This window comes from Cervus canadensis, chromosome 31 (assembly GCF_019320065.1).
Source record: "Cervus canadensis isolate Bull #8, Minnesota chromosome 31, ASM1932006v1, whole genome shotgun sequence".
Lineage (NCBI taxonomy): Eukaryota > Metazoa > Chordata > Mammalia > Artiodactyla > Cervidae > Cervus > Cervus canadensis.
The window spans coordinates 18,461,320-18,602,235 of NC_057416.1; the positions used below are offsets into that span (position 1 = coordinate 18,461,320).

Below are 140,916 nucleotides of genomic sequence, written 5' to 3' on the forward strand. Positions count from 1 at the left end.
ACAAATCTGAAACACTTACCTCAGTTATGTACTATATGTCCTGGATAATAATCATAACTTCCTTGTCAGGTCATTTTGAAGATTAAATGGCATGCTCTTAGCATAGTACCAGAAGACAGGTTAAAAAAGTTAATTTCTTTACTCAAATTATATCTTTATAGTCCATGTGAGTACTTGCCCTTCTTTAAACACAGACTAAGTATTAAACATTGTTCAAGTCTCAGAAAATTTTATTTTTCCTAACCTGTGGCCAGAAATATGTATAGAAAGAAGAATGAAGAAAGAAAACCTGTACTGTATGCTAGGATTCGGAATGGCAATCATACTGAAGTTTAAATGAAAACAGGCATCAGGAAGCTTTACCAAGCCTTGGAAATCTAGTTCAAGGTTTTCTACTTAATTGGCTTTCACGGCTATCCATAAAATATGTTCATTCTGTAACAACTGTAAAAGCAAACTGTTTAACGTATACAAGTTAAAGTGAAAAATCAAATTAAAAACTAGACTGCCTAAAAATTGAATATTAGTTTTATTTATTATTAAAGCTTTCATAAGAGAAAAGCTAACACAGTAAAGGTCAGAAAATTTCACTGACTTTTTTGTGTTTTTTAGATTTACTATTTATTAACAAAAATATTGTTTTAAATTTCAGAATTCAGACAGCATATCCTCATCTAACCACAAACCCACCAGATGCTTATATTTAAAAAGCCAGCATGAAAGTTTATTTTGGACTAGTTTAAATGAAAGGCAGTTTTTCTATTAGGTAAAATATTTACCTGTATTGCCTTTTAAATGCATTCTTTAATTTTAAAAATAAGACAATATATAAAAACTGCTAGCTTATTCTTTTGATTTATTCTGTGTATTAAAAATTACTTGAGACGGCACATTGGCAGGTTTGGCGTTTCCTGATACTGTGAATATTTAAAAACATTATTTTTCAAAGTTTTATCATCCAGAAAGAAAGAGAAAAAATAAGAATCTTTCTACAGTTGAAATAGTAATTTTTCAAAAAGGGTTGAGAGGAAAAAAAATCTAAGCAAACTATCCTTGATAAAGAAATGAGGCAGTTTCAAATTAAAAATACAAATTTAAATTAAGTAATTTTATAAAATATTGAAAGTAGCTAAGATAACATGCACAGGTATTTAATCAGTAATAAGAGAGGAACAGCAGTGGAACTTAAATATGATAGAATTTATCAACAATAAATAAACATTTTTAGTGCAAATAGTGCAGAAAAAATTTTCAAAGCAAAGATCATAGCAATCATTCTAATCTGTACAAAATCAGTCTCAGTTCTGTATACAACCTATACAATACATCTAGGAATTCAGCCATTGTGATGAAATGCCAATTTGCAAATCATAAATATAAATGTGCTTAGTTTTGTGTCCCATTCCTCTCTTTGCAGTTCATGTTTTCAGGAAAATCTGAAAAGAAAAGAAAATCAAAAACCTAAGATTTACTTTAAGATGATAAATTAAGATTTCATAAAAAGGTAACCTGACAATGAGGGAAAAGAGGTGGGAAAGGATTCTAGCATGCATGTGTCAACAGAGAATAACTCACTGCCCACTTCTCAACCTTGAGATATGTATACTTGATATTAAAAATCAACACTTACCCTCAGGGATTAACAATCTGGGTTATAAAATAAAACAATGTTGCTACTAATGCTGCTGCTGCTGCTGCTAAGTCGCTTCAGTTGTGTCTGACTCTGTGCGACCCTTAGACGGCAGCCTACCAGGCTCCGCCGTTCCTGGGATTCTCCAGGCAAGAATACTGGAGTGGGCTGCCATTTCCTTCTACTAATGTTAAGGACAGCTAAACTGAGAAAAGGGGCAGATGAGTTTGAGCTGGAGATAAGAAATGGCTGTCACCTCCCTCCCTGCAGCCGGCTCCCTTTTAAAGGAAACTCCCACGCGCTCTTCTCAACATCTGCTCCTCCAGCCCAGCAAAGCAGGCAGAAGACCACATGGCACCAGTCTCCAGGTAGAAGCGTGCGGTCAGGACGGACACCACCTACAGGGGCCAGTCTCTTTCCTTGATTTGTGGTGAGACCCCAGTCAGTCTCCCCTGGCTGCCTGGACCGTCAGATCAGGCCTGTGGGCAGCAGTGGCTGAACCACATGCAAGTGCAGCAAAGAAAGGCTCTTTGAAGAGCCAGTGAGAAGGCCCATGAGAGCGAGAGGCAGAAAAGGGGAGGAACGCAGAAATGAGAAGCAGCCTGGGGCAGCATCTAAGGAAGAAGAGCTGCTTTGGTTACTGACGGCCTCATGCTTTCACTCCCAGGAGACTGAGGTGTGCTTTCCTACATTTGGGCTGTTTTCCTGCATTATCCAGGAACACAAGCTTTTACTTAAACTTGTTGAGGTGGGGGCTAGTCTTTGCAACCAAATCCAGTCCTAAAACAAGACAGAGAGGAAAATGGAAGAATGTCTTGAGATCAGATGAGAATGTGAACAAAGACATGATGGTAGAAAAAAGAATGTGACAGAGGAGAACACAGGAGAGGAAAATGGAAAATTAGAATGGATGATCTAAAATGTAAGCCAGCTTATAAAAGGCTTACAACCAGAGAGAGAAACATGGCATTTATCACCCCCAGGGTTCTTTAAAGGTCCTAGAGCAGAGATGTTATCACAGAGTGGTATTTTAGGATGATCATTTTGTCAGTGCTCTGCACAAAGGAGAAACCCTGAAGTCAGAGGACTGATCAGAAACTTAGAATCAATGGAAAAGAGACAGATTGGAAGTTCATTTTTAAAGAAAAAAATGACAAAGGAGACTACTGCGAAATACGTCAACTTAAGTGTAATGGTATATGCCCCACACCAGCTGAGAAAGGAACTTAAACTCTACATATGTAGCTATCAAATACTGAAAACAAAACTCATTTAAGCAAATATCATACTGAGAAAACATGCAAACAATTTATACTGGCCATATGCTTAGGTGTATAACATCATGCTTAATAGATAATGCAAAGTATTCTACATGTTATATAGCATGGTAGCTGTAATGATAGTATTATGCTTAAAGCTGGCTGAACAAGCACTGGTAAGAACACTTCATTAAAAAGAGCCATGCAATAGCTTCAAGACGCAAACCTTCCAGAATACAATTTACCTATAGTGGAGCATGAAACTGGCTGTGCATTGCTATCACTTGTTGAAGTTTCTCTTCCTTGGCTCTTCTACAGTGGCAAATCTAGAAGATAAATTATTTAAATACTAGTCACTTCTCCAATAATCTTCCTACAACTAGCTACATTATGACAGAATTCTAAGTAAGAATCTTTTAACTTGTTGACATTAAATTGTGGATGTCTAAGGTGGCACAGAATTTAAGAATCCAAAAAAAAAAATTTGTTTGGAAGATAATCTTTGTAAACCACTAGAATGTAAAACACACTCTGATCCTTTATACCAGTTCTGATTATATAATTTCAAATATCTGTGTTTTAAAAATACGAAAATAAATCCTACTGTTTTTACCCTGGAAGCTTAACAAATAAAAACCTCAAGATACAGTTATGAAGTACCAAAAAAAAAAAAAAAAAAAAAAGGACTAGAAATGAATGCCTCATTAAAGCTATAGTCAGTAATGTCCCTGAACTTCAATTTTCTCTTATGGAAAACAGGAATAATAAAATCTGGCCCACTTTCCTTTACAGTAGCATATAATTGTATAAAGGTTATAAATAACTGTGATGTTTCAGAGAAATTAGGTAAATACATAGGACTCTCTCAAAGAATAAGATACTGCTAAGCAGACTTCAAAATCTTTTCTTTAAATATAATGGAAATACTAGAACAGAAACTATCCCCAGAATGTTCTCAAGTAATATTAAAACACAAAAATTAAAAAAAAATTCCATAGGGAATTCCCTGGTGATCTAGTAGGAAGGACTTTGCACTTTCATGGCAGTGGCCTGGGTTCAATCCCTGAGTGCGGAATGAAGATCCCACAAGCCATGCAGTGTGGACAATAAATAAATGAAAAAAACTTTTTTTTTTTTAAAGTTATTCTCCTAAATTTTAAACAGCTTATGAAACAGGTTATTCAGGAGTATATCACAACTACTAAGACTAGACTGGAGATCCACATAAAAGCATTACATAATTAAAAAATAAAACAAGGAAAAAAATTCTCTAAAGTTCAAAGCAAATGGAAATAAATGAACCTGTTTTTCCCCCTAAGTTATACTGTCATCCAAAAAAGCTTCATTAAAGACTTTAAGAAATATTATTTGACTACTAAGACTAGAGTAGACTTGAGCTATCGTTTCTGAAACCGAACTGTTACATGATTTACATGCTTGTGTACTCACAACAAGCAGGTTTAAAGTGATAGTAGCAAGTTGCTATCATTCTCAGAGGCTCTTCAGTTTCCTCTCATGGCACTCAAAACTCCAGCTCAGTAACATGCTAAGATTTTATTTTCATTCATGAATATATATAAGTAATTTGATATTACGCTGTCACTTGTCCTCAACCGAAGAATATTACATACTGTTCTCTTTTCCATGAAGCTACTGAGAAAATCATCTATATCCGTTTTTCCCTCCAAGAAATCTTCTGCAATATTATCAGATTCTTCCTCAGCTTCATGTGCAGCTACTTTTAATCTTGCCTGTAGAGCACTTGCACTACAGCTCTGAAAAAGAAAATCAAGAAAGAAAATCATTAATTTCTAATGCTCTGAAAAACTGCTTAGTGGGAAGGGAAAATGGGGTAGAAGTTAAATAGCAGTGATATTGGGGCATCACTGTCTCACTCCTAACATTAAAATGATCCTGGAAATGTTGAGTCATTAACTGTGATGTTTGCTTTTGGTTTCTAGTATTCTTTATTAAATTAAGGAATTAGTTTATTAAGTTTGTCTAAGGAATGATGCTGATTATTGGGAAAAGCCTCTTCATCTAGTAAGCTGTAAAGTGCCTCCAAAAGTATTTCAATTGATTCTCCCAGATCTTCTGGCTAAGAGAGAGGGAGGACTCCTTACGTGCGATTCCTGACTCTGACACTTTCCATTTGTATGACCTCAGGGATGTTATTTAATATCCATGTGCCTCAGTTTCTTCATCTGTAAAATGGAAAAATAGTAACAATACCTACCCTCATAGGTTTTTGTGTGGAATAATGGGCAACATATGCAACGAGCTTAGTGCAATGCAAAAGATATAACAATTGCACAATGTCAGCAACTGGTTGGATCAAGTAATCTTAAAAATCTCTCATATTACCCTCTGATTCCAGTGCTCCTTAAGGCAATGAAATTATATTCCAGGACAAAGATCTAGAGTACCATATGCCTTTTAATAGCCAAACAGGAACATAATAGCCAAAAATACATCAATAAACAGTCAAATCTTCCCTTGGAAAAACTGATGGGCCAGAACATCCCAAAGACTTTGGCACAAATGGAGGGAGACTACATGGTGAAGAAAGCAAGGAGACAATAGAGCAGACTTAGAGAATGAACTTACAGTTACTAGGCAGGAAGGATGGGGGAAAGGGGCAGGTAGGGAGTTTGAGATCAACATGTGTACACTGCTGCATTTAAAATGGCTAACCAACAAGGACCTGCTGTGTAGCACATGGAAACTCTGCTCGATGTTACATGGCAGCAGGGATGGGAGGGGAGTTTTCGGGAGAATGGATATATGTATATGTACAGCTGAGTCCCTTTGCTGTTCACCGGAAACTATCACAACATTGTTAACTGGCTATACCCCAATACAAAATAAAAAGTTAAAAAGAATAATCATATTATATGAAATCTTTTATGAATTTATATTCTCTTTTACCATTTTTGTTTTTGCTGTTGTTTTATTTCTATTTTATGTTTTACTACTTTGGCTTCACTTCCTAGAATTCCTGATTTTAAAGGAAACAGAATATTGTTAGTTATGATGTGGGTTGTTGATATATGAAGATTATGTCCTATTTAATTTTTAAAATGATTTCCCCCTTTTAATTAAAAATTCTTTTTTCAGAAATAAGGGTTGAATTTTAGAAAAAGCTTTTGATTTTTCACATAACTGGATTTCTATTATAAAGTTATTATTTGTGCTGAATTATACTTTGTACTTTCTGTATGTTATATTTTCCAATTTGCTAACTTCTTGTTTAAGATAGCTGTATACAGGCTTGCAAGTGAGTCTAAAGTTAAAATTTTTCTTTTTAACTTTTATTAGAAGAGTTAAATTGGCTTTATAATAACTCTCCCAGAACAGTTATTTATGGGGCTTTTTATATTTCTCTGTTTTGGAACCAAATGCTCTTGCATGAGCACAAATGACTGGTAATGGCTCATAAAACTGGAGCAGAGCTGTCCATCTGCATAACTCAAGGCTATTTATCATGCCTTATAAACTCAAATGCCTAATAAATGCTTTCTGATAATAATACATTTAAGAATGTGGCACGTGCATATTAAGAGTAAAAATTGTAGTCCACTTCCGGCTTAGCCATGGCAGCTAACTACCACTAACCCGTTGTAGCTGCTTCCTCCAGAGCTTGTGGACAAGTATATAGGATCAAGAATTCACACTGAGATGAAGAGTGATGAGGAGATTGTTGGTATACTTCTGGGATTTGGTGACTTTGTCAATATGGTACAGGAAGATGTCACTGAATTTGAAATCATACCAGAAGGAAGAATTAAGAAATTAGATCAAATTTGCTAAGTGGAAATAACATAACAATGCTGGTTCCTGGAGGACAAGGCCCTGAAATATGAATGGATTTCCTCGACTTATGCTAGATTCTGTTTTGTCTTATAATGACACAAAAGGTTTTTTTTTAGCCTTTTTTTTTTTTTTTTAGCTTTTTAATGAAGTTTGTGTTCTGTGAAGTCAAGTTTCCCATTAAAGGGAAATGCTTTGAGGATGCATTGTAAATGCCCATTTTTATAAGTTAATCAAGATTATATTGAGAAAAGAATGGTTTGTTCTTTGAAGACAAAAATAAACATGTTTTTATTAACTATCAAAAGAAAAAAAAAAAGAGTAAAATTCTTATGGTAAAAGAAAACAGCTCAACAATCTTACCTCACTAAGTTCATGCTGCCTTTGCATCTTCTTTTCAAAAGTTGATTTCATTTGTGTAAGTAATTCATACTAAAAGAGAAAATTAAGATGCTGTTTCATTCTACTTTAAAATTATATGGACTTCTTAAAAATGATAACTAACTCGTACCTTATCTAAAACAGTTTGCCTTTTGGCTTCCAAGCTGGGCTCCAAAAGGAGATTTTTTCCTGTAAGATAAATTCTAGTTTATTTCTAGATAAAGATGACATATTTCTTAGGAAATTTAAAAAGTAAAGACAGACATACTTGCTAGTTCCTCAATACTTTTTACTAGGTCATCCTTGTCAGTAATAATTTGTTTTAGTTGAGGCAAAGTCACAAACTGCTCGAGCAATACATCCTCTTGCTCATTCATATCTGTAAGTTGTGACACACTAGAGACACAATGGAAGAAAATATGTTAATGAATATCGGCTATCTAGTTTTTCTCCATGACGATAAATACTCAGTTTTTCAGCTTTTTTCAGCTGACAGAGTTCTACATCATCTTTGACATGTATTTTTATACATAAACAGAAGAAGGCAAACTGTAACCTTAAAAGCAAATAAAACACCAAACACAATGGAACAAAAAGTAGTCTAAACACAGTATCAAGACGATTTAGCTAATAGGCATGTGGCTATCACAATAAATGATAGAGGTATATGTGTCTAAGTACATGTATTCATAAAAATGTTTTTACAAAACAATGGTGGAAGGGTAATCCCAAAACAAAAATCAATATCCACAGAGTGTAAGAGGGAATTGGAAGGATGGGGTATGCAGCAAGCTAAAGCTTTTGAGCGTCTTTCAGTTTTAACTAGAGATCCACACAAAAGCATTAAATAATTTAAAAATAAAATTAAACAAGGAAAAAAAGTCTCTAAAGTTCAAAGCAAGAGGAAATAAATGAACCTGTTTTTTTTCTAAGTTATATTGTCACCCAAAAAAGTTTCATTAAAAAGCCTTTAAAAAATAATATTTGGCTGTACATCTCTGATGAAATATATCCTAAAGACAAATGAAGTGTAAAAAACTAAAGAAATAAAAACTTACTCTGCTTTCAATAACTATTATTGATACTGTTATCTTATTGGAATTGTTATTTTGAAAAAGAATAAGTTCCCTTCAGAAAAATAGTTGACTTTAGGTCAGGGAAAAATACTGTTCACGATGAACCCATGGCATCTTTGTTTTGCCAAAGTTCCCTACTGACTAAAGATGGAACTGTTTAAATATCAAAAAAGAGAAAAGGAAAGAAAAAAGATAGTAATGGATTGAAATATTTCAAATATTTTTAAAAGTTTTATGAGTTTAATTCTGACCTATACCCATACTTCCTGAAAAAAGCTGGAGGAAGGTTAGCAAAGAGGTTTCACCTTTTTGTATTGACATTTTCATAATAATTTTTTTAAAAAGGAAGAAAGGAAAGAGAGAATCCTTTATAACATGGCAACAATAATAATACCTGTTTTCTGGGGTGGCTGTAAGCATCACACTCCATGCAACTGCTTTATAACATGTATGTGGTATTTGTAAATTTCATTAATTAACATTATTAGCACAAAATAATAAGTGACTATTTTGTTAAAATGATTGTAAAACACTGGGTCAAACAAAGTTAAACTTCTTTTAACTACAGGATTTCTCATGAGTATTTGGCTGTACATCCCTGGTGGGATATATACTAAAGACAAGAACAACTGCAAACATTTTAAATAGCATTCAGTAGTCTCATTGATAATAGTCTCATGACTACTGTAAACCTTCAAGAGTGGTATAAAGAATGCAACTTCACAAGCTTGAGTGGCCACAGAACATTTTTTTCATGGAGCCTCTTAGGGAAACAGTGTCTCATGAAAAATGATACCTTAAACTTGAATATTCAACTTTTCTGCCATAAATCTGAATAAAATATGGCTTTGTAAAAACACTTTTCTATTACTTTATGAGAAGTTTAATCTATTCAGAAATAATTTTCACAAGAAGGTAAGCCACACAAGAGAAGGGACACCGTTATCCTGGTAACTGTTAAAGCATTCCCAGGATCTAAAGAAATTCCTGGATACAGACTAGAAAGTCAATAAATATGAACTGCAAGACATACCACAGATTCACAAAACTTTCCACTTCCCACTAAGATATAGGAATAGTGATGACATGAAAATGATGTGTGCATTTACAAATTAAATAGACAACAAACACCAATGTTACTGTCCAAGTTTTTTTACCTTAGTTCTGAGAGTTCTGGAAATGTATCAGGAATATCGGGCATCTTGTAACCAAAACCATTTTGGCTTATCTAAAGAGAGATTTAAATAGTGCTAAGTTTTAGCCATCTTTTTGACTATTCTTATCTGGTTATAAAAGTAACTTTCAATGTACTGCATCCCATAACTATTTTCATTATCACACATCCTCTTGGCACTCCACACTGTCCTTACCCTCCCATCCTTTTTTCATTCTGTCTTTTTCAGTGTATCTTTATACATATAGGGTTATTGGCTTTTTTTTTTTTTTTGATGAGGAAGGATCATGCGACTACCTGTGGTTATAAAATAAATCTCCAATTGTGAGATATCTGTGACAAATGTGGAGAATTATATGCGTGTTTCATTGATGTATGTGATATGTCTGTCTCAAGCCAAAGGCATTACATTTAGAAAAATTACTAATTTGGCGAAAAGTCTCAAGAGTTACCTAAGTAACTTCTTTGAGACAGTAGGGAAGATAAGGAATAGAGTATACATTGTCTGAATATATAGGTCACATTTTAAAATCAAGGACCCATGAAAAGTTCTCTTTTACTAAGGGTTAAAAATAAAGGCCTTTAAATCCCCTTAATATGTTTAATGGTCAGTCTTTCCCTCAGTAATATCCCTTGTGGCAGCAGTTACCAGCTTAATTTAAGAACACAGTTTTTTAAACCAATGAGACACTGGTTTAAATGTCCTTAGTACCCTAGGGCAGACCTTCCATAACCCGATACGTGCTTCTCCTACATAATCCTTCTTGTGTCTTTGCCTGCGTTCTGTATGAAACCTGAGGGTTCTGTAACAGGCGGCTTCACAAATGTGCCAACTGGTTTATGCTTCCACATTTTTGTCAGAGCTGTTACCTCTTAGAATTACCTGACACCTTATCATCCTGGCAAATTCATTACCATCTATCAAAATGTGGCCTCAAGTATGAGTTCATTCATTCATCCGCCTCATTTTAAATGAGCACCTACTGTATGTATCAGGCATGCTTTGAGGCACCAAGAATAAAGTGGTATAAAAAAAAGAATCTCATCTTATATAAAGGTTATCTTTCTAGCTCTACAGTGGTCCCTGGGAGCACTGACTATACCCTCAACTGTGTCTTCATAGTAACTCTAGACTAACATTTCTACTTACAGTTACTTATTTGATGGTTACCTCTTTGACACGGTTCCTTAAGTTGAAGATGTGACTAAATTTTTTAATCTTTTGTGCCATAGTGGTTGGCATGAGGAGGAATATGATGTTTGCTGACTGAGTATTTCAAGGGTACAAAATATAGATATCTGAAGATACCAACCGGTGTTGAAGTGTCTGTTGTGGGAACGGGCAATGGCAGATTTGAAAGGACACCAAATGAAGGAGCAGCGGGTTTGGCGGTTGTATAACTTGTTGTTGAAGAAGAAACAGTGTCAGCAACAGATAAAGAGCTGATAGTCCTGTTTGCTTCTTGTGGGGGATACGGAGGAAGAAATGGGAAACCCTGAGAAGCATAAGGAGGCATCCCACCTGGGTTACTGTACAGGCTAAAGAGAAAGAGGAAAAACATGCGATTAGATTTTAGGAGTAAATTTCTAAAATTGTTCCTTAACTGTCCTAAATAACAATTGTTATGCAGTATAGATGGAATTTGTTTATGGCAGGTGCCACTAGTTTTTATAATTATATAAGTAAATTAGATATCATATAAATTGAAACAATAAGAACACCCCTTAAAAAGAATATTTTGATTTCTTTCAATGAAAAATAAATATGTTTTAGAAACATAAGTTCAACTGGTCACAGCTGAAGTGAATAGAAAGGCCATATTGAGTTTTGAGCATTCTACTGGCATCAATGAATATTTTCAGAGAAGAAATGCAGAACACTTAATCCATGAAACTTGTTCAAATAGCAATTGTTTAGTAGCTTTCACTATATTTGGCAAAATCTGACTGAAAGTCAAGACTGCTTTTCTAGAAAATTTCAAAGAAAAATTAATTGTATAGATGAGTTGCTAAAAATGCTCAACTATAAAAAAAAGATGCATAAACACCTCAGATAGGCTGGGACCTCAAAACTGAGACCTTTTATTGGATGGAGTGCCTGCACCTGGACAAATGTCTCCTTGAGCAATAGAATACAAACTTTAAGGGACTAAAAACAACCAAATGCATGGCAGTCAGGGTAATTATGAATAATATTACAAAATTATGAATGTCACAAAAAGGCCACAAACCAACAGCCACTTCTGAGGTACCTGGGGCAAAAGCAGAGTACTATGCATGACCCCTGTACACAGCAACACCATGGGGTGGGCAGGCCAGCTGGACCATCCCTTCTGCCCAACCACAAGCCGCCCCTACCCTTACTTCATGTGAGGAACCAGCCTGCTCTCAGAGAGCAAGCAAAGGTACCCTGCTTCTTGAGGTCACTCCCTTGTGCTGCAGCACAAGTCCCAGGAAAGCCTTGCCTGAATTTTTTTTTTTTAAAGATGCATGTAAAAACCACGCATATATATTAGAAAAAGTGGCACAGCAGTAGGCACTCAAGATAAAATCAGAAAATAAATTTTTGCAGGATGATAAATATAGGGTTCTGATTCAAGATGGTGACATAGGAAGATCCTGGATTCACCTTCTCCCACAGAAACTTAATCAACAGCTATATATGGAACAATTTCCTCTAAAACAAAAAAAAAACCCTCCAAAGTATCTGAGCAGATCAGGCAAACAAGAAAATGACATCTAAGCTGGTAGGAGATATTGAGACACAATCTCACGGTAAAACCCACCCTCAGGAAGAGGACCCACAACCTGGAGAAAACTCAAAACCCAGAGCTTTTCCCTGGAGGGTTAAGGGTTGAGTTTGAACCTGAGAGACAAAAACCCAAAACATCTAGCTCTGAAGACAAAAGAGCTCACATCCCAGAAAGCCACAAGGCACAGTAAACTAAGAACAGCTCTCAAAGGACTCGGAGGCTCAGACTTCCCTGGCTCAGGGCCCAGTGCATTAGAGGACCCCACTTACTGTGACAGGGCTCATCTGCCCATCTTTTATTTTTTTTTTTTCATTTATTCTTATTAGTTGGAGGCTGATTACTTTACAATATTGTAGTGGTTTTTGCCATACATTAACATGAATCAGCCATGGATTTACATGTGTTCCCCCTCCTGATCCCCCTTCCTGCCTCCCTCCCCATCCCATCCCTCTGGGTCTTCCCAGTGCACCAGCCCTGAGCACTTGTCTCATGCATCCAACCTGGGCTGGTGATCTGTTTCACCCTTGATAGTATACTTGTTTCAATGCTATTCTCTCAGAACATCCCACCCTCACCTTCTCCCACAGAGTCTAAAAGTCTGTTCTGTACATCTGTGTCTCTTCTTCTGTTTTGCATATAGGGTTATCGTTACCATCTTTTTAAATTCCACATATATGCATTAGTATACTGTACTGGTGTTTATCTTTCTGGCTTACTTCACTCTGTATAATGGGCTCCAGTTTCATCCATCTCATTAGAACTGACTCAAATGAATTCTTTTTAATGGCTGAGTAATATTCCATTGTGTATATGTACCTCATCTGCCCTCTGCCCATCTTAAAGCATCAACCCGAGGGGGTAGGCGTCTAACTTAACAACATCTAGGCTAATCCCTATACAGTCTGAGGACGGGATTGTTCACCAAAAAGACCAAGTGACAGAAAGGTGGAACTTTTAGCCCCAACCATTGATCTCAGGGAAGAGGGGGGCTGCTGATCAAACTCTACAAAATCTCTTGAACAAGAAGACAAGCGCCCTGCTGGTGAATGCATCCATAGTCTATGAGGACAGAAGCTGCTGTGCTCAGGGCTCTCCTAGACAGTGCCCTGCCCTAGGTACCTCTTCATCTGGCTATTCATCTGTATCCTTTATAACCAACCACTAAACATATGTAAATTTATTTTTGGAGTTTCATGAGCCATTTAAATTAATCAAAATGGGGGTGGGGAGGGAATCCATGGGAACCTCTGATTTATAGCCAGTCAGTCAGAAGCACAGGAACCATCTATGGATTTTCCATTGGTATGTGAAATGGAGCAGTCTGTGAGACTGAGTCCTTCATCTGTGGATATGACCCCATCTCCAGGTGGACAGCATGTCCAATTTGTAGGGAACACAGTGTTTGGTGAGAACTGGAGAATTACTTGGTGGTATTGGGAAAAAATACATATTATTAAAATGTTCCAAAATATATCTAGCTTAATTTTTTAAATGGGAGTGCTACTGTTTTTAACATAATTTAATGTCATATTTAATGACAAGTTAACAAAAATTGGAATTGTTTGGAAGAAAACATTTGTCATAAATTTTGAAATTATAATACTGAAGTTTATACAGAAAAATAAATAAGAATATAAAGAAAAGAACCTGAGAAAAAAGAGGGTAAAGAGAGTTTAAGCCTGGCATTTAGCAAAATCCAATAGAAAACCTTAATTTTAAAAAACTCTTTTTTAAAGGAAAACATTGGCAATGGATAGGAAGATCAATGGAACTGAATACAAAATCCAGAAAATTCCCAAGCATATATAGCAATTAGGATATAATAAAACAAGATTTCAAATCAGGTTAAAAAAAAAAGGTCAATAAATAGCATTGCGACATCTGGAAAAAATTAAATTGAAGCCAGATCCTCATAATAATAATAAAAGAGAAACCAAATGGAACAAATTAAAATAGAAAACTTTTTTCTTTAAAAAAAAAATCTTAAAGAACTGGAAGATATCACGGAAATTAAAACTTTGGGGTGGGAAAGGACTTTCTGTGGTCCCAAATTCAAAAGTCCTATGAGAAAATGATAAATCCCCTGACATAAAAAAACAAACAACAACAAAACTCTATATGACAAAGCCTATTATAAATAAAGACAAATAAACTGGGGGAAAACATTTGAAACTCATGTCACAGGAAAATGGTTAATTTTTCTAATATATACAAAAAGAACTTCTACACACTGATAAGACTAACAACCCACTAGCAAAATACAGAATCAGATAGAATACACAAGTTCAAAAAAAGAGGAAAAAAAAATCTGTAAATCATAGGAAAAGATTCAACTTCACTGTAAGATAAAACAAATTAAGTTATATTAACACATCATTTTCCACTTAAAAATCAGCAAAGATCCCTTTTGATAAGTTACCATGTCAGCAAAGGGAATAAGTATTGTGTACAGGAGTAGAAACTGGCACAACTTACTCCGTAGGGCAATTCTGCAGTATTAGTCAAGCTTACAAATACGTACACCACTTTGAGAACATATCCAACAAAATACTTACAGCTGGGTAAAATGTTTTTAATGTTATTCATTGCATCACTGAGGGCAAAGAAGGGTTGGCCTTTTATGCAAGATTGGAAACAATAAAAATTCCATTAATAGGAGTCTTAAGTTATGTTGTGTCCATAAAACAAGTACTTTGTGGCCATGAAGAAGAATGAGGAAGTGTTTAAGTACCAATATGGAAAGCTCCCTGAACCATACCGCTAGTGAGATGGAAAAAAAAAAAAAAAAAAAAGCAAGGGAATAGTATGCTGTCACTTGTGTAAAAAAAGGAGGGAATAAAATACTGCATGTACATATTTCTTTGTATATACATAAAATATCTCAGGAGTTCTATACATATACACTCAAATAACCAACTTTGGATACCAAAGAGAAGAAAAAGTGAATTGCAAGAGAAAAAAATGGAAGGGAACTTTTCACCCCACATCCCTTTGTATTTTTAAAATTTTAAGCCAAGTGAATATATGATTGAAAAAAATAAGTTATAAAAATTTTCTAATAAGTTTGTTTATTTCAAAGTATGGCTCATCTTAATCTTAGAGCTTTAAAAGTATATTAATAACATGTATGTAAATATAAAATGTTATTTAGAAAGAATATGATCAACACGAGAGTGTTTCTACTATCCTTGAAATAAAGTCTTAATAATTCTGAACAAAACCGTATTACAGGTACAACCTATAATGTAATCTAAGAAATGGAGCAAACTTGCTTTTTAAACAATGTGTACTGAATCACAGAACTTATTTGATATGGGAACAAATAAATTTGTTGGCTTATGTTTTCAAATAAGGTGAATGAGATATATTTAGCCCCATCCTAGAAGAAAACAGTAAATCCTGTTTTTAGATAAAGAATATCAGAGAGGCTTCTGACTCGAGGACAAAGACACAGGAGCACAAAGTGACGGCTGAGTCTGAGATTCCTATCGAATGGGATAACCTAGCCCAAGATGATTTCCAGGCAGTATAAAAATGCGACCCGATTTTTGAACAAGAAGTTCTTGCAAATTAAGTAAAAGAACTGGGCAGATAAGGCAAGAAATATTACAGGAAGAGGAAATGAAGACTGTCAGAAATTACAGCATTATGCAATTTCAGAATATTGAACACAAAAAGTTACAAAGGATCAGAAATCAAAATGGCACTGGACACCTTAGGAATAGAGGAATGCTTTCAAAATTCCCAGTGGAAACCACTTCAACTATGACGTGTGAAGGTGTTATTAAAGATATTTGCAGGTTAAAAAAAAGAAATCTCAAAATTATTCTCCCAGCCATCTTGTGGCATACTGTACTTTCCAAAAATGGTCACAGCACTATTTCTGGTCCCATGTGCTCTCCTAGGGGGGTTCCCAGATGACTCAGTGATAAAAGAATCTGCCTGAAAGGGCAGGAGACACAGGAGACACAGCTTCGACCCCTGGGTCCAGAATATTCCCTGGAGGAGGAAATGGCAACCCACTCCAGTTTTCCTGCCTGGAGAATCCCTTGGACAGAGAAGCCTGGCAGACTACAGTCCATGGGGCCACAAAGAGCTGGACATGACTGAGTGACTGAGCACGCACACCCGATCTTCTAGAACCTCACCATTCCACCATTAAAAGGAAAAGCCTATTTTCTTCCCCTCAAATTGGATCAGGACTCCATGACTGCCTCAACACACTGAATGAAGCAGAAGTGACACTGGGTGACTTCAGCAGCTAGGCCAGAGGAGATGAATATGACTTTCTCATTAACTGTTGCATGGTATTCACCCCAGAAGCCCAGCCATGGTGGTGTGAGGAAGCCCAGGCTGCATCTAGGTATTCCAACTGACCTCCCCAGGTAAAAGCTTCTGATGAGAGCTTGCTGATGGTGAGTAGAGCAGAGAAGAGCTCTCTGATGAACCCTTCCTGGATTGAAGATTAATGAGCAAATAAATGTGTCTACTGTTTAAAGTTGATGCCAAAGGTGGAGCACAAACAAGCTCTATTAGTACCTAACCAAACTGCAGATTCACAGGGAAAATAAATGCTGTCATTATTTCAACCACAAGTTTTAGGATAAACTGTTACTCATCCTTAGTAACTTGAACACACCTTTACTTAGAAAGCCACAGGGATTAAGCAAAGCAAGAAACTAGGAAATAGCCTGAGAAAGAAAAAAACACAGGATGCAGGAAAAGGAGAATCCCATACAGGAGCATGGGAAAGGGAAATCGCAGGATGGGAGGTGGACAGCAGTTGTACAGTAATTCAGAATGGAGGGGAAAATGGAGCAATATTTGCAAGGAAAAGATACTGGAACCTCGAGATTAGGTGACAAGCTTCATGATGTGAAAAAATTATTTGAATGATATTTCTCAGAGCTGCTGAAAGAGGTGGGAAATTGAGGTAATTATTAACTCCAGAGAAAAGCAAAAAGTTATACCTTAAAGGAAATGTAATCATTATAAACTACTTGGCTCAGCAGGAGAGAATATTCTGAGAGTCAATGTAATGAAAGTACTAAACACAAACTTAAGTAAAAGTCATAATTTCACAGAGGATGAGGGAAAAAAAAGCTATATGAAAGATAACTAAAACCTTCATCAATCGTGATAGGAAGTCAACAGACAGTATCTAAAATCAAAGAATCAACAGACAGCAGTATCTATAATATTATTCAGAAAGATGAAGGTAAATATAGACAAGCAGCTAAAAAAGAAAACCCAGTTGCCTCTGAAAAGTATGAATGTATCTGCATGTGAAGGTGAGGATGTGGAAAGCAGACTGCCTTTTAACCCTATTTGAATTTTTAAGCTATGTTTTGATTACTTACATCAAAAGTAAATAAATATGTACACAAACTTTTGTTACAAACATACTTACTATGGGAATGCTGTTGAAGCAGGAGCTAAAACTGGAGGATTCTTCCAAAATTCATCCAATAGACTCTGAATAATTTTCCCAAGATCTGAATGCATTGTAAACTAAAAGTAACAGTAATACACAGTGATCAAAATCATTTTTGAAAAAATATTATATTTTCTCATTAGGATAATTTAACTGTAAAACTTAACCTTAAATCCACTTTTGCAAGTCAAGAATTAAATGAGAGGCAAAGGATATTATGTCAATTGAACATATTAGCAATCCACAACTTACTAAGGAAGCAATACCATGAATAAGGTTAAAAGTTTATTTAGTCAATAATGAAGCTGAAATATTTCCACACTTCACTACTGACAGTAATCTGAAGGTTCAAAGGTAAATGCTAAGTACACTGAAGTCATAGTCCTTCATGTTAGTGAATCATATACACATCCTAAAAAATGGAAGGCAAACTTGAATTTAACTACTATAAAAGATCTACTATGAACCCAAGTTTTAACATCAACAGGTCCTCACCACTGAAAAACAAAAACCCTCCAAATCAGGATTACCCATTAAGTATAGTGAACATTTTGAAATAAATCATACCATATACATACATTGCTTACTAATGGAGAGGTAACATACACTCCTTGTTTATCCACTAAGTGATGCCGTATTGGTGGATAAACACTGATCACTGGTTTTTCCTGAGGAAATTGTGGAGGAAGCAATCTGGCAAAAGTAGAACAGATTCAAAAACAAAAACAAAGACAACAAATGTTATATAATCGTAACTCTAAAACAAAGTTACTTAAAAGCAAATTAAATTTTCACACTTTCATTTAGATTAATTATTCAGTAATTAGTGCTCTCTTATGGTTGTTGAGTTGACTGAACCTATACAGAAAGACACACTTTGTCAACAAGACTATAATTAATTTGATATAGTAAAACCTTCTTAATGGGGAGTAAGGATAATGTGAATTACAGACTATTCTTCAAACTGGGCCAATTAATTGCTTTCAAACACATCACATTATACCAAACTATTCAAAATTTCAGCTAAAAATTAGACATTTTTATCAGGTGGACCATTTTATGCCAGTCTGGCTTTTTACTGAACCACAGGTCTGGGCATATAATTTTCTGGTGGCTTTCCTTCTTTTGAAATACTGCCAAGAAGTATTTCACTATACACTGAATTCTTAATGAGCAAGTAGATAAAATGAGATGCTCTAAGGCTCAGACACTGGAGCTGACACCATGCCTTGGTGCTATGCTGCTCTCTTCGAAATGTCTCAATTAACACATCTCTCCCTACTTTGAGGTCAGTCCTATAGTTTCAGGTAACTAAGTTCAAAATATCAAAAGGAAAACGAGTAAAAATCTTAACCCTTTCAGAACTACTGCAAATTTGAAATGAGGGAGTGAAGTCTTTAACAATGCACTTTTACTGGACAATGGAACCTTCCAACTCTCTAAAATCTAGATGAATATATCCTTTTAAACTGCCACTCTGTTCCCCTCCTGGCTCAGGGAATTATTTGTTGGCACCATTGTCAAGAGGGAAACTAGGTCTTTGTTGGCTTCTCCTACTTAGCTCTACCAGGGCATGTGATGAGAGAAAAAACTACTTCAGGTATATAGTTTACGCTCTTAAACTATTTTGGAAAAGAGGCAATGAACGGCCTTTGGAGCCCAGAAAACCCAGAAACAGTCTGGGTTTCTCTCCTGACTACTGTATTCACTACCTACTTGTGTATATTTTATTTTAGTTTTCAGGGCTGCTGTGACAATTTATAAAGCTCCCATATATCGAGATAACACAGCGTAATGGTTGGCACTGCTATATATTCACGCTTTAATTTCCACTCATTCAACTAGGATTTAATATGGGATCCCACGTGAAGGTACCTCGCTAGGCAATGAGGATCTGACAATGAACAAGCATAGTTTCCATCTTCAAGTTAAGTGCATTTTTACTGTACCTCACTCAAACACTCACTTGACCAGCCAGCCACCTAATGCAATCTGAGGTAATAATAATTCTTTCATGTTGAAATCTAATAAATGCACTATGGCTAAATGAGTACTAGCAATCACTTTCCCCAAACTTTCCTCTTTATTACTTAATAACATCATGATTATATTTTTTACTTCTAATTCTTTTTTTTTCTTTAAAAATAATCGGTAGATCAAATTCAACTCTGAACTTGCTGGTTGATGTATGATATTGGTTGCTGAAAACTAGAATATTTTAACTTGTTTCTGATGTAAAGGTGATTGTTCCTCTAACGGTTTCTGCACACGATCGCTTCCATGGTTGTTGTCATGCTCACTCTTTCAGCCTGCCTCCAGCTAAGAGTTTAGTGCAAATCAATAAAAACAATTACATCTTTGTATTCCATTTCCTCTTTCATAGTTTCTTACCACAATCTATTACAATGACATAAACCTTTTCATTTCACAGAATTGTGTAAGTTTAATAAACTTTAGATACTAGAAAATGAAATAAATTCACTTTTAAACAGTTTACTTCTGACAGTAGCTAAGAAACAAAATGATAAAAAGATTTTTCAAAGTCCTATTATATGAAAAAATAGGATTCAATTCTACTCACATGTTAATGTTAATTGTCAGGTTATTTACAGTGAAAGGCAACCTGTATTCCACATCTTTCTGTATTTCAGCTATACTGTAGGAAAAAAATTGAGAAAAAAATTTATCCAAAGTTATAAAAACCATTAATGTTAAAAGCAAACATTAAAATTTGTAGAAGTCTACTAAAACTACTTCATTTTAATCACAGAATCTAGAGAGCCAATATAACTTGTATACTGACGGCAAAATGACCATAGAAAAGATGATCAAATAAGCAGGCAATACTATTCTGAGATACTGTCAGGGGGTTGCTAAGAGATGGAGTTAAGCTGGTGAGGTAAAGAGGCAAAGAAAAACCCTTGTATTGGTGCTACACTGATTCCTATCGCTTTATCTAATTTCTCACTGTGCAGTGCGCCGTGCTTAGTCACTCAGTCGTGTCTGACTCTGTGACCCCACGACTGTAGCCTGCCAGGCTCCTCTGTCCGTGGGGATTCTCCAGGCAAGAGTACTAGAGCAGGTTGTCATGCCCTCTTCCGGGGGATCTTCCCAACGCAAGGATCAAATCCAGTCTCCCGTATTGCAGGTGGATTCTTTACTGTCTGAGCCACCAGGGAAGCAATTTATCATTAGTAGAAGCAACTGTGGGCATGAGTTTGAGCAAACTCCGGGAGATAAAAGAACTGGGAAGCCGGGCATGCTGCAGTCCATGGGGCTGGAAAGAGTTGGACACAACTTGACTTAGCAACTGAACAAGAAGAAGCAATTGCCAAGTCCTCTAGTTAAAACAGGTCAGCAAGAGAAGACCTACAATCCTGCCACTGCCAGCTGTATAGACAGGGCTTTCACAGTTTAAACTGAGAAGTCTGGATGAGATGTCTCCTACAGACTTATGATAGATAGAGATGGCTAGCTGCTTTTCAAAACCAAATATTCCCCTTCTTCCTAAATAAGAGAAGCCTGGTTTTATTCATAGCAGCAATGTTGTAGCTTTTCTTGTAGCAAGCTGTTGCTACAGGCTTAAGTTCCAGCCAATAAGACACAGGTAAGTTGTGAGGTGGAATTTCCAAAAACACATTTTAAAGGGCAACAAAAACTGGTATAGAGTCTATTTGCCCTTCCTGCCTGGCCCTGACAGACAAACTTCGAACAACCATATTGGACCAGGAGTGACCCTGAGAATCAGAGCCAAACACTAGGGAGAGCTCAGCAGACAGAAGTAGCTTGGGTCCTTAATGGCTATGGAATCAACAAACTGAATTTCTTGTATGCAAGAGAAAAAGAAACTTTTCTCATGTTACATTTATCAAGTTACTATTTGGGGAGTCTTCATTACTAACAGTTGAATATAATTGCCATCTAATAAAAGTTTCCTATACTTTAACATTTTACATTCAGAATTTTTATCTTATTAAAAAAATTTTTTTTTGGCCACGCCCACATAGCATGTGGGATCTTAAGCTTTCTGACCCAGGACTGAACCCACACCCCTTGTATTGGAAGCTTGGTATCTTAACCACTGGACCACCAGGCAAGTCCCCAGAATTTTGTTTTATTTTCCACTGCTGGCATGCAATTATTACAAGTATCACCTACCAACCAAATCTTGGTATCACCTACCAACCAAATCTTTTGGTGACTCACTTGGAATTCCAACCAACATGTATAATCTTTCCAAAGGGAAAAATGTTAAGTAGTATTAATGAGTTATGGTTGAAAGGAAGCCTGATATCCAAATAGACATGAGTCCTTTTTAAGCATGAATACTTTTAAAAGATATAGCAGTTACATAACTTATTTTTTGTTCTTTTGGTTGCTTAATTAGTATTGGAAGACCTGTCTTATTTTCCTCATTTTTGGGGGGACTCTTGACTTTTTTTGCCTTCTGATAAAAACCTAGCCGCACAAATATGTAAATTTCAGGTTGCCTGAAAGGTTCAAAAGTGCTGGGATGGAATTACAGAGAAATCATAGATGTCCCCTCTGACATCCCGTGGACTGAAGTTATGACTGAAGAAATAGTTGAGAAAACACTCAAGAAGATAATCAATATTAAGACTAACAATTTTTATGAAATTCTCTTTGGGGATCAGGTTCAGACCAGGATACTAAACAGTTTCCCAGTTGTATTGATATAAACACTGTGTAATCAATAAAATGGCTTAAGCTCTTTATTTCTGTTTTCTTAGATGTCAAAGGTGTCAATGACTCAGGGGAATACTGATCACAAAAGTATAAAAGCCAAGTAGAGCATTTAAGTGACTAAGAGCATAACCTCTTCAATTAGGCTTCCTGGGGTCAAATCCTTCCTCCACCATTTACTTCTGTGATCACAATCTGCCTAAGCCTTGGGGATGTTAAAAATACCCATCTTGCTAAAAGTGTTGTTAGATTAAGTGAGATAATGCAGGTAAAGCCCTTCCCACATAATACCATAATTGTTAAACATATTTTAGCATTATTAAGCAAGCATTTAAAATATATATTCAAGTTGGAGCCTGTCTAAATTTGTAGTACTAAAGTGTTAAGTCATTTTTTTCAGACACTGTCTTTTTATAGAAAACAAAGTGAATTTAATTAAAATAATTTTTGGCTAGAAGTGTTCAAATCATTGTCCCCATAATTATATTCTTGACATCTATTACATTTTTTGACAAATTTCCTCCACCAATGAGGTATCAAATAACTAAAGGTGAAAAGTGAAAGTGAAATTCTCTGAGTCATGTGTCCGACTCTTTGCAACCCCATGGACTGTAGTCTGCCAGGCTCCTCTGTCCATGGAATTCTCCAGGCAAGAATACTGGAGTGGGTTGCCATGCCCTTCTCCAGGGGTTTTCCTGACCCCGAAATTGAACCCAGGTTTCCTACATTGCAGGCAGATTCTTTACCATTTGAACCACCAGGGAAGTCAAAGGTAGATTTTGTAATATTAATGAGAACTGAATCATCATTAACAAATTCCAAAACAGGTTAGCCATGGCAACTGATGGGTTGAGGACATGCTGCCCCTAAATGTGGCACCTTGAATATTTTAAACTGAAGGAATATGAGAAAACAGCAGAAACAGGAAGGTTACTCTGACCTTCTCCCTCCTTATCTTTCTTTCTTAAAACAGAAAATAGATCATAAGACCTCATTAAGAGGTGCCCACCCTACACCAAGAGGAAAGGAGCATCTGAATCTCAGAAGACACAGGGACAGTGAAAGAACCTAAGAAGACGGGCTTGCTAAGTCATCCTTGTCCCCTGCCCCTCCCACTTACTACAATTATAAGCATGCTTCACTTTATTGTGCTTTACTGATACTGCTTTTCTTTTTTCTTTACAAATTGAAGGTCTGTGGCAACTCTGCATAGATAGAGCAAGACTACTGGTATCACTTTTCCAATAGCATTTGCTCACTTCATGTTTCTGTGTTACATACCGATAATTCTCACAATATTTCAAGTCCTCTACCAGCAAAAAGACTGCGACTTACTGAAAGCTCAACTGATGGTTAGTGTTTTTTAGCAATAAAGTATTTTTAATTAGAGTACATACACTGGTTTTTAGACATAGTGCTATTGCACACTTAATAAGCCACAGTATAATGTAAACCTAACTTTAATATATCCTGGGAAACCCAATAACTCATGTGACATGCTTCACTGCAGCACAGATCTTCCCTGGGGGCTCAGACAGTACAGAATCTGCCTGCATGTGGGAAACCTGGGTTGGATCCCTGGGTCGGGAAGATCCCCTGGAGAAGGAAATGGCAACCCACTCCAGTATTCTTGCCTGGAGAATACCAAGGACAGAGGAGCCTGGCTGGCTACATCCGTGGGGTCGCAAAGGTCGAAAAGGACAGGACTGAAGCGAATGAGCAGGCATGCACGCTGGCACTCAGCCGGCAATATCACTAAGACATGCTTTGTACTTCTTAACCCACCACATTCCTCCACAACTGTCATCACAACTTTCATCAAGCCCAGTGTAAAATACTCAGGTCCATTTCTTTGGATCTTCATTTCCTTTTGAAGATCTCCCTGATATGTAAAACTCACATCAAATTTGTGTACTTTTCTCCTACTAATCTTTAGTTGGTTTAATTTTCAGACCCAACCCTAAGAGCAACAGCATCAAGGAAAGCTTCTTCCTCCTCTACACTAGTTGCATTAGATAAAATGCAGATATTTGTTGTACTTAATTAAAACAAGAATCATTCCCCGAATCTTTATCACAAATTTGAATTTTTTGCTATTTCAAGTAACTTTTAAAAAACTTATTCCAAAAATAATTCTTTCTCATCAAGGAAAAAAAATTATTTTTCCAAATCAGCAAATGTTATTTTACAAGAGTTTTAAATGTCTACATAATGTTCTAATATATTGTTTAACCTATTCTGTACTATTAGATACTGAAACTAAGCAGGACCCTGGGGGTTCCTGGGCATGGAAGCCTTTCTAAGTCCCCATTTCTTGTTTGTAAGAATAGGCTCCAGTCTCCATGATCTTGAAAAGGCAAATTCAAACAGTTGCTAATTAGGGATGGGAGGAGACAAGGGAGGAGACTGCCCCCGACCTCACCCACTCCCAGGCCAGACTAAAGGCATGGGCATACCCTGCTCCTTATTAGCAACTCTGCCCTTGAACCTGCTGTAAAACTTTTCAACAAATCATCCCAGGTTGGGACACACAGCTTTTCAGGGCACAGGCCGGCTGTGTCTCCCTTTGCCTGGCAAAGTAATAAAGCTATTCTTTTCTATTTCAGCTAAAACTCTGTCTCTGAGATTTTATTCCGATTGATGCACAGAGGCTGAGTTTTCAGCATCAATATTTAGATTGTTTCCAAGTTTACTGCTATAAACCTTCTTACAGTCATATCTTTACACTGACAGGTAGTACTCTTTGGATGTAAACACACACCTGTAAAGTAATACTGTATCTCACCAGAGAAAATTTAAATAATCTTCCATTAATAATTTTATTCTCTAGGTTCTCTGAGAACAGTGAATTACTATGGTTTTATTTCAGCAACTCTGAGTCTGTTTTGGACTAAAGAAAGCTGAGACAGGTAACTCTGTCAGAATGTGTGGTTAACTGGCATCCACTATACTTTGACAGCCCTTAAAACTATACGCAAACAGACCTTGAAATGCAAGAGACACACTAGTTATGGTTGAGATCCCTTTCACAGAAGAATCACTTATCTCCTTACTTATATTTTGTGTAAACCTGGATTCTGTAACTAAGACTAGGTTCAAATGAACAGCTACCATACATCCAGCATCTCCCCAGGAACTGGAAACAGCGTGGTCCCTTTTGTTTTTTCAGTCATCAACTGACTGAAAAAGATCAAGACTCTGATTTCATCATTTCCCCTTGTTTAACTCAAGGAATGGTTTTTAGGTGAGCCTTTTTCGTAAAAGGTTTAGATGCTTAGATAAAGACAATTCCCTTAGACAATTTCCCTCTCCCATCTAAATCTCCAGGAAATACTGAAACTGACTTTTAAGAAGCAAATCTACAACAGTGCTGGAAAGTAAAGGGTTCCATACATAAACTGACAACAAACTCTGAGGAATCTTAGAAAGATAAAAGAAAAAGAAAGATGAGATTAAAGGAAAAGATAAGTGTTTAAGAAAATCAAATATAGGAACTAATGACAACCCCCAAACATAAGACCAATGCAAAGCTGAAGCCCTTGAACCAGGTCAAGGCAAACGTGGGTGTGGAAGGTGGGGAGGAGCCCCTCTCTGAGTAGACAGTGAGAAGAAGCCTGGAGCAGCAGGAAGTCAGAGCTCTCTCCCGGTGGTGTTCCAACCTGCTGCAGTCCTGTCGGCCCCAGAATTCCAAGGGGAGGGAGCCTCTAAGGTGACAGCACCTCAGGAAGCTCCTGACTCCCAGGTCGCCTCCATCCTCTAAAGACAACTACCAGCTTGCCCCACTAGAAAGCAAGTCATTCTTTACCCACCAACAGAGGCTGGCCAGGATACACAGAGCTAAAGACCTACAAAGAAGACTACCAGGAATCTTAAATATAGAGAAGGCTGGAACAAAACAAAAGCATTAGAGGCATGCACCAAACTCAACAAGCCCCAAACACAAAAACTCAAAGAAACAGAATTAGAGAAGCAAACAGAAGACTATAAATTTGTTACAACATCCTCAGGGGAACAAAAGAAAACAGTATTTGAGTTACCAGTCCAAGCCTGTACCATTCTGCTCAGGACTGGACAATAAATCCAGAGACAGTTGTTAGGGCTAGGAATAGAGACTATTTGGAAAGCCAGCGAATCAAGAAGATTGTAGACTCCTGTACTAAAAGTACCATCTTGCCTGAGGAAGAGTTCAGGCATCTTTTACATTAAAAAGGGAGGGAGTAAGGTCAAGTATTTCCTGTTTCTGGTCAGCCTCCAGAGGAGGTGCTAATTTTCTCCTTCCCAAGGCTTTCACAGGTGGGCCTCATCAGGTATTTTACCTTAATGCTGATTCTTGGGAGGCAGGGTTCCTAGGGACGGACCATTATCTGTAGTTGAAGTTTATAGGCAATAACCCTTTAGTAACTAACTTGTAATAGAATACAAAAGCTCTTCCCTATTACATTGCATTCACACACACACAGGCTGATATGAAAGTGAATAATTAAGAAACTTGAAATTTAAAATAAATAGTTGAATAGATGGTTCACTGCTGTTTGGAAGACGCTTCATACTGTACCCTACTCTTGGAGAATGCTGATGCATGTTAGCATATTAAAGGCTTTTAGAAATTCTAGAGTACTCAATTTTGTTTTCTGTATCTATTTGACATAGACCACTTATTTCATAGCTGTTTTTCAAACACTGCTCTGTAGAAGACATTGGATAATGACAGAGATGTGCAAAGAGCTATAGGAACACAAGAGAAAGAACTTAACCTAAACAAGGATGGGGGTAACGGGGTCTTTGGGGGAAAAATAGTATCTGAGCTACATTTAAAGTCAAGTAAGAGTTAACCCCAGGAAACAGAACCAGGGAAATGAAGTATACATTCCAGAGGGAGGAAGCACAATTAGAAAAGCTTCAATAGGAAATAATACTGGGTCTCTAAAAGTCTCTGTATCTTTTGCCATTAAAGAAAGTTTACATTGTGTCTGCTGATAACCTTTCCACCAGTCACATCACAATCTTCTGTGACAACCAAGCATTAAGCTAAAGACATTAGCAAGAGTTAGGAAGCCACTGAAAAGAATAACATCATCAAATTCAAATTTTAAAGATTACTCTGGCACCCATGTGGAAGAGAAAAGGGAATAAGACTGGAGGCAGAGAGAATAGTATGAAGCAATGGTAACACAGATGACTAAGTGAAAACAGGATGACCAGGTTTCTGGCTTAGGTGAGCAGGCAGGAGAGACAGCTTGGAAGAAATTCGGAAGTAGGAGGGGAAGAGTAGATGTAGTCAGATATAACTAGCAATGGAGAAATGATTACCTGTGTGGTAACTTTTTTTTTTAAAGCAGGTATGGATTGATACTACTATGTGGAAAATTAACTAGAGAGAGCACTTGACTGTTACTATCTATTTAGGAAAAGTATTCTTAAATTGTAACATGCTTTACTGTGTCATATGCTCTATAATTGTAAATTTTAATCACTGGTTATAGACTATATGACTTAACGTACCAAATTAAAATTTCCTTAATTATGGGACTGTTTGATATACATAATTTTTAAGTTCACTGTTAGGCGTTCGAATTTATAGTCGAAAATATTGACATTTTGTAGGTTTATGTAGCTTCAATAGGCTGTCATAGCAGATTCTTGTACGATTTTTTATTGCAGCAAGTTAAGGCGATTTTCTTTCACAAGGAAGTTTTATCCTTACATATCTTTAAGAGTTAGATAATGTACATGAATGAAGGCAGTTGTAACAGGGAGTGACTGCAAACTGGTAAAACGGAGAAGAGCAGCCCAGTACAAGACAGCCGCTCTTAAGCTCAAAGCAAATATTGCTATGTGGAAAATGTTGCCAGATCTTTCTATTTTGAAAGAAAAGTTGGAGGGGACAAAGTCTGTATGAGAAATCTTTGTATTTGCTGCTCAACTTTGCTGTGAACCTAAAACTACTCTAAATAATAAAATCTATTTTTTAAAAGTTGGAAATTTGGATATTTTAATGAAAAAAATCTCACACTATGTTGACAACAGATCCATTAAAAAAAATACAGCACTGAATTGGTTAAAACATATACACATATTCTCTTATTGCAAACTTTTTGTGTTATAAAGTTTGTATGTGAGTCCTTTTGAGCTGACTGTAAAAGCTACAAAAAGAAAGGTTTGGAATTAGGCTTACTCAGAAACCCATGAGTTTACAGGAGACAGCCTTATACCTGAGAGCAGGGGTTAAACTAAACAGCTATAGAGTACAAAACTATACAGTAGCAGACTCTACAAAGAAGCTACAGACTTTTTAAAGATTTGGGTAATGAGAAAGAATACCGAAGGACTGGTAGCAAAAGAAAATTTCAAAATGATGTTTATAGACTATGGAGATAGTCTATTGTATTTAAGATACAATTATATCTTTAATTGTATCTTAAAAATCTTACCATTATATTTAAGATACAAATATAAAACAGCTGGCATTTATAGACACATTTTAGTGTGAGTTGGATAATACTCTAGTCTGTCTACGTGTATTGTCTGAAACCTTTCGAAATTAAATTTTACATTTCATTTGTGAAGAAAAACTCTCTGGAATGGACTTGCTTTCTGAATGGAAAGTCAGAAGTAGCCCTGCCAGAGACAAGTGAACTGGAGATTCGAGAGCGATTCATTAAAATAAGCTGGCTAGATCCACGTAGGCTATGAGGCAAAGGTTGCAGGCACACTGATTCCATGCAGTGGAGAGAAGGAATACAATCTGTTACCTGCTTACTGTGTGTCAGAAACTCTAATAATAATGTTTATATATGTTACTTAAATATCAACAATTCTGCAGGATAAAAATCCCAATTCCTGATTTTACAGATAGGAACTAAAGCTTAGAGTTCACCTAAGTCATGCTGCTTTTCCTGAGGTCATTAATTTTTGCTTGTTTGCATTTATGTTCCTCAAATTCATTTTGTCTAGCACCTCATATCAGAGTGAAAAAGAAGAAAGCAATTCCGATAAATATAATAACTCCCAAATTAGATTTTCTTTTTGAATATAAAATAAAAATATCACCAGAATTATCACGTAACAGATTATTAAAATGGAGAAGTCCTTTATTTGAGAGAGCTGATCTCCCTAAGTAAAAGGTAACAAAGACACTATTTGTATAACTTTGAATCTTTGCAGTTAATTACAGACAATACCATTCACAGCACAGCTTCAGGCTATTGTTTCAGAGCTAAGGAAGTAAAATAATAAAGAGGCTAAGTAACTAGATATTGTGAGAGAGGAAAAACCCAGATAGTAGGATGGTAACTGTTGATTTACCATCAGATTCTGGTATTTTCTGACTGTCAGATGCAGTGCAGGGAGATACTTAACAGCTTCAATTCTAAAGAATCTTTACATACTGGGATTAGTGGGTATCAACTGGGACAGTTTGAACTCCAAGTAATTGAAAAATCAGTTCAAACGTGTGCTTTATTTGTATAAGTAATACAAATGTACATGTATAACCTTATACAGACAGAAGTCTAGAGGCAGGAAGGTTCCAGGTCTGGTTAATTCAGTATCACAATATCATCACAGACTTTCCATCTTTCTACTCTACCACATCCAGTAGTCAGCCTACCTTCCTTCATGATCTAAGCAGTTCCAGGCATTCCATGTAACACAACAATATCCAAAAACAGAAAGAGGCATTCATTTCCTTTTAGATATCTCTATTACTAAGAAAATGTTTCGAGTAGCTCCCCAAAAGACTTCTTCTCCAACTCCACTGACCAAGATTAGGTCAAGTTTCTGACAATAACTAGTGGTGGGAATAAGACCATCATCACTGGAGTAAACAATCACTATTTACCCATAGAGATTGAAGGGGCTTGGCCTCCATTAAAGAAGTGGCCCTGCAGACCAGGAACCCAAAAAGGCAATGTTCTTCCAAGAAATCAGAAGAATGGAGTTAGATGGGAAATCAATAGTGTGGCTTAAAGTAAGCTTCTTTAGGAAGTACAAGAAACAACAGAATTAGTTCTACTCTTGCCCCATAAAGTCAGGAAATTTAGTGGCAAGCTGAATATTGTGATGACTGTTACTTAGAAAGTGGCATATATTACTTGAGCCTGGTAATCTACATAACTTCCAGTTTCCATTTTCAGAGCAGACAGAAACATGCTACTATATAACAATTTTTTGGTCATCATTATGACAGTGTTCCCTTTGCCCTGCCTCACCAATAAGACTTAAGAGAATTTCTTAAGGTAACTAAAAAGAAGTTTAAATTAGGGAAAGGAAATTAAAGAGACTCTTTCCTGATATGGCATTTTTTTGAATTATAAGTAGTTAAAAGAAAACCGAAGTTGGAAGGTAGATGAGAGAATGGGGTGGGGAAAGGTTACTGAGGAGAAGGAAAAAAGTGAGACACTGATAGCAGAGAAAGAGCTACTGACCCTGTAAAAGGAAAAGGGACAGAGTATGAAACACGAGGCAGGTGGGCGGAGTGCAACAATATGTTAATATTCATCATTGAATATTTTGTAGTTGAATTGAATCATTTGTAGTATTCATTAAAATACCATTTGAAACAGTCTTTCAAATTTTACAGAGTGCATTTTCAGAATAACCAATTGCAGTGTCTTTTTGTACAAAAATCTTTAAGTTGTAGTATTGAATTTGGTTACTCAAGCAACATACTGTCAGATACTGCACAAATGTTTCATTTTTACCTGCTAGTTTTAAAATGTATGTTATAAGTTAAAAGGGCAGACTTAACAAGAATAGGTGCAATTTTTTTCCGGGACCATACCATTCTTTAAAAACTGCCAAGTACATGACCTACTTGATTGTCACCAGAATTATCCAAGTATAGTTTATAAATGTGAAATATTTCAACAAAAACTTAAAATTTTTTTATAAAATTAAAAGAATCAAAGCAATTAAAGGTAGCTGTTCATAAAATATCACAAAATACTGTAGATAATGTCACAAGTCTAATTATATGTCCATAATTTCTGGCTCAAAAAAATTTACAAATAAAATAGATCCTTTCTGCTTTTGATTCAGGGTATTTACTGATCCTCTTAAGCCAATTACAGAATTTCTTAGATTAGCAATTCCTGCCTTCAACTCTAACTTTGTTTGGGAGACACACACAGAAAAATACACAATACATTTCACATCAATCACTTCCCTTATTTACCACCCTCAGCAGCAAAGGACTTTGGAATATTTGAAAATTCAACTCCAACTTCAAAGAACAAAATTTGCCAGATGTGAGAATATCTAACAGAATATCCCAAAGGCTTAAAAGCAATTAATTCCAAAGGTATGGTTCTAGAAAGTATTTTGGCGATTGTAAACAAACAGCCTTCCAAGGTGAGAACTTTTGTTATGTTTATTAAAAAGGAGTATCCTTATTTTATAAACATATTTTGTAAGAGTAGCTCTTACAGGTTAGTAGAGAAAACCAGAGTCAAATTGAATTTTAAGAACTCTATGAACTTAATTTTCCAAAAAGAAAGCTACCATTAAATCAAACACCATGCTATTCTTTCCTGTTTAATACCACAAATTCTCACCTTTCTAAAGTTCTGAACAGCAGAACAATTGAGAAAAAGAACTAAGGAACACCTGAAATTCAATCAGCAACAGGCCTCACTATAGCCAAACCGATTTTGCAATGATTTTTTTTCTTTTAACAATAAACCTAATTTAAAACGATTTCATTCTATAACTTGTTTAGAAAAAATTAGCATAACACATAAAATGGCTCCTAGAATTAATCAATTTTAATATCTCAATATATATTTCAAATATATGAATAGTCTATTACGATGTTGATCTTCCCATTAAAATACAAGCTGACACTCACGTAAATATAGTTGCATAACTGGCGTGCTGCGATTCATGGGGTCGCAAAGAGTCGGACACGACTGAGCGACTGAACTGAACTGAATTCATATAAAGAGGCTGTTCTAATTTTTTAAAACCACTAGAGGTCACAGATACGTGCAATAAAAACAGCTGAAATAATCTTAATTGCAAAATATTTCTAACCTGACCACGCTGAAAATGAACAAAACGAAACAAAAACAACGCCAGGAGAACAATCAAAATGACTTGAAGGTAATTCCTGAGTGTAGAAACAAGAATCACAAAGTGAGAAATGAACGGACTGATAGTTACCAGCTGCGGGGAGGTGGGTTAGAATGAACAGGGTAAATCTATTAGCGACTTAAGAGGATTGAGTACGTTACTTCCACAAGAGAACTCACTTATGAAAACTGTTTTCCCCTTCCTTTAGGGTTCAAAGTTTTTTTTCCAAAAATGGCCCACTATTTGTGAAACGTGGCAATTACTCTTCACAGTTCTTTTTAGCCAAGTATAGAATTTTAACAATTCGGCCAACGCGGCAAACAGGTGGGTAAAAGGAAAGGTTGGTGAGGAAGCCGGGCAGCAAGGCATACTGCAGACAAGACAGGAGACGGATTGCAGTCGTCAGCGGTGTGTCAAGGGAGATGAGGGAAGTCGGAATTAGGGGAGCTGAGTAGTGGTGGGGCGGGAGGGTGGGAAGGGGGTCCCGGAAGAAATCCTCAACGTGGGTCAGGGATGGGAGAGCAAGTGTGAGACCCAAGACCAAGGGAGATACGTCCAAAAAAAGGGCGGCAGCTGGCGGGAGTCGGCCTGAGGAGCTGCGAGTGTGGTTAGCACCAGCCCGCCCTCCCGCCCTACTTTCTTCCTCCGGTCGGAGAGGCAGCGACTAGTCACCTGGAGTGTGAGTTCCGGAGGGACTCGATCAGGCGCTGCTTCTGCTGCTGGAGGCTGGTGAGACCACCGGGGGACCCAGCTGCGGAGGAGGAGGCGCTCTTGGTCAGGGGAAAGAGCCAGCTCATCCTCCACGGGTCCCCGGGCCGAGGCCCCGGAAGGCTCTGGCCTGCTTCTCCCAGCGGCTCAGCCCGGCCGCTCTCCAGCGACAGAAGAGGAGCGGGCAGGGACGGCCCGGCCCAAGTGCTGGACAGCCACGTCTTCTCTAAGCCGGCCTGGCGTGGGGTCCTTGGGGCCGGGGGAGCATGGTCTTGTCAGCGCAGCAGCTGAAAAGAAGAGAACTCGCCGCTCTAGACCGGCGGTCCTAACCTTCGCGGCCCTGACGCGCCAACCAGCCAGTCAGACAGCCGGACCACTTTAACTCTCCACCGCCTCAGCCTCCGTCACCTGCGTGCCCCGCCCCCTCTGCGGATGGCGTCATCATCCGGCGCCCCCGCCCGGACGCGCAAGAAGCGACAGCGCAGCGCGGTGCGGCGAAGCTCCGGCTCCCCTTTACCCCTTGCCGGGCGAGCGGTGTCTATGGGGCACCCGCCGCCGCACCCGCCGCTACCGCCACCGCCGCCGCCGCCGCTGGGTGCTGTCTCTATGGCGAAGAGGAGGAGGAGGAGCGCGAGCTCAGCGACACAAGTAGATCTCGCGTCTACCTCAGACTTGGGGGGGAAGGGCGGGTTGGGGAAGTAGGAAGGGGGCGGGAACGATGAACCTGAGAGGGTGCGCGATGGCGCCAGCTGAAGCGCGGCGGGCGCAGGGACGGGCCTGCGGCGGGTGGCTGGGGGGAGGGTAATTAGGTCTAGGGGGGTCTGTCGAGGGGGTGGCGCGGGGTGATGACGCGAAGGCTTTGTACCTGGGGCTTCAGTGGTGCGGGACGGAAATTGGGAGTGGAGGGCGGTGGCCTAGACCGTCAAGCTCTTCGCAGTCCTTCTCGCGGCGGGGCTTGGGAGTCAATCGGGCTCCAGTCAGTGGTTATCAGCAGCCTCCGCGCTGGCTCTCTGCCAGGGAAGAGAGTTATCTGTGACTTGAATGTGTCTGTACTGTCCTCGCGTTTCGTTGGGAACCCGCTGTTCGGAGTTGGCTACCTCCAGTAACGAGAAGGCCTCTGGTGCCTCTTCAGGTCTTCTGGAAGTGTAGTAGAGAGCGAGGTGGAGGAAAGCAATGTTCAACGACAGGGCCTTTCCAAATTGTGTGTGTGTGTGTGTGTCTGTGTGTGTGTAGTCGAGTAAAGAGGGCTATAAAAGGAGTAGCCCTTCGATCTTTGGTTTCTGTTCTTAGAGCACTCGAGGTTACATTTGTGACTGTAGAGTCATAAGGAGAGGTCACAGCTCCCTTTTACGCTTGTCTGTTACGGTTTTTTCAAACTTGTGTGAAAAGCGAAAGAGGATCTGGAATTTCTCCGCTCAAGAACCAACATGTTGGTCTGTACTGTTACCATGAAACCTGTGTTTATAAGGACCAGAAACGTGACATGTGTGTGGTAACCAGGGAAAATGCTCGGATTTTTAGGAAATTAGAAAGAGTTTGAAATGCAGAGACTCTATCGCTTCCCTTCTTTCAGACGTTGAAACAGTTTCTGTGGCTATTTTTTATTGCTCAGAAAGAACTTTTTAAAAGAAAAAAATTATTTACTTTTGGCCCCTCGCATCTGACCTAAATAAATTCTGGTAAATTTTGTTGTTAAATCAGACTTTGAATGTTCAATTAGGAATAAAAGCAAGTACTAATACTACCTTTGCCCTAATAACATCTGATCTTGTCACGTGTATCAGTATGTCACTTTTCATGTTTACCTGAAAAGGGATGTCTTTATAAAGTTTTATTCAGAGAGTGAGTTGAATTCAGAGCAATTTTTAATTAATGGGAAGTTTTTAAAAATGATTAGTGTGTATGCAGAAAACACTTTTTACCTAACATTAGAACCAGGAAACCTGTGTTGTCCTTTTCCTCCTACTGATTAGCTGTGTGACTTTAGACAAAGTCACGTCCTAAACTTTGATTTTCTCATAAATCAAGGACTTCAAATAAATATCTCTTAGATTTCTATGAACTCAATCATTGTGTGATTCAGATTCTTGGTATAACTGATTCTTATTTTGACAGGTACACAAATAAAGGATAAAGTATTTACGAAACAAATCTTCAATCAAGTATAACATTTTGATGCTTGGCAGCTAGACTCCTTGTGCCCTCACTATGCCAGCAGCAACTGTAGATCATAGCCAAAGAATTTGTGAAGTTTGGGCTTGCAACCTGGATGAAGAGATGAAGAAAATTCGTCAAGTTATCCGAAAATATAATTACGTTGCTATGGTATGCCTATGAGCAAAATCTTTAAAATGCCTTTTATGAAAGAGGATTTTAAAGCATCTTGAATTCAACCCTTCTGGTTGATTTTTTTTTCTAGGTGTTTAATGAAAATAATTTTGTCAATGACCTCCCAACTAAAGACCACCAAGAACGCACCAGTAATGTGACAAGTTGGGTTTCTTACTCATTGCATTGAGGGGAAAATGCATTCTTAGAACCATGGGGTTATTTGCATCTGCGAGTGTTAGAAAGGCCTTCTAGGAATTGGGGTCTGTGGCAGTGGTTTTAGGAAGGGAGTGAAGAAGTGGAGTGTTGCTCTGAATTGTTGGGAAGCTCGGGTAACTCCACGATAGGATATCTTAATGAGTCTCAACTAGCATGAGAGAAGACTAGAGTGAGGCTAAAGCCATAAGGAAGCAACAGTCACTCATTATTTAAGATAGAAGGAGGTTTGATCATTTTTATGGTTTGGACAACGTGTGTGTTTCTGCATATGTTCAGTTATGGTTATAGGCTGGCCTTGTGTGATGTTATGGTGTGAAATTGTTTATATTCAGCAGAAGACACATTAGGACCTAGCTGTGAATGCCAGGTCTGCTCCTAGCAACACTAAGGCCTGATACTAATACCATCTGAAGCTCCTAGATGTCTTCCTCAAACAAAAAAATTCAGATCTCCCAGTGAAGCATTGTTGATCTGTAGTTTTTTGTTTGTTTTTTAATTACCAGTGGAGTTCCGTGAACACACTGTGTTGTTAATCATTTCTACTTTTGCATATACTGTTCACTCTGCCTCGCCTGTCTACTCAATTAATTAATTTTTTTGCTTCTTGAGCACTGTCTGTTTTGATTTCTCTACCGTATTCTAGATTATTTATTAGCTTTGAGGAGAAGGAGCTTAGTATCTTAATCATCCTTTCTCCCCCCAACACTTAGCATAATACATAACATCCAATAAGGTGGTTGTTGAGTTTGACTGAATTTAGAAAAGTTTCCATTTCGCTCCTTCTTTATAATGGAAATTTAGGTTTTGTTCTTAGTTTCTTAATTTGAATTTTACTACTAAAGTGATATATTTATTTTCTTAGCATATTTAATACAAATAAATAAATATGCCTCTTTTGGGAGGGGCAGGTTGGTTGGTTAAAATATGAATATTTGAATGTACACAGATACACAGATAGGACATGTACACAGATAGGACATTAAATGTCCTATTTAATAGATGTATTTTCTTATCCATAATTAGAATGAAGTTATTTTTTCCAGTAGAAATTCATAGTGATCATTTATTTCTCAAGTGAAAGCAGTGACAACTTTAGACATGTGATGGCATTCTACAGGAATGAGTGGTGGCATGCAGTCTTTAAGGGTGTGCTTTCTCTGGAGTATAGAGAGTACTGTTTTAGGCCAAGAAAGTAGGAGGGTTTTGGTATTTCTCTAGATACTTCAGAAAAGAAATTAAAAACTATGGTACATTTTTTAGTCTTTTTAACCGTCCTCATTGGTTTTAATATTACAAGACTGAGAGCATAGTTTCATATACTTATTGAGAAACATGAATTTGTAATTTTTTTCTTCCTTCTTCCTCGGGAATAGAGTACTTAGTTGCATTTATTATGTGTACATTATACATGGTAATTTTTTACTGATATGATATTTAAAGTAAGATGAAGTCATTAAGTTTGTGGTTTTATGGTTTTAAAAAGTAATACTCTTCCTAATTAAAAGGTACATTGTAATTGAACATGAATTGTGTAGAATATCACCCATAACAGGATTCTTCAATGTGTACTCAAAATTAATTATTCTAGGAATTTTTGGATTGTGGTTTTGACCATTTAGTAAGTAATGACCCTTAAAACTATTTTACAGGACACCGAGTTTCCAGGCGTGGTTGCAAGACCCATTGGAGAATTCAGGAGCAATGCTGACTATCAGTACCAACTGTTGCGGTGTAATGTAGACTTGTTAAAGATAATTCAGCTAGGACTGACATTTATGAATGAACAAGGAGAATACCCACCAGGAACTTCAACTTGGCAGTTTAACTTTAAATTTAATTTGACGTAAGTAGGAAATAAATTTAACCCAAACTTGTTTTTTTTTTAGTTTATTTTAGAAATTAATTTCTATCAGGTACAACAAATGAAATTTGGTATTGCTACCCTGGAAATATTTAAAACTTAAAATTTCAAAAGTTTATGTTTCTTCTTTTTATTATGGGACAAAAAAATCAGGATAAAGAAGACTTAAATTCACATACTTTGAGTTTTAGAGCTGTTATTTGAAAAGCATAACTGCCACTATTTTGAAATTTGGAAAACTGGGTTTTGAAAATATTTCTTAATAGAAAAAAGATAACTTTACAACATTAATTTTGCTTTCAAACTTTGTGTGCAATTTGAAATATATATGTCTTTGTTGTAAAAGTTAACCTTCTCGTGAAGAGATTCTTATAATGGTCATAGTCCATTGTGTAAATAGGAGGCTCATCAGAGGTGATAATAAGATCATTCCTAGAAACTTGGGTGCATTTTCCTTTCAAATCAGTTATTGGGTCAGCCCACCCACAGAACCTTTTACAGGTTACATATGGGAGAAGTATTAGTATCCTTGAGCCTGGTGTTTCTTTCAGGAAACAATTTGGAATCTGAATTTTAACTCAAGTCCTGGGTCACAACCCAGTTTCTTTACTTACAGTACTTCTGTATCATGGGTAAGAGTAGTCTTGATAGCTTAGGGAAGTTTCCATTGTTTTTGGGTGAGGGCAGATGGTTTACAAACTGACTGTAAGATGGGGAAATGCGGAATACATTTTGAGTATGTTAGTATACCGCAGTATCCTTCTGTTTGACAGTCTCTGCTTGTTTCATATGATCTTAACATCCAATTTGCAAAATAGTAAATGAAGCTGTAGGACCATTAATGGTGTAGTGGTGGTGGTGGTCAGTCCCTTCAGTCTTGTTCAACTCATTGTGACCCCATGGACTGTAGCCCACCAGGCTCCTCTGTCCGTGAGAGTCTCTAGGCAAGAATACTGGAGTGGGTAGCCATTCACTTCTCCAGGGGTGTCTTCCTGATCCAGGGATCAAACCCAGGTTTCCTGCATTGCAAGCGAATTCTTTATCATCTGAGCCACTGGAGAAGCCCCAAGTGATGGTAGTGCCATTTGAGGACCTCTGTTCTTTGTAGTGTGATACTTGGCATATATAAGATCTAAAGAAAAGCAGGGCTGATGAGCTAAGAGGATAGTATTGTCAGGGGTTTAATAGTATGGCTTCTAATGCATTGTTTAGCCTGACTCTGTTTTCACTCTGTTGGATTTAATAATATACTCTCCAGAACTTTGTCAAGGGTGAAAGTTACTTTTCTCTATTCAAACTGATTATATTTTATATAAGTCCTTTAATTCTGAAAATTCCCTTTTGTCTTTTCCCCAAAAGGTAACCCTTTTTTAAATCGGTTCTCTACCATTTCATTTGCTCTGTGTTACTTTTCTCCCAAGCTGACCATCAGAACGTTGTTCTGTACTAAGGTAGTGCTATGATCTCAGTATGTGAGTAGGAGGTGACCTATCAGGGTCTCAGTTTTGGTAAAATAGACATTTTTCCTTTCTAGATGCATCTTTGTTCTTAAAACAACTGCTTTGTTACTGCATTTTCTGAAAGACTTTTTTTTCTCATACAGCAAAACTCATGCTGTAGTTTTTCTGCATTTCATCCTAATGTTAATATCTTGAGAGATCTTTAAGGATGTAGTGAAAAATATTATTTAAATAGAAAGGGTCAGTTGGAAAATAAAACCAGCTCTACCTAATGTGGAGAAAGAGCACTATGAATCTTGAATATTTTGAAGAAAGATGAAAATTGACTTTTTTATTGAGTTCCTAGAATGAATATGTCAGCAGCTGTTCTAGGTCCCAGGGACATAATGTTGAGGAAAGTTGGTCATGATCATTATAGCTCTTCTGTCTGCTTTCTATTGCTGAAATGCAAGAATTAGAACTGTTAGGTACTGATCAGTGTTTGGGAATTTGCTCTAAAGTGAATTTGGACTTGATACGTACATGAAAATTAAAGTAGAATATGATATTTGATCATGAAACACCAGAGTTACTCATCCAGGTCTCTCTCTTGGAGATGGTGATCCAGTATGTCCAGGTGTGGCACTTGTGAATCCATATTGTTGACAAGTTCTCTGAGTGATTATTATCATTGGGCAAGTTTTGGGAAATACTGATTTAAATAGTGCAGTACTCCCTGGTAATATAACATTGAACAAAATAGACAAAAATCATTGCCCTCTTCAAGCATAAATTGTGATTAAGAGAGAGATCATAGAAGTAAAGTGAGCATATGGCCCAGAATAATGTGAGCCTGGAGAAGGAGTCTCTTATGCCTTTGATTGGTTATAGTTGCTAGAGCATGTCTTTTAGCATCTGGGCATGATGAGTGAGATTCTACTTGTTTAAGGTACATGTTTTAGTATAAGAAGGACAGTAATATCTGTTGTGTAATTGAAAAAACTTGTATTGCGTTTATTCAGATATCCTTTTGAAAGAGTTTTCTGGCATAATTTTCCAGGGAATTTTGACTTACGATTAATTGTTGCAGTTCCTGTCTTTAAATATTTCATTTGCTAGTTTTGTTACTTTTCAAAAGCAATATTTCTTTTGGCTTAGTTTCATTAAAGCTTTTATAGAACTTTCTTTTGCTAAGTGGTAGAAATCGGTATTCTCACAATTTTCAAAGTAAATAGAAACATCCAGTGGGCACTGCATGAAATACTTTTCATTCTCAGAAACATACCTTCATTTTGATCACTTTTTTGATTTAGTATAGTATTTTGGATACCTGTGTGCTTGTGCCTAGATATTAAAGATGGTTTTCATTCTGGCTTAAGTAAAATCTTGAAAGATTGGTTTATATTTAGATTTCCTGGCTTGATTTTTGAGAGGTAATCTAGGAGTAAGCTGTTAGAAGAAGAAATTAATGCTGCTCCAGCAGAGTCTTTAATTTTAAACAGCTTACTGCTGATCGGAACTTTGAGAGGCTCATGGTAGTGAGAGGAAACAACTCCTCCTCCTTTAAGATGCTGTGTGGTTTAAGGCAGGCACAGCAGGAGTTTTCCCGTCGGTCTCTTTCCCTTCTCTCTGCTGAGAGCCTGGGAGGCAGACACGGGCTTCACCCCTGTGGCTGCAGCTCTGCGTGGCAGCATTAAAACGGCTGCTGAGGCTGAAAGCCCGGATAAGACCATGTCTGTTACTCTGTGGTGGGAGCTGTGGTGAGTAGAAGACCCTTTTTTTTTTTTTTGAATCCAGTTAAATTTACTTAATTTGTGAAAGGCTAATGAGATGGATAGTAAAGATTAAAATCTCACCATTGGACTGTTTCGAATGATAATTTGCTGTATGAACATTTTTCTAAAATTAAGTTGACCTTTGTATTTACCTTCTATATATATGAAATGTTGGAACGAATGGACTCAGGCCCATTTTCTTTGATATTTCTGGCACTGTAGTTGTAGATGTCAGTGGGAGAAACACAGTTTGAAATACGGCACTTTTGAATGTTGTCTTTCTTTTTCTCCTGCCAGGGAGGATATGTATGCCCAAGACTCTATAGAGCTGCTCACAACATCTGGTATCCAGTTTAAAAAACATGAGGAGGAAGGAATTGAGACCCAGTACTTTGCAGAACTTCTTATGACATCAGGAGTAGTCCTCTGTGAAGGGGTCAAATGGTTATCATTTCATAGGTAAAAGATTGCATTGCACGTGGTATTTGTGTTACCATTTTCCAGCTGCTTCACACTTGACCTGGGTCATGGTGTCAGCATTTCAGGCTTAGTTCTGCGGAGAATTGGCTGCAGTATAGCTCAACAGGCTCATGTTGGTCTCCTTAAAGGTTCATTTAGTGATGTGGGATCCATTTCAGACTGAGAGAGACAGTCTTGCATAGTGGAAAGAGTATAGGCTGCAAAAACAGACCTTGGTTTAAGTCCAGCAATGCCATTTGGAATCTATGTTATTGCACAGGTTTATTTATTTAATAAATAGAGTTAACATTTCTAAGCCTCAGAATGAAAACATTTATTCATCAAAAAAATAGTTGTTATCTACCATATGTTAAGCACTTTGATAAGATTCTAGGAATTAAGTTACAAAATAGGCTACAATCTCTGATTTTATTATTTATATCTTGATATTCCTTATGGTTTTCAATGTTACAGCTTTTTTCCCTTTTTTTTTGAAGTAAGTAAAACTCTAAACGCTAAATAGAAATTTTATATGTACTCTCACTTTAAAAGGTATGTTAAATAGCCTTTCTCATCAAATATTTAAGTCCCAACTATGTGTCATAAAGAAAAAAAAAAATTCAAGATGTGACACCTGCCCTTTAAAGTGGAGAAAACAGTACATGTGCTTTAAATGGTGGTTACAGAAAACAGCTTGTCTGAGAAATCTGTGGGAGCGGGGCTCTTGAGGGAAGGCATCCTGCGAGAGGTCTTAAGGAAAAATTGACAGGGAAGAGAAGGGCTGTGATTGTGGCATGGAACGCAGGGAGGTATAAAGCTGTGAAAAGGCCAGACGACAGGGACAGGATCTTTATTTGAGTATGTGGGAGTTGGCTTTTTGGTCTCTAGATAGTAGTTCTCAGCCTTTGCTTGCTTCACTTCTTTCATGTACAACATTCCCACTAGTATCTCTGGGGGATTGAGATAGGAACAAAATTTTGAGGGAAGAGAGTATTTCTTTATAAAATTACTTAAGTGAAAATACTTTGGTAGGGAATTACTCTTTGGGTTTTTGAAATGTATGACTGCGTTATATAAATGATGGGAAGATATGCATTATTTTTGTCTTCTGATTGCCAGTTTTTCTGCTATCTTTGACATTTTTGCCAAGTCTCCTTTCGTCTTTATTTTTTGAGACATCTGCTGTGGACAGTTTGATTTTAGAAATTTCTCTATTGAAGGATCTGCTAAAGAGTAGTTTAGTGACTACAGCTGTAGGATAGTTGCAGAGATTTGTGTATTAATATTCCTGATTGATGATATGGCAGGTTCTTATCACTGTCTGTAAATGATGGCATTTCCTCATTATAACTGTAAATGTGTTTATTTTCTCTGTTCTTCTGTGCGTTTTTTCTGGTTCATTTCTTTTTTCCTCTCCCGTTTATGGTGTGACTCACTTAAAAGTATTGAAAAAAAATTGTTTTTTCATTTCTTTGGTTTTTATGGTCCTTCTTCTGTATTCTTTAACCTTTTCATAGTGGTTATGACTTTGGCTACTTAATCAAAATCCTGACCAACTCTAACTTGCCTGAAGAAGAACTTGACTTCTTTGAGATCCTTCGATTGTTTTTTCCTGTCATTTATGATGTGAAGTACCTCATGAAGAGCTGCAAAAATCTCAAAGTAAGTCTTTAAATGGTTTTAATTTGTAATCAACATGCTATGCAGAGTGGGTAACTGACTTAAAAGATGCTGGGTTGGATGTTGATTTAAACCTTATTTTTAAGTTTTATATTAAATGCACATTATCTGATTATACATTGTCATCTGATTCCTTTTTTGCATAAAAAATAGTTTATAAGAAATCCTTATTCAAAGCTTCATTATATATTTGCAGAATAAGCTTTAGCAAGATTCAAACCAAAGATCATATTCTTAACACTCTTTTGCCACGTTGAACATGAACTAGCACAGAATCTGAGACTCTGACACAGAAATGAAAGTTCTCCCTCTCTCCCAACGCATAATCTTCCCATGTAAGGGGAAGTCTCGGGACCAGCAGTGTGCAGCTAGTCAGTCATGTAGCAAAAAGAGTTTCCCCTTCAGCTTATCTTGGTGAGAGGTTATATTCTCAGGTCTAGTCACAGGGTCATGTTCCTATAAAGGGATTTTTTTTCTTTTTTCTTTTTCCTTCTCACTACCAGCCCATGGACATCATCTTGTTGGTAATAAGTGCTGGTAATTGGGTAGATCCTATCTAAACAGCAGCTTACATTCTGATGCTTATTACCATGTGTGTAATGATTTGTTACTTCTGAGCATTAATTCTTTCAAAAAGAAAGTGTCTTTATCAGGAAAAGTGCCCTTAGTTTTAGAGTGAATTCACTGATAGGGGTACAGACTCCGAAAGAATATAGTGGTTTGATTTTTTCAGGTGTGGTTTGTGCTTAAGCTGTAACTCTAGAAAAATATTTACATAAAGTTGTTGCTTCATGGAATCTATATCAAGGCTGATCAAGTTTTCTCTTCCCTTGCTTTTTAGAAGTGCAAGGAGTCATACTTTTAGGAGATGGTGAAAACTTAAAAGAGTTTTACTTTTATGTAGGAAGAAATAATTTAGGAATTGACTAAGGAAGCTTTGCTTTTGACAGATGAACTGAAAATCCTAAGAGAAACAGTCTTTGGGCCAAAGTTTGCTTACCTCATTACAGGATATAGCATACAATCTGGGAAGTTTTTAAGAAATACTGCTTCATGTTTGTAGCACCAAAGAAAAGCAGAATTCTGTGCAATTTGAATAGACGTCTACTGTGACTCAGGTGAACTTACAGTAGGCTGTCCTCATGTCTCTAGACAGGATATCCGCTGAAAGTATTGCATGCTGAGAATCCAAGGCCTAAATATTTTTATCTGGCTTTGAAAATACTCTTTAAATTTGACGTGTCTGAATAGTGACAGTTTGGGTGAACAGAGAACCAAATTATTATTCATTGTGTGTATGCCGTTGAAAATTTTCTGAGCATATTAGACATTCTGAATATGCCCTGAATAACTGTCAGTGTTAAAATTTAGGTTGATGACAAAGGTACTTTCTGACGTATAGTCAACCATGCTGAATGACGACTCTGTTGTTCTCCTGAGCAGCTGCTAATGATACCTAATCCTTGTACTGTTTTTAGCCCTGAAGCAACTGCTGTGCAAAGCACTGGTTCAAGCTGTGATGTAGAAAAGGGCTAGTTTGCTGGTAGAGGCCCAAACAGTTGAGAGAGAAATATCTTTGTGTGCATTTTGTCGTTGGTTCTGATGTTTGTTTCTTTGCTTTTTCTTCTCCCATTTCCCCCTCTTTATTCTCTTTCCCTCTTTCCTTCTCTCTTTTTTTCTTTCCCTTCCTTTCTTTCAATCTCATCTTTCCTTTCTAATCCTAGCAGTATTTACATAGGTCGGTGTTTAGCAGGCCCTTCTAAAGGGTTATATTCTCATAACAACATGCCTTTTCTTTTTAACTAACAAAAACTATAGTCAAGGATTGATTAGTCATAACAGCTTTGTTTTGTGCAAATTATTTAGATGAAGCTATTTAGAGATATTTAGATGAAACTTTTTAGATGAAGCTTAAGAAAATTTATAATAAAGTACCTGCCTACAGTCCATTTTATAAGAATTGATGGATGGAGAGATGGCCTGTGAGTGTACTCGGTAAACATTAGCCCGTGTTACCTTGTATATGATCTGCTGCCCCCATGTCTTGAGGGAAATTACTTGCCATCACATGCCTTAAAGTGTATGATGAAGATAAATTTTCCCAATTAGGATCTCATTTTCTATTGAATTATAAACATCTCCCACAATTCAACAAATGCATCATTGATTCACATTCTCTTATTTTCTGCTGATCTTCATAAGGTCCATCTTTATTGAAACTCATTGCTGTTTTGATCATTGTGCATGTTATGTATTTTTGAATCCAGATGTTGCAATGTTTTTCTTCTGACAAGCAATTTTTCTTTCTTTTAGGGTGGTTTACAGGAAGTTGCTGAACAGTTAGAGCTGGAACGGATAGGACCACAGCATCAGGCAGGATCTGACTCATTGCTCACAGGAATGGCCTTTTTCAAAATGAGAGAAGTATGAAGACATCAGTGCCTTTTTCTCAGTTGGTTGTTAGGTTGAGAACATTAAAATATAATGGCAAAAGTTTTGGGGGCTATAAGTACATATTAAGTGATCTTCACTAATTATATCTATAATTACAGTTGCCATATAAGTCATACCCACCACACTTGAATGAAAGTAATCAAAAATGAGTCATTTTGAAATGCAGTTCAGAAGGAAAAGAAGAAAATAAATTCTTAGTAGAATACAAAACTTAAACTATCTTAGAAATCATGTAGGTCCAACCATATTATTTCTTAGATGAGGAAGCTGAGGCTAGAGGCCAGTATCTTCTATCCAAGGTCATACACATTAATAGGGGAACTCCAGAGTACTTCCTGTTAATCACATAAATGTTGCTTCTGTCAAGTCAAGGAATCCATATAATTAAGTTTTCCCTGGCATTGCCTTTTCTTAGGTATTAAATTCTTGCCGTACTTCAGTACTTTGAGGATTTACAGAGTAGGACTCATGCTGTTTAGTAGATTCTCACAAAGAGGTTTTGCATTCTAAAGAGGTTAAATAAATCTGAAATAGTAGTTAAGTCAAAAATCATGTTGGGCAGACATTCCTTAAGAGGCAAAAGGCAGAGATAAGTTCTTCAAGTATAAAGAAGTCAGTTACAGAAAAATGAAATTTAATGAGTCCAAGTCTACTCTTAGGTTAAGTGATGGGCATAGGTATACTTGATATGATAAATGGAGAGAATAGAAAACCAGTTGTGCGAAAAGAAAGCAGTGGACAGTTTTGCTTACAAAAATGTTTTCCTTTTTGCAAAATACTGTAGAATTCTTTAGAGAATATCCTCTTAGACATTAAAGAAATGACTGAGGATACTTCTGGGAATTTAGAACTTTTTGTAGAAATGTATTAATAATATGTGTAATAGGAAGCATATAGCTATTTTGCCAAGTCGTATTGATTCAGAAGTGATTTGGACTGTATTCCTGACAAGTAAATATTTTGTTTTGTACGTCTTCCTAGTGCTCCATTAGAGAATTAAGAGACAACCGTTTGTGTTCTCAGCTTTGCATTTAAAAATATGCCTTGATGGTTTGGTTAATGGTGGATTCTCTGCTATTAATTTGTTATCTTTATTTTTCTTGGCTTTATTAAGGACAATAACCTAATGTGAATGTTCAGGTTTTGATGTCCAGACATGTTTGGGGTTTGTTTTTAGCCAAAAGTCTTGGCTTTTCACATAGACTTGAGGCTACTTACAAACCTTAGCCCCTTCCCCAACCCATTATTGGCTATTTTTATTCATTCTCATCATTAAGTATTATTAATGGACTAAAAATGCCTGCCATTTTTCCATAAGTGAAGTATAGTTGCTTAGTTGTGTCTGACTCTCTGCGACCCCATGGACTGTAGCCTACCACTCTCCTCCATCCATGGGATTTTCCAGGCAAGAGTACTGGAGTGGGGTGCCATTTCCTTCTCCAGAGGATCTTCCCGACCCATTATTACAAATTCTCATAAAATGGTCTGAGTGTTAATAGGAAAGGCATTGTGTTTATATAGTTTTTGGTAGTCTTTTTCTTTGATTTCTTTTGAACTCTGTACTTCTTAAGAACATCAGTCTTATATGTTTAATTTAAATGTGTGGCTTCAGAGGAGCACCATAGATAAGAGCTGTCATTATAGTTAGGGAACAGTTAGTACTTACATTGCTGAAATATAAATTACCAGTCGTACCTTTTGGTTAAAATTATCTTTTTTTTTTTTTTTCCAAAATTCCTTTTTAGATGTTCTTTGAAGATCATATTGATGATGCCAAATATTGTGGTCATTTGTATGGCCTTGGTTCTGGTTCATCCTATGTACAGAATGGCACAGGGAATGCATATGAAGAGGAAGCCAGCAAGCAGTCATGACATGAAATAGTTCTTTTATTTTTATTTTATTTGAGATACACACATGCTTGTATATAGGTTTTATCTCTGGTTGAATCCCTTGAACAGTAGACATTACTTTTTTTTTCTTCATAGCTTATTTTTCTGCCTTTCAGCACTAAGTATGACCATTCCTATCTCAGATCTTAACAAACAGAAAAGTATTCAGGTTCAATCCGGCCTTAAATACACTTGTTAGTAGGAGTGTGTGAGTGGGGAAAGCTACATGGTATTGAATACTTTGATAAACTTCACCTACTTGAGCTTGTTTTTTTTCCCGTTCCTAAATTAACTAGCACTGACTGTAATTTATTTCCCTGTTTCATGTCTCCCTTCCATTCTGCAGGAGCTTTAGCTATTTGAGATTGTGGACCATCAATTTTGCACTTTAGAGAGTGATTCTGACTCAAATCCTCTGTTTTATCAGCAGTTTTGGTTTTCCTTGCTCTTAGCTGGAAAAATGACCATCTGCCAACTTTTCCCATATTACTTGTTTTTGACCCATGGAATATAGCACATGTATTGTGCAAATGGTTGAATCAGCAGGACTACAAAAAAGAAAAGACAAAAAACTACTGAGGAGCTTAGTAACTGCTGTTTCTGTGCGTAGTAGTTAATCTTCCAAGCACATCTAGTGTCTGTCAGTTTCTAATTGGCATGTGTGTAGGCTGCTCTGTGACTCAAGTGTTTTTCAAACCAGCTTTACACCCTTCAGGAAAAATCCTTTGTGATTGGACATTTAATGTCTGCCGGGAAACTGGTACCCAAGATGTTGAAGCTGCAGTTATTTTATGATAGCACACTTCCCTTACCTGCTTCTTTTTATTCCATCTCTGTTTACCCTTATTTTAAAAAATTTTATAGCCATATTTACGATGCTCTTGATTTGTTGATTCCACAAATCAGTTTCATTCAAATCCAAAGATTGCCAAGTCTTTAGGTATATTTTGTACCAAATTAAATTACAAAAAATTCGAGCTTTCATAGTTGCTACAAAGATAAATAAATGGAGAAATTTGGTGCAAAACAACATAATACAAAATTATATATTTATTAGCTATATACAGTATAGCTAATAAAACTACCTGAGGAGTGTAATGCTTGTTTATTTTTTTGTGTATATCTTTGCAATCTATTTTATATATATTGACAAAAGAGACTGTGAAATATTTAGCCATGTGGAATATGTGACCAGACCAGAGCATGCGTAGGAAGGCATTTTGGTAATCATTAACTGCCCTGAAATGACGGACTACAAGTTATGATGTGTGTCATCTGCACTTCAATCAGTAATATTAGCAAATCTCCAAATGTTAGCCACATTAGTTTGTTTCCCTTGTACATTCTTTACTCATGATACTTCAATGCTGTAACTGGGTGGTCCTTTTTAAACAAAACATTTGCAAAACAGAGGGATTATTTGTTTTTAAAGCTTTTGTAAATAAAGGCTTCAGAAATGTTTTCTTATATATGTTAGTGACTGGTAATTTTGTTTTAGAAATATTTGGGGGGATATTGTGGGTTTTTGTTTTTAAATTTGGGCAGCTGAACAGAACTCAGTAATTTCATTTACTACATGATTTTTAATGTCTTAATTGAAAAAAATCAACCTGAGCCTTCTACATGACAACAGTGTTTGGTTATTTTTTTTATTCATACCTTTACCAAATGTTTAGATTTGACTTCTGACTCCCCTTTCCAGGGATGCATTTATTCTGAAAGACAAAAGTAAATGCATTTGATCTAACTCACTGTGGCTTCCTTTTAAAGTCAATACAGCAGGTATCTAATTGGTTTCTTTTTCTTTTGATCTTCACTTCCTTAAAAAAATAATTACAAAGATTGCCTTTTGAATCACCACATAGTTTGTTGAATTTCATAGTTTGTATCAGTTTTGGTTTCAAGAATTAATATATTTTATAACTTCTAAAAGAAGAACAATATAACCCTCACTAAATATAGCTTTTGGATCAAAGATACTTGCTTGATCATTTTCTAATGTTCCTAAGCCATTAATTCTGGACTTACCATATCCTGTTAAATCTACCAGAGCAAGTCAGCAAATTACGGCCCATCAACCAAAACCAGCCTGCTGCCTGTTTTTGTCTGGCCAGTGACATGAGAATGGATTTTATCATTTTTAATGGTTGGGGAAAAAAAGAATACTTCTTAATGTGTGAAAATTATATGAAATTCAACGTTTAGTGTCCATAAATAAAGGTTATTGGATTATATCCACATTCATCATTTATGCACTGTCTATGGCCATCTTTCCACTCCAGAGGGAACGTTGAGTGGCTGCTACAGAAACTGCCTAGGGCATTCTTAACATTTCACATCTTCGCCTGGTGTGCTACAAATCCGTGATAGAGATGATGACCCGACGGCAATTGTTACGCCACGTGAATCTCTGTACCACACATTTTATTTTTTTTTTAGGTTACCAATTCATACCCACTGTGTCAAAACAAGAAAAGTGCACTTTGAATGGTGTGCTTTTAAGGCACATTGGAGTGTGGATTATATTATCAGATTACAGTCAACTGTGACACTGTAACTGCTTTAAAAAAAAAAATACAGCATATATTGACATAACCAGACTACACATTCATCACGATATTCCCAACTCATGGGAAAGCAACAGAAGTAGAACTGAAACTTTTAAAATGGCGTATCTTATAACAGCACTTTTCTTCACAAAAATAAAGCTGTAACCAAAGTCTGTTGACAAGTGACCCACTTGTTAGCTAAGCAAAGCCGCTTACTGATGGTGAGTTACAGATCATGTCTGAATGCAGTAGCCCAAAGAAATACATCCAGAGAAAAGACCAACAGCTTTCTGATGAGAAGTTACTTGAAGAGTGGGAGACACTGGCAGCAGTTAACTGTGGCAAACAAGACATGATTCTGAGTGTTTTTCTTAATGAGTCAGATGTTATCAGTACTGCCCAGCTGTTCTTCACTTTTGAGAAGTCTGTGCTGAGTTTAAGTAACCAAAGAATTGGTTTCTATTAAGAGTCTGGAATAACTACAGGTAAGAATATTTCACACAAGTAGAGGGACCACTAAGTCAGTATAAACTGAAGTGGAATGGTATAACTGATGGTGGTAAAAGTATGCATGGAGCAAGAAAAAGTTTAGTTGATCAAATCGAAAAACTTGTGACAATGGAAGGTGTTTGGTGGGGACCCATTTCACTTGTGTCATACACCTCTTTTTTCTTCTAACAAGAGCAGTGTTTATTAATAGCTGGTGTCTTAAACCACTGCAAAGACCATGTAGCAAAAGCATAAACAAACCAAAAGACCATACCCGAAGTGTACATATGTATACAGACTGTCCTGTTGATTCTGGCTGTTCTAAGGCTTGCCTCTACTTGCTGTAGAGCCAAGTAGAAGCTGTTCCTCTACTTGCCTAAGTAATATTTTTTAAAGAACTTTAAAACATGTTTGCATATTACACTAAGATTAGTGTGTAACCAAGGTTGCATTTTAAAAATACTCAGCTTTCACACAAATGTTTGGTTAGGTCATTTAAGATACTTTTAATACTAGGCTTCAGGGGTTATACATACTGACAGAAAAAGACATGAAATCTAAATTCTGAAAATAATCTTAGTTTCAGCTGAATAAACAGAACTGAAGCTTTCCATGGTATATCAGTTCTTTTAATTCAACCTCAGCAGAACTCTATGGCATGTTTTCTTTCTTCTTAAATTGATTAAGCACCTTTACCTGCCAAACAAGAACTATTAAGTTCAGGTCAGGCTTGAACTCCTTACACTGTTAAACCTTCCCTGGAAGATAAAACACAAATCAGTTTTCATGAACCATAAAATAATACTGTCCTTTTGTGAGCAATGAGGAACTGTTTTAGCATAAACCAGAGCTTAAAGTCACTTATCAAAAGGCCCCCTTTGGTTTAACTGGTACTCAGAGATAAGAAAAAAATTAACACATTCCTCTTCTCCCCCCAGCTGTAAACTACAGAAATACTGAATATTGGCTATGACAAGAATATCAAAGATCTATGTTTTGACATTGTCCCCAGTTTTGTTTTTGCTGTCAACTCTCCTGTGGTGAGAGGGTTACAAGTGATTTAAATTGTTTCTGTTGGCATTGGCCAGACTTCCATTTGAACTTTTTGTTGGTAAAGAACAATCAAAGGGTGTCACAGAATGAGCTCTTAGTAACCTAGACTGCATTATGGACAAGAATCCTCTTTACTTACATCCCTTTTTCTTTCTTTCTTTTTTTTTTTTTTTTTGTGAAGATCCTATTTCAGAGCCTCCTGCTACACTGAAGATCAGGCTGGGAGATACCTGTGTATGATCCACAGGAGTTCCTTTCAAACTTGAGTTCACACTACTTGAACTCATCCCTTCAGTGCTGCCCACTTGATACCAATCAGGACACTAGTGTAAAAGAATAACATCCTCTATGGCAAAGACAAGAGGAAAGTGCAGGGTTTGGACCATTAACAAAGTGTAACACAGTTGCCTGTGTTCTGTAGCAAAGTAAGATTTTTTTGGTAGTAAGTTCTAAATCGAATGGAGGAAAAGACTGCTGGATTTTAAGATCAAGACTTTCTCTAATGTTGGAGTGTAATGCTTTTAATAAGTGACATGATCAAATTGCTAAAGTTTTCATAAAAATTAGAATCTGTGAATTGTTACCAAGACAAAGTAAAAAAATTCCGGTGGCATCTGTGTAAAAGAGCAACACTTAAGCTATATAACGCAATCTGCTTCCACAAGTAAGAGAAAGTGCTTCTAAACTGGCCGTGCTACGCTCAGGTGCTTCAGTTATGTCTGACTGCAAACCCCACGGACTGTAGCCCACCGGGCTCCTCTGTCCACGGGACTCTCCAGGCAAGAATACTGGAGTGGGTTGCCTTTTCCTTCTCCAGGGGATCTTCCCCACCCAGCGATCTGTCTCCTGCATTGGCAGGTGGGTTCTTTACCACTGGCGCCACCTGGGTTAAGTAGGTGGAAAAGGAGTGCAGGCTGTTAAAACATTTGGGGTTACTTAGAGCAGTTTTCCACAGACGGATAGATGTGGAATATCTCTTATCTCCACTAGAGATATATGTTACTAGTGAAAATCCATTGTTGAAATGTTACCACTTCAACTAAAATGTAAGCAGATCAGAATTTGTGGTCTGTGGAGACTGGTGGGATGCCTTCATTTTGGTTTACTGTGTAAGTGGATTTGTGTTTAACTCTTACAAGTTTGTTATATGTGGGTTTTTTTTTTTTCTTAAATTCAGAATTTTACAAGTAAATATGTCACAGTAATTGTGTACCATAATATATACAGTGTAACTTCAGAGTTGGCCCAGCATGATTATGTGTACTATTTCAAAATAGGGAAAATTTGCTAGGTGATAACAGAAATGGAGTAACAGCTTTTTCACAGAGTTTCTTGAAGCATGCATCACATGATTTCTAGCTTAATTTTTTATGAACATGGGTTATGAGACCTTTGTGTATGATTTTCCTAGTGAAGACAACTTTTGTCAAACATGCCGTATTTCCAACAGCTATCTCTTGAGTACAGTGTACTCGAATATCATAGTCTCTTTCTAATTGTCCTCAGACTCCTGTAACAACTAATGAGTAATCACCTCATCTTGTTATCCACCTCTTCTCAAAAGACCTATGTTATAACCAGGCTGTTGACATGCATTTTGCCTGCAAGTATCTCTGGTAGACAATTAGGAAAAGTGTATCTTTAAAACAATTTAGATTGTCAGTGCAAAGGCAATTTCATATAGACAGCTATCAAAGGTGATCAACCAGACTTTATTATGATATAACAAGAGGGAATTCATAGATAAGCACTTACTTGAATGTCTCATCATTGTATTTAGATGCAGTTTTTCTTTACCTTTGAAAGAACAAACCTTTCACCGCACAATGGCAAGTAGTTAATGTCTATGAAGCATTTGTACAATATTTTTAAATGAAAAAAATTCTTAAATGTTGATGCCTATATGATATAATCGCTAAAAACAGGAAAAATCAAAATTATCATTTAATGGACTCTCAAGACTTACATTTCAAGTGTCTTCAAATTTGAGCTAAGCAATTAAATTTTTTAAAGTAAAGTGTTGAAAGTGTTTTTAAGGTACATTTTATAAATATATACAAAACGTGGGTTTATTTGATGCTCTGTTCACTCTAAGATTTATACTACATATCTAATGAGATATGTCATCATCTCCAAAAATTATAATCCCATAGAATTAAAAACAAAACTAAACAAAAAACCCTTTAAAAATTGGTCATTGTATGAAACCAAAAAGGGAAACTTTACAACTTAATGAGAAAAGCTTTATTTTAAAAAATGTTTTCATATCTGATTCTAATGTGTATTGACTTATGTATTTCAATAATTAACATGAAAAAGCTAAAGCAGGGATTAAAAGTACTCTAGCAAGGTAAAGAATAAAAATACCACTTTGACATGAGGGGATACCTAACAGAATCCTGTCTGTAAAAACAGCCCTAGTACTGTGCTTTGAAAAAAATCTGGCTGCATATAATTCTTAATACATTATATGATGCTCTTGCCCTTAAGACTTCTGGCACTTCAGGTAATGGAAAATGATGACCAAATGCTTTAAGATAAAAGTAAGAATGCATCATATCTTCTGAGTTTTAAGTAGATTGTCATCAAAATCTTTCACTTTAAAGAAAAATCTGAAAAAGACCACCATCCTATTGTTCAAAGAGCTGCACTCAAATGATTTATAAAATGGACTGAGCTGACATTGGTTCTTTCATAAAGTCACTGAATATAAAACTTCATACTTCTAGCAAGGATGAGTGAATTACAAGGATATGTTACTCCATTATCTTCTTATCTTCCAGTCTACTTTGTGTTGAATTTGTCTAAATCAGATTTTGAAAAGTTAATACTACTGTCTCTTTGATTAAATACCAGTTCCTTAGCTGTGTAATCTTAAAAGGTAATCTGCTTTAAATCCTCAAAATCAGTACCAAAAAATGTATACAGCGTAATCTAATTGCTAGCATTTACAAAACTTGCACTTCACCAAATTAAAAAAGAATAAAATAAGACTTTTAAATAGTGCATACAAGGCACAAGAGCTTCTTAGTATATTTACTGAAGCCGAACATTTTGGCATCAACAAACACACCACTTTAGTTTCTCTTAAATTCAGTTTCCAAACAGCATACCATTTAGTTCATATTGAACTAAATTACCAAAAGTATATGATTTTTGCTTGATGATTTGCATAATTTAATCTTAATAGGTATTTACGTAGTTTAACTGTCATACTTCTGATGAGAGGACAAAGAAATAATAAAGATATCAATGGAGGATTAATCTATTGGCCCATCAGGAATTCTTAACAAAAGAATTCTTAAAAAATCATTATGTTTGCTATGTTCAATAAAAGAAATAACTAAAAAGAGACTTAAAATCCAAACCCCAAAAAGAGTATCATAAACCAATCTTCATAATTGTTATTACAGAGTGTCACCCGTTTTCAGATAATTAAAAGAGATGAAAAATATATTGCTGATGTAATAGAAATGTATTAAATCTGACAGATTTTCTAGCCAGTTGAGTTCAAGCTTCAATGATCATACTTCTTTTCCAGCAGGCAAAAAAGGCTAGAATTAAAGTCTGGCAAGAAAAAAACAAAAAGGATGGTCATCTTCAACTTCAGGCCACTTGAAATTTGTAATGAATTCATAGTTTTTATAGTTCACGCAGTCTGAGGCTGGATTCTTATCGGAGGGAGTAAACAAGTCTCATCTGCTCCCTCCACACCTACCTATTAGTAGGTAACTAATAGGTCTTATGAATAAAGCTTATCATTATAATGCGATGTGACATCTTTTAAATCTCAGTATCTTAATAGTCTCAATTTTCTGAATCAGAAAACCAAAGGATCAATGGGCTTCTTATGTGATACATTGTGCTACCCAAATATCTGGGTGAAAACTGGCCCATGAATTTATTCCAGGTTTTTATGATAGGTATCTTTGTCCTTGATTCATAAACCATAACTACTTTTAATATTTAAGAAGAATTTGTGTTAGTTGAAATAATCTGCATACTGGAGTAAAAATGTGTTATGTTTTAAGCAAATGCTGAGAGAACTAGTCAATTCACGTTCTGCACACCCAGCCAAAGGGGATGGGAACAGCTCGCTAGAGATGCCTTCCTGGGCGAAGCCTCTTCTATCCATCAGCAGCATTCATTACCTTAGGAGGAAACAGAAAACATCAAACTCTTGTGTTAGCTCTAAAAACACAAACAAAAAATTAACCAACTCATTCACTGTTTGTTGCAATAACATCTCTCATTCAAAACTAAATGTTTTCTATACTAGAAGGCTCATTAGATGTGTTCTTGAATATAGATAGACCTTTACATGAATTCTCCTTAACCTATGATATATACACAAGACCAGAGGACCCTGTTATAATGCAGGGAATGCAGATGCTGACTCAGTAAGTCTAGGGTAAGATCCACAACTCTGCATTTCTGTTAAGCTCCAGGTGCTGTCAATACTTCTGGCTTGGGGCCCCAGTCTGAGCTACAGGGCTCTATGTTCTTAGTTTTGAGGCCAATAGGAGTTCAAGTGAGTTGTTAGAGGATTTAGGAAAATAATTTTGAAATTTCATATGCATAGGAGCACAGCATTTTAAACTTCCTATTGTATAAGAGGGAAGAAACTTGGACAGGCTGTTTAATCTATATTGTAGCACTATTAGGGATTTAGGCACATTTTGACTATTTGGAAACTATGCTGAAAGAAAGAAACATTTTACAAAAAGTCCACAGGTTATTTAATAATATAGTTCAAAAAGGAGAAGAGACTACAAAGATAACATTTAGTAATAAAGTCAAATAGCAGATTATCATTCAGTATAAATGTGTATTAAAAGAATTGCAAGTCTGAGGTGTAAAGCAGGAAAAACTTTAAAAAACTATTTGGATAATCAGCTACCTTAGGAAAGTTCTTTTTTTTTTTTAAAGACACATTTTACTGGCACTGGTTATGCCAAGAGAATGAAAAACATTACATCAAAAAATCATTTGTTTTCTTTTACATCAATATGGCTGATTGATATTGCAATTGGGTTTTGTGGCCATTACTGTTATATATCCAAATGTAATAAAATCAAGTATCTGTGAGATTTTAAATTTTAATGATGCTATTTTATCACCCAGTTACCAATTATTTAGAAACCACTATGTCTCTGGTTCTGCAAAGAGTTCAGAATAATGATGAACAAACCCAACACTGATCTTGTCAAAATACTTGGAAATCTACCTGATTTACACACAGTGACATCAAACATTTAACATAGTGACATTTAACATTACTATGTTAAAGCTCATAAAATATTTAACCAGATGACCTCACAATCAATGGTAATTATAGCTACTTCAACATACTGAATAAAAGAATCCCATGAAACTTTGTCTGCTTTACAGAACTATGTTCTGTAAAATACTTTGTTTGTGGTATTGGTTAATGATTCATTGTATAATCATAGTTACATTTTAAGAATTATTTCCAGAAATTTCACTGTCCCTTTGCTAATTAACCCAACTAAGAATGTTAAAATTTCACTATCCTACATAGTTACAGGCTTCCCCATTGGTCAGTGGATAAAGAATCCACCTGCAATGCAGCAGACACAGGAGACAAGGGTTTGATCCCTGGTTTGGGAAGATCCCCTGGAGAAGGAAATGGCAACCCACTCCAGTATCCTTGCCTGGAAAATTTCATGGACAGAGGAGCCTGGTGGGCTACAGTCCATGGGATTGCAAGCAGTCAGACATAACTGAGCCCATGACACTAACCACAGTCACAATCAATCAGATCTACAATACCATCATGCAGAATCATCCAAAACCAAAAACGCTGGCCAGCTGGCACACAGAACTGCATGGCTGTTCATCAAACCAAAACCAAACAAAGTAAAAACCAGACACCTATGAAGTTCTTTGACACAAATGACTTTGTTTAAGGTGCTACTCTCTTGCTAGGTCACAATTCTGTAAGTAGAGAGTTATCTTGATAATTTCAATGTTCAATTCTTCATATTTTTTAAAATTTGATTTGTAAATGTATTAATTTTTGTATAATTAGTTTTATAAATTATAAAATTAATTTATAAATGTATTAATATAAATGTATTAATTTTATAAATGTATTTATAAATGTATTAATTATATAATACAAATATATTTGTATATACATATAATACAATGTATTATATAAATATAATTAATATTTATAATGTATTAATCACAGCAAAGTGATTCAGTTATATGTGTATATATATATTCTTTTTCATATTTTCAACTATGGTTTATCAAGGATATTGAATATAGTTCTCTGTTCTATATAGTAGGATGTTGTTGTTTATCCATCCTATATATAATAGTTTGCATCTGTTAATCCCAAACTCCCAGTCCTTCCCTACCCCATCTTGGCAACCACAAGTTCAGTTCTTCATACTGTTTATTGCTTGCTTGCTTAGTCACTCAGTCATGTCTGACTCTTTGCAACCCTTTGGACTGTAGCCTGCCAGGATCCTCTGTTCATGGGATTCTCCAGACAAGAATACTGGAGTGGGTTGCCATTTCCTTCTCTAGATCTCCCTGACCCAGGGATTGAACTCACATCTCCTATGTCTCCTGCATTGCAGACAGATTCTTTACCCACCGAGCCACTGGGAAATCCCATTTTTTATTGTAGCAGTACATATAGTTGTTTATTTTGTTAAGATATTTATGGCTTGGTTTGAGAGAGGACATTTTTGGAGCTTTTTATTAACTGCAGGCTCATAAATAGATTTTGCTTTAAGGAAACTGATTTGGAATCACAGGTTTAAAAAAAATTATAGGTTAAAGAAAATGGAACACCAATTGTTTTAAGGGTGACACATGCTGGGGTCCTACTATGACTAAAAATAAGGATGGGAGAGATCTGCACTAACAAGCTATAAATGTCTTATATTTTTAGACCCAGTGAGATCCAGCTAATGGGTGGTCATGGATAAGACCACTGGATGTCCTGAAGGAAAGGAAAAAACAAAAATAAAAAACTTCAAGATCCTGTAAAATGACAATTGTCAACTGAGACAAATATAAAATTTGTCAATAAAAATTGTCATTTTAAAGTTCAACATTTTAGGATCGATTCTTGCTATAAAAATGAATTCTGTTCATCAACTTAAATTTTATTAAGTTAACCAAATAACTAGCTAATATTGAAGCTAGATCTATATTCAAAGGTCTCTTGCATGACTGATACAATCCCAAGGGTCTGCTAAGACATCTTCTATTTGAGTTACTCAAAAATAAATGTTTATGGAAACTATTTGCCCAAAGAGAGCTAGTAAGCGATTAAAAATATAAAACATAACAATAAAGGAAAAACTTCCCTTACTTTCATGAAGTATGAGTACATTTTGTTAGAAGAGTTAAGTCTCATTCTCCATGGTCAGTGCAGGATTGCTCATACCTTTAAGAGAAAACGTAAGTTAGCAATCTTTGTGGGTTCTGCTTTTGAGTAAAAAGGCAGAGACTTGTTTATTCATTCATGAATCCCACCAGTATATTGCCAAAGTTGTCCTGTACATATTATGAGTGTTTACAAGATGGTTATGTAGAAACAAACACACACATATACACAATACAGCCAGCACTCCCAAAAATAGCACTTTTTAAAAAGTGTTTGTATAGTTACACATATACACCTGAGAAGAGGAGGTGTGAATAAAATGATGTAAAATATGCTGAACTGCACACTTCTCACATTACCTTGAATCACTGTTTTCTAATTCTTCATTCGTGTCAAACTAATCTCTGAGCCCTTTCTCATCTCACCATTCTCATATTTCTCTTCTTTCTTTTACACCATCCTTTAAACAATTTCTAAATTCATCTATCAAAGTAACAGAAAATTAATCTACCATGTCCCCAAATTAACAGCACATAGAAACCAGAAAATCACCTCTACACTAATGTAGAACTATAAGGTGAAATAGGAATCTGTTCTGAAAGAGAGTTCTCTGTCCTTCTACAAGTATACATCACTTCTTTGCCTCTAAGGAAACTGAGGGATTCAAAGGGCAAGTAGGAGACATCAATTTTGTTTAGATAAATACCTAATCTCTCCCATATGCTGAAAAATGGAATGATGTGTTTGAAGATGGAAAGATAGACCAAATTATGAATATTCAAATGATGGGGCTCTTCAGAGGGAATGTACATTCCTTAAGAACAAGACTAATTTTAATTTATGTGTATTTTTTCATACCATTCAATATGTCAGTATGTGGCATGTCTACTTAAATTTTGAAACTTCAATTCTTTCTTTTAAACTCTTTAGTTTCCAAATTAAACATCATAGTTTTTTTCTTTTTTTATTTGTATTTGATTAAACATCATATTTTTAAGGCCTGATGATAACAGCTATTTTCAACATTCCTACAGGATAATGTTTAAATTTGTTGTTCCAGTTTTATAGAGAAAGATAGAGAATTCTTTGCTCAAGACCAACACAATATTGTAGAGCACTTGTCCTCCAAAAATTGTATTTTGTTCTATACATCTCAATATTGTACAATTATAATCTTTGATAATTAAAAAAAATAGATCTTAGTGCCTTAATTGTGGATGCGTGGTTTTACACGTGGAAAACCAGAAATACATACACACTCCTGCATGTATCATCACATGTCTTGTTTGATACTTAACAATCCTGAGAATTAAGTCGTATTTTAAAGATGAAGACGCTGACTCTAAAGGTTAAGTAACTTAACCAATGCCCCACCTTGATTAGGTGCCCAAATTGGGATTTGCTATCAGCTCTGTCTGCCTTCAAAGACTTGCCTGTTCTTTGCCAATAAACCATATTGGCCCAAGTAATCAAAATATTAAGATCAACAATAATCAGCAAACTGTGAGTGGGATATGAAGAAATAACAGGTAGCTAAAAGTTATGGCAATTCTGCAATGGCTTTACTTCAATATACATCTGATACATATATACATATATCCAATATATATTCAATATATCCAATATTTTGAAACTGGATAGAAACTTTCAAGTAAAAACCACATTAATTTGAGACCCCTTTTAACAGATACTTTTTAACCTTCTGCCTGCACTTACTGTACACTTCCCCATTTTAAAATAAATTATATTTTGAGTTTATCATTTTGTTTAACACATGGTAATAAAGATTTGGTTCTCTAAACTTGAAAAAAAGTAAGGAAAATCTATCACAAAGTGGTTTTCTACAGCTTCCAGACATTAACCAAAGCATTTCACAAACGGTTCTTTGAAAATAGTTCTATATTTACATTGGCCGTCTGACTCCAAAACAAGACATATTCTACAGGTAATAAGAATGAAAATGTTCAACACTTTCGCCTTTAAAAATAACATATTTCAAAACAGCCACACAAGCACATCCTTACCAGCTTTGCCTTTCCCTAGGCTTGTGCTGTTCTCCGTCCAAGATTGAGAATCAGTAAGAAGGTGGCTCTGGGACTCTCTCAATGGCTTTGCAGGAAACTGATGGTTTTCAGAACTGAAAAATAATTATCATTATGATCATCAGGTTAACTCTTGATTGTATTTCTTAAAGGAAGTGAGTACTTCTTAAAGGAAGGAACTCAAACCACTCATGGTGCAAGATAATTGTAGGAGCTACCAAGAGAACTTCTGGAAAGCAGGAACAAGGCGTTAAGTCATACTGACTCGCAGTGAAAAAAGTGTTCTTGCCTCAGCTCTCTTCTTTCCTCTAATTACAATATGATGACAATTCTTGACTTTGGCAAATCTCCATATTAATACACAGAATAAGCCTTGGGCTCCAATTTTAGCAGGTAAAGGAATGTAATTAGAACTTAGCAGTATTTTATTATTGATTTTAAGTTATATTCGATGCCAAATTATCTAGTTTCTCACTGATGACAGTGATACAAAGTTTGGTTTAAAATAACATTTCATTTAGATTTTAAAACATTATTGGCACAGAAACTATTAGTATATTTTTTACAACACACCAAAATAGTAATAATAATAATATTAAAAAGAAAAAAACTACTTAAATTTTTTCCAAGTGTAATTTCACATATTTTAGTTGACTATAACTATTTTATTTTTTAAAGGATATGCCTTTTCTCCTTAATAATTACCTCATATCTAAAATTTGAGATCATTTCAATATCTAAAATTTGAGATCATTTCAATTTTGTGCTACTCTAATAATCCCTTATTCTGGAGGAAAACTTTAAAAAAGAAAATTGTGTCTCTTATTCATATGAAAAATTTCTTTTACACTAATTCTCATTCATCCTCAGGACAGGGACCATAGACCAGGTACAGCAAAGTAGCTAGGTCCTGGTTGAGGGGCTCCGTGGAGAATCATTACTGCAGCAGGACTCTAACAAACAGCAAGGATGCAGTCATCCAACAGTACTCACTGAAGTACCTATTATATCAACGAGTAAAGTCTTTGATCTAACTGAGGAAGGAGAAGAATAAATATAGAATAAATCAGGTGAGATTAAGAGCTCTGACAACGGTACAAGGCAGTATAAAGAGAACAGAGGGGCAGGCTGCTCTGAAAACAAAGGGTTTTCAAAGACGACCTCTCCTGTAAAGTTACACCTGAGCAGCAAGTGAACTGAGGCACAGACCATTCAGATATCTGGAGGAGGAACTTTCCGGAAGATGAACTGACAAGTGCAAAGCCACTAAATAAGCAACATGCTTGGTATATCTGAGGAACAGCAAGATCTGTGTGTCTGAGGACTGTGAGCTAGGGGGAAGAGGTAAGGCATTATACTCAGAGGTGTCAAGGGCCAGGTTAGTCAGGACGAGGGAAGGACATTCATTAGCTTCTGTTCTGAGCAAGACGGAATATCCGTGGAGGCTTCTGAGCAGAAGAGTGACACAATCTGATTTACATTTTAGAAGGCTCACTCTCTCTTTTTAATGGAGAATGGACTGGAGGAGGGCAAACATGGAACTAGAATCCGTGTAAGAAGTGATGGCTTGGACCAGGAAAGCAGGCCTGGAGGTGGTAAGAAAGTATCCAGGTTATGGGTACATTTGGAGGGGACGTCTGACAGGATCTGCAAACACAGTATATACAGGGTCCCCAAAGAAAGGAATCTAGGTGACTCCCAAGTTTCTGGCCTGAGCATCTGGGAGAACGGAAGTCACTACTCATGAATATGAGAGAATGAAGGAGAATCAGGTTTAGGGTGGGGTGAGGGGATAGATAGATTGGAATCAAGAGTTCTGGTTTCCACCTGTTCAGCTGGCAATGACTTTTATGTGGGCACATTATGTAGACAATGACATATACAACTCCGGAGTACAGAGGGGAGACATAACTAGGCATAGAAAATGTATGTGGGCCAATCAGGGGAAATCACAGAATTCTGTAGAAGAGACTTCAGCTGTCAAAACCCCATCTCAACATTTAAAGGAAAGGAAAGAGAAGTCCAGAGAGGTTACCTGACCTTGTCAAGACCACCTCAATGGGTAACAGTGCCAGAACTAGGATTTTTCCCCCTGCCCACTTAGTAGGAGGCGGACTGTATCTAAACCCCAACTAGTCTTCACTACCAAAACCACTTAACGTAGTACAAAAAAAAATAGCCTTCAGCTCTGTGGAATTTTCAAGCCAAAACTCACAGGGCAGGGCCAAGCAAAGTCCCATGTGACACACACGTTCACTGGTAGGCACATAACTCATTCTAGGCATGGGGCTGGTAAATAGGTTTCATCTCGTGACAATTTCAGGTGGTTCTGTAATCCACCAGGATCACTGCCTTAGAAAGGATTCTGGGGTCACATCAGGTTCCACGGGAGAAAGTGTTGTAAGCAGTAAGAAACTGCTTGGGAGGAGTGTGCTATGAACACGGCATTCCAGTAATGAGGAAGACCTTATGACATGGTAGTTAATGTTTTTGCTATTGGCTTTCACTTAAAAATTAGAGATACTGTCATATTAAAAAAATATGTCTTAAACATTTAAAAAAGTAAGTGGTTCTGCTTAAAACTTCACAGAGAACATTTTTTTAAAGCGCATTTTGAAATGTTTAGATCGTTTCGCCTTTTGCCAGTCAGAATCCAATTTCAGGCCTTCCTCAAATGCTTGATAGATTGGAACCAAAAGAGACTTAAAACAGTGGTCAAAAGTCTAGAAAATAAATTTCCTAGATTCTTTTCTTTCTCTTGCCACAGAAATGGCTCAGATCAAGCTTAGAGGTCTTTAAAGAGGACCAAGAATATGGCGCCCACTGCTAATGGGGCTGTCAATCCGATGTCTGGGATGCCATTCATCTCTAAGGGCCTGGTCCAGGCAGGGAAGGTCTTTTGATTGCCAAGAGGCAAGGCCCAGTGGGTCAGAAGCAAAGCAACCCTGTCAGCTCACCTGATCACAAGTGGGACTAATTTGGACTTATACTGTGCTTTTTTTTTTTAAGCACCACCTTTTAAAAAATCATAATATATTTCAGTCAACTTACAGAGAATTAACACCTATTTACTGACTACCCAGATTAATCACAGAATTTTATAATTATGACTGAAGCTCCCCACGTACTCCAAGCTCAGTCACACTTTCCCCCTGCCCTCATTCTAACCTGGAAACCAGTGTAGTAACTGATCCTAAATTCTTAAAATTTTTTTCCAAAGGAACAAATAAGCAAAGGACACCATAGGATAAACTATATTATTTGAAAGTAAAATAGAAAAAAAAAAATATGGGCTTACTTTTTAGATGATGAATTCAATCCTGCAGGAGTAGATAGTTGTTCAGGATCCTGGTTAACAAGGCAAGTTGGAAAGGAGCAGCCATCACCTAGACTATAAGTAAAATAAAAAGTCACAATTGTGCAGTAAAAGAAAAATGATCTCTATGAGCAGAACGCAGTTACATTATGGACAAAACAAGTATCTCAGACACTGGCTTCAGGACAGTATGTTTATGGAGATGTGAGTCAACTGATTTCCACTTTGATATAATAGTGGATCATAAAGTAATACTTTAAAAAATAAGAGTTCTTATGCAGAAGGACAGAGTTCTTCTGTTGGATTACTTTCAGTAGTCTAAACCCTGAAAATTTTCACAACAAAATACCTTGAAAAAATGGGTAGCAACCAGTACCTCTTCTCATCACCAAAAACCTGGCGCATATTTTTACCAAAACCCAAGCTGAATCCATTCTTATCTGTTCCGTGTCGAAATACTGGGCTTCTAAATGCCTCTAGAAAAGATGGCAGAGCAACCACATAAGGAAAGAGCACATCAATCAGCAAGCGCTACAGTTAGACAGGAGTGGATTAGATGAAGAAACTCTGAAAACCAATGGCTAGCCTCCTGCGACTCTTTATATGTCTGTCTGTCAGCCCCACAGACGAAGACTGTCTATTCTTTTAAAGCAAACGTAAAATATGATTAGATCTATTTTGGTTTTTAAGTAACCCTTTTATTTCTGCAGCAGCACATGTGCATTGTAAAAAATGAGAAAATACAAACAAGCAAATAATTTAAAACACTACAGCTTCTAGATGGCTGAATGGACGGAGAGATAAGATAGATGTAAGTATACATTTTTTAAATCAAAATGAGACTAAAGATACATTCTATAACTTTTTTTCAACTAATAAATTCCATTTTCCAATTTCATTAGAATTTTATGTCATCCAATCATAAATTTTCTTCTAGCTAATCAAAAAGGTACTTTAAAACTCTCTATCTAGATCAGGATCCAATGCAGGGTCACACATAGTGGCTGGTTATGCCCACTAGGTTCAGAGAGGCTGCGTGACTTTGCTCAATACCAAACAAAAAGTAAATGACATGAGTGGAATTTGAACAAGGTCATCAAAGTTCTGTCCTTTATGCTACATTTTCGTCTTAAATAATGCTGAGATGCAAAACCTAAAATGTTAGTTTTGGGATTTTCTATGTGAATAAACATATTAGTATAATGATTTCTGTCCATTATTTGAGAAAGGAAAAATCTAACTAACAGAATCAGGGTACTATGAAAAATGTGGTGATTTGAAAGATTCTTAACATTTATTACCCTAGTTTATAGCTTTTTATAATACATTTTAATAATTATAGGACCGTATTGTCCAGAGGAAATCCTTTCAGTGTTACAAGTAAAATCTATAAGTTTCTAAACTTGAAAGCTTAGTAGAAACACTTACATTTGAAAAATAATTTAATTGCTCTACAATTTGAATTGCTCTATAATTTGAAATATGATACTTCATTTAGAAATTGCTTTATTATACCAATATTTTCACTCTGCTAGTACTTTAGGTGATTAGAGTTCACCTGAATATTGAAAATAAACATTCACAATTATATACAATTAATTTTCATTATTCTAATAACAGAATCTCATAACTTGGGTGTCCTTTGCAACCAAAAGAAATTATAAGTCCTGGTTGCATTCTGAAACTCCTATTCTTAGTCTAGAAGACTCCATTTAGCTTAGTCCCTGCTTACTTCTCAAACTTCATAGTATATTTTTTTGTTCTTTAGCTTTCTATGAATAGTTTTCTCCAACATGAATAGTTTCTTAAACATATGCAGCTCTTTAAAAAAAAATGAGATGAATACAGAGAACATAAAATTGGTTACTTTCAGGTGAACATTTCAGTGGCATTTAGTAATTCATATTCTGTTGCAACCAATACCTATACCAAGTTCCAAAATATTTTAATCACCTCAAAAGAAACCCTACACTAATTAAAGCAGTCCTTCTTTACTCCATCTTCTTCCCACCCTTTGGAAATTATCAAAATGCTTCTTTCTCCATGGATATTTCCTATAAATGGAATTATACGACATATAACCTTTTATACTTGACTTCTTTTATTTAGTACGTTTCTGACGTTCATACACGTTGTAGCACTGCTTTGCTGTATCCCATCTCTGCAGGGCTTTTGAACATACTGTTTTCTCTGCCTGAGATGTTCTGGCTCTTTCCACAACTTCTTAAATACTTTCTGTTTTCATGAACTCTTCCCTGACCACTCCTTCTAGATAGGTTCCCTTCTACCATCCCCAGTCCTTGATTCATAACTCAACATCCTATTTGTTTCTTTCAAAACACTTTGTAATTAGGTTTATGTTTGGTTATTGATTTTCTGTGTTGCTCACCACCGTATATATACACAATGCTTTGTACACAATGGACAGTTTAAAAATACATGGAATGAGTGAATCTGTATTTGTCCCACCAGACAATGTGGGAAGAGTGGTTTTTCAAACTTCAGGACAGGTTAGCATTTAATCATATGGCAACCTCTGATGAATATTTAGTTTTGTATTGAACGTTCTGTTAACTACAATAATTATATACTCACCTAATGTAGATTTATTTTTGCTGACTAGCCAACAATGATAGCCAAACAGAGAAGACAAGCTGACAGAGAACATAGCTGCAGCAAAGAATAAAAACATAATATGGAACTTGGCTTGAGTATCAGGTAGGCCATTCTATAAAGAAAGGGAGAAAATAAAATGTTTTGTCAAAGGAATGAGTATTCCCCTAATTTGATAAGTTTTTTTTTTGTTTGTTTAAAATTTTTCTTAAATTTAGATATGGAGAAAGATATACATCTTTATGTTAAAACTTCAAGGGAAAAATACATCTTTAAACTAAAATCAATGCTTACTATAACCTGAATATATATATATATATATGGAAAAGATATTAAAATTTGGGATATTTATTTTGTATAATCAAATTCATAGAAAAATTATAATAATATGTGTGTAAACTATATGAGTAGGAAGCAAGATAAAAGGAGCTATAAAATTTTTATAATTTATAAAATTTGTTTTTAATTTACTTTCTGAAAGTGTTTTGTTAACATACTCTAGATTTACAAATGTTTAAACAGCTTTATTTTATTATAATGCCAGAAAATGAAGGATAATTGGCATGATTTAGCTAGTCTTCTCATTGATGTTTTACATCACTGCAAACAACAGCATCAACTACAAACACATACAACACACCCACAATAATGCTTCAGGCTACTTTAGATAATGTCAGCACAGAAAAGTTCAACACCAGTGCGTAACACCTGTCTAAAATAAACCTTACAATACCCATGGGATGAAAAAGGCCATCAAAGCACAACCAGACCGACTCTTCTAGTCTATGCGTCTAAGAATGGAATCCCTCTAGATTGTGGAATTCTAGGAATCCCTCTAGAATGTGGGCTTAGGTACACTCAGTGAAGCACCAGAGATGCTAGGATGTGTCTCCTTCTGATATTCCATTTCAGTATCCTGCAGTTATCCGTCAGATTGACCCAGGTCACAAGACCTCACTGGTACCTTTTGACAGTAGTGTTCTCACACTGAAAACCAGTCGTTCCTCTGCAAATGTGTTTGTGGTTTGGAAATAAAACCATCCACAAGAATGAGGACCTGTAAGGCCGTGTGCTCTCAGACATTCATGAGAGATCATTCTTCCAGGTGGACACTCCAAGTACCCTCGAATGCTAGGACATGCTCGTTTACCTGTGTATTTCTAGCACTCAGCAATGTAACTGACACATAGTAGGCATCAATAAATCTTTAGCATTGAATGTGGTTCAAATCTCACATCAGTGATCTAATAATTCATAAAGTCTTCCCATAATAAAGGATAATTTAATGAATGTAATAAGGCAACTCTGGCAGGGATAACTGCTTTTTATATTGTATGGTATTCATGAAGAGCATCTTGTGGTACTTAAAATACATAGTACTAACTCTGTTTTGCTTACATTTAAAACATACAATGCAGAAAACAAATGAGTTGCCTATAGGATACACCTAATATCAATTCAGGACTTGATTGATATTCTAGCTTGATAATCTTCTTACACATAAAGAAGAACTTCTATTTTTAAATACTAAGAAAAAAAAATCTTATATAGTCACTTCTCGTTATTCACAGTGGTGATGTTCTTTAAAGCTGCCGTGAACACTGAAATTATGATTCCCAAACTATTGCTCCTGGGAAGATACAGGCTTCTGGTCACAACATTTTTGTCAAATGATCAATGACCATGTTCTGTGTGTTTCTGCTTATAAAACCTAATTGATACCTTATTTAATATACATTAAATAAGAGAACTCACAGCCAACAGCACCATAAGGCATGCCTGAAGGAAGCTTATCTAAATACACGCATTTCCTCCATGGGGCACATCACAGTCTCTTCTTTTGCTCAGAAAATGAGACAGCACTTCAGCGCTAGGCTTAAAGACCTTTTAAACAACGAAATCACCAACAAAAAAAGCACAAAAATGCAAAAGACATGGCACTAAATAGACTTAAAAGCACACTCATTTACAGTGTGAGAGTTCAAACGGGAAGGCACTGAGACCTCCAGTTTGATCTCAACTGCAAATGTGCACATGGGTGACTCAGATTTTTCCTGCTCTGTGTATGCTTGCAAATGACCACAAAAGCTACGCTGAGTATTGACTTTGAGGTTTTAAATAAATGTTGGCAAGTAGGTGAATTCACAAACACAGCATCTGCGAGTAATGAGGAATGACTATATATAAGTTAGCTCTACTCTATAAAATTAGTGTCCAGATTAAGTCACTACTGAAAGTCTATATATGTATTTTTGTATACCAAAAAAAGTCACCAAGGTAATAACTTACGGTCCAAAATTTGATAAAATACTGTAAATCTGTAGCAGCAATAAAAAGGCAGTACAGCAGAGAATAAGCCAAGAAAAGGAGGAAAAATTTATAATTTGAAAATCCAACACAATTGTTCACCCTGTTAACGAAACAAAAACATTTTCGGTGAGTTTTATGCTGTTACCTTAGGTACACATATGCTCAACCTTAACATAAGTATTTGATTTCCTAACATTAAAATTTATTGGCATTTAAGCATAACTCAAAAGATTTCTTTTTAAAAATTATTTACTTTTTTAAAGATTTTCTTACACATACAAACATTTAAAAAGCCATTTCACTAAAAAGGAATTTCTATGTTCAAACTGTAGAAATTTGATATGTAATATTGCTTTAATTACTCATGACCCCTGTATTTCCTGTCCAATTATACAAATAAGCACATGCCTTAAGTATAGATCTTGTGAGAAATCCATTAACACCAAACAGATAAGAGGAATTTTCTAAATTCTTTTCTGTGTTACCTTTGGATTTGATTTCTAACTATGATTAAGTAATTTAAAAACTTTTTAAGTTTTCCAAAATTAGATGAGATGTCTTTACAAACTACTTACATGCAGACAGTACGGCACTGAAGCAACCAGATTATCAAAACATCTTAAACAGCGGGTTTAAGGAAAGAAACAGGATTGGGAGCCAGACAGTCAGGTCGTCATGTACATTCGATGCTAAGTAACTATGTGTCCCTGACAAAGTGCCATAATTTCTAAAGGTTTCCTTTTCCTCATCTGTCAAATCAGCCCTCTGAGATCCTTTCTGAGAACCAGGTCTCTATGCAATGGAGATTCAGAATTCTCAGCTTTTACTCTGAAATCACTGTATTTGGAGAGGGTGGTTTAAGAATTCAAACTACTGTATCAATAAACATAAATACAAATACAACTCATACTTTATGGTCACACTTCTATCAAAGCTTATTTTCCCTCTTTTCATTAAGACAAGGGAATTCCTGGATGATACAGTATAAATGTGATACAACACCTAAGTGGAACTGGTTGCTATCTTCACGGGTAGTGAACCCATGAATTAACAATAAAAATAATAAACTCACTGCACAGAACACACAGATGTTTCTTCTTTCACCTTTGTGTGTGTGTGTGTGTGTGACTCAGTCATGTCTGAATCTTTGCGACCCCACGGACCGTAGCCCACCAGTCTCCTCTGTCCATGGGATTCTCCAGGCAAGAATACTGGAGTGGGTTGCCGTTTCCTTCTCCAGCAAACACCTTTGTTCCTACTCACTACTGGCATAAGATAATCTTCCTCTTTACTGACTCTGCCAATAAACTAATTGTTTCTCTTTCTCTATTGTTGAGGAGAAACAATATTCATATGAAAAATGTTTACTCAATTCCATAAGATGAATACGGAATGAGTCTGCTATGTGCCATGTGCCTAGAGTTAGCAATACTGTTACTACATGCTTAAAAATTTGTTAAGAGGACAGAGTTCATGGTAAGTTCTTAAAGTTAAAACTTTTTTAATTAAAAAAATTCAAAACTTAAACATTGGGCTTATGGATAAACCAAAATTTGGAACAAAAATGGAAAATGTTTATATCTGCTACCTCCAAAAACATAAGGTAAAGGGAACAGCATTAGATTTAGTAATTTTGGAACTTAAGGGTATTGTGTGTGACAGATTCATAAAGAAGCAAAACTGCGGGTGCAAAGTGTGTGAAAGAGTTGCTCTGGCAGCTCAAGGGATTCCAGTGTGAGTGCAAACCAGCCACCGAGATTGTCTCTTACGACATGTGAATGAAATAATGGTAAGAAGTAATATTGCAAACAGTTCCATACAGGCCGAGTCTAAATGTGTTCTGTCACAAAAGGAGAGAGGATATCCCCGTGCTTCTCTGTGTTGGTTACAAGAGGAGAGAACGGGAGACAGAGGCTGGGGTGTTAAGACTGGCCACGTGGATGTCCAGACAATGACGCTTCTGTGGACAAGGGGAACACGCGATGTGACAGGAAAGACCGCTGCTCTTCCTGCAGGAATGTAAGAACCAGCTTTTGTACTGGATGACAGATCGCGTTTTTATAGAAAGGAAAATGATCTTGAACGGAGATTTTTACAACATCTAATTTAGCTTTAACTTCTACTTAGGGGCATGGTGTGATTTGCCATGTCAAAGTCAGAAAACAGAGGAGAAGGTTAGTCAATGAAGACTGAGCTTGGTAGGAATGTTATACTTGAGATAATATTTATTTTTAATAATAACTTACTCTCTTCCTGACAGACAGCTTTTGGTTAGACATTTTAACTGCCTACTACTTTGAAGACTCAATTTGAAAAGTGCATGTACTTTGAATCTGAATGCCTTTATATGGAGAAATAAATACATTCTAGGTAAACATCCCTTACACATTCATTTAAACTCAGTTAAACAGCTCTTGGTTCTGTTTTAGGGAAACTGCTTTCTGAGTCTAATTGGAAAAAGAACATAATATAAAAAAAGGTGGAAAGAAAGTGGCCGCTGAGGTCCAAACAACTTGATATATGACTTTAAGTTCACTCCGGAACTTTTCTGAGCGTCACTTTCCTCTTGTTTACAAATGGGACAAATAATTTTTAATAATATCTGTCATGGTTATAAGGATTACAGATTTTACAGATATATGGATATATCATCTCTAGACATTACAGGCACTCAATAAACTGAATCTGAAATTATTTAATTAGTGCCACCTAACCATTTGCAGCCTTGTCAAAGAATATTATTAGTATAATTAATAAATTTAAAAATTATATTAAAAAGAAAAAAACACTTATTTGATAGGGTAGCCAATAAGTTAAAGACTACAGGATATCTATTTTAGGTAAAAAAGAGGTGTGAAGTTGGTCCCCCGCACCCCAGAGGGTATTCTGGCCACAGCAGATCCGTTGAAGTCATTGCGAACCGGAGGCACGGTTCTCTGATTTTTCAAACACTAAAAGTTGACAGATCCTGAGCTTCAAAATCATATGCAAGACCTGTATAAAAAGCCTGCCTCACTATAAGTCTTAATAAGTGACTGTTATATTTACATAATGACTGTATAAAAGATCTCTTGCATGTTGATATGAAAACATTTCCAGGACATAAGTGAAGTGGGGGGAAGGCAAAGAGACTCTGGCCATAAAATTGGAAATATCAGTGGAAAAAGAACTTGCTAAGAAAGAGAACAAAATGAATGAAATGAAGGAAAGAATGAGGAAAGAAAAGTCACCACAAATGAAAATCTTTACTTCAAACAGAGGTTATTTACCAACATCTTTCTCTTAAGAGGAGCGTTATTTTTATAGGAGTTAGTCAGCCTTAACTTGTTACAGCAGAAAATCTAGGTGAAGAAAAGTAAGAGGTACCCTGGACAGGTATAAAGAATACCGCAAACCTGACATCCCGCTACTGTTTCTGGCAGCTAAGATAACTGTTCACTGTGTATGCTTCCCCCACCTCTGGCGTAGGTTTGTGGGTAGGTCTACCTTGCCTGAAAGTCAAAGTCTTTCAGTCATGTCCGACTCTTTGGGACCCCATGAACTATACAGTCCATGGAATTCTCCAGGCCAGAATACTGGAATGGGTAGCCTTTCCCTTCTCCAGGGGATCTTCCCAACCCAGGGATCGAACCCAGGTCTCCTGCATTGCAGGTGGATTCTTTATCAGCTGAGCCATAAGGGAAGCCCTACCTTGCCTAGTGCCAACCATGAAGGAAGACAAGGCTTGGAGAAAGATCATGCTTAATGTCCAAATCCAACCTGACTGGCAACCTTGGTGTGGTGTCACAGGGATGTGTACACTGAGATGAAAAGTTATAAGGTAGAAAAGCCAACCTTCATTAGTTAATTAGATCTTTCAAATAATCCTCTAGTCAGTTACCTAATTTCATGACTTAGAAATTTTTAAAAAAATTTTAATGAATTCTAAGTGGAAACCCTTGTTGAAACACATGTGTGTATTTACAGATCTGCTATTCTACTCCTTAGCATTAAGTTCTATTTAAAACAGATTGTTAAATCTTTAGATGAATTCATTCCTTATCAGATACTTCAAGTGAAGTGTTATGTATAATTTATGTGCACATTTTGGTGTAATTTCTGTATTCCAGAAGTATTCTAGAATCTCTCTGTTTATGCACGTGCATGCAAAGAAAACCATTTGTTTTGAGCAAACATTAAGAAAATAAGTTTTACATTGTTAACCTACTGGTGTTAAAATTATTTCATGGAAACTCATGGAATAAAGGCTCTTTTGAGCTAACTAAACAAACACTACAAACTAAACCTGAAGGGACTTCCTAGGTTAGCTAAGGCAAGATTTCATTTATAAAAAGACTTAAATAGATCAATGATTCAACTTATTATGTCATAAAGGACAGAAACTTCTTTAAGTATAGAGCCATACTCACCATGGGCAATGATGATCCATCTTCAAAATACATCTAAAAAGAAACCACACACACAAAATTCAGCATCCCACAAAAGTTTAATCCCAATATGTTATAAAATTAAATACTATTTCAAAAGAGTTGTGGCAGGTAAAATATTGCAAAATTATTTGCTTATCTAAAAGCTGAATAATAGCAAAATGCCTCATCTAAAATAAACATTATAGCCAATTCTAGATGATACAAAAACAGAACTTTAAATTCAAAATATACATGCTTTAAGATGTAAATAAAATAACTCATTTTCTAAAAACACAGTATGTTAATATACAACTATTTTATGCTGAAGAAAGTACAAAATGTCAACAGATTTACAGACAGTCTGGATAAAACTCCATTAATGTCCAACTGTAAGACAAGTATATGGTACTGTTCTTGTGGTATATTAAGTATGTAACATCTGACTGTCATGAAGCCAACTGAATTATCTTTATAAAAAGGAAATGAGTCATAGAAATTTTTCTTAACTAGAACTAGCCAAGAATGAGCTGCTAAAATCATGCACTTCATTCAAGTCACAAAGAATCTGGGGGAACAGAGACAACTGATCATGGCCCTTAGCCACACTCGTATCTATGCAAGTGCTGGGCATATCTCCTAAATAAAGGTCTGATAAGCATGAATAAGGAGAAAAGGAAATAATCTGGAAAGCAACGAGAAAAGAAACACATTAAAAAAAACCCACAGGCGTGTAGACATTTTAGAAGTAAAGGGTTTTTCTTACTTATCACAGACGGAACAGTGGTGGCAGCGATCTGGTTTTATAAGTTGGCATCTGTCACAATAGCGGATTGCTAGGAACAAAAAGCTCCACTTAGCCTTAGATTTAACAGTGAATTGAATACACAATTAAATAGCTTTTAATCATTTATCCAAATTTAAATTCCATAAAGCATAATTAATTTAAATTTGATAGAAATGACACATTTGACTGCATAAATACAAAAATGAAATGATTTGACTAAAGCCTCAGTTCTCTGCAGAGATCTCCCAAGAATAGATCTTTGGGGGGAATTTTTCTAAGGCATGCTCAACTATAAATATACTATCTAATACAAAGTAATCACAGACTTACAAAGGGTGCAACCATGTCCATTTTCATCAAAGTAAACAGAATGTCTCCCTTGACTAAACCATTTCATTTCCTGGACCCTGCCAGGATGACTAGGTATAGGATACAACCACATTTTAGAAGTTTTTTGAGAAAGACATTTTAGAAATTTGTGAATAAATTCAACTAGCTGTTTGAATTGGGAAAGAGTTCACATCTTCCCTGCTGGGTGAGATGCAAGATGAGGAGTGAGTATTCCAAGAGGTATTTCCACCAGAGAATTTTAATTCTTGTGACTGAAGTCCTGAGGCTTTCTTCTCTAAAACAGACATCAGAGACAGTTATGGATGATTGGAGATGCTCTTTCAGTACACAGGCATCTGACAGGATGCCCTCAGTCTGCCAAAATTACAGGAGATCAGTTAATTGGGCAGTACAGTAGGGCTGGCAAAACCAAACAAGCAAACTTAAAATCTGGAAAACATACTTGCAGCAAGGAATTATCAAGATTATATTAGCTAATATCATAACTTCTAAAAAAAGGGAAAAACTGTTATAAACTAAGAACAAAATGAGCTTTATTTTTAAGACAACAGGCCTAGAAGGAGTTGTTTTCAATACTGAAATAAGTCCTTAATCATCCCTGTATAAAACTTTCTTTTTCAGGAATTCCAGAGATGAATGGCATGGCCTGCTCATCTCCTGAATGAAGAAGTCTCACAGGGACATTCCAGGTGAAGCTCTAAAGTATCACTGGCTCATGCCAGGTACCAAAATGGGAGCAGTGTTGTCCAGAAGGAATATAATGTGAGCTACACAAGTGCTGTTAAACGGTTTAGGAGCTATGTTAAAAGAAGTAAAAAAAAAGAAAAGGGGGGGGGGAGATTAATTTTAATGATATATTTTATTTTGGCTAATACATATTTCAAAATATAATTATTATATTAATTATAAATACATATAATATTTTATATTATATACAAATGAAGTGTGTCAACATCAACTAAGTCTTCTGTTGCTTTTAAATAGCCTTTAAAACCTGTTCTGTGTTTTCCACTTATAGTCAAATTTGAAGCCGTCACAATCACAAAAGACTAGTGGTTTCCATAATGGGCAGCATGGGTTTAAAGTCACACAATTTCCATGTGAGTTTTGTTGGGCAATTGTACATTCTCTCTAAGTGGTGATTATTTCTAAAGTACACTGAGGGGGGATGCACCTTGCAAATTAAAGTGGGCAGTAACTCAAAAATATTTTGAAATTTTTCATTTATAATCTTTTTTGTAGAAAATCTTTTTGTTCACGGTCTTTCAGAAACGGAAATTTAGTTTTATAATTAAAACACACTCCATGTGCCAGATCAGATTAAACTAAAATCATCCCACTGGAATTTAAAGTGAGCCATCTGATTATCATTTAAAAAGTCCTAACAACGGAGGGGGAGTTTTAACTGTCTTGCTTGAATCTTCTGAGAATTTATTCATGTATCATTTATATAATTTAAAACTTTTTTGGTAAATGCTGAAAAGGAAACATTACCAACATCTGTGTACAAAGTGATGAATTAACTATGTCACTTCTAATGGTAATCTTCCTAGTCAAAAAGTCTATAAATATTTTTTTTGTAGGAAAGGATCAATAGCAAGGGAGAGCTGGAAAAGCAAATAGTCCTCCTTAATAAAAATAACTAATAATATAATAGAATTTGGAGAGCCCCATAAGAAATCAGGAGATGCGTGGATCAAAAAGGCAGCATAGGACAAAAAGGAGTGAGATGAACAGTCCTAACACTTGCCTCACACACCCAAGACTGTACGTGGTTGAATTTGTTCTCTATGTATAGCAGTCAATGTAACCTAGGCAGTCACTATTTTTCTCTTTCAGGTTTGGAGGAAAGACTGTGGATCTAGAATGAATGGGAAAACCCTCAATTATACTACTATCCATTTTCTTCAGTTCTCTAAGACATATAAAGTGTGTGGACATCAACTGAGCCTTTCAGTGCTTCGGTCCATGGCCTTTCTCAGGGTGAGGAAGGAAGTTATCTGAACAACCCAAGGGTTTCGGCCGAGGGTGGCCTAAGAAAAAGGACCCTCATATTCCTGCCTTGCGGGCATTGTGTCCCTCCACTGCATGTCCATTCTGCATTCATGATTACCTTTCAGTTCAGTTCAGTTCAGTTCAGCTCAGTCACTCGGTCGTGTCCGACTCTTTGCGACCCCATGAATTGCAGCACGCCAGGCCTCCTTGTCCATCACCAACTCCTGGAGTTTACCCAAACTCATGTCCATCGAGTCAGTGATGCCATCCAGCCATCTCATCCTCTCGTCCTCTTCTCCTCCTGCCCCCAATCCCTCCCAGCATCAGGTCTTTTCCAATGAGTCAACTCTTCATATGAGGTGGCCAAAGTATTGGAATTTCAGCTTCAGTGTCAGTTCTTCCAATGAACACCCAGGACTGATCTCCTTTAGGATGGACTGGTTGGATCTCCTTGCAGTCCAAGGGACTCTCAAGAGTCTTCTCTGATTACTTTTACACCCCACATATTCCAGAGAGAGATTAACCACACCAACATTATCATCTCTTTATTATACTTCCTGTAATTTAATTTAGTCTATGACTCTAATCAGTTAAAATTGATTTCAGCATGCATCCAGAAGTTTTGCACTAAAAATATAAAGACTATATTAGGAAATTCAGATTCTGTTCCAGATTGTCAAAGATACTGAGAATCATAAGTTCATCCCAGGAGATAGGCATACAATACAAGAGAAGATAGTCTTCAGTTCAGTTCAATTCAGTTGCTTAGTCGTGTCTAAGTCTAAGTCGTGCCATCCAACCATCTCATCCTCTGTCATCCCCTTTTCCTCCCATCTTCAATTTTCAATCTTTCCCAGCATCAGGGTCTTTTCCAATGAGTCAGTTCTTCGCATCAGGTGGCCAAAGTATTGGAGTTTCAGCTTCAGTATCAGTCCTTTCAATGAATATTCAGGACTGATCTCCTTTAGGATGGACTGGTTGGATCTCCTTGCAGTCCAAGGGTCTCTCAAGAGTCTTCTCCAACACTACAGTTCAAAAGCATCAATTCTTCGGCGCTCAGCTCTCTTTATAGACCAACTCTCACATCGATACATGACCACTGGAAAAACCATAGCCTTGACTAGATGGACCTTTGTTAGCAAAGTTATGTCTCTGCTTTTTAATATGCTGTCTAGGTTGGTCATAACTTCTCTTCCAAGGAACAAGCATCACATAATTCACACAAGGAGATGACATAAATCCAAAGTGCAGTTGTTATTAATGAACACTAATACTTTGTTCTGATATGACTTAGTCTTAATTCGGTGCATCAACGGGTCTAGTAGAAAAAGCACTGCACTAGGATGCGGAAACTAGATTTTTGCACCTGATACTATCACTGCCATTAAATAGTTTTGGAAACTTGTGCAATAATTTACTTTTAGGGGGTTTAAATTTCCTCCTTATTAGTTTAGGCCCATCTTGGGTACACATACATACACATATACAGAAACACATTTCTATCTTTGTGGGGTAATATCAGTGGCATAATATTAAATCAGGGAATCACCACTTGCTCACTGACAAGCAGTAAAAACAAACAGGAAAACATCATGCGTGAGACTTAAAGTTATACTGAATTATGCTTCTAAAGTGAGTCAGAATTGAATATATACAATATAAAAATATTAATGAGATATTTTACAGTCCTTTTTTCATCCTAGGTCTTTGAAACTCGTTGTGTATTTTATACTTAGAGCATGTCTCAGTTTGGACGAGCCATGTTTTAAGGCTCAAAAGCCACATGGGGCTAGCGGCCACTGAAATGGGCGCAGACAGCCAAAGCCACAAAGTTTCTGGGTGAGCCTTGGTGGGCAAGCACCAGTCGTCCAAGTCTGTCAGCTTTTTTTAAATAACATATATTTTTTAAAAGTCTTTACTGAATTTGTCACAAAATTGCTTCTGTTTTATGTTTTGGTTTTTTGACTGTTGAGGAACGTGGGATTTTAAGTCCCTGACAAGGGATTGAACCCATAACCCCTGCAATGGAAGGGGTGGTCTTAATCACTGGACCACCAGAGAAGTCCCCCTGCGTGTCAGTTTTTAAGACAATTATTTGATTAGATAGCTGCTTAAATGACCTAAAAAATCTGACCCAAGTAAATGAGATTTATTGTGTTGCGTTTGTAAAAAAAAATGAATTACTATAAATTTTAAAGATAGAAACTGTACCAATAGCTGAATTAAGTTTTGTATAATTTATATAATAACTTTTAAATTTATGTAAAATTATCAACAATATGTGCATTACACCTAATGCTCTTTTGACTTAAGAATAGGCAGGTGTGTAATTAAAACTTTAAAAATGAACACAACTACAAATCAAGATTTCAGCAGTTCTAACATCTTCACTGAGTCACAACTAGGAAGGCAGAATAGAAGTCAAGTCAGCTCTGACTTGGTTGAGATCTCTGTGTCATAGCGTTCTTCAGGTGTCCATTCTGTTTTATGGGATTCTACAGAAGGCAGTTAATATCAATCTGAGCCATAGCACAGTGGGTTTCAACGCGCGTTTGAGAGTTTCAAGTACAGATATGCTTTCTAACTGTCACCCCAAGCCATCCTGCTAAAGCACTCATTGTCCTCTACCTCCAGACATGGTCCTCGTGTAGATGGGGAGGTCTTTGGCTGCTCGCCGAAGGACTTCCTGATGGGCTTCTCCCCGAGGCTCTCTCTCCAGCAATTCTTTCTCTGCATAAGAGAGATGGAACTGTGGAAGAAACTTAAATATTAATCAGTGCTCGCAAAGGAATAACATATTGATCTACTATACCCGCAAAAAAGGTATTTATAAAATATTTACAGGACACAGCACATATATTCAAAGAGGCAATGGGGTATGAAATCTGGGCAAGTCTATCCACCCCGTAGTTTATAAATCTAGAGAAGGGGAAAAATGATAACGCTTGCTCCCTCAGATCTTTATGAACCTCAAGAGGAAAAGAGAATGTAAAAGTGTTTTTATAAACTGTAGAGTTCTATCCAAGTGTTAGTTATATTAACAGATGAAATGGCAAAATAAACCAATTAGCTCAATGGATGCAGTTTATAATCGGTTATAATTAGAACCAAAAATAGAAAAAATACATCAAGCAAGTATTCTCATGGAGAGGGAGTTTTAACTTACGGATAATCACTACAGGAATTCTTTAGCACTCAAAAGAAGTAGGCTTTAATTTTACTTCCTATACTGCAAATTTTGTCCCACCAATTTAAAAAAATACTTCTTTGAGAAAAATGAAAATCTGTCTGGGTTCCAACTTGATAATCACAAAAAAAAATTTTTTTTAAGTCTGTTCAAACTCTATAAATATGCTCTAGGAGACAAGGATATTCACAGAATCACTGTTTGAAACATAAAAAACTAAACCCAAATGTCCATCAAGGATAATGGATAAATAACTTGGAGTATAGTCCATCCAAATAACTTGAATCCTATATGGCACTTAACATTTAATGAACGACAGCTGTGTACAACCAAGACTGTCAACATACTGACGAACAGATGCATCAAATAAACTATTATAAATGTTATTTTTAGGGATATGACTCTATGACAAAAGTTATGCACAGGACTGTGTACCTTGTTTGGAAATAGTTTTGAGTGATAGAAAATGGATAACAGGAAATGAAGCTATAATACTGTAATAGTCATGAAAGAATAGCATCAATCTAAGAGAAAGTCTCTACTAACTTTCAATTCCTCTGCCTAGAACACTATTCCGCACACTCTCTGGACGGCTCTTTCTCAGGTTGCAGGTTTCAGCTTAAATGGCATCTCCTCAAGGGACTTTCATGATTCCCTTACTAGAGTAGGGACCCTGGTAACTCGTCCCTTCCCCTTGCCATATTCCCCATCAGGTCCGCGCGTGCTTTCTTTGTGTTGCCCACCATAATGTGAAATTATTTTGTTGGTTCATTTGCCCTTTGTCTCCCTCTTTCACAAGCATGTAACCCCACAAGGGGATTAAGTCTCGGCACAGAGTAAGTCCTCTGTGAGAACTGTGGAACGGACAAAGGAACAAGCACCAGCAGGCCTAAGTCAGAGCGCCGAATGTCAAGGCGAAAGGTTTTTTATACTCTGGTCTCTAGCTTTCCATTGTCAGAACCCTGATTCCCACAGTTCAGGTAGATTTGTCTCCATTGTTCAAGTCTAAAATTAATTTAAAACCTAGCATTGAAAATTAGTAAAAGACTTAATAATAGTCAAAAGGAATAAAACCACTAACATTTTATTACATTTTCTACAGAGTTCTGGATCCTTTTAACCTTAGAGGTAAGTTCTAGTGAGTGATAGAACTGGATGGCTCCTCGGTACGTTTAATACTTTTATAAATAAACCTAACACACTGCATCCATCAGGTCCGAAAGACCAAATACTGTTTGGTAGAACTATTACTTATCTAAGATGGATGTCAAAATACCTAACGTTATCTTGGAATGCACCGAATATGCACTCCCCCTCCCTAGAACACTTTTATGTACAAATGCATGTCACAGATTTGAGGAAATGTGACAGTTGTAGAGATCTGATGGAATGAAAGATCTCCTGGGGTGTTACCTTTTGATAACACACCCAACCTCCAACCCTCCAGACTGTGGCAGTCCTTTGGCCAGTTAATGCAAGTTGTTTTGCTTTTAAGTAGTTTTATCAATTTTAGAATACTTGGAATTTACCAAAAAATTGAGAAAATGGTATAAGGTTCCCATATATCCTCCTCTCATCAAACTGCTGATATTCCTAATATCAGGTATTAGTATGGTACATTTAGGACAATTAATGAATCAATATGGATACACTGTTATTAACAACAGTTCATAGTTTATTCAGATTGCCTTAGTTCTTATTGAATACCTTATTTTTCTGTTCCAGGGTCCTGTTGAGGATACCACAGTACATTTGTTGGTCACGTTTCCTTAAGTTCCTCTTGGCTGTAACAGTTTCTCAGATTTTCCTTGTTTTTGTTGACCTTGATGAGTTTGCATAGTACTGCTGAAGTGTTTTATAAAGTGCTTCTCTACTGGAATCTTTCTGATGTTTTTCACATGATTAGATTGGGGTTACGGGTTTTGTGGAGGAAGACCACAGAAGCAAAGTGCCATTCGTATCACATCATATCAAGAGAACATACAATCAACGTGACTTAGAACTGTTGATGGTGACTTTAATCACCTGGTTGAGGAGGTGTTTTTCAGGTTTCTCCACTGTGAAGTGAATCATTATTTCCCTATCTCATCCTGTACTCTTTGGAAGGAAGTTACTATAGGCAGCCCACATTTTACAAAGCAGGGATTTATTCCTCCCCTCCTTGAGGGCTATGGTCCATAGGGTTGCAAAGTGTCAGACACCACTGAAGCAACGTGGCATGCGTGCATGCATCATTGAAGGCAGGTGGTGGTAATTTAGTTGCTAAGTCGTGTCTGACTCTTGCGACTCCATGGACTGTAGCCCACCAGGCTCCCCTGTCCATGGGATTCTCCAGGCAAGAATACTGGAGTGGGTTGCCATTTCCTTCTCCAGGGGATCTTCCTGACCCAGGGATCAAACCCAGGTCTCCTGCATTGCAGGAAGATTCCCTACAGACTGAGCCACGTGGGAAGCCGTTGAGGGCAGAGTATCTACACAAATTATTTGGAATTCTTCTGTAAAAGAAATTTCTTTTTTCCACTTATTTATTCATTCAATCATTTCTGTATACTGAGAAATGCAAGGATATTTATTTTATACTTTGAGTTGTGTGTGTGTGTGTTTAGTTGTTTCAGTCATGTCTGACTCTTTGTGACCCTTTGGACTGTAGCCCGCAAGGCTCCTCTGTCCATGTGGTTTTCCAGGCAAGAATACTGGAGTGGGTTGCCTGTGCCATTTTCCAGGGGATCTTCCCAACCCAGGGATCAAACCGGTGTCTCCAACATTTCCTGCATAGCAGGCAGATTCTTCACCGCTGAGCCACCCGGTTGTGACTGAACACTATTTTATGTATTTTCCTGTTCAAAATGCTCCAGCTTTGGTCACTGGGACATTTTCAACTGGATCCTATGGCCCTCTGACATATCACCATCGATATATTTTATTTTACAGAGTACTTCTTTATTTTTTGGCATGATAAGATGCTTCTGGCTCATCTTCAAAATCTCCTGCCCTAGTTCTAGAATCAGCCATCTCTCTAAGGAGTTCTTCTTCCTTTTACTGGAGAATGATATCAGAAATCAACATTTGGAATCAAATACAGTTTTCCGATAAAAGGAGAGTACGATTTCAAAAGGATGTACAAACTAAGAAAAAGGCAAAATCTAATAACACACAGAAAACTCAGAGAATTGTATTTCCTTTTTTGCTAGTCGTTTTTGACTTAAGAAAAAAAGAAACATATCACCTCATCAGTACCTAAAATGTCCAAATTAAAACATAAAACATTTTTCCTATTAAATTGGAAACTTAAGAACAGGACACAGTGTGTCAAGGCTCTGATGAAACTGGTAGCTTTGGAAATTGCTACAGTCCTTTTGGGAAACAATTTGGCAAGTGACTTAAATTTCCTTTGTCTAGTAATTCTACCTCTGATAACTTATATTAAGGAAAATAACCCAAACTATGAATAAAGCTCTATGAACAAACATGTTAACAACACTATAATATGAAATGTTGGGATCAGCCTAAAACTCCAAAGTTTCAGTGAGAATATCATGTTGTTATTAAAAATGTTAATTGTACTTAAAAATAAACCAGTGAAGAACTATTACATGAAAAAAATAGAGTATGTGCCCTCTAAATACAACTAGGAAAAATAACTAGAAAGAAATTCAGAATATAAACTGGCTGAATTAGTGTGGTGGGATTTTTTTTTTTTCTGCCTACTCTTCATTTTCAAAATATTATTCAATATGGTTATATTATTCTTATATTGGGAGAAAATCTTATGAATTGAAAACTTATATTCTCTCAATAGTGATTGGAAGATATTTACATTATTTTCTTCTATTTTCTCTTCTCCTACATTTAAAATCTCATTTCCAAAGGTTTTTCACTGTTAACAGTATCTTACGGGCAGCTGAAGTCCAGGACCATCATTTTATAAGTGAGGGTTCTCTGGCTGCTGATCAGTTAAAAGCCTGGCCCAAGATCTTGCATTTTATTAGTGGAATAGGATTATTAACCAGCAAACAAGGACTCCTTATTTTATGACAATGGTCTCCAAACTCTTTTGATCATGTAACCCTATCAATAAAAGAATAATTGGAGGCTGTACTGTTAATATATGCATATTTAGTCATACATATTTATTATTAGCTAATATATTATGTACCTTATATACGAAATTTTTTTAAAAGGAGAAACATTAAAAAGTAAAATATGAATAGAGCTTTTGCTATTTTTTTTCCTCTATGCTCCAACTGATGTCCTGAGCACCCTTCTCCCCGAATATGGTGTCTACTCCTTTTGCTAGAGTGTGGTGTAGGGACAGGAGCACAGCTGTGAAGGTCAAAAAGACTTTGTTTTGAATGTTAGCTCTGCCACATGCTAGCAGGAGATAATGAGGAACCCGCAAAGGAGACCAAGAAGGAGCTGCCACTATGTGTAAAAATATAATTATTTCGATGAGAAAGGAGGTAAGAAAATTCTGGAAAGAAAATAATGGCATGGTTGACAGGAAATAGCAAGAAGTCCAAAATCTGGACAAGAGTCATCGTTGCCAACCCAGGGAGTCCAGCCTTTTCCCTGTGGGGTGGGCAGAGCCCCTGAGCAGCCAGAAGCAGCGGAGTAAAAGGGTCAAGCCTCAGCTTCAGAGTGAAGGATGGATTTCTGCAGGATCCTCGGAATCCCGGAGTGTGGGCAAGACTGGCAGGGGTGACGCCACAGGGAAGACTGCGATGTGTCAGACGAGAGGGATGACGGAGCTTCCGAATTAGGGCAATGATGGAAAGTAAAAGGAAAGGGGCTGGAGCTGAAACAGAAAAATGAGCAAGTGACACATCTCCAGAATGTGCGTGCTGGGGGAGGGGCGAGGTGCCAAGCTTCGGGCTCGAATGACGGCGTGGTTGGCAGTGGCATGAACATGCGCAGGAAACAGCTGAGTCACGGTTTGGGGAAGGAGAGGGTGGGGACTTCAGTCCGATGTGCTGTCTGCGGTGTCGGTGCAATGATCAAGGACTTAAGTTAGGCAGGGAGATACAGAAGTCTGAAATTCATGGGAGAGGTCAGGCTAGAAACAGATGTGGAAATTGTCAACTCAGAGGTTATAAGCAAACACCAGAGTGGATGAGATGATCTATGATAAAAGTCAGAATTCTCCTTCAAACCTACAATTCAGGCCACGATGAAGGCAAGAAAGATGATTGGAAGGGAAAAAATATGGCAGGAGGGGGGAAAAGAGGTAGGGGGAAAAAGTGAGAAAAGAAGGGAAAAGACTACCTCTTGGCACTCTAGACCAAGCCTGCTATGAATGCTATGCAGATATCTGTGGTTTGTTTTTAATATCCTTTCTCAGTTCACATAGCGTATTTACTGGCCTTTCTAACCACAGCTGCATTTCAAACAGATTACTTCAGGAAATAATTCACAGTGATGCTTAGACCTCTTTCTTTCTTTCTTTTTTTTTTTTTCAGGTTAGCCTACTAAAACCACACTATTATTATTGGAGCAAGGTTTATTTCTATTCAACATCCATGTACTAGGCTAAGTGTCAAGGATACAAAAATGAGTAAAATATAGCCCTTTGCCTCAAGGACACTTAATCAGGATTAAGAACCCAGAAATAAAAAGTTAGCCAGAATAATCTTTTCAAAATGCATATTTGAACAAATAATTTTATTTAAAACCTTCTGAGCTGAGACTGTTAGTTGTTCCTCAGTATCTACTCTGTCCTTGTAACATGGTTAATGCGAAGTGAAAGTTGCTCAGTCATGTCTGATTCTTTGCAACGCCATGGACTATACAGTCCATGAAATTCTCCAGGCCAGAATACCGGAGTGGGTAGCCTTTCCTTTCTCCAGGGGATCTTCCCAACCCAGGGATCGAACCCAGGTCTCCTGCATTGCAGGCAGATTCTTTATGAGCTGAGCCACAAGTGAAGCCCAAGAATATTGGAGTGGGTAGCCTATCCCTTCTCCAGCGGATCTTTCTGACCCAGGAATCGACTGGAGTCTCCTGCATTGCAGGTGGATTCTTTACCAACTGAGCTATCAAGGAAGCCCCATGGTTAACATGGCCACTGAGAATAAAGACCAAATTCCAGTCTTCTGTGCAACCAAATGTGGCCATATAACTAGCTGAATCCTAAATATAAGCGGAAATGGCATCAGCAACTTTTAGAAAGTGTCCTTAAGAAAAAGACATTTACTTCCACTCCTCTTTTCTACTTTCTTTGGTCTGCTGCCTGGAATGTAGACATGATGGCTGGAACTGAAGCAGCTATTTCAGGTCAAGAAGTAAAGCTGGGAATAGAGGCTATATATGTCAGAGTAACAGGATAGGAGCCTGGGTGCCCAGCAGCTGTACAGTAGCTACAGACTTTCAAAGTGGGAAAGATTAGGTAAGTTGTTATTTTATTGTTGTTGTTTCTGGTAGCTGACAGCCAACTAATGAGCCACTAATATGATAATTATAATAGAAACATGTCTACCTTCAGCTCTATCTTTGTATCTATCCACCTATCTACCATCTATCCATCCTTGTGTCTGACTCCAAAGTAGAAGTGGAACATATAACATATTTAATATTGTAAATATAATACTCACACAGTGGAAAAATAATGTTTACCAAGTAAAAATTCAACTACTTAACATATTAATATTAAAAAAACCACTAGGCTCAATAGATTTGCAATATTAAAAAAAAGACATAAAACTCATTCTTCAGACAGCAATATTTCAGATTTCCATCTTTAGGAGATAACTATTCTAATATTTTAACTTACTTCTTTTGACGGATTCATTGGTAACGTAAAGATAGTTTTCCAATACGACCAGACAAACATTGCAAAAAGTAGATGATAAGCAATCAGGCACACAACTAAAATGAGAGAAACAAAATTATCACTGTAGCATGCAAATACACTCTAAAATCATGGTATTCACAAACTAAAATAACCAAATCATTTAATTATTTAGTTACTATCCCATGATTAGAACCCTCCCATCTGTAGACAGGCCCATCTACTGGCAAAACGGCTACAGGGACTCTCTTAAATTATAAAAATAAGGAAGTTACGCCTGCAACTTTAAGCTATAAACACAGTGTTAAACAAATGTTAAAACATCCTGGCTTTAATAACTTTGCTTTACTAACACGGAATAGCAAAAGCAAAATAAGTTGTTTGCTTATTTTGCTCAGCCTGAGTCAAATATGGTGGCCCTGTTTCAGCAACCATAGTTTTAACCAGAGATCATCTGAACAAAGAGACAATTCCTCCAAGAGGAGTTTAAGCTTCTTATTGATCACATGCGATGATTAAGAAAAGCGTTCTGAATATTCTTCTTAGATAATGCACACAAACACACTTCGTGTTGTGTTTTGGTCTTGAAATCCTATGCAAATCTAAAATATTAATTTGGTACCCAGTATATTGGACAATACTTCAACATATAACTTAATTGTGTAGAAAAAAATACGTGAATTTAAAATATAGCATGTTTGGTATTTTTAAACCTTAACAGCAATTTCAGCTTTTGAAAAGAAGATGATCTTTCTGTTACAGAATCATTAAAACATCCAATTATCTAATAAGGCACCTAAAATCAGTGTGAGATGATCAAGGAATAGACCAATGGTCTTTTTCATGAATTATGTAGGTGACTCAGGTACGGGGTCATACTCTGTGTGGAAACAGGAGATTGTTGATATTCCGTTATCTGGAAGCCACAAAAGTCTTTGGCACAATGACTGCCATTCAGGCTAGAGGTCTCTGCCAAGCGTCTCGGAGAATTCAGCCTGAGATGTCTTTTTACCCCGTCTTGACTCCAACATTCTCAAAGTATCATTTATTAACTCCAATCAAATCTAAATGAATGCTATTCATTTTCTCAAACTATCTTTAAAATTTCAGATCGAAAGCAATGATATATCTTACCTTGTTCTCCAATGTTTTCCATGGACACTGCGGAAATAGAGAAAAGAGAGGCAATATGTTATAGGAAGCTTATAGCAAACACAGGGCCTGAAAGAGACATAAGATCTTGAGTAGGTTAATAATTTAGCTCTTTCCAAGCCAACGTTCTTTAACTATTTCTTAGACTGTTTAGAGGAGAGGTGAGTATTGTGGGAGAGGGGGGAAGGAGGGGGGGGGCCTTCAGCCAGGCCCTGCTGGGCATCCCAGCCTTGGATTGAAAGAAACCCCGTCAAGTGTGGCCCTGGTGAGTCTTTCTCCTTTATTGACTGGTTTCTCAGGTTTCCTTTCAACTACAGAGTTCAGATAAAGGTTCACTAGCTCATCACACTCCCAGAGACCCTGATTGCTCTTTGTAAGTTGGCAACCACTGAGTTAGCTCTCCAGAAGGGGGAAAAAAAAAAACATCATGTCCACTACACAGACTTCTCTTGCTGGATTTCTGAAAGTACAAATTCTTAGGCCCGATGGCTACGTGCTTCCTACCATACAACGAGGGGCCCAAGAAACTGCTGTCTCGGAGGGGCTGCTGTGAACGCTGCAAGGTGGCAGGTAGATGAGGACTGGGACCACAGGGCTCAAACCAGCTGGGACGAGAAACCCGACTCAGTAACCCTAGCCGTTGTCTTTCTTTTTTCGTTTTTGTCATTTAAACTTTTTATTTTATATTGGAGTATAGCCGACTAACAATGTTGTGATAGATTCCGGTGGACAACGAAGGGACCCACACAAATACAAGTACCCATCCTCTCCCAACTGGAGAAGGAGAGGGCAACCTACTCCAGTATTCCTGCCTGGGAAATGCCATAGACAGAGGACAGAGGAGCCTGGCAGGCTACAGTCCCTGAGGTGCAAGAGCTGGACATGACTTAGCGACTAAACCATCAATCACTATCATTCTGCCCCAAACTCCCCTCCCATCCAGGCTACCATACAACATTGAGCAGAGTTCCTGTGCTCTGTTCCCTGTAGGGAACAGTAGGTCCTTGTTGTTTATCCATTGAAAAAATCTCAGTGTGTAAATGTCCATTCCAAACTCCCTAACCATCCCTTCCTCTCATCCTTCCCTCTTGGCAACCATATGTTCTCTAAGTCTTCTGTATTCTCTGCTTGCTTTGTTTCCCACGTGGTCTCCCTCCATTTGTACTAAAGTCTTCTGCTTAACTCAATAGTAGCAAGTCAAGATTTGACTTTGTTTCCTAATGCATTTTTGTTCCTTTTCAGCTATTAAAAGGCAGACAGGATTTTCAGCCTTTGTCCCGGAGTATAATTTCATCTGCATTAGGAACATTGGAATCAGAGGGTAATGCTGTGAGAGATTTTTAAGATTACCTGATCAGACCAACCTCCTTCCCAGGAGGGCTACAGTTCAGTCATTTCTAGAGCCAGTGGGAACCGCAGTTTTGGAGAGCAGCCCACTCTCTCACTGGACAGATTTAAGAACGACTGTAAGATCAGGGTGTGCCGAAATGAGCTTCCTGTGGATCCTACCTATGATGTCCAGGCTTCCAATCTGTAGCTATAAACAGAAAATCTAAAAGGCAGATCTTCATATGTTCTTTTTTAGCCCCCAAAATAGATGATTTCCAGATTTCTCACCAACCTTGCTGTGGCTCCTTTAAATATTTCCTGGTCTTTTAATTTCTGCTAACATTCCTGACCCCCAAGATAGGACAGGCAGAATGAGATGATCTTTGACTTACAAATGGCCTGTAACACAAGTGTGCTTGCCCATCAGAGGCGAGAGGGAGTCAGAGGGCACTTTCTCACAGAACCCCTAAAGTGGCTGATGTAGGGCAGAGGAAGGACAGAGCTGTCTTTTCTGTCTGACCCCACCACTCCTGTCAGGCGTTTCTCTCTGGGCCCTGACTTCCCCTTCTTCAAAATGCTCTAAAATTGATTACAGTTCTTCCTCAGATCAAAATTTCTACCCCTGCAGCTAATCAAAGGAAATGCAAAAGCAATTTGAATCCATTTGTGCATTTATGTATGAATGACCCTTAATGACAATTCCAGAGGTTCTGGTGCTTTAAAGAAAATGTATTTGCTAACCCATGACTCTAGTTGTCAGAACTGAAACAGTAAAATAAAATGACATTAAAAAAAGAAGAAAGAAAAAGTATGATCAGTATGAGGTAATAAGTTTTTTGTCCCGGACTGTTAATATATTGGCTGGATATGCATTCAACGATATCTTCTGAAAAGCTATTTCTGTCCTTCCCAGCTTGCTTGTCTTTAATGTACTTCAAAATTCAGATTTTTTTTTCCATTAAATAAGTTACTCGTGGATGCATATTTATGGTAAATAATTCCAGTAACATTTATAGAGTAAAATGTGGAAGTCCAAAAAGGTCATATCAATTATATTCCCACAAAAATTCTGAGCCTATCAAATTTCCTATGAATGTAAAATGTCTTTAATTTTTGTCAACATTTTGACCAAAATAAAAATCACTGTTTCAGTATTCATTTCCCTGATCACTAGTGAACTTTAAAAAAATAGTTTTTACTAAAAAAATAAAATGATTGGTTTTTCCTATCTCTTCTCTTTTACTTTTTGAAAACCTTTAATACACTCTGTGAAGTAATTCCATATTTGTTACATATGTTCTAAATAAAGTTGTGTATAGCTACTTTCAAATGACTTAATAAATACTAGTAAAAATAAACAATCTGTCTGCAGTGCAGGAGACCTGGGTTCAATCCCTAGTTTGGGAAGATCCCCTGGAGAAGGAAATGGTGACCACTCCAGTATTCTTGCCTGGAGAATCCCATGGACAAAGGAGCCTGATGGGCTACAATCCATGGGGTCACAAAGAGTCAGACATGACTGAATGACTAGCACTTTCTTCAAACAGCAGTGCCAAAACTTTGAAACTGACCTACCTCACTAACAGATATATGGACCACACTTGGTTGTGCTTTATTATATTGAGGAAATTGATGTTCTTGCAACCATGTTTACCTCATTACAAGGTCAATGGTTTATCTTGTAATTTTTTTCTTTTCGGCTGCACCAAGCGGCATGACCAGGGATCAAACTCAAGCCCACCCCCCAACCCATTCCCCCCTCCCGCTACCCTCCTCCCCCTGGCACTGGGAGCCTGGAGTCTTACCCACTGGACCACCAGGAAAGTCCCCGTCTTGTAATTTTCAACTTAGGGGAGGAACTGTCAGTTTCAATATCCCTTTCTTATGACAAAACCACATAGAATAGAATGTTATTTTCTATTTTGTTCATAAATAACCATTTAAGGTTATTTACTCACGTTTCCAATACATATATATTAATATATAAAGACAATATATGGAAAATACCGGCTCAGTTTTGGGAAAAAATAGGTATTAAGTTAAACGTACTTTAATTATTTATATCAACATAAGAATTAAATAGCAATACTGATCATATTTATGACAGATCTTCCAAAAATAATATTGGATTTTAATGTGAATTTTGAGTTTTATCTAGTATTACTTAATTATTTCACAGAATTTCAGTTTGGTCTGTTTAAAAATTAGACTGGTACTTATTCTCCAACTGCACATGCATAGAAATTTTGAATCTTTTATAAACATCTTTACTATAATTTCTAATAACCAGTTTTTGAGGTAAATGAACATAGCTATTTATATTTTTATTAAAAGAAAATGGAGGCAAATGAGCTTTACTACAAGTCACAATGAGCAGCACATTAGTTATTTCTATCTGAGAATTTTTTTTTTCAATTTTAAAGTTTTCTGCATGTGACAAAAATATTATGACTTTGGGCTCTGCTGGCTCTTATTAAAATTAGTTCCTCTTTGAAGCAAAACAACTAGCACAGAGCATCCGTCTCATAAATGTTTGCTGAATAAAAACATTGACAAACAGAAGTAAACATATGAATCTGAATTACGTAAAGGTGGAATCCCAATGCAGACCTATGAGAAACAATTCTTTCTTCTGTGGACTTGAAAATATCAAGAACAGAGTTACTTATTTCACCTGTCATCTTAGCACACCATAGAAACTCAACTGGTACTCTGCAAAACCAAAAGCAATCTATCTGTAATGCCTGCTAGCTTACACCCCTAGAAGTGAAGACAATACCTCATCACACAAAGGAGGGACAGAAGACCAAGTTGTTCCTGATCCCCTAAAAAAGGAAAATCTTGAAGAAGACATTGGTTTCAGCTGGGCTTCGAGCAACTTTAAAAGAAGACAGAAAGGTTTTATACATTTATAACGTTTTTGCCTCTTAATTTTGATTCTTCCTTAGTATCTTAGTTTTTAATAGGTTAGTGTGTCAAAATGAAAAAGAACCTTACTAAGCATAACAGAACTAAAGAGCAAAGACTCCGGATAAAGACAGGCAAAGCCCCACTCCATCTCCGCCACCTGCTAGTTTACACAGTGATCCTATCTAATAGATATTCCATCACGAAGTGAGTGTAGTGGTAACAAATGAAGTATTACTAGAGCTGCTGTGGAATTAAAAGAGGTAATAAGTGTAAAGTACTTAACACAGCCTGGCACACAGTAAGCCCTCCAAATATACCAGCAATTATAAAACAAGATAGTTAATTTTGTGAATACTAACTGTAAAAGATATCATATAGGAAAAAGGACCACAAATGAAGAAAAACTTGAGACAAGTTATATTTGTACAAACCTCTGAAAGACATCTATGCAAAATTCTGACTGCAAATAGACTTTACCAAGTGAAAAAAAAAAGGTGAAAAATAACCTAGATTTCATATCTTGCCTTTAATATAGATGTGTCATTCCAGAAACCTGGTAGTAGAAACAAAGATGGTGGGACTCATCCTTACAGAGGGTGATGAGGAGACACAAAAATCCTATTGCTCATATGGCAGTCAGTCCACATGAGACCTTCACTTTAAAGGGACAAGACCTATTTTGGATGTGACGCCATCTGTTCAACATAATGAATAAAAACAATGACTTAAAAAAAATGCCTACATCTTATAATCACTCCAGAGAATTAGATGTGGTTTACAGTTGGCAATATGAGCACCACTGTTCTTACACTAAAATACTTCCCCTGCCCACATCTGGGGGCCACCTAAATACACAGGATAGTCACACTGTGGGACATGATTTTAATTTTCATTTCAGAGGTGTATCTGCCCAATTTTATCTTGGATTAGCCTAATTTCTTTCTGGTTTCTTAGCCTACAGTGATAATACTTTACTTTGGAGATTTCTAATTTTCCAGTCTACCTGCAGGACTTAAAACTCCTCCCTGATTAACTGCAGTACAACGAGGAAACAAGAACTCTGCCTTGTTGAAAGAGCCTGAAAAATTAAAGTAGCTTCTTGGCACTGGTGGTATATTGGAAGAGAGAGAGAGTAGGAATGATAAATTATTACCAGTGTTAGCAAGAATGTTCCTTTTGGCAAGAGTGAAATAAAGGCCTTTAAGAATTACATCTTGGAACCTGGAACCATCAAGAAACTGCAAGGCTGGTAGACTGGGCATCCAGTTGTGCTTTCCGGCTATGCTTTCTAAAGCTTAACCCACTTCCTCCCTCATTAATCGTTCCTCTAAGAAACAAAGTGGGATGTTAGAGAAAAGGCTGACTGGTCAGCTATCAGTTTAGAACTGATGTGTGATACTTTTGTTATAGTACTGATCCTTAAGAAATTCTTGTCTAAAAATCAAACAGGTAAAACCAAGGATGAAGAGTCAGACTGTCAGCCAAAGTAGTAACCCCTAACATACAAAAAAGTGACAAACTGCTTCTTGTTCCAAACCTGGATTAAGTAAACACCCTTAAAAAACCACACCAAAAAAAAAAAAAAAAGATATACCTCACTTATGTCTTCTGCATGAATTATCAAGTTACATTTAATCCAAGGGTCAGCAAACTACAGTTCTCAATCCAAATACAGCCAGTCACCTGTTTTTGTAACAGAGTTTTTTGGAACACAGACACACTCCTTCATTGACACAGATATCTCTCTGCTGCAGTGGAGAGCTGGGTAGTTGTGACAGGCAGAATACAGCCTGCAGAGCCCAGAATATTTACCATCAGGCCCTCTGTAGAGAAAGATTTTCAACCCCTGTATGTTAGTTCTCCAGAGATACAGAACCACAACACTAAGAGACTAGATATCAATTACAAGAAAAAAACTGTAAAAAACACAAACACGTGGAGATTAAACAATACGTTTCTAAATAACAGGTTACTGAAAAAATCAAAGGGGAAATAAAAAAGTTCCTAAAAACAAATGACAATGAAAACACAACAACTCAAAACCTATGGGATGCAGCAAAAGCACCTCTAAGAGGGAAGTGAAAGTGAAAGTTGCTCAGTCATGTCCGACTCTTTGCGACCCCATGGACTGTAGTCCATGGAATTCTCCAGGCCAGAACACTGGAGTGAGTGGTCTTTCCCTTCTCCAGGGGATCTTCCCAACCCAGGGATGAACCTAGGTCTCCCGCATTGTGGGCAGATTCCTTACCAGCTGAGCCACAAGGGAGGCCCTCTAAGAGGGAAGTTTATAGCAACTCAAGAAACAAGAAAAACATCGAATAGACAACCTAACTTTACACCTAAAACAACTGGAAAAAGAAGAAGAAGAACAACAAAAAAGCCAAAAATTAGAAGAAGGAAAGAAATCATAAAAAACAGAGCAGAACTAAATTAAAAAGAAATAAAGAAACAATAGTAAAGATTAATAAAACTAAAAGCTGGTTCTTTGGGAAGATAAACAAAATTGACAAACTTTTAGCCAGACTCACCAGGAAAAAAAAAGAGAGAAGAATCAAAACCAACAAATTTAGAAATGAAAAAGGAGAGGTTACGACAATGCAGAAATACAAAGCATTATAAGAGACTATTATGAGCAACTATATGACAATAAAATGGATAACCTGGAAGAAATGGACAGATTTTTAGAAAAGCTCAATCTTCCAAGACTAAACCAGGAAGAAATAGAAATTATGAACAACCCAATTGCAAGCACTGAAATCGAAACTGTGATTAAAAAATCTCCCCCCAAACAAAAGCCCAGGACCAGATGGCTTCACAGGTGAATTCTATCCAACACTTAGAAAAGAGCTAATACCTAGCCTTCTGAAACTCTTTCAAAAAATTGCAGAGGAAGGAACACTTCCAAACTCATTCTATGAGGCCACCATCACCCTCACACCAAAACCAGACAAAGACAACACACAAAAAGAAAACTACAAGCCAATATCACTGATGAACATAGATGCAAAAATCTTCAACAAAATTCTAGCAAACAGAATTCAACAACACATTAAAAAGTTCATACACCATGATCAAGTTGGGTTTATTCCAGGGATGCAAGGATTCTTCAATATATGCAAATTAATCAATGTGACACACCATATTAACAAATTGGAAGATAAAAACCATATGATAATCTCAATAGATGCAAAAAAACCCTTTGACAAAATTCAGCACCCATTTATGATTGAAACTCTTCAAAAAATGGGCACAGAGGGAACCTACCTCAACATAGTAAAGGCCATATATGATAAACCAACAGCAAACATTATTCTCAATAGTACCCCTAAGATCAGGAACAAGACAAAGGTGTCAACTCTCACCACTATCATTCAACATAGTTTTGGAAGTCCTAGCTATGGCAATCAGAGAAGAACAAGAAACAAAAGAAATCCAGATCTGAAAAGAAGAAGTAAAGCTCTCACTGTTTGCAGGTGACATGATACTATACATAGAAAACCCTGAAGATACTATCAGAAAATTACTAGAGCTAATCAGTGAATCTAGCAAAGTCACAGGATACAAAATCAATACACAGAAATACCTTGCATTCCTATATACTAACAATGAAAAATCAGAAAGCAAAATTAAGAAATCCATCCCATTCACCACTGCAACAAAAAGAACTCAATATCTAGTAATAAACTTACCTAAGGAGATGAAAGAACGGTACATAGAAAATTATAAGACACTGATGAAAGAAATCAAAGATGACATAAACAGATGGAGAGATATTCCATGTTCCTGGGTAGGAAGAATTAATATTGTGAAAATGACTATACTATAAAATGCAACCTACAGATTCAATGAGATCCCTATCAAATTACCAATAGCATTTTTCACAGAAGTAGAACAAAAAGTTTCACACTTCATGTGACAATACAAAAGAACCCAAATAGCCAAAGCAGTCTTGAGAAGGAAGAATAGAGTTGGAGGAATAAACCTTCCTGACTTCAGATTATACTACAAAGCCACAGTCATCAAGACAGTATGGTACTGGCACAAAAACAGAAATACAGACCAATGGAACAAATAGAGAACCCAAAAATAAACCCATGCACCTATGGGTACCTTATTTTTGACAAAGTAGGCAATATACAATGGGGCAAAGTTAGCCTCTTCAATAAGTGGTGCTGGGAAAACTGGACAGTTACATTTAAAATAATGAAATTAGAACACTTCCAAATACCATACACAAAGATAAACTCAAAATGGATTAAAAACCTAAATGTATGCGCAGAAACTATAAAACTCTTAGAGAAAGACACAGGCAGAAGACTCGATGACATAAATCAAAGCACGATGCTCTATGAGCCACCTCCTAGAGTAATGTAAATAAAAACAAAAGCAAACAAGCCAACAAAGGTCTGTCTAGTCAAGGCTATGGTATTTCCAGTGGTCACGTATGGATGTGAGAGTTGGACTGTGAAGAAAGCTGAGCGCCGAAGAATTGATGCTTTTGAACTGTGGTGTTGGAGAAGACTCTTGAGAGTCCCTTGGACTGCAAGGAGATCCAACCAGTCCTTCCTAAAGGAAATCAGTTCTGAATATTCATTGGAAGGACTGATGCTGAAGCTGAAACTCCAATACTTTAGTCATCTGATGCAAAGAACCGACTCAACTGAAAAGGCCCCAGTGCTGGGAAAGATTGAAGGCAGGAGGAGAAGGGGATGACAGAGGATAAGATGGTTGGATGGCATCACCGACTCAATGGACATGAGTTTGAGAAAGCTTCAGGAGTTGGTGATTGACAGGGAAGCCTGGCATGCTGCAGTGCATGGGGTCACAAAGAGTTGGACACAACTGAGCGACTGAACTGAACTGAATTGAACAAGTGGGACCTAATTAAACTTAAATGCTTTTGCACAGCAAAGGAAACTAGAAACAAGGTGAAAAGACAACCCTCAGAAGAGGAGAAAATAATAGCAAATGAACAACTGACAAAATATTACTTTCCAAAGTATACAAACAGCTCATACAACTCAATACCAGAAAAACAAACAATACACTCAAAAAGTGGGGAAAAGACCTAAATAGACATTTCTCCAAAGAAGACATACAGATGGCTAACAAACACATGAAAAGATGCTCAACATAGCTCATTATTAGAGAAATGCAAATCAAAACTGCAATGAGATATCACCTCACACTGGCCAGAATGGCCCTCATCAAAGTCTACAAACAATAAATGCTGGAAAGAGTGTGGAGAAAAGGGAACCCTCTTGCACTGTTGGTGGGAATGTAAACTGATACAGCCACTATGGAAAATGGTATGGAGATTCTTTAAAAAAACTAGGAATAAAACTACCATATGACCCAGAACTACCACTCCTAGGCATATACACTGAAGAACCAAAATTGAAAAAGATACATGTTCATTTCAGCACTATTTACAATAGCTAGAACATGGAAGTAACCTAGATGTCTATCAACAGTTGAATGGATAAAGAAGTTGTGGTACATATACACAATGAAATATTACTCAGCCATAAAAAGGAATGCATTTGAGTCAGTTTTAATGAGGTGGATGAACCTAGAGCCTATTACACAGAGTGAAGTAAGTCAGAAAGAGAAAGATAAATATTGTATACTAATGCATATATATGGAATCCAGAAAGGTGGTACCAATGAATTTATTTGCAAGGCAGCAATGGAGAAACAGACATAGAGAGCAGACTTATGGACACAGGGAGAGGGTGAGATGTATGGAGAGAGTAACATGGCAACTTATATTAACATATGTAAAGTAGACAGCCAACGGGAATTTCCAGTATGTCTCAGGGAACTCAAACAGGGGCTCTGTATCAACCGAGAGGGGTGGGATGGGGAGGGAGATGACATGTACATCTATGGCTGATTTATGTTGATGTTTGACAGAAAACAATAAAATTCTGTAAAGCAATTATGCTTCAATTAAAAAATAAATAAATTTTTTTAAAAAGAGAGAAAAAGAACCAATAGGGTGTGTGTGTGTGTGCGCGCGTGTGCACATGTATGCAGAGAGAGAGGGAGGGAAGGAGAGAGGAGTGAAAGGGAGAAAGAGAAAGAGAGATGGAAAGGGGGTAGAGAATGAATGAATATTAATTTAAATATTGCCTTACATGGTTATGGGGCTGGCAAGTCCAAAATCTACAGAGCAGGCTGGCAAGCAGGAGAGCCAGGGAAGACTACCTTTGCAATCTTGGATCTGAAAGTAGTCCGGAGGCAGAGGTGCCTCTTCTTCAAGGAATCTCAGTCTTTGCTCTTAATGCCCGCAGCTGATGAGGCCCACCTACATTCTAACAGGTAACCAGCTTTACCCAAAGTCTATTGACTTAAATGTTAATCACATCTAAAAATGGCTTCACATAGCCAGGACAGAGGGGAGTTTGGGGGAGAATGTATACATGTATATGCTTGGCTGAGGCTCTTTGCTGTCTACCTGAAGCTACTACACCATTGTTAATCAGCTATACTTCAATATAAAATAAAAAATAAATAAATAAATAAAACAGCAACAGTTAGACTGGTCTTCAACCAAACAACTGGCCACCATAGCCTAGCCAAGTTGACACATAAAATTAATCATCACACCTTGAATCTATAATCTTATTTTGGAAATATTCTATTAAGAAGGCATGTGTTGATCTTTTGTATCAGTTCTGAAGCCAAGTTTATTATTTATTATAAATAAATTGGAATTATAGCTAGCAAATGAAATGTATATATCTGCTAGACAGAAAACAACAATAAAATCCTTTGTCATACTCTAAAAACTTGACTGCAAATAATCCTATCCAAATTAACTTTATACATACACCCACATGATTGCTAGGGATTGCTAGGGATGCTCTCCAATCTTATTCTCTAAGTGGCTCTAAAAATATTAGAGTCGATTCAGTCTAGATTGATTTAAATTCAATCTTGATTAAAAGTGAAGGTTCATCTCAAAGATCCATCCAGTCCTATATTTTACCAACTGGTTTTTAAAAATTTTTGCTTTGGCGATGACACAATTGATAGTTTGCTGTCAAAAATGTTATCTATTGATAAGTAGTACTCACCCTCCGCCACTGTTAAACTGTCAGGAACTTGAACCTAGTTCAACTGTTAGTCCTAAGTACATCCCAAACCCAAAACTTCAGATACTAAAACCTGCCTTCATAGTAGGTAAAAAAAAAAAAAAAAAAAAAAAGTATTCTCTCTCTTAAATTAGCAAAGAACAGTTACATAATTTTTTCCAGAACAATTTGGTTTTGGGGTATTTTCAACACAAATGTATACTGCTGTGATCTTTTTATTTCTTTTCTTGATTTGACTTTTCTTTTTCTTGTCTTCAAACTCTCTGTTTTGGAGGACTAACATGATTGTATTGCATAAACACAGTACCTTTTCTCTATAAATCCACTAGGGCAGTCTCACACAGATATATCTTGGCCCTGTAGATTCTGTCTGATAATGAAGAACACCAAAAGTAAAGAACTGGTTCTAGTGAGGATAACTTTACAGCCAAGGTCTATTTTTCGGTGCTGATCTTTACCTCATTTATTGGAAAACATTCACTGATTATACCACAGTCACAGCACTGAGGATAAGATGGTAAGTGAGACTACCCCCTCTGTTCAAAAAGCTTAAGAGTTTATGGGACCATTTTAGTTAGAAGTTGAAACTGATAAGAAAAAAAAAAAAAAAGGACATTGAAACAGTAAAACAACTTCAATTAACCTAAAAGAAGCAGCTCAGATTCAGAAAATTAAGATGAAAATAGGAATAGCACTACAAATATACTTTAATATCTCCTGTCCTAACACCATCTCTCCTTTGAGATCTCATGTCTCTAGCTGTCATTCCATTTTGCTTGTCCTTTCCCAGGAAAACTTATTTTAACAATCATCCAAATGCACGGCCTCTACCCCCTAATTTCTTGTTACTTTCTTGGTCAACACCAGGTGGTTTTGCACCCCCAACATTCCAATGCTATCAGTCCCATCAAGGTCACCAATATTCTCTCAACTAAATCTCAGTACTCTGTTACTCTAACAGAATTAATTGCTCTCTTTTTGAAATGCTCTGTTGAACTGACAGTGAATTCTTTGGTGAAACCGGCCAGTGAAAACCCCTTGAAGCAGAATCCTCTGTCCTTTTGGCTATTTTCCAAGAAGCATTAGTTCACTTTGAATGTAATAGAGATCAGAATTGGGGCAGTAGGAGAAATAGATCAAGTCATTCCCATGAATACTGGTGACATCGCTGCTAGACCATTTTAATGACAGCTTAAAGAAAAATACATTACTCACACTGATATTTCAGTCGAATTTCAACTGCATTCTTTTCTTCCTAAGACATGTTTTTAAATTTATTTTCTTTACAACAAACTTACTTACATTTTAAGTCTTTATCAAACTGCATTTTCCTTTGTGATCCTCACATGTCATTGTGATTTTACTGACAACTGAAGTCCCCGCCTTCCTGGCTGATAACCTCATCTCACGCCACTGCCCACCTCATGCTCTGCACTTAGGCCACACTCTGGCCACACGGTTTCTTAGCACAATCTGTAATTGTTTTTAGTTGTTCCTTTTCCATGTCCGGCACAGAGGTTTGACTTCTGGCTGTCCCTGGGGTTGATGTCTTATCTCAGCCAAATTATTTACCCTCACCTCAGCCTTACCTTAATATTTACTCATTGGGCTCCTTTGAGAAATCAATTAGGTAACATAAGAACAAGCACCTAGAACAGAACCTGGGACTTATGAGGAGCTCACTAGATGTTAGCTGATTATGGAGCATAAATACAATAAATCGCTAAACAGTGAAACGTTGAGAGGAGAAACTCCCCAAAGCTGAGTGTTAACAGTTTTACAAACAACCTGAAGAGAGAAGCTCATGATGCATTTTTAGCTTGCAGTAGCGCTACCATCTTCTGGAGAATGCAATGCCAAGTAGATGGGAATAAATTGCTGGAAAAATGAGTGAATAAGCAAAAAAAAAGTGCAGGTGAATTACAATGTTGGCAAATTAACATAATGAGAAAACACTAAATCAGTGAATTTAAAAACTACATATTCTTTCTCTGTTCCTTCCAGAGCTCTTCTCTCAACTTTGCCCATACCCCCACCCAACCAAGGCCTGTTTCATGCTCTGACAGGGCTTGGCAGGCATCAGCATCTCACTGCGAGGGCTGGAGGAATTGTGTGATTTGGGGAGAAGTCAGCGGTAAAGAATCTGCCTGCAGCGCAGGAGACACGGGCGATGCGGTTTGATTACTGGGTCAGAAAGATCCTCTGGAGAAGGAAATGGCAACCCACTCCAGTATTCTTGCCTGGGAAATCCCGTGGAGAGAGGAGTCTGGCGGGCTACAGTCCATGAGGCCATGAAGAGTCGGACACGACTGAGTGACTAACACACGCACACTATACATAAAATAGATAACTTATAAGAAACCTACTGTATAGCACAGGGAACTCTACTCAATAGTCTGTAATGGCCTGTAAGGCAGAAAAATCTTAAAAAGGACTGATAAATGTATATGTATAGCTGATCCACTTTGCTATACACCTGAAACTAACACAACATTGTAAATCAACTATACTCTAATGAAAGTTGTAAAAAAAAAACCAAACATGTTATGATCCAAAAGGTTATTCAAGTCATGTGTTATCTGGGTGGTCAGGCTTCCGTATCAGCCATCAGTAGCCTCTGTAATGCTTAATGTACCTGAAACAACATCACAAAATTATCAATGAACAATACTACAAAAATTCACTATTCAGTGTCAAGTGAGCCTTTTTGAGTTTGCAGCATCCACACTCCCCTCTCTTCTACCAGGCAGACAGGAGGCTGCCCTCTTTCTCTTTTCCTACCTTCTAGGCTATGACAGCAGATGTTCCTCCCACCCCAAGTCTCCAGTGAAGGCTCCTGTATTAGTTTGGTAAAGTACCGCAGACTGGGTGACTTCTACATCAAACAGCTATTTCCTTACAGCCCTGGAAGCATCAAGTTGGAGATCAAGCTGTCAGTAGGACTGATTCCTTCTGGGGCCTCTCTCTTTAGGCTGTAGATGACCATCTTCTCCCCGTATCTTCATAGAGTTTTCTTCCTGTCCATCTTTAGATTCAAATTTCCTTTTCTTATAAGGACACCAGTCATACTGAATTAGGGTCCACCCTAATGACCTCATTGTAACATAATTACCTCTTTAAAGGCCTTATCTCTGCATTCTGATGTCCTGCAAGTTAAGACTTCAACCTAAGAATTTGGGGGAGGACACACTTCAGCCCATAACGCTCTCTGAAATAAGACTGCGGCCTGAGGACTTCCCTGGTGGTTCAGTGACTGAGACGCCACCTTGCAATGCAAGGGACATTGGTTCGATCCCTGGTCTGGGAAGATTCCACACTGCCGTGGAGCAGCTAAGCCCATGGGCCACAACTACTGAGCCTGTGCTCGAGAGCCCAGGGGCCACAACCACTGAGTCCACATGCCCTGGAGCTTGCACTCTGCAACTGGAGACGCCACCACAGCAAGGAGCCCAGCGCTGCAACGAAGAGGAGCCACCACCTGCCCCAACCAGAGAAAAGCCAGTGCACCAATGAAGACCCGGCACAGCCTAAATAAATAAAGACCGCAGCTTGAGCGGGGTAAAGACCAAGTGGGGATGATAGGGCATCAGGTAAGGGGTGATGGTCAAATGACAAGGGGTGAGAATAAACTAAAGGAATGCAGTGTTTGGTTAAATGGTTGCTATGACCCAGGAATGGCACTAAATTTTTATCTCATTGAAACCTTACAACAATCTGTAAGGAAGGTATTAATATCATAATCTTGAAACCTGGGAAGACCATCACACAGAAGTACAGTAACTTTCCTAATGTCATTCAGTCATAACCTATGATGCTAGGATCCAGATGGGGCTTCCCTGGTGGTTCAGATGGTAAAGAATCTGCCTGCAGTGCAGGAGACCTGGGTTCGACCCCTGGGTTGGGAAGATGCCCTGCAGCAGGAAATGGCAACCCAATCCAGTATCCTCGCCTGGAGAATCCCAGGGACAGAAGAGGCTGGTGGGCTACAGTCTGTAGGGTCGCAAAGAATCAGACATGACTGGGCGACTGACATACACAGGATCTCAACAGCAAGTCTGCCTGGCTCCAAAACCCTCTCAAGGATTCCACCTGGCCCCCCAGGATCTGTGACATCTGGCGAATGCCCTCCAAGCTTCTTCGTCCAGGGCAGCTGTTCTTTTTCCAGTTGCTCCCACACACTGGCACCAGGGCTGCTATTTGCTACTTCTGATGAGGGATGCTCTAGAGATCAGGGTTTAAGATGTCCCCTTTTTGTCACACTCCTTCCATCGGCCAACTTAAACATAACCTGAAAACAGGTCATTTTACAAACTTTGGGCACAAAAAAATGCAAGCCTTTGGTTATATTTCAGTGCTTAAGAGCTTAGCTTTCCTGAGCTCTCAATTCAAGAGCTGGGGAAGGAAGCGAGCTCCAGGTTTCCAGACCACCGTGAGAGGGCGATGCAGGGAAGCCTGGCGGATGGCAGGGGGGCTTCCTGTCCCCCCTTCTCAGCCATAGACGGAACGGTCGGTCTTGAGGTCGGCCCTGCCCAGATGCACCCCCTGATAGGAACACCCTACACTTGTAGAAACTGATGATGAAGAAGGATGCAACCATACAGTCATCCTGGAATGGGAATTTATAATTCTCACTGTTAATCTTTTCTAAGTTAGAAGTTCTTCTATTTCTCTCCACATATTTTTTTAGCAATTTGACCAAGTCGTTCCTCTCAATACCTGAGAAGTTCTATGGAAACATTTGGCATAAACTTTCCCTTGGGGCCTTCCCTTGTGGCTCAGCCGGTAAGGAATCCACTTGCAATTCGGAAGACCTGGGTTCGATCCCTGGGTTGGAAAGATCCCCTGGAGAAGGGAATGGCTACCCACTGCAGTATTCTGGCCTAGAGAATTCCATGGACTGTATAGTCCCAGGGGTCACAAAGAGTCAGACATGACTGAGCAACTTTCACTTCACTTCTAACTCTCCCAGAGGAAGGCTGGGGACACAATGAGTGTCTGTGCCTAACCACGGAGGACGTGCAGATCTTCTGATGTACCAGTTCTGGCCCGGAAAGAACTCACTACCACTTTTGCCTTCGCAGAGAGAAAGACAATCCCTGGCTCACTAAGCAGGGCTGTTAATGAAATCTGATCTTGGGGCTGGTCCCTGGCTTAGTGTCCTTACCTCGGAATCCTCTAATCCCTCTGTCTCAGTTAAAACAGAGGAGACTTCCGGTGCCAGCAAGCTCTGCAGATCTCAGTGCAGATGAGTTTATTTATTCTGTTAGAATGGTATGGGTCCCTCCTCTTCCGCTCAAGTTCCTACAATGCCTGGGTCTTTTCAACTCCAGTACGCTTCCTTTCCAGTTCCAGATGCCTTTCTTTGGGTTGGCCACGGAGGCATGACCGACCCCCCTGAACCAGTGGACACTGCCCCTTCAGACAAGGTCTATGATGTGCCGTGCTCAGTCGAGGCCGACTCTTTGCTGACCCAGGGACTGCCGCCCACCAGGCTTCTCTGTCCATGGTTCTCCAGGCAAGAGTTCTGGAGTGGGTTGCCATTTCCTCCTCCAGGGGAGCTTCCTGATCCAGGGATTGAACCCAAGTCTCCTGCTTTGCAGGCAGATTCTTTACCGTCTGATCCATGAGGGAAGTCCCAGACAAGTAATGGTTGTCCACTACTGGGGGGAAGGTCAAGCAGGGATTTTAGACCCTGTAAACATCCCTGTCATTAGTCAGAACCCACATTTTAGAATCAGAACGGCCTTAATGATTATTTTGCTCAATGTAACCACTCATCTTTCTTATATATGTGTGTATTTATTTATTGGTAATAAGCAAAAATCCCACTTGTATTTTGGATATTATAGCATTTAAAAATACACATATAAGAGCAGATGGAAACAATTTTTGTAGTTTATTTTTTAATGTCATTAGATCAATCTCTTATTACCTGGAATACTCAGAGGACCAAACAATCACTTTCTGATTAAGTAGAAAAATCAACATTTCTTGTTTGCTTCTCTATGGAAACGGATAACCTTCTAAAACTGTCTCCCAGGGTTCACAGCTATATGTTGAGTACCAAATCATCAAGGTACTTAGAATAGAGCACATATAACATATTGAAAAATAAACCAATATTTCTAGGTTCATTGTAAGTTATCTGACACTTCTGTAGTACTCCAGAAAAAGGAAGTGTGCAAAGCTATAATTCCAACCTTGGTTTTTATGATGATCATCAGAACAGAAATAACAGTGGCACATGTAAAGGGATGAATTAAAAGATTTAAAACAACATTAGCAGCAGCAATAATTACTATAGTAGAGCACTGCAGAATGGTTCCCTTCAGTTGAGGTCGCCAAGAAGCAGTATTTTTACTTATAACTTCACTGTCATCTATTCATGAAGTAAACTTCTCACACACACAATCTTTCTTTGATCTCAGCTTGAGTTACAGTATATATTTTTCCTCTTACTTGAAGCAAATCACAGCCCTGTCCTACACTGCATTTATCAACAGCACCAGCTCAATCTGCCTGACAGTAATTGCAGAGATAGAACATATATCCAGTTGCAGCAAAAGCAAATTTAATATAATCACAAACTGGCAGGTCACAGATGAAAGGCATGTACAACTACTGCTATAAGGCACAGTGTAAGAGCACCATAGTAGGCAAACGCCACCTAATTACAGACTAGATGAGTTCATTAATGTAAACAGGAAGTGCCACACAATTGTGCACAGAGCTGAGTAAGACAGTCATCAATATTTGGACTGAGTCTCTTCCTCCGGTCAATGTGTGAGCCGCATCTCACATTTCCTACTTGTATCTCTCCACCGATGATATGTATTGATCTTTGTTTTCTGTTCCTAAAGCCATTGTCAGTTATCCCAGATCTGGAGACAAAACAAACAGCCTGCTATTCATTCATGAATCGTGTTCCCTTTCTGTGCCGTGTACAAGGATCTAGCTCGTAATTAACAGGGTAGGTTACTGACGCATCCACAGACACGTGTATGTTTACTGACGCATCCGCAGACACATGTATGTTTCCCCCAAGGCTCCCCCACCAGTTCATGTTTACCCAGAGTATGTACCCTTTAAACCTGCTAACATGTTGCTCTTTGAAAGGCTAAAATTTCTACCAGTTAGCATTAGTGTTCTGGTTACCCAAACACTGCTGTTGAATTTTAGACTATGTACAGTCAGCCAGCAGGTGCTCAACACGCACCTGATGGCCAGCATTTTCATGAGGGACACAGCCCCCAGCACTAAAGTCTGATGCATGGGCAAGATGGCATTAGTCACAGTCCCCCAACCACCAACTTTCCTGCAGCACTGTGAAAGGGCAAGGCAGTTAAAACTTGCTCTGGTGACATTCATATGGACCTCACAGACACTTCCAGGGACCCTTAAATTTAGATATGTTTATAGGCAGCTCTGGAATCACATTTCCAACAAAAATCACCTGCTCCAGGAAAACGGTTGGCAGGCTTCAAAAAATTAGGCACACAATTACCATATAATCCAACAATTTAGGGAAGCCTGGTGTGCTACAGTCCATGGGGGCACAGAGAGTTGGATACAACTTAGCAACTGAACAACAAGAAGGCATATACCCAAAGAACTGAAATCACAGACTTGAACGTGTATGTGCAGACGGATGTTCACAGCAGCATCATACACAACAGCCCAAGGTGGAGACAACCAAAATGTTCACCAGCAAATGAAGAGATTAAAAAAATGTGGTATATAATAAAATGGAATAGATCATTAAGAAATTCTGACACATGCTACAACATGGATAAACCTTAAAGACATATGCTTCAGTGAAATAAACAGACAAAAAAAGACAAATACATGATTCCATATATACGAGGTCCCTAGAACAGTCAGTCATAGAAACAGAAAGCAGAATGGGAAGGCTGGCGAACAGGGAGTTACTACTTGATGGGCAGAGGGTCATTTGGGATGGAACAGGGCTGGAGGTGGCTGACGATGGTGCTTGCATGGCAATGTGAATGTACTTAATGCCACTGAACTGCACACTTAGAACAGTAAAATTTTATGTTATGTATACAAATTTCAAAAATCATCTGCTCCAGAGACTATTCTCAAACCACAAATTAAGGTAATATTCACCTGTAGTTAAAGTCTTCTTTCTCATCTCTGGTTATTTCCACAACGAAGAGTTTTCGTTGTTTAATTTTTTTTCAGAAATGTGAACTCAGAAATGGTAAATAGAGAAAAACAAAGCTTTATTGAGATACAGATGTCTAGCTAGGCATTTCCACTGAAGTGGTTCATTCATGTGTCCTTGCAGATTCTCAGTGTTTGAGATTCAGAAGAATGTCTAGGCAAAATGACAAATTCCATGCCTCCTTGGCCTTTTACAGTCAATAGGAAATAGATGAAACTATGAATGTAAATCCAAGGACTTCAAGGGTCTTGGATAGTTTTGGATATACACTTCATACATACATCTGTCTCAGACTGATGGCCTTAAATTAAATTATGTACAGCATACTCTATTTAAGAAGACTGAGGTGAGGAAGGGGAAGTTGCAATATTTTAGGAAGTCTTTTTTGTTTAATCTAAAATGGGTAAAACTTTTGGCATTATCAGGGGTGATTTTAGTTTTCTGAAAACTTTAAAAATCGAATATAGCATCTCTGGACAATGTTGGCTGACTTTCAGTGCTTCCTGAAAATGCATGTCACTAATTTTTTTAGCAATTATTTTATAAGTATATTGGGGCAAATATTTTGCATAGTCAAAATTATAATTTTTCAAATGGGTTATACAATTAACTTTGTCATCTAAATCCTTATTATAGATGATTACCTTTCAATATTCAGAAAGAAAAAAAAAGGCATTTGATTGTTACATTTGCGTATTAGTTCACTAGGGCTGCCATGAAAAAGTACCACAGCCTGGGTGCCTGAAACAACAGAAATTTATCTGCTCACAATTCTGGAGGCCAGAAATCCAAGATCAAGATTTAGCAAGTTTGGTTCCTACTGTGGCCTCTTTCCTTGGTCTGTGGACAGCCATCTTTTCCCTGTGTCTTCACATGGTCACTTTGTACACGTGTGTCCACATTTCCTCCAATCACACAGTATTAGGACTCATTCTAACAACCTAATTTTAACTTAATTACCCCCTTAAAGGCTCAGTCTCCAAATACAGTCATGTTCTGAGGTACTGGGGGTTGGGATTTCACCATATGAGTAGGGTGCGGGGCTGACAGTACAACTTGGCCCATAATAAATTGAAAGTGTAAAAACCCTACAAACGTGTTTATGAACATCTGAGTGATCAAATAATAAAAAGCTGAAGCAGATAATTCTCTCATAAAGGATTCATGTTCTCCGAAGCTTGAAATGTCTACTGTGATCACAAAAGGGTAAATTAACAAGCTCAGTGAGCACCCATTCATTTAAGAGAAGTTATGTCTTGAATGTTCCTCTGTGTCAGGCACCAGGCTACAATGGTACCCAGACACGGTTACTGCTCTCATGAAATTTTCTACAGGTTATCTTCAGAATATAAGAAAGTTAAGCTTGCCTAACAGAATAAAGTCTTTGTAATTTGAATAGAACAAACTCAGATATCCCATCAACTCACACACCAGTATATGTTTTTCACTTTGGTAGAACTTTTGAGATTAAATTCAGGGGGTCTTCAGAGCATAGTCAGTAATGAAACAAGAGTTTAACCTCTCACTGTTAAGTTCTCAGTCCCTATTTTACTTGACATTTGAGCGTATTTGTCAACTGTGCTTGCTCCCTCCTCCTTGACACCCTCTCTTCCCTAGGCTTCAGGACCCCACAACCTCAGCTTTCCTCTACTTCACTACAATCCCCTCTCAGTCCTCCTCGCTGGTTCCTCCCAAACTCTCAATGTTGGTCATCTTTGGTTCTTGTCTCTGCTTAATTTACATTCACTCCCTTGGTGGAACAAATGTGTCCAAGGTTAAGACTTGAAATTGATTTATATGCTGAGGACTCCTCAATTTATTCCTCTGGTCCAGACTCTGCCAAATGCCAAACTCATCCGTGCAACTGCTTACTCACCGTATCTGTTCCCACGTCTCCATACCATGGCTGATCCACGGTCACCCCATCCCCAACCATCTCTGTTCCACTGTCTCTGATTTCTTCTTTCTATCCTCCAACTAGAATGTAAACTCTAAGAGCCATGAACAAATATTTTTGAATGAATGAATGAAGAGGTAGTCAATAAATATGGGCAGTTTGAAATGCATTCAACTCTTGGATTAAAATTGCTTGCTAAAATGCAAGTTTACGGGGGCCTACAAGGATCCCTTCCAACCAACATAATGCTCTCAGTTCTGCATATTTTAGTTTATAGTGTGTTCTAGTGCTGGAATAAGCTGCGTTTCATTAAAAACAGGCTCTAATTAAAACCTTGATTAAGTCCAGCTGGTCTCTGCCCTTCATCCTTTCACATTAATGAACCACCCTGGAGGTGCCCTGGATAATCACCAGTCATAGTTAAGCACCATAAATCCCTTACTGCCTTTCTTCTTAGAACATGTCACATGGAATTGTCCACTGTGTAAAAAACCTGATCACAAACTAGCCCCTGCAATTCAGAGCTGATTTAGAACTTTCCAGTTTGAGGCTCATAAAACTGAAATCTTTTTCTTGGTCCGTAAATGGTACCAGGTGTCTCTCATTTAGGGCTCAGCATCAGCTGTTTCAGAGCAGGCTGTCTTTCGTATTTCCAGTGCGAATTATACAGACATCACAGAGACTGTACTCCAAATTGCACCATCTCTCGCATCCCTACAGACTTGGTGAAAAGCCCCACTTCAGATTCAGCCACCTCCTACCTCTTCTGAGCTGATCTTTGGGCCCCCCAAAACCATCAGTGACACAATCTAGACTGGGTTTTAAATCACCTCATTCCAAACATACTCAAATACTGTGAAGATCCATTTTTTACATAATGCGATCAACAGAGATAGAAATTTATCTATATGTAAGAAAATAGATACACATTACAAAGCATTCTGGTCTGCCAAATTTCATTGAGTTATAATCAAATAAATCTATAAAATTCTTGGAAATACATGAAATGCTTTTTACAAGGATTATACCTATTATAAGATAATCATGAAGATAAACTACCCCTTGAAACTAGTGTACACTTTGGACATTTGGTTTTAAAGGATGTAGAGAAAAAGATTTTTTCTTTTATTCTTGCTTGGTGTTTAATGTATTGATACACTGATCTGAACTATTCTGTTTCTCCAGGGTAGCAATGCTACTGAATAAACCCAGAGAGGTCAAAATATTTTAAGTATAGCAGGAAAGCTTAATTGACATTCCACATGAGGAGAAATTTCAGGACACCATGGAGAAAAACTGGCAAAGAAATAAAGCTCAGTCATCTATAAAAGCACTTCTCTTTCATTTGCATTTAAAAATGTAATCAACAACATATCTAAAATGAACTGCTGTCAAATGCATTTCAGAGTGCAGAGAAGCACTGAGATGATAAATGCAGCAGATATTTTTGCTCCAGTGTCTCCCAAATAAATATGATTTTTAACATTTCTGGCACTAATATTTATAATTCAATTCACAAGTCATAGTCAGATGAAAAGTCAAATTAGGAAAAATGTTACACCAAGGTTTCAAATGTGATTTCATTTTGAAAGGAAAAATATCAAGCCATCATAGCTGGTGACTTTATTGCTAACATATGCTTCTTCGGAAATCAGGTCATCCACCTCCTCCCTGTTGCCCTGAAAATTCCACCCTTTTCCATTCTCAGCATTTGACTGAGATAACCATTAAGATATAACAAAATCACCCTTTAAAAGAATAAGAGAAAAGATATTACAACAATTTTTAATGGACCATTAGAGAAATTAATTCAATTATATTTTTATTATTAATTCTCTGTAATATATCTACATGGTAATATAAAATCATAGGTTTCCACATAGTATTAAGACTATCTTTCTAAATGATCTTTGGAAAACTGTTTTCCCAATGGAGAACATTAAGAATCTATGGCAAATCTATCACTTTGCAAGTAAGATGAGACAGTGTTTCTCCAGTCATCACAGTGTTGGAGTCTCAGAGGACCCACAAACTCATCACTTCCTAAGAGGGCTGAGAGCTGCGATACAATAGTCAAAATGCATGAACTCAGCAGTATAAATCACAACACGTAAGCCATGATTCCATAATTTTCCATCAAGATGAAAAAGAAAAACACATCAGACAAACAAAAAACCACTGAGAATTTTCTCACTGAGAACTCCTCATCCGTGCTAATCTCTGGAATATTTGTCTGTTTGTTTTTTATCTCCCTGGCAATTCTCCCCACCATGAAGGCCAAAGAGATTCAGCACCTTGCTCTTGCTAAGTAAACCCTGTTGCCTGGGATGTGGGCTCAACAGCAGCCCAGGCGGCTGACGCTCCCAGAAGCATCTTTACTGAGTCACAGGAGCAGGGCGGCTCCAGGGCGCAGGCATGGCCAGCCAGAAGGGCAGCAGCTCCTTCCAAAGGCATGATGTCCACTCCAGCTCACCCACCTTCTCCTGGTTTCTGCTTTATTTTCTAAGCTGGGTTCTTCCCGTCTTCCCGTGGACTCAATGAGTTGCACTTGGGAAGCTCTCTGCCTGCTCACATTCACTCAGCAAGTGACAGGTCCTGAGCTGGGAGCAGAGTGAAAGACGCCCGGGCATCAGGGAAGAAATGAAGCAGTGGAAACAGCCCCACAGGGCACAGCTAAGGCAAAAATCACTGCTCGTAACCTTGCTCTGAGATACTTCCATGTGCAAGGTGGTTAGTGTGAGTAGACAGTCCCATTACTAGTGACAAGCTCTCGCTTCCCTGGTGGTCCAGTGGGTAAGAATCCACCTGCCAATGCAGGGGTCACCGGTTCAATCCCTGGTCCCGGAACACCCCACATGCGGTTAGCAACTAAGCCCTTGGGCTGCAACTACTGAAGCCCCTGAGCCCTAGAGCCTGGGAGACGGAACCAGAGAAGCCACTGCAGTGAGAAGCCCATGTCACACAACTAGAGAGGCGCCCCCGATCGCCACAACGAGGGAAAGCCCGGGCACAGCGACGAAGACCCAGCACAGCCAAAAAGAAAGAAATCAAATCTTTAAAAAAAAAAAAACTAGTGACAGGCTCTCCATCAGCTCTTTTTACCTACTGTATTGATCACTCTCATTTAACCTCGGTCCAGCAGCCCAGGAGAGGGATGTTTTGTCTTCCATTTCTGCTTTCTTGCCTCTGAGCTGTGGGAGCGGCATTTTGAAAGTTAACCACCCTTCTCCTTATGCCCAAGTTGGACAGAAGGCTTCAGTTTTGCCTTGTGTATCCGGAAGCAATTTTCCCCCTTTGCTATTAGGAAAAGATCTCTATTCAGTTCTCCTCTAAACTATCTCTGCGGGGAAAAAGTGCCTGGCACGTAACAAGGGTTCAATAGACGCTTTTGAATGAATCCTGCTCCACTGCGTCTCTGAAGATGGCCTCTTTCTACCCTTGTGGAAACACACCTTCTCTAGAGACAATTATCTTAACTTAGGAAACCACCCCTCCAGCTTCTGGCTTAATTACTGGAAACACTCGAGCAACTATTTAACTTGATGGCATGCACAACATTCTCAGTAAGCATTTGAAAGTAAACTTTTTTCCCAACAAACTTTACATTGTTTTGACTTCTAAACCCTCTTCTCTCATCTATTTACATGATACAATTTCACGTTTTCATAAAATTTACCAACATGAATTCATTCAACTTTTATTGAGTAACCTCTGCATTATAAGTGCTATAGTAACTGCTTTACTTTTGTTGTCTCAAATAGGATTTAATAGCAAATAGTAATGCTGCATTGCCTAATATACAAATTAAAAGTAGTTTTCTGATGCACTAAATGGAATCAAGAAAGCATTAAGCAGAGTCTTTTCTTCTCCTTCCCACTGACCATTTATATTAAAGTCAAACGGTACATAGGTTAAGAATCTGCAGTATATTTCATACATTTGAGTTTTAGATTTGAAGAAATGTTGAGTTCTTATCCCTCTATTTAGATAATTATCAAGAAAAGTTACAGTACTAATACATTTCACATCATTACTGTCAACAGGAAATAATTTTTAATTAGGCATTAAATATTTTGTACATGTAAGTCTTCTATGAATGTCACTTTCCATGTCACTTAAAACTATTTTAATAATTATAGATAGTAACATTTGTATTCTCAAGATCATTTGTCTGTAGTTTTGTTCTTAAAAAGCTCTAAGGTCCTGCATAATTTTTAAAAATGACAGTTTACCAGTAACAAAAATGCAGTTCTTCCTCTGTGGGGCTCAAATTCATTTCTTGATGGAAAACAACTTAGTTTCCACCCTTGAATGTGTCATGGCCTGAAGTTAATGGTAGCTCACCACAGAATCCATGGTTTTATATGTCTAATCCTTAAAGATATCCTTAAAAGAAGGAAAACGTAATTTTCTATCTCCCAAAATGACCCCTAAATATTTAGACTAATTCTTTTAATTCTTGAACATTTTCAATAATCACTGTGTAATATGAGGTTGCAATCATTTCTGTTTATTAACAAAGACTGCACAATCATGATGTTCTAATAGTCTAACTTCTAACATACTCCAGGGTCAGTAATATATTGCCCAAGGGCCCAGTCTGACCTGCTATTTTTATAAATAAAGCTTTATTGGAACACAGTCATACCCATTTGCTAAATTAGCTAAAGCTGCTTCTATGCTACAACTGCAGTGTTGTAACTATCTAGCCCAAAATATAAACCCTCTTAGAATTCTGAAATCACTGTGTAAAGCTTACTTCTAATGAGTTGCTAACTCATTAAACAACAGCCATAAGGTTTAACAAATTTGCTAAGGGACTTCATTGGGCTAGAGAGATTTGGCAAGAAGTTTGCAAGGAAAGGGAGACATTTTAACATTTGCAGCACAGCAGCTGAAGTCACATTGGTTAATTTGGAAAAAGGACACAGAACTGGTAGCAAGTCTGAGACATTTAAAGTCTTCATCTACAAATGGTAGGAGTTGGCCTAAACGATCTTTAAGTTTTTCAACCTTCCTGATTCCTTGAAATGAGTTCAGTAAGCCCACAAGCAAACTCAGAACCCTATGAGCACATAACTCAATAACAAATACTTCATGGCACCCATAGAAGGTCAAGGCAGGGAAGGAATACATTTTAGAAAAGTAGAAACCAAATGATTACAGAAGGTATGTGGAGCTTTACTGTGTGATTCTTGAAACTCTCCTGTAACTTCGAGAAAGTCAAAGTGAAAGTCGCTCAGTCATGTCTGACTCTTGGCAACCCCATGGACTATACAGTCCATGGAATTTTCCAGGCCAGAATACTGGAGTGGGTAGCCTTTCCCTTCTCCAGGGGATCTTCTCAACCCAGGGATCAAACCCAGGTCTCCCACATTGCAGGCGGATTCTTTACCAGCTGAGCCATCAGGGAAGCCCAAGAATAGTGGAGTGGGTAGCCTATTCCTGCTCCAGCAGATCTTCCCGACCCAGGAATCGAACCAGAGTCTCCTGCATTGCAGGCAGACTCTTTACCAACGGAGCTATCAGGGAAGCCCAATAACTTTGAAATTATTATCAAATTAAAAAGTATAAAAATAGTTAAAGCAATTTTACATGTTCTCACTTAAAAGGGAACACTTCAGTTACCATAGTCAACAATGTTAACATGACTGTCATAATGGATCTGGAAAACATATCAACCATGTTCAGTATGTTCCCTGAAGCAAGCATGCCTGCAGACTACCCTCATCCCCTCTATCCTGCATGCTAAATATCCACCTTATAAATTTAACCCTGAAATTTATTAGTATCTTACTATATGGAAAATGAGCTAACTAGTAACTAAAAGGACCAAAGAACAAATAAGACATGAAAGCTGAGTGGGGAGAGTAGTGGGAGGCAGAAGGAAGGCACAGAAGAAACCAGTTTATCAATTAACTAGATAAACACATTCTGAATGATCATAAATATTAGCAGCCCTGTTTTCTCTCTTCTTTGGTAGAACAGGAAGGAAACTTCCCCCAAGTATTTGACTCTCATACAATGTATGTACGTCCCTTATACTTTTTATGTACACATATTCCAAAAAGAGATGTGAGTTGATTTTTCTAAAATCCAAACACTAAGCAAACATTATGCTAATTGAAAAGTGCCTAGAGAGCCACACACATCCAGGTTGTTAAATATAGAAACCCACTGTAATGAGAACCATTATCTCTGGTTTCCAAGGATACCAGGGTAAGCACTATTCCTAAATTGCAGTTAATTCAGCAAAGGGCACAAAGTCATTTATATTCAGGGTCATCCCAGCTGCCAGCAGATGCAGAAAGAAGGCTAAACCACCCTCTTTTTCTATTCTGTTCATCACCAGCTCCAGGTGCCAACCCCCACCCTCTGGTCCCAACCCTAGCCAATGACTTCTGGGTGAAATTTGGAAAATCGGCTTGTAAACAGCTACTTCCGAGAGAAAAAGAATCTCCAAAGGGCAGGGCAGTCAGAGATGTGAACAATGCTGGGGGTGGGGGTGGGTAGGGAAGGCTGGCATTCCTCTTTGTTTGTGAAAAGGAGTGAAGCCTGGTTTTGTGGCTCCACCACGCCAGGGGCCCTCTGTCCTGGAGCCTATGCGGGATAGGACTTAGCAAGGAAACCACCACCATCATCTTCAGGGAATTGCACAGCTAATTTCAGCCCCCCGCCCCCAACCAAGACTATCCAAGCTTTTAGAGTTTGTCATTCTTAAACTGCCACAGTTTCTAGAATTAAGTTCATTTTCAATTTGCATCTGGGCTTCCCAGATGGCACCAGTGATGAACAACCTGCCTGCCAATGCAGGAGATGCAAGAGACACAGGTTTGATCCCTGGGTCAGGAAGATCCCCTGGAGAAGGAAATGGCAACCCACTCCAGTATTCTTGCCTGGAGATTCCCATGGACAGAGGAGCTTGGCGGGTTACAGTCCATGGGGCAAAAAGAGTTGGACACAACTGAGCATACATGCTCTCTAGACTTTAGGATCTAGATTTTTCACAGGATTACTTACAACCTGTTTCTATGGCTTTAGTATAAAAACTACTTTCTGACAACTTCAGAGGCATTCGGGACTTCCCCAGTGGTCCAGTAGTTAAGACTCTGCCCTCCCAAAGCAGGGGGCGTGGGTTCAATCCCTGGTCAGGGAACTAAGATCCCACATGACCCCAGCACAATCAAAAAATAAAAATAAATAAGAATAACAAAGTAATTTAAAAAAAATAAAAATAGAGGCATTCCTCCCTTAGTCAAATTTACACTTACTAAAATACTGGTGTGGGATTTCAAGGATACTTTAGATTTATCTTAAACTTATAGAAAGTATATACAAACTTTAAGAAGTATATATATAAATCTTACAGAAAAAAAAAGTATATATATGTGTGAATACTGGTGTGGGATTTCAAGGATACTTTAGATTTATTTTAAACTTGTAGAAAGTATATACAAATTTTAAAGAATATATATAAAAAAACTTACAGGAAAAAAAAGTATATATATGTGTGTGTGTGTGTGTGTATATATATATATATATATATATATATATATATATATATATACAGGCTTCCCAGGTGGTGCAGTGGTAAAGAATCCACCTGCCAATGCAAGAGACACAAGAGACTCAGGTTCAATCCCTGGGTGGGGAAGATCCCCTGAAGTAGGAAATGGCAATCCACTCCAATATTCTTGCCTGGGAAATCCCATGGAGACAGGAGCCTCGTGGGTTGCAGTCCATGAGGTTGCAGAGTCAGACATGACTGAGCATATACATATATATACACATATATAAAAATAATATCCAGATAAAACAGCAATCTTCCATTTACTTCCTCCCCCATCACTTGTCCATTCAACACAGGAAGACCTCCATGCAGAACTCAGCTGGGGCAGAAGTAACCGGAAGGGTCAAAAAGCTCTCTCTGCCTTCATGTGTTTCCTCCTGATGGACATGAGGCTGCATCAGGCTAAGCTTCTTAGCTTAATGTGATAACAGAGGTGAATTAGTTTGCCTGTTTTGATAATGGAGGCCTTTTGAGACTCCCCTCTTTTGTATCAGTTCCATTAACTGGAGATGCTCACTGCATCCAAGAGAGAGAAGGAATGAAATACAACAAAGGTTTCTAATAGTTATGTAACATTACAGTTATCCCTCAACAAGGCAGGTCATTTTAAAACTAACAGTTAATACAAAAAGTACAACATGGTTCTGAAAACTTTCTTGCTACACATTCTAGATAACTTGAATACTATGTATTTAGTTGAGCTGTCCTGATTTCAGTACACAATCCTTAAAAAACAAAAAAAGCTCACTTTTTTTTGGGTACTGAAATATTGTTTCTTAATCCAATAAACAAAGTAATAATACCAAATCTTAAAACTATACAAAATGGGAAATCAGTCTCAATTCTCTTAAAAGTTAGTCATTATTTTGGTGTGTTATTCTGACACCTGCTATTTCTCACAAGCGGCCACATTTTGAGGTAAGACGGCTTCGGAAAAGATTCTGTGTGAATCTGGCAGCTTGCAAAACGCTTAAGTTGAGCAGGCCACTCTCCAACCTTTCTCCTGGTCTCACCAGAAGCTAGCGCTCTGGGGGATGAAAAGACAAAACACAAATCGCTGGCAGAAACGTCATCGTCTGGTTCATCCTTTTCTGACAACACATGGGCTTTCACGAAACCTCTAACGTGAGCCTGCTTACATTACGGAACAGGACTGTATTCCCTAGCTGTGCATAATCAACTTTTTGTTTTCTCATTTTCAGCACTGACAGCACCCTAATCCACCAATTCGGGAGCCTAAAACTTGGACTTGAGCCACTTGGCACTCTGGATGAAAAAGCAAAACAAAACAGCGGAAGGGTCGCCTCTTCTTTTCCTTCTATTATCCTGACACCTAATTTCTGGTCTTGCGTATCGCACAGATCTCTGAAAACACTTTCCAGTAGCTCACCTCGGCCCCAGCTCCACCCACCTCCCTCCACCTCTCCGTAGCTAGAAAGTGTCCAACTGGCAATGTTCAAATCGTAAAGGCAGCGAAAACGGCCCTGCGTGCTGTCACAAATGTCTAAAAAGTGGATTAGGGACCAATAGGGAGGGACAGCTCGGGCACCCGAGGCCCCCGTTCCCCGCGCGGGGCTGGCGCAGCTCGGCTCCCGGCCCAGCCCGGAGCCCTCCGGGGCCCAGCGCAGCCTCCCGGACCTCCCGGCTCGGCGGGGCGCCGGGGGTCCCCCGCTCTCCCGGGCACCGGCCGGACGAGGGAGGGGGTGTGGCTGGGCTGCGAGCGCGCCGGGGTGGAGGTGACACCGTCCCCGGAGAGTTGTCTGGGGAAGGCGACCGTACGGGGAGTGGAAGGAGACTGCCCCGAGGCTGTTCTCGGCCGCGGCGCCGGGAGAGCCGCAGCCAGCTGGTGGCGCCCGGAGCGTTCGGGGGGTCCGGGGCGGGTGGGGAGAGCCGGGGCGCGGCGCCGGGCGCTCGGGGTCCCCGCGTCCCGGGACTGTCAGGCGGGAGGCGGCGGGGGCCAGGGGCGCGCGGGGCGGCGGCGGGCCGGGCCGGGCGCGCACTCACCGATGCACAGCTGGATGGCGTAGGCGTAGTAGGACCAGCCGAGCAGGAGGCTGATGAACACCACCGGGATCCAGTAGAGCACCCGCCGGCACCGCCGCCTCACGCTGCCCGGGCCCGAGGGCGCCATCTTCCAGCCGCATCCACCTGCCCAGCTCCGCCGCCGCCGCCGCCGCCCGCGGGCCTGGCTCCGGGGCGGGCTGGCCGCGCCCGGCGGCCCCGGCGGGACGGACCCCGGGGCGGCGGCCGGGTGCGCCGCGGCCACTGCCGCCGCCGTGGCGCTAAGTCCCCATCCCGCAGCCCCGAGCCGGCGCCGCGGACTCCCCGCTCCTCAGCGCGGCGGCGGCGGTGGCTGCGAGAGGAGGGCGCGGAGGAGGCGGCCGGGGAGGAGCGGGCAGCGAGCGGCGGGAGGAGGAGGAGGAGGAGGAGGAGGCGGCGGCGGTGGGAGCCTCCGCCCCGCCTCCGCGCGGCCCGCCCGCCCCCCGGCGTCCCCCTCCAGGCCGCCGGCCCGGCGAGGCCCGCGGCGCCCTCCGGCGTGCGCTCGGGGCACTGCCTCCGGTGCCTGCCGCGCCCCAGGCCCTCGCGCCCTCGCCGCGGGGCACCTCACCGGCATCCGAGGCCGGAGAGAAGGTTCCCACCTTGGCCCTTCCACCCCCGCCCCCCGCCCCGGGTCCCTGGACCCCGACGAACCGGCCCCGCGCGGGGCGAGGACACTGGGCGGCGGCGCGGGGCGCGGAGACGCGCCGGGGAGGGGCCGCCCCGGGAGCCGCCGGCGCGGACCCGATCCCCTGGCCCCGGGAGCCGCCGGCACGGAGCCGGCGAGACACCTCCCCTGGGGGCGCGCCACCGCGAAGTCCTCAGGCGCCCAGGCCAAGGTCCCCGCCGCCCGCTTCTCAGAAAGGGTCGCTTCAACTGCGGGTAAACGGGGGGCAGCGAGGGCCGGGCTGGCGCGTTACGGCCCCGGCGCTTCCGTTCCGCGAGGCTTTTGGGGGGGATGTGGGGCTGCACCGTGCGTGAGGAGGAAGCACCTTGGGTTGGGCATCCAGGGACCGCTGGAGTCAGAAACACCAATTATCTGCTCTGAGAATTTGAACTCTTTCAAGTCACTTTGTGATTGTTAGAGTAACCATTCCCACCGCCCCCTCCCGAAAGTCCGGGGCTTCCCTCCGGGTACTCTTTCCCCAGCCGGTTCTTCACTACAGTTTCTTTTGTGATGGCAATTCTAAACATAGCATATAGCTGGTTGTAAAGCCATTGCTAAAAATCCTGGAAGAATCCTGAATGTAGTGAGACCGACGCCCTGGCTTTAAGGTTGATGAAACGGAAAAGATACGAATGCTTCTGAAATTGTTTTCTTTTTCCCTTCATCTGATTATGAACGAACCTGGCTCCAAGTGGAAACCACCCCCCGCCCCCCAGTTAATATAGTGTCTCTGAATTATGTGCATAATCACTATATATAATGTGTGCGATTTTAACAATTAATGAATATATGTGTATACACCACACAGCAACCATATTGGATGATATTGCTTCGTATTCATCTGTAGAATGAATGAACAATAAAAAGAAGTACCTATTTACATAAAGAAATTTAAGGTCTTATATCTGCGATTATCTTTCTGTGACTGGATTAAACAGCAAGCTAATCTCCCCTCCTGAAATAGCTATTATGTTAAACACACACACCAACTCTCTTTGCACTTCTATTTTAAAATGCATAGAAAATGCCTTCAAGTTTCTGTCAGACTTTGAATTATTGAAGTGAGATGACGTCTATCCCAGTGAATCATTTTATGTTGGTAGAAGGCCTTATACCGTTATACGGTAATGAATATAAAAACATAACTTTTTTGGAATCCTCAACCTGATAACCTATGGATATCAAACTTACGTTCCCAGTCAGAAGACTCTAAAAACAAGAAAGTTCCTACTAGGGCTGAGGTACCTCCATAAAGATGAGAACGTCAGCCTTGAAGGTCACTGATGAATTCTGAGGAATGAGAAGTAAGGGATCAATTATCCCATGCTAGAAACAGTGGAAGAAAGTGCCAAGTGTGCTGCTTTAGGTATTAGATGCTATAGTGTCATCTGCAGCTTCTCTTCAAGCAGTCTTACAGGGTTTTGTGGTCAGAAATGGAGAGTATTCTCCAGTTTTCACATCTTTTACCCTTTCGGAAGAATATGCAGGAGAATTGGAAGGAGGCTGTGCTGTTGTGCTTAGTCACTCAGTCGTGTCCGAGTCTTTGTGACCCCATGGACTGTATGTAGCCCGCCAGGCTCCTCTGTCCATGGGACTCTCCAGGTAAGAATACTGGAGTGGGTTGCCATGCCCTCCTCCAGGGGATCTTCCCAACCCAGGGATCGAACCCAGGTCTCCTGCATTGCGGGCAGATTCTTTACCATCTGAGCCATTTGGAGGAGGCTACATTTTCTTAAAGGGAATCAGTCCTGAATATTCATTGGAAGGGCTGATGCTGAAGCTGAAACTCCAGTATTTGGGTCACCTGATGTGAATAGCCAACTCATAGGAAAAGTCCCTGATGCTGGGAATGATTGAGGGCAGAAGGAGAAGAGGGTGTCAGAGGATGAGATAGCTGGATGACATCACTGATGCAATGGACATGAACTTGGGCAAACTCTGGGAGATGGTGAGGGACAGGGAGGCCTGAGGCAGGGAGGCTTGGAGTCCATGGGGTTGCAAAGAGTCAGATGTGAATGAGCACACAACATGTAATTTATAATATTTGAGGAATAATTGCAACCTGTTTTGAATCATCACTGAGTTCTCCAAGGGTATCACTCTTACCTAAAAAAGAAAATCTAGTTCACGAATACTTGTTTCTAAAGCCACACAAAGATAGGATTTAGCTCTGCCTGGGCACCCCCAGGTGGCTCAGTGGTTAAGAATCCCCCTGCCAATGCAGGAGACGAGACGCAGGTTCAGTCCCTGAGGTGGAAGTTTCTTCTGAGAAGGAAATGGCAACCCACTCCAGTATTCTTGCCTCGAAAATCCCATGGACAGAGGAGCCTGGCAGGCTACATACAGTCCATGGGGTCACAAAAAGTGGGACACAATTCAGCTACTAAACAATAGCCAGGCATTAATTAGACAAGCACAAGCATGCATGCACAAATGTAAGCTCTTTGGTGAGTGGTCAACCTCCAGATAATAGTCTCCGATGAGAATGAGAAGGATAACTTAGTTTTTAGGACTAGGGAGCACCCCCCCCCCACCACCTTTTTTTGCTTTATTTAGAGCTGTGCATCAATGGGAAAACAATCTGAAGGTCATCAACAGTTATGAAGAAACTTCACTGGAGAGTTACTCCTGAGAGAGAAGTACAGAAGGTTCAACTCACCAATTTTAGATATTCACTAATTATATCAAATTATGAATTCCATGTAATAACCTTGATAAAACTGCTATTGCCATTTATGAAAAGTCAAGTGAACCATGGCAAAGGAGAGAGTTAAACAAAAGGAAAGAAGAAGGGGATGGCCTGGCAAGCAGGAGGGCAGGAGAGAGTCCCTAAGAAGCATAACTCTGTCCTTACCAGGCCTCTGCCTCAATGCTCCACCCACTTACTAGTTTATCAAAGTCATTCGCTTTTCAAAACTCCTATTCTGACACCCTGCCTCCACCGAGAAAACGATCTTTTTCGTCTCCTCCAGTCAAGATCTAATTGGAAACAACCCCCAGATTCTTCAGTCCCCAAGCTTCAAATCTATCTTGCCATCCGGTTAATACTCCAAATCTTCCTCCTACTTCCTGATGCAGATTAAAATATTTGCTTATTGCCTTTCATAGTATGAATAGTATGAATCAAGAACAGCCTGAACCAAGCCCAGGAAGCCCTGGACACAGCCTGTCTCTAGGGAGCATGAACCTCCGCTTCTGCTGCCTATTGCAGACTCATCTCATCTTTTCAGCCAAACCACCTTAGAGCTCTGAAAACAATACTGACAGATCCTCTTTCATTGTTTTCTTAAACTAAGCTTATCACTCTTTGGGGGGAAAAAATCCCTTTAGAAGTCAGAGAACTATGACATCAATGACTCCAGTGATAATTTGCACTTTTGTAATAGTAGCCGAGATATTCTCTGTGGGATGTTAATAGCATGCCCAAACCACGTGTTGTCTCTGGACGCAAGTAACATAAAAGCAGTCTTAGAAAGGGAACTTGGTTTAGGGAATGTGGTTCAAAGTGCTGCTCAGATACACTTTGGTTCTCAAGAGATTTATAGTGTACAGTTAGCCTGGAGTGGAATAGATTGGAATATAATGGGAGAGAATTGCAAAGGCCTAACGAGTGTCTGGTGGATTGGGTCAAAACATTGGGAAAATTGTAAAGTGGGAAAAACTCTGGCTTGCCTTTCAAGCCCTGTAGGATCTCTGTTGTTAAGTCACTCAGCCACGTCCAACTGTTTGCGGCCCCATGGACTGCAGCAACTAGGTTTCCCTGTCCTTCACCATCTCCCGGAGTTTGCTCAAACTCATGTTCATCGAGTCGGTGATGCCATCCAGCCATTTCATCCTCTGTTGTCCCCTTTTCCTCCTGCCTTCAATCTTTCCCAGCATCAGGGTCTTTTCCAGTGTGGGACGGCCATGAGAGCGTTAATAGCATCTTGCCACTAGATGGCAGGCGCGCGCCATGCAGTGCCGCTCTACTGACATGTTTTCATAGAGATTTCAAAGGCATCAGCCGTTAGTTTAACCATGCCAATTACAAATTAGAATTATAACTTCATGACCAATTATATATACTTGTAACTAATTATAATTATATTATAATTATACAAGTTTATGCTATAATTTAGTGGCTAATGATTAATAAAAGCCATATTCAGAAAATTGAAAACAATTATAATGAGAACATTTTTTTCAGTTTAGCAAATCATTCTGTTTCTGCTTCCACTTCTTTTCAGTTGGCTAAGCTTAATCCCTTTAGAAATAAAGTTGGAACTTGTCCTTTAAATGAATGCTTTTGTCTACACCGACCCCCGTCCCTTGCCCCTAAACAGGGAGAAATCTGTATCTATGGACCAAAAAGGTGAGCAGATATTTCCTCTTCATGGACTGGCAGGATCTTAGAGTGGGGAAACAATGGCAAAAGTTCAATTAGAAGTGATGAGACGTGGCCACGGTGGAGTTGAGAGTTCAGTGGCCAGCAGAGAGTGGCCAGTGGAGGCAGTGAGGTGGCAAGTGTCCAGCGGTGTCAAGGCCAGGAGTGGTATCCTTGGAGACTGCCAATTCAAGTTTAATTCTCCAGGCTTCCAGTTGATTCTGTGGGGGTGTATACACACCTACAAAAACATTTTTGTGTGTGTGTAAGTCCACTAGCATTGACTTGTATTTGCAACAAGAACTGCCTGGAACATAGTTTTAATCTCATTCAGCATCCCATTTCTTAAAGGGTCATGGAGGCTGAGGCACTATGAGAAATAGAGACACAGGAGTTGGGGCACAGAGGTTCCTACCTGATGCCTTCAAATCACAGTCTCCAGACCTGCACTGTCCAGTAAGCAGCCACCAGTCATGTGTGGCTATTCAACGTTAATTAAAATCAGTTAAAGTAAAATAGACCCAGAGGAATCGGGTGGAGAGGGAGGTGGGAGGGGGGATCGGGATTGGGAATACATGTAAATCCATGGCTGATTCATATCAATGTATGACAAAACCCACTGGAAAAAAATAAAATAAAAATTAAAAAAAAAAATAACATAATTCCATTTCCTTAGTTGGAATAGCCACGCATCAAGGGCTCAGAGCCACTTGACAACAGTGGCCACTGTAGTGGACAGTGAAAATCTAGAACATTTCCATCGTCACAGAGGATTCCATTCAACAGGGCTGCTTAGACATCAACTCTTGTCTGAATATTCATGAGGCAAGCCATATGTTTATAACTGCAAGGGAAAAAAATTATCTCTAATTATAGCTGTACTGTTTTATAGAAACAAGAAACTCAGAGCTAATAGGAAGTTAACAGAGAAATCTGGCGTGCTGCAGTACATGGGATTGCAAAAAGTCGGAGACGACTTAGCAACTGAACAATAGCAGGGAAGTTGAAGACACTTCAGGTTAATAGTATTAGGAGCTTTCTTCTCTTGAAGATGTGAATCTAAAGAGCCAAGAGCTAGCTGTACCACACCAGAGGGACAAGAGGTCACACTCTAGATTCTTCCACTTGAGGTTTATGTACAAATAATCACTACAAACTGCTAGTGGAGGTGATGGAATTCCAGCTGAGCTATTTCAAATCCTAAAAGATGATGCTGTGAAAGTGCTGCACTCAATCAGCAGCAGCCACAGGACTGGAAAAGATCACTTTTCATTCCAATCACAAACAAGGGCAATGCCAAAGAATGTTCAAACTACTGCACAATTGTACTCATTTCACATGCTAGCAAAGTAATGCTCAAAACTCTCCAAGCCAGGCTTCAACAGTATCTGAACTGAGAAATTCTAGATGTTAAAGCTGGATTGAGAAAAGGCAGAAGAACCAGATATCAAAGTGCCAACATCCGTTGGATCAGAGAAAAAGCAAGAGAATTCCAGAAAAACATATGCTTCATTGACTACGCCAAAGCCTTTGACTGTGTGGATCACAACAAACTGTGGAAAATTCTTAAAGAGATGGGAATACCAGACCACCTTACCTGCCTCCTGAGAAACCTGTATGCAGGTCAAGAAGAGACAGTTTGAACTGGACATGGAACAACAAACTGGTTTCAAATTGGGAAGGAGTACGTCAAGGCTGTATATTGTCACCCTGCTTATTTAACTTTTATGCAGAGTACATCACGCAAAATGCTGGGCTGGATGAAGCACAAGTTGGAATCAAGATTGCCGGGAGACGTATCAATGACCTCAGACATGCAGATGACACCACCCTAATAGCAGAAAGTGAAGAGGAACTTAAGAGCCTCTTGATGAAAGTGAAAGAGGAGAGTGAAAAAGCTGGCTTAAAACTCAACATTCATAAAACGAAGATTGTGGCATCTGGTCCCATTACTTTATGGCAAATAGATGGGGAAACAATGGAAACAGTGACAGACTTTATTTTCTTGGGCTCCAAAACCACTGCAGGTGGTGACTGCAGCCACGAAATTAAAAGATGCTTGTTTGGAAGAAAAGCTATGACCAATCTCGACAGCATATTAAAAAGCAGAGACATTACTTTGCCGACACAGGTCTGTCTAGTCATAGCTATGGTTTTTTCCAGTAGTCATGCATGGATGTGAGAGTTGTACCATAAGGAAGGCTGAGGGCTGAAGAATTGATGCTTTTGAACTGTGGTGTTGGAGAAGACTCTTGAGAGTCCCTTGGACTGCAAGGAGATCAAACCAGTAAATCCTAAAGCAAATTAATCCTGAATATTCATTAGAAGGACTGATGCTGAAACAAGCTCCAATACTCTGGCCACCTGATGCGAAGAGCTGACTCACTGGAAAAGACCCTGTTCTGGGAAATACTGAAGATAGGAGAAGGGGACAACAGAGGACGAGATGGTTGGATGGTATCACCGATTCAATGGACATGAGTTTGAGCAAGCTCTGGGAGATGGTGAAGGACAGGGAAGCCTGGTGTGCTGCAGTGCCTGGGGTCACAAAGAGTCGGACACCACTGAGTGACTGAACAACAACTACTTGCAAAGGATATGCAGGGGAAGATGTATTACAATACTACACTCAAATTCCTACCCATAAAGCTACACCGTGGGTTTAGTTTTTCTCCCAAAGTGCTTGACACAGCCTTATCTTGGGATAACTCCAGCCTTCAAGCACAGAATCATGTGTCTTCATCCAGCGGCCATCAATACCCTTTCTGTCCTTTTGGTTAAGTAGATAATAAGCAAGGAGACCCAAAGAACAGTTGGTTATATTCAGCACTATTTCTGTCAAGCTGTAGGCTAGATTGGTCATGCTGGATTTTCTGTATGGCAGATGTGGGAGGAGGTGGAATTAATACATCTTGCCCAGCAGTCTGTACAAACTCACTCACACTGGCTCTGGCTCAAGACATGCTTTTGTCCTGCTATATATATTATATATGTATATATATATATATATATATATATATATATATACACACACACACACACATATATACACACACACACAATGTTTAATATTAATAAGCATTTCAAGTGTTGTCAAAGATTTTAAATGAAACTTAAGAGATCAAGCTCACATTGCAATTTTTTACTGTAGAAGAAAAAAATATCTAACCACAGAGTTTTCTCAGGTCTTTAAAAAGAGCAGGAAAAATAGAGAATAAATATTTAATGATGATATTTAACAAAAAAGGCATGTTGGCTTCGAATTTGTAGTAGAAAAAATTTTGATTATTGGGAATTCTTCCATCAGCTAGAATTTACGCAGTGTAAGTTATGGTTTATACCTTAGACTTTTTGCGTGCATGCTAAGTTGCTTCAGTTGTGTCTGACTCTTTGTGACCCTATGGACTGTAGCCTGGCAGGCGCCTCTGTTTGTGGGATGCTCCAGACAAGAATACTGGAGTGGGTTGCCATGCTTCCCGACGCAGGGATCAAACCCTTGTTTGAGTCTTCTGCATTGGCCGGCGGGTTCTTTATCACTGGCATCACCTGGGAAGGCCTAGACACTTTGAATATACAATGTGATGCTTGGACACTCCAGATTCTGAATTTCTTTGGACTGTTTCACTGCTTGATAAAACCTTTCTCCATTTGCTTATATTTCAGTCTTTTTGATAATGGGTCATGCTATGAAATGCTATAATAGGTTGGCAGTGGAATATCAATAACCTTTATATCAGACAACATAGATGTTTGGTTTTTCGAGCACTCTATATAGTGGTTGAAAGTTCAAAATCCAAATGATTAGAGGTTCTAGATTTTATGCTTTAAACCAAGTAATGGGTTTGGGTAATACATTTTCATTCTTTTAAGCGTTCTCTTAAACTCCATAAAATAGTGAAGATAATATTTTTAATTCCCAAGTGGAAAAGATTCAACAACTTGGCATGGTCATCTTGTGAATTGCTCAAAAATATTAATTTAATCATAATGTAGAAATTATACAGTTTTAAAATATTTTTGATGGGTATAAGGTAAACTGGACTTTATATACAATGTGATAATGAAACTTTCACAGCAGTAAAGATAGTTACCTATAGAAATTTATAATTACTCTTTAATTAGCAGGAATATGAACACACATATGTGAATGCAAATTCCAGTGACTTAAGCTAATGTTAAAAGCATTAGTATTCTATTATTTTGTTAAATATAGAACACTGCAGTGACTTATACTGCCTGCAACACTGGAATAAAACATCTACTTTAACTAAGAGTAGTAATTAACTTTGCTTATAAAAAGATCAGTTGTAACTATAATCATTACAAAAGAGCTGAAATTTCCAACATGTTTATAAACTACAAAAATCATGGTTCTGTTGAGACTATTTTACTGTCAGTAGGGGCTTTAAAAGATAAAAGTCTTAATAAATCCATTCAATGAATTTTGATGGCTTCCTGTTGAGGTATTTGATGGGTGGAGATTACATGGCAAGCAAAAAATCAAAGCAAAGCAAACCAAATCAAATGAAACTCAACCCAACAAGGAGCTTACCTTAGTGAGATTCATGGTTCAGTTAAAGGATATGTCCACTTCTACACCTCTTATTTCAAAGGAAATAACTTTACCAGGGGGGGTCACTGGTGTGCATATTATTGAAAATGTTCTTCTCATTTGTGTACATATTGTCTATACTAATATAAAACCTGGTATAAGCTATGCATGAACATATGCAAAAATCAGTATGAATTGCAGTGATCTAAAATGTAGGCAGTGTGTGTGTGTCTAAGGGTGAAAATGTCCATAACCAGTGTGATATCTGGACATGTTTATGTGAACAGTTTGATTGCCAAAATATATAGTCCTCAAACATTGTTGATATACATCTTTAGTACAGAGGTAAGATCTTTAGAATCTTCTCATCAGAGCATCTCCCAGATAATTTAAATAATCCCCATATGCTAGGCATTTCCACTTACTCTTTCAGATCCAATTTCTTCCCTTCTTTGTGTTATGTATGGGATCACCTTTTATCAGGCAAGTCTTTCCACTCTGGAGTCTGGTTGGTTCCATCAGTGGGAGGTGGACAGGCGATCTAGAGAGTCAGAGAATAGCATGGGGTTGTTTGTTTCACTTCCTGGAGCCTGATCACTGAAGGTCACAGCTTCCATGAGCTACAGCTAGTCTCTCCCTCTGCCTCTTCAAGACAAAGCAGGGTGAGTAGCTAACTCCCTGGAGTGTTCAACCAGACTCTGTCTCCGTTAATTACATTCTCAGCTAATTACTTTTCTTGATGCCACCACTTTCCTACTCTTTGATCACTAACACAATTGCTCCGACTCTTTTGCAGCCCCATGGACTTAGCCGGCCAGGCTCCTCTGTCCATGGAATTCTCTAGGCAAGAATACTGGAGTGGGTTGCCATTCCTCTCTCCAGGGGATCTTCCTGACCCAGGGACTGAACCCAGCTCTCCTGCATTGCAGGCAGATTCTTTACCAGCTAAGCCACCAGAGACAACCCCTTAGAAGTCTATCTAAAATCTGAGCAGTCTATTTTTTGCTACATAGGAAAAAAATACAAAAATGCCCACCGAATCCTTATTTGGGAAGTTAGTATTATCTTGAATTATCTTTTAAAATAAAAAATAATCATAACAAAATCACACATTACAGAACAATACATAACAGAAATCTTGGAAACCGCTACACCACAGAGAATGTGGAAATGGAGAAAGACAAACCTCCCATGATTTCACCCTTGTTGTTATTTTGGTATGTTCCCATCTGATCTATTTTTTAATGCATATTTTTTCAATGTACAATTTACTGTTCTTTCCTATATATATTTAATCATAAATGTTTTTCATGTTAATATATAGGCTTCTGAGTGATTTTAAATAGTTGCACGATATTCTTTTCCATAGAAGTACTGTGATTCATCAAACCATTCTTCCATTGCTGGATAGTTAGGAGTGTTTTCTAATTTTTCTGGTAAAACATAATGTAAATAGCTTAGCTGGTATTTATATAATTATATATATATAAATATATATTCGTATAATGTAAATAGCTTAGCTCTTCTATTTTATTGTTTTCTTTGAATAAAATCAAATATTTTGAATAAAATTAAATCAAGGTGTCAAAGTTTAGAAAATAATTATGCAGTTATACTGATTTTTAAGTATGTCTACAAATTCTTTGATACTCCTACTTTCAAGAAGTGGAGGTTAATTCTCTTCCTCTTGAGTGTGGACAAGACTGAGTGGCTTACTTTTAATGAACAGAATAAAGCAGAATTGATGGTGGATGGCTTAAAAAACTAGGTTAAAAAAGACACTGTGACTTCCTCTCCTCTCTTCCAGATCACTTTCTCTGGGAGAAGTTAGCTGCTATGTCAGGCGCAGACCTATGGAAGGGCCATAGCAAGGGTCCTTGCCCCCCGTCAACAGTCATGTGAGTGAGTCTTCCTGGAAGTGGATATTCTAGCTCTGGTCAAGTCCTCAGAGTCTCTACCATAGAATGCAGTAGAAGTGAGAGAGGGAAACTTCAGAAACTAGGTCGTAAGACACACTGTTTCTCTCCTCTCTCTTGGATCATTCGTTCTGGGAGAAGTGATCTGTCATGTCACGAGCAGCTCTGTGGGTTGGCCTAAGTGGCAAGGAACAGAGTCCTCCAACCAAGAGCCATGTGGGTGAGCTTGCTCGGAAGTCAATCCTCCAGTTCCAGCCGTATTTTCAGATGACTGTAGTCTTAGCCATCAGCTTGACTGCTCATCATGAGGGACCCTGAGCCAGAATCACCCAGCTAAGCTACTCTTGAATTCCTCTCAGTAACTGTGTGAGATAATACATTTTCCTAGATCACTGCATTTTGGGGTAATTTGTTACATAGAAGTAACTAACAGAGCAGCAAAGGAAATGCTGTTTTTGCAGCATTTGTCTAAATAAGTTCAAATATGGGACACTTCGTGAGCATCCCAATTCGTGATAATCATGGCAAATTATTGCCACTAAAGGTATATGGAAAAAGCTGGTGAGAGCCATGGGGAGAACAAATGAGAGAAAAGAAGAGGGAAGAGGGGGAAAAAGAAAGAAGGAATAAAAGAGAAAAACCAAGAGAGGGACGTGGGAAAGGTGACCATATGTCCTAGTTTTCCCAGGACAGTCCCCGTTTGTAGTATGATCCTGGTGTCATTATGAATGAGTTCCCTTTCATTTTCAAACGTATCCTGGTTTGGATGATCAATTATATGACTCTAGATACAGCCAGTTTTCTGTCTTGTTATTCCTTCCCCCCATGCCTCACTGACCCCTTCTCTCCCATCTGCTCAGAAGCCAGTTTCTCACACAACCATAGCTGCCACTGACATCTCTTCTAGGTGTCCCCCTCCTAGAGGACGTCTCCTCTCTCTGCTACCCAGTAATCAAGTATCACAGCAAGGAATTTATCACTGCAGTTAAGAGACTGACTCAGGAATTAGGCAAACTGGGGTCTGACTCTTGATTTGATAACTTAATGGCTATTTGACTTTAGGGGAATTACTTAAATTCTTCAAGCCTCAGATATAAGCTGGGAAATATATTAGTATCTGGTACCTCATAGGGTTGTTGAGGATATTAATGAGATTAAGAAATGCTTGGCCTCGTGCCCAGCCCGTAGAGAGATGTTTATATACACAGAGCATGTGTATATGTGTATACTGTTCTTAAGTATTTTATATGCATAAGATATATGATGAATATATGTCAGCTACTGTCAGCATTTACTGTCACAGAAGGCAAATTCATTTCATTGAGGCAGAAGCAATTTAGTTATGTGTTTTACTAGGAAACTCTCAAGTATGTGAGTAATTGTATTTATTAGTTTTAATATTGGAAAGAAGAGGCACAGCTTAGGAAATGTGTTAAGGAGTAAAGTAAAAGTCAGGCAAAGATTGTGTTCTTCAGGCTTGATATGCCTTACTTTATTTATTCACTTATTCCATAGGTTTACCCATTTATTCTTTCAACAAGTTTGTATTGATAATTCACCAGATCCCAGGTACTATGCTAAGGGCAGGATTGAGCAATGCTTTTCAACAAGAATAAACTTCATTTCCATTTCTTGAATATTACATTAAAAAGATATAAAAGATGTTTGTGTGGGACTATGAGTGACAAGGGATCTGCAGGCAAATTTTAAATATATACATATTTTATGTTTTTCAGGTTGAGTGGAATTTATTCTAAATTAGCTTTGAGCAATTGAAGCTATTTTCTGCTATAAAAAGCAAGGCATTTTAGTTTTTTACTTCATGTTGTTGTTTTTTTAAAAAACCGAGAGTCAGAAAAACCAAATTATGTGAATATATAATTTGGAGTCCTGAAATATCAGCAGAAGGAACTGACGAGAGATAGAATTTTCTTTTTAGCCGTAGGCATTCCGCTTTTCTGTTTTTAGAAACAAGAAAAACTAGTAGACAGAAACAGTCCTAGGTACATGGACTATATATTTCACATGTGCAGCATAAAATATTCAATAAAGTTAGGAAATGTGTTATTCCTAACACATTGTATGTGTAATTGTATTACACATTGTTTGTGTAATTCCAGAAGGTGCCTGGAATCCAAGAGAATTCAGTAGACGAAGATAGTGTCAACAACTAAAACAGGAACTATGTACAGGATAGGTTTAAAGTGCTTGGCCATATTTATCAAAAGAAATTTTAAAAAGATATTTTCTTTTTGCTATTTTTAGTCCACTTTAATAATGAATACCACTTTATATTTTTCAGTAGCTCATGAATTTTTACCTTTGTGCTAATTCTCACGGCTAAGTTGATGAACCTGATTACAAATAAGCAAATTTTAAATGAATAGAGATATTATTTTAGGAATAATAATAACTAACTTTTATTGTCTGTTTGCTAAAGACAGCTCTCTACAGGCAATTTCTCATTTAATTTTCACAACTACCCTAAGACTCAGCTGCTATTGTCACCTCATCTTACATACAAAAAAATTGAGATTTGGAAAAGGTAGTAAGAGCTTTGCTTAACTACAAAGGTAGAAAGTGACAGTCAGGATCTGAACCACTGAAGCTGACTCAAGACCACACCATTCTGAATGGATGGGCTAACTGTATCTCACCTGTTCATGCATATTTTCCAGTATGTCCTTTTTGAAATAGCTATGTCATCTTGAATTCTGCCTTAAGTCTTTTCTCATTTTCTCAGTTCTATTCAAGCATCATTTAACTTTATAATTATGCAGGTCCACACCTGTCTGAATGATACACTGACTCATTCATTTAGTTGAAAGGTTGAAACCAAATTGACTTTTAAAAATACCATAGGAACCTAATTGAAAAATTTCATGAATCATCTTAATGAGAAAATGGTAGCAGGATATCAAGTACAGAGAACCTCAGACAATTGCTTTTTGAAAAGTGCTAATCAGCCACGTATTCATCTTGAACGAAAAATGCCTCTCTAGCAAAAGACACTGTGTGACAACAGTGATTACTGAAGTACTGGGAGTGAGAACCACTGCAAGGCTTCTAAAGAATTGTTCCTTATTCTTTTCTTCTGTCTGAAGATGATGGTTTGTCTATTTATCACTGAGGTGGCCAGTATTCTTTCCAGTACTGGGTACGTTAAATACGAAGTTGACTTCGTTATTTGCTAGTTCTTGCTTTTTTTCTTTCTTTCCTTTTCAGCTGCCATTCATTTCCTTCCTTAGTTTGTTCCAAGGTTAGGTTGTCTATTGGGGCTTTCCTAGTAGCTCAGATGATAAAGAATCTGCCTGCAAGGCAGGAGACCTAGGTTCAATCCCTGGGTTGGGAAGATCCCCGGGAGGAGGAAACGGCAACCCATTCCAGAATTCTTGCCTGGAGAATTCCATGGACAGAGGAGCCTGGCAGGCTATACAGTCCGTGGGGTTGCAAAGCGTCAGACACGACTGAACAACTAACACTCACTCACTAAGGTATCTACAGTTGTTTAGGTTGTTGTTTACAGTTGTTGTCTAGGGTATGTTACAGTTGTTTGCCCAGAGCCCACAGCTCAAACCCACAGTTGAAGGTATGTTCTGTGGGTCTTTTAAACCCCTTTTTACCGAAATCCCGTCTGCCTTGTGAAATTTAAACGTTATATTGCTATGATTTATTCTTTATAAATTTACATTCTGCTTTAGTTATAAACTTAACTTCATACATTTTTTTACAAAGTGAACCCACTTGGAATTTTTTGTTAAGTAGGGTCCCTAAGTCACATAGTCAATACTCAAGTGGTTAGTTCAGACAGTTCATCAAAACTGCTCTCTAGACATCAAGTTCTCCTGAGGCCTTAATGCTTGCTGTTGCCATACACCTTGCGTGTCATGAACAGCACACTCACCACCTTAGCCTTATTTCTCTTGTTTTTTTCTAACACAGAAACCATTTTCTCCACTAGTGTTTTGAGAAACTCAAAGTCTACTCCCAAGTAGCATAAAATATTTTTCCTTCTTTTGTTTTTTTACCATCTGGGATCTCACTAAACCGAAAGACACCCCTGCACAGTGGCCGCAGCGTCCACTTTCCAGGGAAGGACTGGCTACATAATTTTTGGAGCCTCGTGCAAAATGAAAATGCAGGGCTGTTTGTTCAACAAAGCAGAAAAAGGTGCTAAGGTATTAAAATATAAAGCTTTTTCTTCCTTCCATAGTCTCTCAGAATGTCATGATGTTTTTAATTGGCCATTTAATGTCATTTTAAGTAAATACAAATGTAAAAATTTAAGTTATTCGCATGACCCTTACCATTCACCTTTATATTATGCAATGCCTGCTTAAGGTGCAAATATCAGAGCATTTACCTTCTATGTGAAATCACCAAAATAATATAATTCATATTTAATGGCACAGCTTCTGAGAATGGTTCTGAGGCATCACGAGTCAGACTCAGGAAGGCTGGGAGGAGGAAGAGAAGCTTCATCCAGCATGAAGCAAGCCAAGGGCATGCTCCTTCCAGTGTGGGGATGCTTCCAAGGTGAGTGCGCAGCTCACAGGTGTCCTGGGCCCCCATCCCATGGCTCAGGGTACACACGCACCTGCTCATGCTGGCTGCTGGAAACATGCACCAGGCTTCAGCTGGGGAGCACCTTGGAGGAGTTCAGACAGATATTTCTTCCTATAGGCACGGTACCCCAACCCATAGTGGAAAAGCAACCCTCACGGTATTGAGATGTCAAAATTAAAAAGCTCCCAGTCCTCAGGTTAGGGGCAGGTTCATCTGATCAAGCCATGCCCTTTGGCTGGCTGCCCGCTGAGGCACCATGGCATTGCTAGTCCAGCGCACGATGGCCTCCACCATACTCGGCCCCAAGGCTCTGACCTCTGTGGGTGCCCCTCCCCACTCCTCCCCATACCTCCCCACAGACCCCTGCCAAGGCACTGGACTCGAGGCAGCCGCTGCTCAGGGTGGGGAGGGTGAAGCTGGGCAAAGGAGAGGGGGGCCAAGAACTCACCCTGCGGAGTGGGAAGGAGGGCTGGTGTGAGCAGAGGCTCCGAGCCCCTGCACCAGCTCCACTGTCTCACTGACCTCATGTACAAAACAAAAATCCAAAGGCAACATCATTAATTTCAAGATGGTGGCTGCAGGGCTAAGCATTTTATATAAATTTACTTTCTATGAATTATCTCATCTCATCCTTGTAACATGGGGCAGATAAAATTTTTAGCTCTAATTTAAGAGATAAGGAACCTAATATAGGGAAGGCAACTTGTCTAAGACCAGGAAATGAAAGAATGGTCTACTGTGATCAGAGTTTATTACCATAATGTATGATCATTTAATACTAGGAAGCCTATAAAGCAGATACATTGCATGTGGAGATCAAATTGGAAAAATGTTTAATTATCTCAGTTGAAGCTGAAAGGTATTTGAGATGATTCAACACTTATTCCTTTTTACAAACTCATCCAAATTAAGGAAATAAAGGATAGTTTAACAAGATAAACTATTTGTCTCAGATTGACAGGAAAATATTATGCTTAATTTGAAACATTAGATATAATCCTATTGAAACAGGAAACCAAAAGATTCCTGCTATTGCTATTAGTATTTTACATTTTTCTGAAAGCTATACTCAATGCAATAATAAAGGAAATAGAAATATGAGAAGTAAGATAAGAATGGCAAAGACAGTTACTGTCATTTGCATATAACATGACTGACCAACAGAAAACTCAAGAGAATCAATAGAAAAAAAAAAGTCAGAACTACTAGGAGTTAAGTGGCTGAATAAATCAAATTGCGTTTACATATACCAACAGTAATCAGACAGAAAATTAATAGGAAAAATTCCAACTCTTAAAAGCAACAGTAAGTATGCAGTAATCTAGAAACATTAGGTATGCAGGATCTAGAAAAGACCTTATAAGTATGACTTAGATAGCAAAAGCTATAAATCTTGAGAATAAATAACTGAAATAATTGTTCCTGGATGGGACAAAAGTTTTATAACGCTGTAATCTCAGGAAGTCCTAAGAACTAAGAACCAAGAGAGCTGAGGGTTTAGTTCCAGTCCGAAGGCTGGCAGGCTCAAGAGCCAGTGTTTCAGTTCCAAGGGAGGCAAGCAGGAGGAATTCTGTCTTACTTGGGGGAGAATCAGCCTTTTTGTTTTATTCAGACCCTTGACTGATTGGATGATACCCACTCACAGAAGAGAAGCAATATGCTTTACTCAGTCTGCTGATTTAAATGTTAATCTCATGCAAAAAGACACCCTCCCAGAAACACCCAGAATGCTGTTTGACCAAGTATCTGGGTACTCCATGACCCAGTCAAGATGACACCAAAAAAATTAACATTACACCTTTATAAGGTGAGTTTTCTGTTGGTCAGTCATGTTATGTGCAAATGATAATAACTGTCTTTGCCATTCCTATATTATTGTTCATATTTCTATTTCCTTTATTATTGCATTGACTGTAACTTTCAGAAGAATGTAAAATACTAATAGTGATAGCAGGAACCTTTTGATTGTCTCAGTAACTTTTCCTTTTTGTGCATCAGTTTGGATAGTCTCTATTTCTCTGCCTTCATGTTTACTCATCCTTTCTTTCTCTGTCTCAAATCTTCTATTATGCCCATGTGATGAATTTTTACCGTAAATGTTATCTATTTCAATCCTGGAGTTTCCATTTGGTTATTTTTCATAGTTTTAACTTTACTGTATGTAATTCCCACTTCTTCTCTCATTATGCTCATCCTTTCCTTTAAACCTTTTAATATACTGGGTTCGCCAAAAAGTTATTTTGGGCTTTTCTATAACATCTTACATAAAACCCAATACTTATAAGAGATTTTAAAGTTCATATCTACTAACTCAAACATTTGTTTCTGTTGACTGCTTTTTCCCCTGGTTAAGGGTCACATTTTCTTGCTTAACATATATGATACTTGTTTACTTTACAGTGGATACTATAGATATTTTTTTCTTTTCTTTTTTTTGTTTTTATGTGTGAGTATATATACTGTCTTTTTTTTTTTTAAGATTTATTTCTTAATTTGTTTCTGGCTGTGCTGTCTTTGTTGCTGCACACAGGTTTTCTGGAGTTGTGGCGAGCAGATGCTACTTTTCATTGGGGTGCACGGGCTTCTTACTGCAGTGGTTTCTCTTGCAGCACGGGCTCTAGACATGTGGCCTTCAGCAGATGCACTTGGGTTCAGTAGTTGTGGCTCATAGGCTCTCGAGTGCTGGCTCAGTAGTTACAGCACATGTGCTTAGCTGCTCCGCAGTATGTGGGATCTTCCCAGATGAGGAATCAAATCTATGTTCCCTGCATTGGCAAGTGGACTCTTAATCACTAGACCATCGGGGAAGTCCTGTTGTGGATGTTACTGAAAATACAGATTTTTGCTATTTTCCTTTAAAGAGTACTGGATTTTGTTTTGGTGGGTAGTTACTATACTGGCAGATCAGCTTGCTCTATTGAGGATTAATTTTAGGTTTTATTGTGGTCTAGAGTAGTCTTACTCCTAAGGCATGTCCTTAATTTAATTCTTGGGTTGTTCGGTGAGGACTTTACACACTGGTTGATTTGAATGCCAGTGTCTCCCAGTCCTGTGTGACCTCCAGGAGCTGTTTTCTCATCTCATTTCTTCCATCTTCTGTTTTCTGTTTGGGCTTCATTTCTCTCTGTTGCAATTTGGAAAGTGCTTCCAGGCAGCAAGCCAGAGTGAATGTAGAGGTCACTGCATGAATGTCCTTCCGCTCAAGGATCAAAGCCTTGAAGTATTTGTTGCACAATGCTGTAGTTTCTGACAGAACACTAACTCTAATACCAGTTAATCACAACTGGACCCACAACTCTTGATTGAGTTTTTGATTTAATGCCTGCAGGTTCCCCATCATACTAGTTTCAAGCACCTGTGAACTTTGTTGCTCTGGCCTGAGATCCTCACCTATGTTCCTGATTATTTCCAGGGAGTCCAATTTAGGCTACAAGCTACCTTAATCTACCTAGTTAATTGGGGCTTGGCTTGTGGATTATTTAAAATTTTACTTTTACTTTTTGGGGAGAGGGGAGTCTAGCTATTGTGGAGGAGAAGTTAACTTCTGAGTCTCTTAAACTTCAAATATTAGGGAGCAAAAACACAAGCATTAACATTATAATCAGAAAAATAACAGAAAGGGACAACAGGTATCTGTATGAATTAGTAGTGTACATATTTGTGTGGTAATTAATCACTATGAGAAATTGAGTTATTAGTATAATCTACTCAGCATTTTGTGCTGCTTAATTTATTTCTCAAGTTCAGATACTAGCTAAAGGACACTTTCCATAGACTTGAATCTTTGTAAATTTTAGAAAAACATATTTAAGTTGACAAATGAAGACTGACATTTGGCCATGCTTTAATAGGCTGAACACCAAGCAAATCCTATTCCTTTATTTGTTCATTTTGCAATAAGTCTTGACATCACCTTCTCCACTTTCTTAAATTTGCTTACTTAGCAGGGCACAATGCAGTTCTGATGTGCAATCTGATTTCAAAAGAATCTCTGAGACAGCTAATCTTCTGTACACTCACTGTAATTAAATATTACAGCACAAATGGAACATAAGATACTCACCTTCTTGAGAACCTCTTAGCACCAAAGAGCAACGACATAAAAAAAAGTATAGATTTTCAGCTTGTTTTTGGGGTAGATTTTTCAGCTTGAACTTTTAACTCTTATAGCACCTAGAGCTTGCAAGGAATAAAGCATTATATACCATGGATTAGAAATATCTTTATTAGTTGTCTTTCCTTCTGTGCTAAACTCTCATTTTACCACATTTTAAAATCTGCTAGAAGATGATGAATCTCCTTACCGTCAAGCTGCCTGCTCCATCCTTGAAAATATGCAATAGGAAACGCTGTACTGAATTAGACTAGTGGTCCAGTTCAGTTCTTTTTCTCTTTGGTAAATGTCACCAAAATACATTTTATATGAGAGTATGGCTGCCATCTTTAACTTTCAAATCCAATAACTGATATCCACTGGCTTTCCTTTATCAATTAATGTCTTTCTCATCCCTACCATCCAAGCTTAAATATGTGGTAGTCCCATAAGTCCACAATCACCATTATACTTTAATTTTTCTTAAAACTACTATTATCTGGTTCAAGAAGAGGTAACTTAACTCTGGATTTGGTAAATAAATCCATCTAGCACATGACTTTCATGATTTAGTTTCATTTTTTTTCCAGACTGAGGTCCTAAGTTTTTAAAATGTGCTTTTCTTGAAAAAGTAAACAAAGACATGGTGAAAACATTCAAATAGCTCAATAATAGCTCATTAAATATATGAGCTTATGGCTCCCTTCACTGAATATACCTATGGCTCCATCTTCAAAGGGCCTTCTGAAAAAAACATTAGCTAGGCTGTGACTACCAGGTAGGAGAAATCTGACCAGACAAAGAGAAAAAGACCTAGCAATACTGATGGTCAAGGTCCCTCACCTGAAATGACCCCGCCAAAACAGCAGTGAGCAGAACCCATCAACCAAAAATTCATTCCATGCACACAGAGCTTCCAATTTGTTTTAAAATACATATAGCAAAAGATGACCAGAGATTTGAGAAAAACCTTTAATATGAGACACCCAAAACACAGAATAAGGAATGAGGCAATGAAGAGAGAAGAAAACATCAAAGAAACTGAAATTAAATAATCAGAGAGAGAATAAAAGCTATGAATATACAAAACAAAAACAGCAGACAATAAAAAGTAAATTTAGAGAAAAAAAGATTTTTTTCCCTATACCTACATACTTATGATACAAATGAATTTACAAATTAGGTACAGAAACTAATAATAAAATAGAACAACTGTAACAACATACTATGATAACAGTTACATGAATGTGGCCGCTCTCTCTCTCAAAATATCTTCTTGTACAAATTAAATGACTTTTCCATCTTAATTGGGCACTTACCACGCTCTGTAACTTTTGCAGCTTGAGGTGTGACAGTAAAACTGGCATGAATTTCTTTTTCCTTCTTCACAATTTCAGGAACAGAAGATTTGTTCTTAGAATGGTAGATCTTAGCAACCTCAGCAAATGATCTGTATTCCTTATTAAGATGAAAACTTTCATGTCACTTAAAAGAAGCACTGTATAGCTTCTTGGGCTTCCCTGGTGGCTCAGATGGTAAAGAGTCTGCCTGCAATGCAGGAGACCTGAGTTCAATCCCTGGGTCGGAAGATCCCCTGGAGAAGGAAATGGCAACCCACTCCAGTATTCTTGCCTGGAGAATCCTATGGACAGAGGAGGCTGGCAGGCTATAGTCCATAGTGTCACAAAAGGTTGGACGAGGCTGAACGACTAACACATTCACGTTCACGGCTTCTCTTTAACATATTCTCTTCCAAATTGCTTCTCTTTAACAGAATCTCTTCCGAATTGCCAGCATCACTAATCTTGTGCTTTGGGGCCATTATTAAGTAAAACAATGGTCACTTGAACTTAAGCACTGTGATACCATGACAATGGATCTGATTACCAAGGTGGCTACTAAGTGACTAACAGGCAAGAGATGCTGAGCAAAGGGCTGATTCACAATTCAGGAAGGACATAGTGGGATTTCATCCTGCTACTAAGAATGGCATACAGTTTAAAATTTATGGATTATTTATTTCTGGAATTTTCCATTTAATATTTTTGGACCCAAGTTGACCACGAGTAACTTAAATCATGGAACGTGAAGCCATGGATAGAGGAGGACTACTGCAGTTTATTTTGGGAACTGGGAGATTTCTAGGAGTGGACTTGGTAAAGATGATGCCTACAAGATACCAACACTAGTCAAATGGGCTGCTGTAGTGTTGGTATAA

At 38.2% G+C, this 140,916-nt stretch overlaps 3 protein-coding genes and 1 pseudogene across 4 annotated transcripts; 2 read left to right on the top strand and 2 right to left on the bottom strand.

The window, feature by feature from the left end:
* Window positions 1-212: 212 nt before the first annotated feature.
* Window positions 213-33,404, bottom strand: VPS37A (VPS37A subunit of ESCRT-I). The gene is made up of 12 exons (XM_043454452.1): window positions 32,965-33,404; window positions 20,099-20,173; window positions 18,096-18,210; window positions 17,494-17,594; window positions 10,644-10,869; window positions 9,314-9,384; window positions 7,349-7,476; window positions 7,211-7,269; window positions 7,063-7,131; window positions 4,521-4,664; window positions 3,135-3,215; window positions 213-1,436 (listed from the first exon to the last, which is right to left on the bottom strand). The coding sequence occupies exons 1-11, from the start codon at window positions 33,087-33,089 to the stop codon at window positions 3,135-3,137; spliced, it is 1,194 nt and encodes a 397-aa protein (XP_043310387.1). The 5' UTR covers window positions 33,090-33,404; the 3' UTR covers window positions 213-1,436.
* Window positions 6,162-6,911, top strand: LOC122432492 (annotated as a pseudogene).
* A 44-nt stretch (window positions 33,405-33,448) lies between the features above and the next one.
* Window positions 33,449-48,854, top strand: CNOT7 (CCR4-NOT transcription complex subunit 7). 2 transcript variants are annotated; one of them, XM_043454454.1, is made up of 7 exons: window positions 33,449-33,648; window positions 35,116-35,325; window positions 37,197-37,390; window positions 40,920-41,081; window positions 42,599-42,743; window positions 45,075-45,185; window positions 46,961-48,854. In XM_043454454.1, exons 2-7 carry the CDS (start codon window positions 35,209-35,211, stop codon window positions 47,087-47,089), a joined length of 858 nt encoding a protein of 285 aa, XP_043310389.1. In that variant the 5' UTR covers window positions 33,449-33,648; window positions 35,116-35,208; the 3' UTR covers window positions 47,090-48,854. The 2 variants fall into 2 exon arrangements, with proteins under 2 accessions (XP_043310389.1, XP_043310390.1); XM_043454455.1 differs by lacking the exon at window positions 40,920-41,081 and having other exon boundaries at window positions 33,478-33,648.
* Window positions 48,855-52,891: 4,037 nt separating this feature from the next.
* On the bottom strand, window positions 52,892-118,862 carry ZDHHC2 (zinc finger DHHC-type palmitoyltransferase 2). The gene is made up of 13 exons (XM_043454453.1): window positions 118,509-118,862; window positions 87,496-87,522; window positions 86,344-86,438; window positions 79,019-79,139; window positions 74,024-74,093; window positions 73,261-73,293; window positions 68,831-68,951; window positions 66,524-66,656; window positions 64,278-64,404; window positions 63,911-64,003; window positions 60,595-60,707; window positions 58,556-58,630; window positions 52,892-55,349 (listed from the first exon to the last, which is right to left on the bottom strand). Exons 1-12 carry the CDS (start codon window positions 118,633-118,635, stop codon window positions 58,590-58,592), a joined length of 1,101 nt encoding a protein of 366 aa, XP_043310388.1. The 5' UTR covers window positions 118,636-118,862; the 3' UTR covers window positions 52,892-55,349; window positions 58,556-58,589.
* Window positions 118,863-140,916: the final 22,054 nt, after the last annotated feature.

Excerpts from the sequence above, each read along its gene's own strand:
- CNOT7 (XM_043454454.1), top strand. The coding sequence starts at position 35,209 with ATGCCAGCAGCAACTGTAGATCATAGCCAAAGAATTTGTGAAGTTTGG. Across the intron at positions 37,391-40,919 it reads AACTTTAAATTTAATTTGAC|GGAGGATATGTATGCCCAAG; the intron begins GTAAGTAGGAAA and ends TTCTCCTGCCAG. Across the intron at positions 42,744-45,074 it reads AGAGCTGCAAAAATCTCAAA|GGTGGTTTACAGGAAGTTGC; the intron begins GTAAGTCTTTAA and ends TCTTTCTTTTAG.
- ZDHHC2 (XM_043454453.1), bottom strand. The coding sequence starts at position 118,635 with ATGGCGCCCTCGGGCCCGGGCAGCGTGAGGCGGCGGTGCCGGCGGGTG. Across the intron at positions 74,094-79,018 it reads CACGAGGACCATGTCTGGAG|CAATCCGCTATTGTGACAGA; the intron begins GTAGAGGACAAT and ends TTTTGTTCCTAG. Across the intron at positions 68,952-73,260 it reads ATGGATCATCATTGCCCATG|GGTGAACAATTGTGTTGGAT; the intron begins GTGAGTATGGCT and ends TTTCGTTAACAG.
- VPS37A (XM_043454452.1), bottom strand. The coding sequence starts at position 33,089 with ATGAGCTGGCTCTTTCCCCTGACCAAGAGCGCCTCCTCCTCCGCAGCT. Across the intron at positions 18,211-20,098 it reads CTGACAATTAACATTAACAT|ATTGCTTCCTCCACAATTTC; the intron begins GTGAGTAGAATT and ends TACTTTTGCCAG. Across the intron at positions 7,477-9,313 it reads CCAGAACTCTCAGAACTAAG|TGTGTCACAACTTACAGATA; the intron begins GTAAAAAAACTT and ends TTGTGTCTCTAG.